This window comes from Lissotriton vulgaris, chromosome 7 (genome assembly GCF_964263255.1).
Source record: "Lissotriton vulgaris chromosome 7, aLisVul1.2, whole genome shotgun sequence".
Taxonomy (NCBI): domain Eukaryota; kingdom Metazoa; phylum Chordata; class Amphibia; order Caudata; family Salamandridae; genus Lissotriton; species Lissotriton vulgaris.
Genome location: NC_141695.1, coordinates 1,121,509,103 through 1,121,653,281, shown reverse-complemented (window position 1 = coordinate 1,121,653,281; position 144,179 = coordinate 1,121,509,103).

The following is a 144,179-nucleotide window of genomic DNA, read 5'->3' as shown; positions in this document are numbered from 1 at the left end:
CCCCTGGAGGATGTGGTGGCCCCGTTTGGGATCAAAATAGTGAGTTATGCAGATGACACTCAACTTGTCGTCTCACTCTCCCAAGTTGACCAATGTCCTGATAGTCTTGACTCTTGCCTGACGAAAATACATGCCTGGATGAGTGAGTCTTCCCTCAAACTAAACGGGTCCAAAAACAGAAATTATGCTATTAGGGCATAAGGTGACTTCTATACCTGTAGCCATTTGGCCTACCTGTCTGGGAGCTCTTCCCCGCCCAAAAAACGAGATCAAAAGTTTAGGGGTCAGGCTGTAACAGGATCTCTTGTTCAAAACCCAAGCAAAAAAAACGGCGGGAGTCTGTTTCGGCCTACTCCGTTCGGCTCGTAAAGTCCTTACTCCCCTCCCTCCGCCCTCAAGGAAGCTGTTAATTTAAGCACTTATTCTGTCCAGATTGGATTACAGCAATGCCCTCTTCTTGGGTGCCCCTGAAGCCACAGTTAATAAACTGCAACAGACTCAGAATGCCGCAGCCAGGTTGCCTACTGGCACCTTGGCTAGGGCTTCAGCTAAATCGGCACTCAAATCGCTCCACTGGCTTCCTATCCGTGAAAGGATAAAGTTGAAATCCTTGTGCATCGCCCACAAACTACTACAAGGTAAGGGACCTTCTATTTTAAAGAGTGTAGTTCTGCCTAACAAGGCCAATAGGTCCCTGCGTTCCGATCACGAGTGTCTGGCCAGAATTCCGAGAGTAAAGAAGGCACGCACAGGAGGCCACCGATTCTCTGTGAACGCAGCTACTCTGTGGAATGCTCTTCCCCGGAAGCTGCGGGCCGAACCATGTCATTTGCGGTTTCGGAAGCTCTTGAAAACTTTCCTCTTCCCACAGTGATCCTTTGCCTCTCACTCCCTCTTGTGCGAGTGGCTCTTTTTTAGCGCTGGCATGCCTCCGGTAACCCTGCGCTTTACAAATTTGGTTACGTTACATTACACTTGTGAACACATTGTTTAGAATTTGGCGCAGGTTTCTTGCCACCTGGGCAGATATTTGGTGAATTATATTAGGTGGACAGGGACCATATGGAGAAACTGATTTGATTGACAGAGTTAGATCTCTAAGTTCATCCTCTGAGGAGGTCTCAAATATAGGGAGACTATTTTTATTTTCACAACCTGAAGTTGTGTACTTGTCTTGAGGGTGTACTTCTTTGTTTGCCGCAAACTTGTTATAGATGTTTACCACCTTCTCTTGGAAGAAACTGGCCAGTATGTCACTGAATTCTTGGTTTATTCCAGTGTTAGTGGCATTAGTAGGAGTTACCAGCTTTCATAACTGAGAAAAGGGTTTTATTAGCGTCACATGACTTTTTTATATGCTCTGAAAAATCTGTAGTCTTTGCTTTTAGGATACCCTCTTTATTCTTTGCTAATTTGCTTAGCTAATTTGCTAATTTGTCCTTATATATATAGCGAGCAATGTTGCAGTGCCATTGAGAGGAAAACCTTTGCCGTGGTTTGGTCCCTGAAGAAGCTGAGGCCATACCTGCCTGGTACTCAGTTCCTTGTACAAACTGACCACCGACCTCTCAGATGGCTGATGTAAATGAAAGAAGAAAACCCCAAACTGTTGAGGTGGTCCATCTTCAAACAGCAAATGGACTTTACAGTGGAGAACACACCTGTGACTGACCATGTCAATGCAGATGGCCTTTCCAGGCTTTTCAACATAGACAATAAAGACTGTCTTGGGAAAGGTTAGTTTTACCCTCTTCCATTTGGTGGGTAGGAAAATGCCTCTTTTGACATGGTAAACCCCATTTTTTGCTGGCATTTGACAGAACCTTGACTGCAGTGCATTGAGTACCTGCTAACCAGGTCCCTTGTGCCAGTGTTCTTTACCAAAAACAAGGTAACTGTGCAATTGTTCCACAATTAGCAAGACCGTTAGCACCCCTGTAAGCTCATAGTAAATGTTACCCCTAGTACCTAGGGCATGGGTACTAAGAAAGCTCCGTAGGGGCTGCAGCATATATTGTGACGTCTCAAGGGACCCACCACCAAACTCATGCAGACTGCCATTGAAAGCTGTGTGAACCGGTTTAGAAAAAAGTGATCGAGGAGGCGAGGTGTATCCTGGATTCGGGAGGATCGATGGCAGTGATCCTCCTGGATCTAAGCGCAGCCTTCGACACGGTTAATCAACGTGTCTTAATTCAGCACCTATCCGACGTGGGAGTTGCGGGGTCTGCCTTGGCCTGGCTAACATCGTTCCTGACTAATCGCACCTTCCAAGTCTGGTAAGGCAACTCACAATCTGCCTTAATCCCCCTCCAGTGTGGCGTACCTCAGGGTTCGTCCCTGAGCCCCACATTGTTCAATGTGTACATGTCCCCCCTGGAGGATGTGGTGGCCCCGTTTGGGATCAAAATAGTGAGTTATGCAGATGACACTCAACTTGTCGTCTCACTCTCCCAAGTTGACCAATGTCCTGATAGTCTTGACTCTTGCCTGACGAAAATACATGCCTGGATGAGTGAGTCTTCCCTCAAACTAAACGGGTCCAAAAACAGAAATTATGCTATTAGGGCATAAGGTGACTTCTATACCTGTAGCCATTTGGCCTACCTGTCTGGGAGCTCTTCCCCGCCCAAAAAACGAGATCAAAAGTTTAGGGGTCAGGCTGTAACAGGATCTCTTGTTCAAAACCCAAGCAAAAAAAACGGCGGGAGTCTGTTTCGGCCTACTCCGTTCGGCTCGTAAAGTCCTTACTCCCCTCCCTCCGCCCTCAAGGAAGCTGTTAATTTAAGCACTTATTCTGTCCAGATTGGATTACAGCAATGCCCTCTTCTTGGGTGCCCCTGAAGCCACAGTTAATAAACTGCAACAGACTCAGAATGCCGCAGCCAGGTTGCCTACTGGCACCTTGGCTAGGGCTTCAGCTAAATCGGCACTCAAATCGCTCCACTGGCTTCCTATCCGTGAAAGGATAAAGTTGAAATCCTTGTGCATCGCCCACAAACTACTACAAGGTAAGGGACCTTCTATTTTAAAGAGTGTAGTTCTGCCTAACAAGGCCAATAGGTCCCTGCGTTCCGATCACGAGTGTCTGGCCAGAATTCCGAGAGTAAAGAAGGCACGCACAGGAGGCCACCGATTCTCTGTGAACGCAGCTACTCTGTGGAATGCTCTTCCCCGGAAGCTGCGGGCCGAACCATGTCATTTGCGGTTTCGGAAGCTCTTGAAAACTTTCCTCTTCCCACAGGGATCCTTTGCCTCTCACTCCCTCTTGTGCGAGTGGCTCTTTTTTAGCGCTGGCATGCCTCCGGTAACCCTGCGCTTTACAAATTTGGTTACGTTACATTACACTTGTGAACACATTGTTTAGAATTTGGCGCAGGTTTCTTGCCACCTGGGCAGATATTTGGTGAATTATATTAGGTGGACAGGGACCATATGGAGAAACTGATTTGATTGACAGAGTTAGATCTCTAAGTTCATCCTCTGAGGAGGTCTCAAATATAGGGAGACTATTTTTATTTTCACAACCTGAAGTTGTGTACTTGTCTTGAGGGTGTACTTCTTTGTTTGCCGCAAACTTGTTATAGATGTTTACCACCTTCTCTTGGAAGAAACTGGCCAGTATGTCACTGAATTCTTGGTTTATTCCAGTGTTAGTGGCATTAGTAGGAGTTACCAGCTTTCATAACTGAGAAAAGGGTTTTATTAGCGTCACATGACTTTTTTATATGCTCTGAAAAATCTGTAGTCTTTGCTTTTAGGATACCCTCTTTATTCTTTGCTAATTTGCTTAGCTAATTTGCTAATTTGGCCTTATATATATAGCGAGCAATGTTGCAGTGCCATTGAGAGGAAAACCTTTGCTGTGGTTTGGTCCCTGAAGAAGCTGAGGCCATACCTGCCTGGTACTCAGTTCCTTGTACAAACTGACCACCGACCTCTCAGATGGCTGATGTAAATGAAAGAAGAAAACCCCAAACTGTTGAGGTGGTCCATCTTCAAACAGCAAATGGACTTTACAGTGGAGAACACACCTGTGACTGACCATGTCAATGCAGATGGCCTTTCCAGGCTTTTCAACATAGACAATAAAGACTGTCTTGGGAAAGGTTAGTTTTACCCTCTTCCATTTGGTGGGTAGGAAAATGCCTCTTTTGACATGGTAAACCCCATTTTTTGCTGGCATTTGACAGAACCTTGACTGTAGTGCATTGAGTACCTGCTAACCAGGTCCCTTGTGCCAGTGTTCTTTACCAAAAACAAGGTAACTGTGCAATTGTTCCACAATTAGCAAGACCGTTAGCACCCCTGTAAGCTCATAGTAAATGTTACCCCTAGTACCTAGGGCATGGGTACTAAGAAAGCTCCGTAGGGGCTGCAGCATATATTGTGACGTCTCAAGGGACCCACCACCAAACTCATGCAGACTGCCATTGAAAGCTGTGTGAACCGGTTTAGAAAAAAGTGAAATTAAATATATGTCATTCTCCTCTACAGCAGGCCTCACTCCCTAAGGAGGGTGCATTATATTACACCTGAGGACATATCTGCTTGAGCAGATATGCCCCAATGTTGTCTAGTTCAGGTACTTGATAGTACAAGGGAACAAGGAAGCCATCTTGAGTAATGTACTGGGCACTGGTCATTATGAGTTCCCCTGCTACTTGATGGCTTTACTGAAACCAATGGTGTTTGATATCTTGTCTTAATAAACCCATACTGTTGCCACAGGTGGATTTATTAAGAGATGCCCTTAGAGGACACTTTAGATGTACCCCCTGAAACCCTACCAATTTCTAGTGTGCTGTCTGATGGGTGTAGACCAGCCTTCCAGTGCAGACAGGTTTGTGACCCCCTGCAGATGATAGACCATGCTATCTGAGGTCAAAAACAACGCCTCCTCCGGTCGGGGGTGTTCTCACTTCCTCCAAGGAGGAATGCTAATAATCAGCATATCAAGGCAGGAGGCTTCAAAGGTCTCTGCTGCCTCTGATATGTGATACCAGCTTCCTCCAGGCAGGGAAAATACCACACCCTGCCCAGGGACCATTTGGCACCAGGAAAAAATGGAAAATTAGGTAGTCTGGAAGAGTGGTCACTATCAGGCTACTTCCACCCCTAAGGTGGGCTACCTGAAGTGAACACACAAAACCACCACCTTACACTCCCCTTAGCGCCCCTAAATTAAGTATTTAGATGGCACCCCTAACACCAGGAACTCAGATTTACAGACACAAGAAGAAGAGGACAAAGAAGAGTGAAGAAAGCATAATTGAGGTCCAGCTCTAGACTTTTGGTGCCAAACTCTTACTACCTGTGCCTGTCCCAACAATCGTGACAAACCAACTCATCTTGCTGCTGTGCATCTGCCAAAACACCGGTGGGGTGCCAGCACTTGGCATTGCCAACAAACAGCAAAGTTCGTTCCACCATTCTGCTGCCCCCGGTCTCAGCAACACAGCAGCCACCCAGGAGGAGGTCTCCTTGCTCCAGAGGGTCAGATGTGTCTCCTCACCAAGTGAGAAAACGCCAGGACCAGCTGGAGCCGCACAGCACCAATACCGAGGGTACCGGACCCCTTGCAGCAATCAAAGCCTGTTTCAGTCCAGTCAGGACTACAACAACTTCAAGACTGATCAGCGATCGAGCAATATCACTACACAGAGACCCCGGTCCTATTTTTATCCTCTCAACCAGAGAAGACAGGCAACCGTGATGCACAAGCCCTGCTGACCTAACCACTCTGCACCGGGTGCCCCAGCTCTGGTTTCTAAGAACCGACTGTGCTTCCTTGCTCCCAGGGCTCTCACAAACTGAGCCCCCCGTTGGGAGCTCCTGTACTTGTCACAAGTCCCCCTCTGCAGCCTGTTTCTAGGTGGCAACTTCTTTGGTGTATCACATTAAGCTACCAACCCGGCTAGCTTCTCTGCACCTGGACACTCCAGGGCAGGTAAAGTCTAACTGCTGGTGGTTCTTTGAACCTTGGCCCCCTACCACCTTATATCCTGAAGGAGACCACCAGAAAATCATTGCAAATAACTTTATGCAGTATATGCCTTTTTTCCCGTAGTAATGCATTGCTGCGTAAAGACACATTTAAGTGGACATTTTACGTACCTGTAATAAACAATAGCTCAAAAATACATACTTGGTACCAAAGTTCCTGGTGTTGAAATTTATTTAAAAAAAAAATATTTTTCTAAATTGGTCTCTGATTTATACTTGAGTGTGTGTCTCAGTTATTGTCTTTGTGAGTACAACACATGCTTAGCTCTACCCTCTGATAAGCCTAAACTGGTCACTCACACTACCACAAAAGAGAACATTTGCATTTGTTACCTGTCCCTCTATAAACTAATAAGGGTTGCCCACTCTCTGCACAATGTACCTCGTTTTGGTACACTATATGGAGAGCCAGCTCCCTACTGGAACATTGGCACAGACTATTTTTGTGCTACTTATTCAAGTATGTCAACGAAGATTAAACAGTATACTAGACAAGTACATTCAAAAAAGTATCTTTGGAGGAGGAGCCAAGCTAGCGACCGAGATGGCCGCATAGATGCTCGGCTCCGTGAGCCCTCTCACCCCGCGCATACATCCTGGCAAGTATCCTGAGCCGTAACGGCATATTTAAGTAGGCGAAGGAAAACTTTCACTGACTGTTTGCTCCTGAGGCTTCTACGTGCGGCAGGCCCGAAGAAATGTCCCCGACTGTTTTGCGGCCCTCACGGAGCTGGGACCGGGGTGTCGAGTGAGAAGAGCAGCCGGCCGCGACTGTGACAACAGCGGCCATTGGTGGAGGTGAGGAGTTGTCCGGAGGGCGCCGGAGATTTGATGGGCCGATGGTGACAGTGACGACCCAGTCCATCTAGCGGAGTGCCTCGTGGGGATGTGTGGCAAAGCAGGGTTGAGGGGAGTGCACAATATTTGGCCCCCTTTCCAGTGTTGTGTCCGGGCATAACTAAGGACTTCCCCCGGAATCGGCGGGCGGCTCCCGGGGAGCGGCAGAGATTTTGTTTAGCCCTTTGGTGGCTCTTCCCTGGGAAGCCTGCCTTGACTTGGTCCTCGCTGTGAATCCTGTTGCGCCCTGGTGTGGGGCCCGGTCCCGAGGTGAGGTGAAGAGGGACGAGGCCGGATCAGCTACGATGGCGGCTGGCACCCTCTTACGCAGACCACATCTGGGTAGAAAAGCTGCCGTGCGGGAGAGTTCAGGGGTCTGGGGGCACGAGAAAGAGCCCACATCCAAAGATATATTGGCTGCTCTAACGGCCCTGCATGCGACCCTGATCCGTAACGCCCAGGACCTGGGAAGAAGGATGGCCGCCATTGTTGCCCCGCCGTTCCACAGGGGCACAGTTCGATCTCAAGGAAGTGCTGACGTGCCCGCCTCTATGTCAGTGAAGAGTGCTCCAGCTACGCCTAGGTTCGTGGAGACGCTGGAAGAACCGGTTCATGAGATCGCCTTGGACAGATCTGTAGTACATGTGAGTGACTCGTCGGGGCACATATCATGGCTGGGGAAACAATGCCGATCTATGTTTTGGGCTGCCCCGGAGACGTCTCGGCGCTTGCCGGATGGTGTGACTCTCTCTCCCTGGATGGTGAGGGTGTTCGGACTTGAGGATGTTTTCGGGGTCGATACCCAAACAGACGGATTTCCGCCATACATATTCGGCTGAGTTTTGGTTGCTGAAGTTCCATGGAATAATAACACGGCCCGGTCCGCCCGGATCATTTGGACCCTCCACGCCGCTCTGTATGCCGATTGATAAGTGGACGTATGTTGGTACTACTGATAGACAAGGCCAGGGGTGATTCCGTCTAGGATCCAGTGGACTTATTGTTGGCTGACGGTGATTTGGGGGACACTCGGCGGGGATTTTATTGACGGTGCTATTGGTGATTAATGTTTTCCATGGCTATTCTGATTTTGCTTTTAGGATATTTACTGGGCGCGGGGGTGGGGGGGGCGGGTCGCAAGATCGAGGGCCCTTCTCCATTTTTTTCTTCTTTTCTTCTTTTTTCTTCTTTACTTTTTATATATTTTGGGTCTCTTATTTAGGGCGACAGGCACGCTGCTGGGGGGGGGGGGGGGGGGGGGGGTAGGCCGTGGCCTTCTGCAGGGGTGCAGGGTGGGGGGTAGGGGGATGGGGTTTGTTAATTTGTCCGTTATTTGTTTCTATGGCCCTTTTGTCTTTCTTCCTTTTTGATGTCGTCGTTTTTCATGTTTCCTACAGTATGTTTCGTTTTGAGGGGTGAGGTTTAGCTTTGCTACGGAAAGGGTTTGTGTTTACATTTATCCTGGCTCGTATACCTTACCCCCAATACTTCAATTGTATTTGCACTATTTACGGATTTCCTGATTCATGCTTGTTATTGTAGGACCATGTATGACCGTATGGCATTGATTCTTAGTTTTTCTTTATTGTAAAATTAACCTTCATGAATCCTGAATTTCGGCCAGTACGCTTGAATACAAGTCATATCCTGGACACTTGTTAGACCCCGGTTTTCGGGCTGCTATATTTTCCCACATTGATTTGCTGTACTTACGACTTGACTAGCGGCCGGCCGGGGTGGTTGTAGGCCCATGCTTGTACTTGCTTGAAGTAATAATAAAGGTTCCCCAAAAATTTAAAAAAAAAAAAAAAAGTATCTTTGTGCACCTGACTGAATATGGGAGCACTGATTTTCTTTAAAAGACATGAAAAATCAAAAATCTGCAAATGTGCATTACACAATTCTGCTAATTTGAGTTCTTGTTTACACATCTTGGGCCTTATATATCAATATTTTGCACCATAGCAAAGTCACAAAAAGTGAGGCAAACCAGTGCAAAGTTTTCATTTGCTGTTAACTTTCCAGCACAAACGTTTGTTTTAGGCACGACATAAGCGCCTCTGGTCTTTTAATACGTAAACGAAAACGCACTACAAGGCTTAAATACCAGACAACAATCACAGTCAACGCCTTTATGCTCTAATATCAGGAATCTATTGCATATGACTTTTTAAAAAAGAGGGGAACACACAAAGCTTAAATTCTTACTTAATCACACTTCAATGTGGATTAACAACGGAAACCAGACTGCATCCAAAAGAGGATTTTAAGGGAGATTATATTGACCCATGTACTACGACAGATATCAAATGTTGTCTTGATAAAGGTGGATAAAATCGTGGAAAACCACCGAAACGCGTCGACGCACCATCTTAGTATAATTCATGACTGAGATACCCTTGTTGATATACTATTTTGTGGTGTGCATAACATAGGTGTCAGAAACAGAGTTTGAATATACATCCAGTACTGTACAAGTCTTATGTCTTACTGTTTTCTGTCTCTATGTATCAATCTTGATGGTCAATATTGAATGTCAAACAGTTTTATTTTGTTTTTAATCATTGTCATAGTGGTTCTTTTATTGTCCACTTTTTTAACATTTGTATTTTCAATAAATTGTTAAGAATTCTTTTTACATTAGTGAATCTTGTTATTGTTTTTTCCCTTCCAGCTTTGTTCATTTAGTTTTTGTTCAAGGGAATCATATTTTTATACATTACTATCAATAGTAGACAGGACTTAGAGACAAAACAATAGGTCTTCCTGAGGCTTGCTCAATGTAGGAGAAAGCATTTTGTTTCGTAATAAAAATTTTAAAAAACTTTGCGTGTGTGCTGCACTGTTCAAAACACATACAATGTGAGAAAAGATTAAAGTATGTCTGAGCATAGTATTTTCTTTTGGGAGGGCTTCCAGTACAAAAATGTACGCTGGACATCCCACACACTCTGTGGTGCAAAGGTGTGTGCATTGCGCAAGGCAGCCTACTTGCGCACCAGCGCTTCAGAAGAGAGCAGCAGCACCATATCTTGTGGATATGGTACTGCACTGCTCTTTTCTTCTCACACAATTGAAGGACTGGGTTCTTTAAGACCCAGCGGTGCCAGGGCACAACACCTGAAACCTTCGTGGGTAACCTGCTCCGGCGTACGAATCACAGAGACACGGGACACTTCCTTCGACGTCAAAGATTCAAGGTTTATTTGCTGCAGGGAACACAGAGATCACGGCAAGTACACAGCGTGCAACTTGGGGAGACTGCTTCAAATTGGTTCTGTGGATCGCTCCTTTTATACAGTTTTTACCCATAGGCTTACATTGAACACAAAAGTTTACAACCCGGTTCCCACCATTATCCCCCAGAGGGGTCGCTTTGGTCACTTTGAAACACACGAGGTCCGGAACATAAGTACGGAAACATTTGGCGGTTCCCAACTGTAAAAACCATCTTCCCACCATTAGCAAATTCCAATCAGCAGTAAAACAGATCGAAATAGGAACAAAGACAGGTGCAGAGGAAGACGGAGACAGTGGGGAGATCGGAAAGGGTGTAAAAGGGGAGGTATCGGGAAACACGAGATACAGGCATCAAAGGGACGTGCCTAATGAGATGCACGGCTGAGACAATAAGTCCGTGCGGCAAGATGAGCCTCGAGCGGCGCCATCTGCCTTACAGTAGCAACCCCCTCGTCATAAAGACACCCACAAAGAACATGTGTCTTCCGCAAATATCTTGGGAGTCCCAGGGTCGCGAAGCGGACATCGTCCGTTCGCTGGCTACTTGAGGGCAAGAGACAAAATGGATGCCGTATCTAAGATGGAACCCGTGGGTACAGATGAAAAACCCACATAACAAACGAACGGTTTAAGTTAGCACAGCGAAACTGCGCCCACTTACTAAACTCGTCATTTGCGGTTCATAGATACCAGACTCGACTATATTCGTGCGAGTCGAAAACACCACTTACAATCGTCACGGAACCTCAGACGCTCCTTTTGCCCTCATGTAGGCAAGCACTAGTCGGAATCATATTCGATATTCATCAGACCATCGAGATGTTGCTGCAGCATAGCTCTGTCCAACCGAGTCCCCTTGGTAACAGATGGTTGTCTCATACACGTTGTAGCACAGAGGCCACATAAGGCAGGACCACACTGCACACAAAGGCAACACGTGAACAGGAACACTACAACGACTCCGATGATCATCAGAATCTTCCAACCCCAAGTCGACATCAGGCCCCAAAACCATCCAAGTAGCGTCCAATCCCCTACATCCACGTGTATGGATTCGGAGATCTTGTGCAACCTCGAGATGGCTTGATAGACAGTAGGAGCATTATCTGGAATGAAAATGCAGCAGCTCGAATGGATCACCTTACATACCCCACCTCGATCTGCTAAGATGACATCTAAAACCATACGGTTTTGTAACGTCATAAGTCTCTCCGCCTGAAGTTCGGTGGTGATATTACCAAGGGCACTGGCAGTAATATTAGCTGTCGATTCTACCACTCGAGTCAACTGTCTCAGGTTCCTACTATTGACCATAGGTCCCCAAAACGGGAGGAAACCCTTGAAAAAGTCTCCTGCCTCTTGACCGGCAGTATCCTCTTCACTAATTACGCCTCGCACAACTCTAGTCTTATGATAATCGGCATCTACAGTGAACGTCGGAGGCAACAGATTTGCAATAAAACATGAGCCCATGAAGTCAGCGGGCAACCATGTGTATGCACGATCATAACAGATAAAGTATGTACCCTTGGCAGCCAGAAACACAGGGGACGAGGACATCGGCAGAATGTAATTTTCAGTGCAAGCACTTGCTCCAAGTCGGGCTTGTGATCTTCGGCCACGACCCATAAGACAAAAATTACCAGTGTGGGGTACGACCCATATCGGAGGCGAGCTTTTAAGCTGCTTTTCGCTAGTGAACACACTATATTCACCTCTACTTAGGACTCTATAGGCCTGTACCTCTTCTTCGGGAATAAGCGAAGGATCATAGATCTCACTATCTAAATCCTCTATTGCTATCGACAAAGGTTTTTGATACGAGGTAGGACCAGAGTAGGGGGAACGTGGTTCTCGAATGGGGTGGAAACCCAGTGCGCTTCGAAACATTGTTTGAAATGCTCGAGCTGACCCTTGGGAACTATACGGTAACACCAGATATGGAATTCCCTTATCCGTAGTATGTGGCATCAACCCACACACCCAACAATTAGTAGTGTTAACCACTAACTGATGCTGATGGAGGAGCTGAATAAAGGAATTGTTGCGGAATTCTACACATCTAGCCTGCTCGTGTTCCGGTAACATGTGAAAGGAATGGGGAGAAGCAGTAGAGGTAAGATTAGGGTAAGGAGTAGGAGTAGGTGTAGCAGGTAAGAAGTAAGACATCGTGTAATACACCCCACCCGCCAATAATGCAGAAGCAGTCAAAAACAATACAAACAGTTGGAATATGAAACATTTGGTACGACTGAGTTGCTGCAGCTTGAATCTGTGGACTTGAGCCCCTTCTAAATCATTCAGCTTCGAGAATGCCATTCCCTACGACCGTCCGCAACGTTTCTTGACGCACTTCGTTCTGTGCAGCAATAGTCAATCCCTAGGAGTTCCTAGGAACCGACGGCCTTTAACCTAGCGTCAAGACCTACTGTCCAGAAGGAAGTACGCGCGCGGCCCTACGGCCTTCAATGCACAATATGTACGTATATAAAAACAAAGTCTCTCAGCTGTAAAGGCAAAAAGTATAAGGAATGAAGCTCAATATATGTACAGAAATAATTACAGTAATACGAAAGTTCAAAACTGATCACGGAAAACGGGATAATGCAGTTGTCAATACAGCAAGGCAAGATCTTTTTATTTGTCCTTAGTGCGAGATCGCAAGAAGTATCGAGTTTTCCCAGGACGTGTCTGCTCGTCGAACAAAGGATCCGTTGAAGAGACAGCGTCCTGCTGATCAGTTGAGTGTTCTGGTCTTGAGTCTTTTGATGCTAATTGTTCAACAGTGTCTTTCTGCTGCGCTGAGGATTCTTCAACAAGCTGTGCGTCGCTAAAAGGCACAAACGCCGGCAATGTTTCTGTTTCAGATGACGCAATGCCTCTCCTTACCCACGGGTCTGCCGGCAAAGGGATGGGGACTCGCTTGGTGTGCGTAGCATGCACCCAATTCTTACGTCCCTCAAGACGAACGGCAGTCCTCGTGGCCAGGAGCACTTGATAGGGTCCGGTGAACCTCGGGTCCAGGTTATTCTTGCGTGAAAAGTTCCTTGTCACCACCCAGTCTCCGGGCTGGAGCTGGTGGCCTGGACCCTCTGTCTGCGTCGGCAATGCGTCGTAAACCTGTTGGTGAATTAACCTCAGTTTAGCAGTCAAGTCATGTAGATAATCGATCAACATTGGGTACTCAAGATCAGAAAACATTCCTGGCCTAGGAACCCCCCACACATTCGCAGGACGGCCGAACACTATTTCATAGGGACTAAGCCCTACTCGGGAGTGTACAGTCGCCCTAGTTGACAGTAATGCTAGAGGCAAAGCGTCAGGCCACGAAAGACCAGTCGTAGCCTGAATCTTCGCTAACTTTAGTTTAAGGGTGCCGTTGTACCCTTCAACCAATCCAGCTGACTGAGGATGATTGGCGCTATGGAATTTCTGATTAATTCCAAGGCCCTTACACACACTCTTCATCACACTTCCAACAAACTCACTTCCGTTATCTGACCACACGACTCTAGGCATTCCATACCGAGGAAAGTATTCCTTCAGTAGGATTTTCGCAGTAGCCAAAGCAGTATTGTCTTTGAGGGGATTGGCCTCGATCCATCTGGAGAATGCGCAAACCACAACTAAAACGTATTTCAGGTTATTGCATCGCTCCATATGGATGAAGTCCAATTGAATCACCTCAAAGGGATACGAAGGGGGAGCAAAACTGCCAGGAGGAGTTGGGGTTCCTTTGCCAGGGTTGTACATTATACACACCATACAATTCTTCACCAGACGTTCAGCACATTTCGTAATGCCATCATTCTTCCATACAGCAGCCAGCAACTTGCAAATACCTTTCGCGCTAATATGTGCTAACCCATGTGCCATTGTCACAACGGCCAGCACATACGCATCCGGCAACATCCATCTTTTCTGATCCGACAAATCAATCCAACAACCATTCGCATCCAACTTTCCCGTACTTTCTTTCCACTTCGTCTTTTCAGTCTCAGTGGCCTCATTCTGAATTGCTTTCACACTCTCGATAGTATGTTCACACATACTCGATTCTGTAGGCCACCTAACCGAACTCGTCACGTACATTCGAGTGCTAAGGTTCCGGGCAGTCTCCTTAGCAGTCTCGTCCGCAAACGCATTACCACGACCAACATCATCCGTCACCTTACGATGCGCACTACACTTAACAATCGCAACTTGCGTAGGCAAAGTCAGTGCATCCAAAAGATCATTCACAAGCTGGCCATGCTGAATCTTCGTACCGTGCGACGTCAAGAAACCTCTCTCTCTCCACAATCGTCCAAAGCTGTGAGCAACACCAAACGCGTATTGACTGTCGGTAAACACATTCACGCGTTTCCCTTTCGCTAACACACATGCTCTAGTAAGAGCAATCAACTCCGCAGCTTGGGCAGAATTCTGATTCAACCTTGCAGTCTCAACAACAGTATTCAATGTTACAACAGCATAAGCAGTAGTTACATCGCCATTCGGCAACTTAAAACATGACCCATCCACATACAGAGTGCCATCCGGATCTTCCAATGGGGTGTTTTTAAGGTCCACTCGACCTTTTGTTTCCTCTTCAGTCCTCAAGTAGCAGTCATGTTCTGCTACTTCATCTGACTCTGTGCTAATTGGTAACAAGGTTGCCGGGTTCAGAACGTTACAACGTTTTATCTGAATGTGGCTTGCCAAGAGCGTCAATTCGTACCCAGACAACCTCGCACTCGTCAAGTGCTGAGTTTTCGTTCGATTCAAAAGAGTATCGACTGCATGCGGAACCATCACCGTAAGCATATTATCCATGACCAATCCTGCTGATTGTCGGATGGAGACCGCAGCTGCCGCTGTTGCTCGTAGACAACTCGGCAACGCTCTAGCTACTGGGTCCAAGGTTGAGGAAAAATATGCACATGGACGTTGCTTACCACCAAAAGGTTGCGTTAAGACACTCAAAGCACAACCTTCCCTCTCGTGAACATATAACGTAAACGGCTTACTGTAATCAGGGGTACCTAACACAGGAGCCGAACACAATGAATCACGCAGTTCAAAAAAACTTTTCTGACATTCTTCCGTCCATGGTAAAGGAGTTGAAACATCCTTGCACGTAAGAGCCACCAATGGTTTCGCCAGCAATGAAAAATTAGGAATCCATTGCCTGCAGTACGACGTGATACCTAGAAAGGCACGCACATCTCTTTGGGTTTTTGGCACAGCCATTCGCGCAATCGCTGCAATTCTCTCTGGGGTCAATCTCCTTCCCTCCTTTGACAATAAGTGACCTAGATAGGTTACTTCTTGACAACAATATTGGAGTTTAGAAGGTGACACCTTGTGATTTAACTCACAGAGATGTTGCAGCAACGACACCGTAGCAATTTTGCAAATGTCCTGAGTATCAGCAGCCACCAATAAGTCGTCGACGTATTGGATCAAAGCCGCACCAACCGGCAACCTAAATGCATCCAGTTGACCCTTCAAGGCTTGACTGTAAATAGATGGACTGTCACAGTAGCCCTGAGGAGCGCGTTTGAACCGGAAGCTGCGTCCACCGAGAGAGAAACCGAAAAGGTCCCTGCTCTCTTCGGCAATCGGGATGCTGAAAAACGCATTTTTCAAGTCAATCACCGAAAACCATGATGCAGAAGCTGGAATCAGAGTCAGTAGCGCCGTGATGTCAGGCACAACAGGAAATTGAGGAACCACAATTTTATTTACCTCCCGTAAATCGATAACAAAGCGATAAACAGGCGGTTTTGAAGGATCAGTACGTTTAAGAATGGGCAGCACAGGGCTGTTGCACACGTTTCCCCGAGTCTCTTCAATAACATCTTTCTCGATCAAATCATAGATGATCGCCAACAGTGCTCGTTCACCATCAAGGGAGATACGATATTGGGGAATACGTGGCAGCCGCACATTAGATTTCAACTGAACAACATAAGGGGAGATATCAAGCAGGCCCACGTCATTCGGACCTGTTGCCCACAAAGACGCAGGAAGAGAACTCAATTCCGGTGGGAGCTTATCGAGGGACAAATACATGGGAGAGACTACCCTCTCTCCTAACGTAAGCTTTACACCCGCAGGAGAACAATACAGAGTTGCGTACAAACGTTTAAGCAAATCCAGGCCCAAAAGATTTTCGCCACAACCCGTGGTTAAAATCAACGGAGCTTCTAGCTCACGTGGCCCAATTTGAAGGGGCAAAGGGCGCGAAACTGGATTGCTAACAGGGGCGCCAGAGAATCCAACGGAAACATTTGTTAAGCCAGACAAAGGTGCGCCAGGGAGTTTCGAAGACATGATAGAACTTTTCGCTGCACCAGTGTCCAACAGAAAAGGCTCAACGACGCCCGATGTAGCAACTGCGACGTAAGGCCCTCTCTGATCAACCGGAACTGATACCACTCCCTCTCCTTGTCTTTGGCTGTCCTAGTAATTACTGTCGTCAGTTCCCTGATCAACGTAATAATCGTCCACATTATACTGCGCAGATCGTCCTTGCGATGATCCACGTTGATCGAAACAATTATTAGAATTGGATGAGTTATCTGAGCGATCATTCTGAGCACCACGGCCTCTACCACGGGATGTTTGCTGCGAACCACCACGACCTCCTCTAGTTGAGTTACCACTATTGCGTTCGTTTAAAACGGGGCAATTGAATTTAATGTGTCCCTCCTGTCTACAATAAGCACATTGATTGTACCCTAACGAGGATCTTTGGGAGGAGGAATCGTTACGGGTTTGGGATCTGTTTGATTGTGGCTGTGACCTATTCTGTTGCGAATTATTCTGATTTGACCGCGGAGGATACGCTTGTTGCAACAACACTTTAGTTTTTAGCTCTTTCGTCTTTTTATCAGCACGGTCAATCTCTTCTTTCTCTCTATTCTCATAGTATTGTGCCGTAGCCAATATCTGAGCCGAAGTAGAAACGGCCCATGCACTTTCCGAATTTCTCAATTTATTGCTCAAATCGGGCAATAAATTCGAAACAAATTTATCCACAAACAACCTTTGACCACCCTCCGTGCCCATATCCTGACCACTATGGTCGATGAATGCTTCCTCGAACCTCGTAAAGAAGTCGGAAACACTCTCATCTTTCTTCTGCTTACAGGCTGACAACTTGTCCCAATTCACCTTCATAGCTGGCATAAGAGTTTTCATTAATGTTATTATTCTTTGAGGGAGAGCAGCAATCAACTGTTCAGGCTTAGCGCCACCAACTTGCAACCCATCTGCCGCTACAATGGCCGCCCAATCACCACCTAGTTCATTTGCGTGATCTTCCTGACGAATCTTAGCCCATACCGGTTGCGGTACGACATTGCCAAACAACATGTCGATGTCGGCAAGATTCATTATCGTAGCATCTACGAGCTGCGATAATTCTTTGTAATACCCTGCAGGATTTTTGCGAGGGTCAGGCAAAGATTGCTTCACCTGCAACACTTCCGATCTTTTCCATGGGAGATGTATCCATACTCTCTGGAAATGCGGCGGAATAATAGGAATAGCAGTAGCATCGCCTGGCATCCACACTGGTGGAACTTCCCGCATAGGGTATTGGCCAGACTCGTCTGGTTGTTTTTCAATATCCTCAACAAACAATGCATGAGGGATGGGAGCGGGACGAAGAGATAGCAATCGTTCAACAGCACGTCGAACGTTGGTATCCACTATCAGCCCATTTGCGAACTGAAGCTGGAGATCAGACAGAGCGGCGAGCACCTTGTCAGGCGCATCAGCCGCTATTTGATCATAAAGGAACTTACACATTTCATTAAACACATATCTCTGGGTTGGCACATTGAATTGACAGAATGTTTCGAGAACAACACGGGGTGGACTTCTCTGAGGATTTACCATCCAACACATCGCCATATTATATAGCGCAACGCGTTCTCTGTTTCCAGGAAGCTGACTACGTCTCTGAGGACCATCGGAACCAGCGGACCCATGAACAGGTCCGAGCGAATGAAAGAAGCTAGCCGCAAGAGGAGAATTGCGACTACGAGTAGAGGGAGAAGAATAAGACACAGGGCTAACAAGAGAAGGAGTAGAAACAGTAGCAACAGCAGGGGTTAACAAAACAGGAGCAGTAGCAAGAGCAGTAGCGGGAACAGGAGTATATGGAAGCGGAGGAGCAGTAGGAATAGAAACAGAAAAAGGAACAGGAACAGTCGGAAGAACGGGTGCAGGTTGAGGAACAGGCGGAGGAGGAATAGGTGGAAGAACAGGTACGGCAGGGACCACAGGAGCTGCGGTACCCTGTACGTACGGAGGCGGCGACTTCATAAGATAAGACATTAAGGGATCCTCAACTGGCTCTTCCTTCTTTTCCGACTCCGTTGGTAAAGCGGGGTAACATTTATCTACAGTCATACGCTGTAATCGGTCAAACACTTCCTTATCCTTAACCTCCTTATCTCGCTGAAATTGCTCTGCTTTCTTCACTATGGTAGCAACATTATCTCGCTGACTACGTTTATTCTGTCTGATTTCTTTCTGTCGGGCTTCTTTGCGCCACAACCGAAAAGCATCAAACATGGCCGGCCTTGACTTTCTTTCGAACAATTTAATCTCTAGATTATCTAAGATCGGGGCCTCGAAGCTACCATGAGGTGGCCAACGAAGGTCGCCGTCCTTTTTCGTGTATTTAATCCAGTAATCGTTAAAGGTAACTGGGCCTAGCCCATGCTTACTATAGAGCTCATACGTGGGAGTTCCAACCGGAGGTATCGGACATGAGTCCTCCAATCGGGAATCCATACCACAAGGCCTGAAACAACTAAACAGAGTACTACGACCAGGCATCTTGCACACTAGCTGAGTTTCACAAACTTCAAGGGTTACAGGATTTACCAATTCCCAGCAAAGAACAAAACCCTCGGTTTTTGGCGGCTGCAGTCGTCAAACAACACAACAAAGTACGCTAGCAAAGTGTCACCGACAAAAACACTCACACAGCGCTAACAACAAAAACACTCGCTAAAGTGTCAACAACCAAGAACTATGGGAGCGACCCACAAATACTTAACTCAAAGATCAATGGCGTCTCCAGGAAGGCCCGTCAATCGTCTCGCTATACCAAGGTCTACGCCAGGCGCCAAAACAGGTCTACAGTCAGGGCAGCAGTCCGTCGCAGCCGTCCGGAGGCGGGAATCTTCGCGGGAAAAGTCTTCGGGCCACTTATTTCGACAACAGGATCGATGAAGCGGAGTGCACCTTCCCTAGGAGATTTCACACGAAGTTCCTCACGATCGTCGGGCTTGGACCGGTACCACTGATGCAGCCCCACGTTGGGCGCCAACTGAAGGACTGGGTTCTTTAAGACCCAGCGGTGCCAGGGCACAACACCTGAAACCTTCGTGGGTAACCTGCTCCGGCGTACGAATCACAGAGACACGGGACACTTCCTTCGACATCAAAGATTCAAGGTTTATTTGCTGCAGGGAACACAGAGATCACGGCAAGTACACAGCGTGCAACTTGGGGAGACTGCTTCAAATTGGTTCTGTGGATCGCTCCTTTTATACAGTTTTTACCCATAGGCTTACATTGAACACAAAAGTTTACAACCCGGTTCCCACCATTATCCCCCAGAGGGGTCGCTTTGGTCACTTTGAAACACACGAGGTCCGGAACATAAGTACGGAAACATTTGGCGGTTCCCAACTGTAAAAACCATCTTCCCACCATTAGCAAATTCCAATCAGCAGTAAAACAGATCGAAATAGGAACAAAGACAGGTGCAGAGGAAGACGGAGACAGTGGGGAGATCGGAAAGGGTGTAAAAGGGGAGGTATCGGGAAACACGAGATACAGGCATCAAAGGGACGTGCCTAATGAGATGCACGGCTGAGACAATAAGTCCGTGCGGCAAGATGAGCCTCGAGCGGCGCCATCTGCCTTACAGTAGCAACCCCCTCGTCATAAAGACACCCACAAAGAACATGTGTCTTCCGCAAATATCTTGGGAGTCCCAGGGTCGCGAAGAGGACATCGTCCGTTCGCTGGCTACTTGAGGGCAAGAGACAAAATGGATGCCGTATCTAAGATGGAACCCGTGGGTACAGATGAAAAACCCACATAACAAACGAACGGTTTAAGTTAGCACAGCGAAACTGCGCCCACTTACTAAACTCGTCATTTGCGGTTCATAGATACCAGACTCGACTATATTCGTGCGAGTCGAAAACACCACTTACAATCGTCACGGAACCTCAGAATGCAGTCTAGCAACCTTGGTATCAGCATCCGGCAGCTTTGCACAAGATATTAGTAAACCTGCACCTTCTTTCTAAATGTGTACTCTAAAATCGTTTGGTGATAGTAACTCACAAGAACTTTTAAGCAAATGAATGCTCTGCTAGCTTCTTCTCAGGGGTGTTTTCAGAGGGTGCAGGCTGGTAACTAGCGAGCATTTTGTTATGTGAATAAAAACGCTGGGCCTCATTTATGAGGCTGTGTGTCATTTTTACGCCGCCGGTGGGTCACTTTTTGTGACGCACCAGTGGCGTAAAAAAAGCACCTTGTTGCGCCCTATTTACAAAGTGACGCATCTAGGTAGATGCGTCACTTTGTAAACCCCTGCACCACATTATACCTGCGCCAGGTTTAATGTATGCAAGAGGGGCGTTTTGACGCAAGAAAGGGTCATGTAGGTGACGCAGTGAAATCTATAAGATTTCACTGCGCCATTTCTTGGCCGCTAATGCGTCAAAATCTAGCGCCTACTTTATGGTAGGCGTAAGACTGACCCATGCACTAACAACATGGGACTTGCCCATGTGAAAGTACACATTGCTGGAGATGCGTCACTTTTGTGACACACTCCAGCAATGCGCCACTTTTGTGCCTACAGATACATCAGAAATACTGATGTATCTGTAACTCCTTGCGACATGATGCGTCATATTATAAATATGACGCATCAACATGTCGTAAGGAGTACGCACTGAGAAGTGATGCATCACTGCTTTCACGCAGCGATGCGTCATTTCTCATAAATGAGGCCCTTAGGGGCTAATTTACAAGCCCCTTGCGCCGCTGGTGCGTCACTATTAAAACATCACTTTTTCCCATATTAAAAGCGGCACACAGGAGGCGCAAGGGGCTTGTAAATATTCCCCTTGGTTACTTTTTCCTCTGGAGTGATGCAACTCAAAAATTAAGAACCAGCTTACGAAATGGTATGAACTACCTAGTTCTGAACACAAATTAAATGTATTGAGCAAGAACAACCATTCCAAATTGGCCCTTAACCTTATAGATTCCCGAGGGTCCTATTAGAGAATAGAAAAAGGATACTCCCCATTCCCATAAATCAATATCACTAATCAGCTCTCCTTCCTTGTACATGTTATTGATCCAGGCCCTCCTAATCTTCTCCAGGCAGCTGGCCCTAATGAGAAACAAGTCCGATGGAAATGCGAGGAGTGAATTTGAGACATGAAGAATCTAATATGCGATTAGATACCAAAATTAAATAGGTCGATTCAGAGGAAAAATGAAATGTCACACTTAAAAGGGAACACCTGCACTTGCAGTTGGTAAAATACCTCAGTGGTCAGAACTGTGTGTTCAATCTAAGAGTCACAGGTTCCTATTTCAGTAGGGGCTCACAAGGTCTTTCAACAGTGTGAGGTCAGGAGAACGAATTTGTTAATACTCTTGGTATTTCAGCTTCAATAGACAATTCCGTTTGTGGTGCATGCTGTTTAGAAGGAAACTAACATTTTTTTGGGAAGGCATTAAAAAAAAGTTTTAAAGGAGGAAGGGATATTTCATTCTATGTGCGCGAAAATCATGCAATGTATTTTTGACATTTTGGGAGAATTATACGAAAATATGTGTATTTCCATAAAATTCAACCCTACCATTAAGTGCAGTAGTTTACACAAAATGCATCAATTTTTTATATGAGCATGCATTTCATGTCAGAAAAAGTGCTAAAAATACAACTGGCATGAACAGCAGCCACTCGTATTCTGGTTGTTTACACTGTTTTCTCACACCTGCAGTCTAATTCATGAACAACTGTGTAATTACGAAGCAAATACAAGGAGATGATGGATGGAGCGCTGAAACTTTTCAGAAACTCACCCCCAGTCACAGATCTGGGTTGAATCCATCATTGTTCTTTAGCTCACTTCGTCGCCCCAGTCAAGACAAAGCTATATGCAAATCAGTCTTGACCTTTTGCCTCATGAGAACAGTCCAGCCCGGACTACCAAGCCATGTCTTCCCTGGACCAGAAACAAGTATCCTGGGATCGGATTCGGGTTAACAGCCCTCAACAGCCAGGCTAGCCCGAATCCAGTGGCAAAGTGAGCAAGGGTCCCACGTCTGGGCACACCGTGCCAACTTAGGGAGAAGAAAGCAAACACAAGGAAATGATTGACGGAGTGATGAAACTTTCCAGACACTCACCCCCAGTCACAGATCTTGGTTGAATCCATCATCGTTCTTTAGCTCACTTCGCCACCCTAGTTCAGACACAGCTATATGCAAATCAGTCTTGACCCTGTGCCTCATGGGAATAGTCCAGCCCGAACTGCCAAGCCATGTCTTCCCTGGACCGGCAGCAAGCATCCTGGGACTGGTTTCAGGCTAACAGCCCTCATCAGCCAGGCTAGCTTGAATCCAGTGGCAAAGTGAGCAAGGGATCCACATCTGGGTATACCCTGCCAACTTAAGGCGAACAAAGCAAACACAAGGAGATGATGGATGGAGCGCTGAAACTTTTCAGACACTCACCCCCAGTCACAGATCTCGGTTGAATCCATCATCGTTCTTTAGCTCACTTCATCACCCCAGTTCAGACACAGCTATGTAATCAAACCAGTCTTGAGCCTATGCCTCATGGGAACAGTCCAGCCCGAACTGCCAAGCCATGTCTTCCCTGTACCAGAAACAAGCATTCTGGGACCTGTGTCATTACGCCACATAGTGTAATGTGATTTCAGAAATTTTGCGTTGTAAGCGTAATGAAAAAAATCACAATATTAGTAAAAAAATTGAGTAAAGTGAACCTTTTTTTAATGGCATAGTAGGTGGACGAAGAGACTGAACTAAGAAGGTATAATACGTTATGCTGTGTCTCTGCTCAGATGCCTGTGCCCATATTTCCCTAACCCATGCTAGATTCTCCCTCAACAAGTGTGCCAATCTCCCTTTCTCAAGGGCATATTTACAAGAAGATGGCAGAGTGTGGGAAATTTCGCACTCACACTCTACCATTTCCAACACACGGGGATGAACTGTATTTACAATAATAAGGTACTCACCTGTGTTTTCCCTAGCAATAAAAATAGCTGCCTTGCGCCAATACAGACATCCTTGTGCCACAGAGCAAGGGTGGCTGCTTTGCAGGGAATTAATGTTTATGTATAATTAATGGCATTTTGCTATTTCTTCTGTAGCACACATAGAAAAAGCAAAAATGAGAAGGAATTAAAGTATTTCAACTTGCTGTGCCATTCTAATGCTTGCTACTGCACAGCATTAGTTTTTGGTGCTGCCTCAGATTTACAAATTCTTGTAAATATGGGGCAGTGTAAAAAAACAAATATTGTTGAGGTGGAACACCCACAGCAACACCCACTGCATGCCCCTTTCACACAGATGCCTGTGTGAAAGGGTCTCATATTTACACGGCGGCATTAAGCCACAAAAAGTGGCTTAATGCCACTTTGTAAATATGGTCCAGGCATTGAATCACCGAAATATTGGTAAAAGTGTTATACCGCTGGTGCAGTCCCCTTGTAAATATGCCCTTCATTGACTGAATGGTGGCAGGCAGAGAAAAATGTAAGAGAAGGGAAAGAGGTACGGATGAGAAAATTATAGAGAGGGATAAGACTAGAACAAGCATTATTGAGATAGTGAAAAAGAGTAGATATTAGGGAGCAAGAAATAACAGGTGGAAGGAGAAGAGTGGGCTAGAGAAGCAGAGAAAAAATAGAGATGCAAAGGGGAATGGAGGAAAGAGATAGGAATGACAAGGGATACAACTGAGCTTTGGGAAGAGTTAGTTAGGAGATAGAAAGGAGAAAAGGTGAGAAAGAGGGAAAGAATGTGTGAGAGAGAATATGGTGACAAAGGAGAAAGTAAAACATAGTAGGAAGAGGAGATAAAGTGAGAAATGAAAGAAGGATATACATATGATTGATAGATAGGGTAAAAGATAGAAATAGATTGGAAAGGTGTAGGGAGGAGAAGCAGTGAAAGGGATTAGATGAGTGGAGCAAAAAAAAGAAAAAAGTGGAAGAGAGAAAAGAAGCACAGAATGAGGAGTGCAGAGTCACACAAGTATTGGCTTGGCTATCATTAGTTCAGTATGTGCAATGATGCCTGTGCCCAGGGGTCCGAAGGGCCAACGTCATCCCAACTGTTTTAATAAAAAATGTATGAGGAAGAGATCTATTTTTCTTGGCTGGAAAAGGGCCCACAAGATGTTGTACAGTTCACCACTGAGAGAGGAGGACTGCAGTCCTGAATGTCAACCACAAAAATATTAAAGGTCTGTGATATAGGCGTAATTTGCCTTTTCGTGATTCTAGTTTTAGTCACATGAAAACTAGAAATTAAATTAAATATCAACACAAACACATTTAATTTTTAAATGTTTAAATTAAAAAGTAGATTCTTATAATTCTATGAAAATGTAAAATGTTTTAAAATGGATTTTTATTTTTAAGAGATTAAAATAAATTTGGTAGAGGAGGGTCAGATTTACTATTCAAACTCCAGTCCAACAACATTTGGGAAAGTTGCATCTATTTGGGGATGGCATTGGGAGGATCACATTTACCATTTGTACTCCAAACTAAGATACATTGCATAATGGGTTAGACTCTGGAAGGTAGGGGCAGATTTACTATTCTCACTCCAAACTAAGCAACGTTGAGGTAAGTGTTGAACTGAAATTGGGGGTTAAATATATTATTCTGCTACAAAACAAGCATCACTGAGGAAATTGTTTAGCTCTGGGAGACTCGAGGGGGCCACATTCATCATTCACACTACAAACTAAACATCATTGTTGAAAGTCTTAGGATAGAGAGATGATGGGAGCATTTTCTATTCAAACTCCAAACCAGGCAGTATTTTGGAAAGTGTTGACCTCTGAAGAGACCAACGGGCACATGTATCATTGTCAATTGCATTCGCAAATGGTGCGAATCACAATTTTCGGCCGTTTGCGAATGCAATTGACAAAATTGGGATGCATCATGTATTTCGCAATTTTAGAAATCGCAATTATGTTGCAATTTCTAAAATTGCGATTGCATTTAAGAAATCGCAATTTGAGATTTCTTAAATGCAATGCATGAACATTTTAATTTAGCGAATTCGCAAATAGGGAGAGGTAATTTACCATGAAGTTGACCTTCATGGTGATTTGCGAAAACTTTCAAAAATGCACAAAAGTGCATTTTTGAAAGTTTCAATTTACACACACACATGACATTGGGGCATGTGTGTGTGCAAAATGCACTTAAATTTATATTTAAGGGGTGCAGAGGGGGTCCTTTGGACCCCCCCTGCACCCTTGAAATTGCATTTTCAATTTGCGATTCGCAAATTGCAAATCGCAAATTGAAAATGACTTCCCATTCATTCCTAGGGGCCTCTAGGCCCATAGGAATCAATGGGAAGGGATTCCTTAATTGCGATTCGCAAATTGTGAATCGCAATCAAGGAATTTTAAGAAATCGCATAGCCTTTTGCGATTTCTTAATTGTGATTCCTTAATTTTCACAATTAAGAAATCGTAAACGGCAACAATGATGCATGTGGCCGCAAATGTACTATTTTGATTCCAAGGGAAGCAGCATTAGGAAAAGCATTGGACTGGGATGAGGGACACAGATTTACTATCCACACGCCAGACTAAAGAACACTGGGGAAAGTTTTGTGCTCTGGAGGGGTGGGATTTAATATTCCCCTCTAAAGTAAGCAACATTAGGGAAAGTGTTAGACACTTGAGAGGTCAGATTTACTATTAACACTCCAAATTAAACAACATTGGTGAAAATGTTGGGTCAGATTTACGATCCAAGTCCAAACGTACCAATATTGGGGAAATGCATAGAAATAAAAATAAAATAAATGAACACAAACATATCAGTATTAATTATTACAAAACAACAGAGAAACATAAAATTATTTAAAGATTAAACACTTTAAATGTAATATAAATACAAATCAGTTCATAAAATTATGATTATCTGGTATATAGATTGATAATAACGCAATTTCATTCTAAATTTGAATTTTGTATTTACAATTAAAATAATGTCTAAATAAAAATATAAAAAATATAAAACAGCAAAATAAACATATACATAAGTATCTTACATTATAACATAGATACATTGTAAAACATTACCCACCAAAACCCCCTATAAAATTCAACAGCTCATAAACAAAACAAAAAATATTTATTAGTAATTAAAAATATAAATCAAATTAAGGATGTAATTAATGGGAAACAGCATTGTTACCCAGTTACCCTGTACTAACCAACATCTAAAAAAATAATACAGTTGATCTTTAAAAATAAGTTTTTTAACATATAATTAACAATATATAAAATAATAATGTATTTTAATAGATAAAATAAAATATAAAATATTAATTTAAAAAGGTACCCCAAAAATATTATAATTACAAATAAATTAAATTAAAATAGTAAAATTATATCAATTTTAAAAACTTTAAAAACACCTCAGTAAAGAATATGTTTAGTAAATTAAATAGCATTTAATAAAAAAAGATAACTTCAATATGACATTCTTCCATCAACAGTCACCAATAAGATGAATGTACGATTGTGGGAAAACCCTATTGAGAGGTTTTACGTTGTTCAGTACCTTTATTGATGAATGTAGGAAAACGAAAGTGATGGGAAACTAATTGTATTAGGAAGCGCTCTGATCAGATAAACCCCAAGATCCAGTCTGCAAGTGGAAAAGTACAGTCAAATAAGTAAAGAACTTCAAGATGCAAATAAAGTTTAGATAAATCAAAGTGCATGGGTTTGCGCACTAGATGGCAGGGCTGTCCCGGTTCCGCCCCAATTCATGATGGAGTTGATAATTACATCAGTCTTTACTCACCAAAGATAAGAGATTGTCACATGGCTGTATTAGGCCCATGAACAATCACTGCCAATTTACATGCGCACAATTCTTAAGTTGCCTTCTTTTATAAGCAATGACATTTTACACACATTTGCCTGTGAAACAGAGCAGGATTAGTTTCTCTGAAACCATAATGCTTACATTTCCACTTCATAAGTACATTAGCACAACACCTTGAACATGTAGTACAAAGCCTTTGTGCAAATGTTGTTATTTGTTATTCGTCTATATGGTGGAATAGCTATCACAAGAGGATAGACAATGACTGCCTGGCTGAGGCCTCGGCATGGAAGAATGGATATTGTTATTATAAATACACACTCATTTTCATGTTAAAATCAGAGGAAAACTTGGCTGTTACTTAGAGGTTGCTGTTGTCAGAGTCTCAGCCCAGATTCCTGTTGTCCTTCTGGGAGGAGGGATGTATAACTTGTGACCAAGATGGTGACCTGCATACACTCACCTTCAGGTAATGGGGAGTTAGATTGTCCAGCAGGGGATATTGGCAGATCACCCGCCATAGGCATCTAGGTTAGGGAGCGTATAGAAGGAGTACCCTATACACAGTAATTATATGCCAGTTTATACACATTGCTTTAGCGCAATGGTGGAATTGATTATCCTTTACACTGTTCTCATATTACTGATTACATTAATCTGCTTCTGTCTGTTATTTATTGCGACACATATACTTTACACAAGAATCACAATGGTCCAATAAATATTAAATCACCTCTTTGTGTATTTCTTGTGTATCTGTCTGGGCATGAATGATTGACGAGTGAAAAGGTTCTAGGTCTGTTATCACAATTTCTTGAGGAGTCGGGTTGTGATGCTTTCAAGTTGCCCAACCTTTTTTTTACCAGAGTTTTATATAGTGCAAACTTGACCAGAAGGTTTTAGGAATCAGAGCACTTTACATGAGCTCCAGTTGCGTTACACAAGGACACACTAATTTTTGTAATGCAAAGGGAGATTAGGTGATTTACCCAGAATCACAGGATGTTGAGCGTCATTGCCCGGTTCCCCAGATTTGAGATCGACCGCCCTAGGCGTTAGGCCACATCCTCTTCCATTTGTTGTCTTCCTAAGTTTAGAGGTAATTGTGGTGGCACTATGAGCTAGCAGGACTATAGACCAACATATCCTGAGGAGGTGCATAGAATCAGCTATGCACAACCCCAATTAGCTACATGGGCATTATCCCACATACACTAAATGCAGTCATGGGTAAGGTTCCTATCAGGTGGGAGGAGATTTCATTCTGGATTGCACAAAAAATAAGTCAGCTTGAAGCAGTGTGTCACCATATAGAACCCCAGGAAAATTACTGGATTTTAAAAGTATGCTTGCCAAAGGGGATTGCCCCTCCTGTGAAAGACTGCACACCTTGGGGCACAGTGTTTACTGCAGCATATTCCAGAACACATGGTACCCCTTTATTAGTTGTTTTGTCAGAAGTTCTTAAACCGATCCAGAATGAGTACGGGGCAGCATCTGCCCTCGATGTGCGGTTGAAACTGATGGGCAACTTTGCTGCAGCATCCGCCATTATGTTAAGTAACAATAACATTAAAGAGGAAGCCACACCGTTGGCTATACGCAACCTCTAAGGGATTTGGCTCTGGGACAACAGGAGCACAAGTTACCTAAAATTATTGAGGTGACCTATGCACCACTAAGGTAGAGATAATTTGGGAGCCAAACTTGGTAAACCACAAATAAAGAGTAATTCTGAAAAGGATATCTCGAAGTAAGCACTCAAGTCTTCTACAAAGAGGAAGTGGGATAATAAAAAAAATACAAAGACAAAACTAAATCGCTAGGTGGGTTTCCTCAACAGGAAGTGCTATAACCTGCATAACCATGATATTATTAGACAACCTGGCAGGTATCAGGATACTAATACTTTTGTCTCATTCCTTTAATGAGTCATCCAAAAAATGTTCGTCGAGAGGTGGACAGTTATAGCGCAGATCGGAGGAGTACATGAAAATGAAGGACTCACAACGCTCATCTGACTACATTTTAAACAGGAAGACAAGCATACAGACAACATCCAAACCTCAACTCAAAATGAATACGGTAGCTGAACTTAAGATCAAGCATGCTGCAGATATTGAGGACTCTGCTTCTGAACGGGGCATGGGCTCTAACCATGCTGGACTGCATGGCAAAGTTCACAATAGTTCACCAGAACCTGATCAATTGTATGGCAGAACTAGTGCTAAGTGACTAGCTCCAGGTAGAAACATTCAATTAATTTTTTTATTTTTTTACTTTTATTTTACAGAGTTTTATGTAGCGCAAACTTGACCCAAAGGTATCGGGTATCAGAGCGCTTTATATAGCACCAGTTGTGTTACATGAGGACACATTCATTTTTTGTTAGGCACTTGGAGATTAAGTGATTTGCCCAGAATCACATGATGTTCAGCGTTGTTGCCGAGACTCAAACCCAGTTCCCCAGATTCGAGGACGACCGCCCTAGCCGTTAGGCCACCTTCTCTCCCTTTGAATACATAGGTAAGTGTTCCGCATCGCCTATGGGAGATGCAACTCCAGATAGAGTGGGACCTACAAAGACCCAATAAAGTTCTCTTTTGGGAGAACCTGTCATTTGGCTATGACATTCTCCTGGCTGAAAATGATTGCCACACATATTTTTGATGGACTGCCCAAATGGAGAAATGGTAATTTATCCTGCCTTCTCTGACCTCATTCCAAAACACATAAAAAATCAATATGTCAAGGAGTGGGCATTAGCACAATGTCCGGCATTATACTGCAACCATGTGTGGTGGGGTGATGGTTCCCTGTTGTAAACAAATGGATGTCTGGACTCCAAGCATAGATTAGATACAGTTTTTTTTTAATTTAAGTTGGTATAAGAAGTAATAAGGGAAACCCCACCAGGAGCAGCTGCCCCGCTGCTCAGCCCTTACCCAACTGACACTCACAGACATCTAACATTCCATCCATCCATTATTCCACATCACACACATTCTAGCTGAGCAGCAGGTAGACTTAAGTTACAACATCCCCCTTATCATGAAATACCTCTGAGGTCAACACCACAACCTCAAATATAATACCCCCATTAAAAATTAGGCTAAAAAAAGAAGTTAGGTAAATTCTACAACAACTTGAATACCAGGGTGTAATAGAAAGTTGCTGCTCTACTTTGAATAATCCCTTCTTCCTGTGATGAAACCAGACCATTCATGTAATCTTGTATAAAATCACAGACATTTAAACACAGCTGCTCACACATTTGTAGTACAAAGTACTCATAGCGCAGCACTAGTGAACAGCATAGTATGGAAAAGATACTAAACCACACTAGATATTTTGAATTGATTTTTCTTATCAAAATATAGCACCCAAAGCTGTTTTTTGACTGCATTTTCCACGATGGGATCTCAGAGGCAATTCGGTAGATTGCATCAGGGGTATAGGAATAGCCCTAAGTAGTTTTCAGCTAGAGTAACAGACCTTCTACAAAATTTTGATGACAGGCATTGTCCTACGTCAATTACATATATTTGATGAAAGATGGCCTGTCAGTACACTTGCCAAGAGAAGATTGCATAATTCTGGGATTTGCTCACATTGGCCATAAACTTAATTTAAAAAAATCAAAGATTGCCCATCTCAATGTCCTGTTCCTAGGATAAAAACTGTCAAGCGAAGGCAAAGGCCTTGCAACACATTTCTTAGAGAGGTGTGCACTCTTATAACCTCCAACTACATTGAAGATGTTACAATCCATATGGGATTTCAAAATTTTGGCAGAACATGCATTCCAGATTATGCAGAACAAGTTAGTCCATTCTATGACCTTATTCATACAGATTTCTCAAGCACACACTGGAATGCTAATTATGTCTATGATGGCCCAGTGGTCTGCCAGATTGGCAGTCCACCCACGGAAAGCGACTTTGGCAGTTGGACCGCCACAGGTCCACTGCAACCGCTGAGGAGCCACAATTCTGCTGTGGTTGTGCATTGTTCAGAGGCTGCAACATGCTGGCGGTGCTGCTGTAGCACCACTGAGCATATTGCGAGTTGCCTCACCACCATCCTTTTCATGGCGGTGAGATCAACATAAAAGGGATTGCGGTAAGACTACAAATTACATGGAGGCGGCTCATGTGGGCCACCCTGTATTTTTGCACCCCCAGTTCCTGCCTGGGAACAAATGCCTGCCGTGGTGCATTTTTTCCTATGCAGGATGTGCTGCTGCGGTCATACGGTGGTACCTTTCTAAGGGTCTACTTTGAGCCCAAGAAAGGCACCAGCGTGGGACCATGCGCCCGACCTAGATTCCACTCGGAATCCAGCATTTTTATCTCACTACAGGTTTGCCGGTCCTCCCACGTTCGCTGGTGTGGCGTCCTGCAGGAGAACTGCTAAACTAGTAAACAGGCCCATAATATGTGCAGTACAAGCTGACATGCTAGCTGTCAAACACTTACGCACATGTGTAAACACAACAAACTGGGTGATCCACATAATTGCGGGGGCATCAGGGTACGCCAACATACATTGACTGAAGGTAACACTGTACTGATTGCATATAAATCCCATTTATAACCAATCCTCAATTGACGTTTTCACTGACAGAAAAAATATTGACAGTAATATAGATTGCTGAAGTGAGGGAGAGCTCACTGGCTCAGGGTAAATAAAAAATTGTTGCGAGCCCGTGCAGACCTTAGAGAATATAAGCATTCCAAATACAAAAGCCTTACATCCAAGATGGATACAATGGGCTAACTCACTCACCGCAACAGATGTAGATTACAAAGTTGACTATAGACTACAAACACAAGTCTTTCTGCAATATTAACATGAATATTCTCTGACTAATGAAATCATGCCTATGAACCAGTAGAATTACATTATATATACTGAGGGTTCTCTCCAACCTGACGTAGGGACAAAGCACCAATACTCAGCAGTGTGTACTGCTGTTAAGGGACGCACGCAGGATGGAAAAAGTTCATCCTGAGAAAACCTAGACACAGTCACTTGATGACTGCAATGCACAGTTGGCTGAACTTAGGGCTCTAATTCTGGCACTTGAGAATATGGATCCCAGATTCCCCATACCAATAGTGTGTGAATAGTATTATTGTGTCCACTCCTACAATGAGTATGTACACTACTGGAGCCAGAATGGATTCAGAGATTCAAAAGGGTGAACAATCAAGCACAAGAAGATTTGGGAACAGATGGGAAAGCTGAAAGATTGCTTGCCACAGATATTTGTAATACACACAGCGAGCCACCAACCGTGTTGGTGTGCACATTGCATGGAATTCCAAATCTGATGAAGCTGCAAAGGCAACAGTGCAAACTGCTGCAGTTGCTACAATTCCTCATTCAAGTATAAGGGTAGACTGAAACATCATGTTGACTGTCAATGCTGCACTCAACAATACCCACCTGCTAAAAGCTTTCCACTCAAGTACTCCTACAAGTTAGATGTGCAAAATGTACCATTTGCTCATATTCCTGGAGTGGGGATAGAGTAATACTAAATTCAGACTGCAGGTTAGGTTTAATTCTAGCTGTGCACAAGGGTCTAGCATCTGCACACTCACGGGTGGCTGCTACAATTTCACAATAGCAGCAACGCAACTGGTGGCCGTGTCTTTACAAACAGACCAAGGACTTTGTCCTCAAAAGCAACAAATGCCAAAAGATGAAGGGTTCCACTGTGGCAAGTCCACCACAGACACCTCTATTGATTTCAACCAAGTTTCTGGCTTGTGTTTACTGGACCATTGCAGCCCTTTGTCATCAGATGGGGCTTACAAGTACATCTTGGTAACAACTGATTTCTGCTCTCGATTCCTATGGGTCTGGCCACAGCGGTCGGACACCCCAACTGTTATAAAGGATCCGCAATTTTTTTTAGGAATTACACTAGTGGCACAGTCCATTCCGACCAGAATCCAGAATTCACCTACAGGGCTGGCAAAGAGACCATGGGAAGTTTGAGTGTGACCATGAGATATTTCTCCCCATATTATCCAGAGGTAAATTCAGACATGGATAGAAAAAAAAGAACTTAAAGGGGTCTTTACAAGCTAAGGTACGAGGCTCAGATTACAATTGGGTCCTTCACCTATATGGGCCACAGAGGGTACTGAACAATCTGCCTAGAAAATCTCTGGGAGATCCTGTTTGGGGTTAATATGTGAGCCCTAGATCTCGACAGTCCCAGCATAGTGGCAGCTGAAACACCTTTTGAGATAAACAAATGTTTGGCTGTTTTTACAGGAACTGAATGGTTTGCAGGATGAACAAAGCAAAGTCCCAGTAAAATGCACCACAACTTGTGAAGTGAAGGAAGTGCCATCAGTTCCTGGTTGGATCCCGAAGGTTGAAAATATTGTCAGGGAGACAATAGTGGACAAAAAATAATCTGCACCATTCTACAAAGCCTGTACCTGTCCTTGCTGTTGAAGGTACCAGAACTGTGCTGCGTCTGCCTCTTGCTGGCTGCAGAAACAAGAGATTTGTCTCCATTGATTTGATCAAACCACGCATGTTGCCGATTCTCAACAGTGGGCCACACGGGCTCCTCGGTAGTTACCTGCATCCTCTCATTACCATACAGAAAGTTCCAAATGGAATCTTTAATCGCAGATGAAATCTCCTCTCCCCAATAGGAGATAGCAGTAACCAACAAAAAAGTATCTCGTCTACCTGTTGCTACAACTACTACTATGCAGTCAACTTGTACATGAACACAAATTTCAAAACGGAATCCTTACCTAAATTCTGTTTACGTAAATGTAACACAGATCGAGTCATCTTCCATTCTACAAAATCTGCAGAGCTTCCAGAAATAGATTGGACTGCCTGTGGCTACTTCATCAACTTTTATGACTTTTCCTCAGATTAATCTGATCCACCAACACCTCCAACTCTACTGTTTCAATAAGACTGCATGTTTTCTATCTTTGGCTGAACAATACATATATAGTTCCTCCATGGCTATACCTTTAGATTAAAATTGTGTTACTTTTCCAGCTCCTTTTGGATTGGCTTTGTGACAGTCTTTTATTTACTCCTGAACAGTCTCTATCTCCCAGACTACTTTGCTGTATAACTGGTGAACTTGGTTATAACACAATAGTGTTCATCACACAAAGCATGAAGAGACCTTTCCCATGACGTGTAATGTTCTTCAGAACCCTTGCACATACCAAATATATTCCATATTTCTATTAATGATATCATCACCCTTAGTACTGCCTTTAATAATAATAATAATAATAATAATAATAATAATAATAATAATAATAATAATAATAATAATAATAATAATAATAATTATAATTATAATAATAATAATAATAATAATAATAATAATAATAATAATAATAATAAAGTAGTTTATAAAGCGCCTGGTGACGCCATCCCGGCGTGTCCCCGCGCTGTTGAGACAAGATTCGTACAACAGCCGTGGTAGCCTCCTCCGCCCAGCAGTGTTCTAAAGATTGTACAGATGGGTTTTTAAGAGATTTCTGAACTTGACCTCAGATCCTTCCAGTCTGAGGCCAACCGGGAGTCTATTCCAGTTGCGAGCCTCCCAGTTTTGCTCTTTTTACGCGGGGAATCTTCAGTTGGCCCGTTCCTTCTGAGCGTAGTGCTCTGTTAGGCTCATATATGTGTACGAGGTCTTGGAGATAGGATGGAGCTTTAAGCCATATTATCCTGTGGCATATTAAGAGCGCTTTATATATAACTCTCTTTCTGACCGGCAGCCAGTGTAGAGCAGCGAGAGCAGGTTTGGAGGCTGCTCTTTTTGGGAGTCTTAGGACCAGACGGGCAGCCGTATTTTGAAGGACTTGCAGGCGCCCATGCTTTTTTCTGTGGCGCCTAAGAGCAGGACATTTCCGTAATCCATACGGGATGTCACCAATGCTTGATTCATGGTGCATCTGGCCTCCAGCGGAAGTAAATCTAAGGTGTGGTTGAGAGTTTTTAGCACCCCAAAACACTTTCCCACTAGGCGGCGAATGTGTCCATCGTAAGATAGCATGGGATAAACCCATATCCCCAGGTTCTTAGCCTCCTTACAGGGAATGGGCGTTGGACCCATGCATGATGGCCACCAATCCGCAGTCCAACTCAAGTTGCTCCCCCCAATCACCATTACCTCCGTCTTGGAGCCGTTACGCTTCAGACAGTGTGAGTTCATCCATCCTGCCAGAGCCTGCATACAGGCCTTGAAATTAGATGCCGCCGTTGCCGGTGCTTGGGACAAAGAGATCAGCAGTTGGGTGTAGTCGGCGTAGGAGACTAACTCCACTCCATACGCTTGCACCACTTCTGCCAGGGGAGCCATATGTAAATTAAACAAAGTTGGGCTCAAGGCCGAGACCTGAGGCACCCCTTGTTCTAAAGCTATCGCTCATAATTTAAAGGAGCCTCGTTGGACCTGAAAGCTTCGGCCGGTGAGGAACGATTTCAACCATCCTAGCGGAAACTCAGTGACACCTGCTTTGTTTAGACACTGCAGCAAGATGGAATGAGCTACAGTGTCAAACGCCGCACTGAGGTCCAGCATCACCAGTGCCATGGTATGTCCAGCATCCGCCCCTTGATGCAGGGTCTCTGTCGCTCTCAAAAGGGCTGTCTCCGTAGAGAAGCCCGGTCGGAAGCCTGATTGAGAGGAGTATAGGAGGCTGTTTTTCTCTAAGTGTGCCATCAGTTGAATATTGGCCACTTTCTCAGCCACTTTGGCTAGGTACGGTAGTAGGGAAATCGGTCTTAAGTTTTCAAGTACTTCATGGCTTACATTGGGTTTCTTTTTTATGGGAAGAACTACAGCTTTTTTCCAATCTTCAGGGAGTGTTTCTGAGGCAAATGAGACCTGAAGCACATGCCTGATGTAAGGATCCAGCACCGTGAGGCTCTCTCCCAACACCCTAGGTGGTGCCGGGTCCTGAGGGGAGCCAGATTTAATACCCTGACAGATGCTGCTCAGTGTCTCTGGAGGGGGATATTGATACAGTGCATGAAATACTAGAAGATCTTGAGCATTCTACTGTTGTTTTCTTCTGATTAACTGAACGAATGCATATCTAACTATAACAAAAAAAATGTTTCAACATTATGGTCATCATTTCTTGCATGAAGCCAGTACTCGACGTGCTGTCTTTAATTATGCACAATGGGTACATTGCCCTATACCACCATAGGTTAGTTCAAAAACATTTGCACAAAACGTTGCTTATTTTTCTGGTTATGATGCCATAAACCCAGTGTCTTATTATTATAAGATTGCACCATCACTTGTAAAGAAAAATATGCTAACAAACACCACACTTATATACTCTGCTTCTTTTCTTTTCAAGCTGTCCACACAAGGGTTTGACTTTTGGAGGGACACCATCAATGTTAAATCAGTTTGGAGGACAAAGGATTGGCAGGTTCAGGGGAAGGAGACTTTGTTTAAAGCATGCCTTATACCACAACAGATGATTTTCCCGAGCAAAACTGTGCAATAAACATTATGCCTTGGGTTAGCTAAAATCAAGGATTTCAACACACCAAATATTCCCAAATTTACATGATTTGCAAACTGGCAGTTTACAAAATACACTTAGGATACACTCGACATTGTGCTACGCAATGCCTCATAGAATTAATCAGATACCAATTGGAAGTGATAGTTAGTGTGGCTGGTAGATACTTACAGATTTCAGGCACAGTTACTCAGTAACATTAGGGTTTTAAGATCAGCAGGCCTGACCTGTGTTACATGCGGACAGAACACTCGGGGTGGTGACAACTTGCTTGGTTGGGAAGTTATGCCTTGATTGGCTTAAAACCTCAACATTGTCTGAGGTGAAACAGCATATGGCCCTTCTTTCTGATGACAGGGGACTGAAAGACTTCTTGTTAGGTCCTCAAAAACTAGGTCAAAAACGCTTCTTGTATGCAATATACAATTAGGTGTGGAAAGTATCTCAGCAGGAAGCTGCTGAAAGACTGCACCAGATTGAAAGGGCTCATTTTTAGAAAAGGCTCTAGCAGTTCTTGACAATGGTATGGCAACCTTTCCTTCTGGAATGTACTCCCTGGGTAACATAATTTCATTAGCAATAGACATTTTACAGCATGATATGTCTGGAATACAACATGGGCAGTCACAGCTTAGATCAGTAATGCTATTGAGTTGGACACTTCAGATTCTTCGCTCTGGTCTTGTACCATGGCGACACAATAATGCCACAAGCCTGATTTCACCATAGCACCTTTCAAAACAGCAAATACTCATGGCATGCAAAGATGCACCATACACTATGTTACACATAGAGAAGTGAGAGACATTACCTTTCACTGTTGCTGAAATGCCTTTCGCAGATTGTATAATTCACTGGTTAATTTCTCTGCCAATTTCAACATTTCACTACCAATACTGACTACACTTCCATCAAGTGAGCAGGTGTGTGCAGATATTAAGTGTTAGGGGAGGGTCTCTACATGAGTCTTGGGTTTTACCTTTTAAGTTCCATTGTCAGAATGGGAATGCTGAAGTTCTTCTTAACGGGTCTGGCTGCGTGAATACTTTGTCATTCGTTAGTGTTCAAGGATGTTCGCTTCATGGTGCTTGGAACACGTCCATGGCAAACTTATCTTGGTACCTGAAAGATTTATCAGGGGCTTTGATTCATCCTGTTTTTAAATTGCCCTCCAATGGGAGTTATTTGATGTTGAATGATCAAGGTTGCTATGGTATGAGACTGGGTATAGCCTATCTTGTCACAGTTTCCTCCGTTATGACCTGCTGTACACAAGTATTGGGTCCCCCAGCCTGTACAGTAAGGGAGTCAATGTGATAGCCTTCAATAAAGATTTTGAACATGCACTGTGATTCCTTAGCAGACAGAAAGCCTTATGGTTTCAGTAAGATATGACATTAAAGTCTGCAAGGGAGACGTTTGATCTTCAAGTTACAAGGTCCTATTCGGAGATACATCACTTCTCCTCGCTAACTTCCCACAACATTTTTTGGGGAACTGGTGCATCACATTTTTAACATGTCCAATACTGCGGGGAGTAAAAGAATATGCTCTAGTTTGGTTAGGACCTTCCAGACAGAAGCTTTTTGGGAGGTCTTCCACTGGTTCTGCACCTGATTGTCAGAACTGTGTTTTTATATTTTCTGCTTCACAATGGATGTCCCATATAGAGATCGGATGGAGCTTGTTCTATCACAGGTGCTCCTGTGCCGTGAATGCATGGTACAATGCTTTGGCGCACACTTGCTTCAGGAACTGAGTGAGCACTTGTTCGTATACTTTTGGCCTGTGTGGCTACTCTGCATAGAGCCTGTATTCTGCTGTCTGCTGTACACTTTCGAGTGTGCCTTGGACTTGTGCCTAGGAATGTAACCAGTTCAGCCTCTCTACATGAAATTACTGGTGGACCCCCTAAAGGCCCAATTGTATCAATTTCTCCTGTATTTGCTGTAGCTTCTGAATACGTTTCTGATCCTTCATGGAATGTGTCTGCTCCTAGTGAATTGGTTCCAGGCTCTTGTTCTGCAGATTTCCTACTGGCTGTGGCTACTCAATTAGTGGCTGCTGTGGGGGGGTATGATGGGAACATGTTTGTGCAGAAACATGCTATGTGGTGCGCCTCTAAGATTATAGTTTGCAGTTGCTGAAAAAAGGAATGTTTTGTCTACCTCTCGGAATACATACAAATTTGGCTTTTCAGATTTGTGGGAAGTTTAAATTTTGCCTGATTTATGCCATCCTAAATTCTATTTAAATCTGTGTTTTTTTTGCTTGCAGCTACAAGGTGCTTCCTAACACACAGGAAGGCGCATATTCGAAAACTAAATTTTTTGTAAGTTGGGTAATACTACTAAAGTACTAAAAAATGTTATTCACAAACATACAAGTGTTAATCTCCACCTCCATATCTCCTATAATTTCTATAGGGAAACTTTCACACATGTAAGTTTACTACTAAGGGGCCTGTTACGACCTCGGTTGGAAAGCCTCTGACCTAAGGTGCGAGGGTTTACGACCGAGATCGTCTGTTTCAATTCTGACCCCCTAATAACAATAAAGGTGGTCGAAATTTAAATTGGCTGGTCATTTTAGGTGGATTCCGACAGGCTGAAGCAGCCAATCATGGAAGAGCCAGGTATACCAACCGGGAGACCATGTTTCAACCCAAACCATCGGAAAGCACTGACCAACTGGTATGCATCACTTGTCATTCCAGCCTTAACCACAAGGTACGCCAGGCCATAAATTCCAGCTGGCACTTATTGAATCTGGAAAAGAACAGGACCCTACTAAATAGACCTATCTTTGCCTTTAAAAGAAATAGGAACCTTAAGAACTACCTTATCAGAGGCAAGGTGGCAGAGACCCCTACCAGCATTCAAAGTGCCATCACAAGCCTGAGACTTATCTTTGGAAATCACAGGTGTGTCACATGTCAGGCATGTCCCCATGCCATTATTGGTGACACTATAACCACCACTGAACGTACGATCTCAGTTGCTCGAAATGAAACCATGACCAACTGCCGAACCAGCAACGTGATATATGTGGTAATGTGCCCCTGTGATCTCCCATACGTAGGGGAAACCGGACGCGAATGCCGCATAAGGATAGGAGAACACAAGTCCAACATTAGGAACTTGAAGACCTCAGCATCTATTGTTTCTCACTGGATTGAAAAAGCGCATTCTGAACAAGACCTCTGCTGGTTCATACTGGAAAAGATAAAGGCTATGCCTGGAACAGATCCCGTCAATCTCTGCAAAAAAAGAGAGTTTTTTGGGATTTTCCTAATGAATTCTGTCACTAGGGGCCTTAACGAGGAATGTCCATGGCACAACACCTACATATAATTACTGTGCCACCTTCCCATTACCTGCATCTTGTGAATTATCCTGACCTTAATCTAGATTAGCCCCCCCCCCCCCCTCATGAAACGTTTAGGGATAGTGTCCCACTTCCCCTTTGATCTAAAACTGGACTTTGATCCATATTGATCCCCCGATTTGAATTCACTTCTGCAGGGATTCCTAGGCACGGAATCATTTAGACTTCATCAGACGGCCCCCATATCTTTTATATACTATGGACTTCTCACTCGATATAGAGAGTTTCTTGTAATAGAGAGAGAAGAGGAACTGACCCGGCTAGTTCCATCTTGCTCATCACATACACGCTAATACATCTATCCCTTCAAAATGACCTTTATATATGCAGGCTGGACCCCTTATGTGGTGAATTGTGCCATCTCCCAATAGCATGACTCCACTTTAAGATGGCGCTCCATTTCGGAGACCTAGATAAGCTACCAGCGCATTTAAGATAACCGTTCCAAGATGGCGGCCCGAATTGGAAATTTTAGTCCTTCTTTCATGTGGCGCATTCACAGCACAGCTGTTCTAGATTCTGTTGTGACTCTTATAAATTGCGCCAACTACTGAGACCAATATTTGCCACTGGTCTCACGTCGTCACTGGAAGGAAATGGAAAAAGCTCCCGCAGTCTGGAAGCGCGTCGATCTTTCACCAACCTAGGTAAGCAGCATGGTTATACGCCTTCCCCGCTCCCCCTTGGTCTCTGAGTGTATCTTTGACCTTTTTATTAGACTCCGTTCTTCTTACTCAGTGACTCGTTTCTCCCTGAATCGGTTTTCTGAGAGAGAACGGGTGCCTTTGAAGCCCTCCTTCCAGCCATCCCTTGATACCCAGACGCGGCCATTATACATCCTTAATTAGCAGGTGAGAGCGTCAAACCCTGTTATGCTGAAAAGACCTGCTGGTAGAGGAAACTCTCCTCCCCATAGAGTCTATATCATGAATGTGTATGTTCCCCGGCGCCTTTGACATCCCGAATCAGTAGCCTGAATCGGACCTCCAGTCCATTTTAGATCCCTAATTAGACTTAACCTTCTCACACAGGGATTTGTCTCCTCTATATCTCCTTGAAAGGAAGTGGATGCTGTGAAGCCCTCCTCCTTGCCACCCCTCGACATTCAGACGTGGCCACTATATTTTTATTACCACCAGGTGAGCGTACCAACTCGCATCGTTGCATTAGAAAGGTCTGCCCTTAGAGAAAAAACATTCTGTTTTCGAGGTAATATCGTGAGCCCTCGTGTTCCCTCATGGCGCCATCGGGCCATTCAAATTAGAAGTGTAAACCGTCCCTTACGACCGGATGCCTATCTAGAAATAAAGTCGTAGATACTTATGTAGACTTATAGAAATCATGGATCGCCAAGATGAAATTTGATTATCGCCTTCCTTTGCTTCGCAGTGCATGATCGCAGTGCTTGATCATTTATTACACGAAGCCTGAACCCCCGAAGAATGAATTGTATAACTGTATATTTTCCAACTGTCATCGGAAGGTAAGAAATTGTATATACTTTTAAATTTACCATCCTTTACAATATAGGTGTGCTAAATAGGAATCCTTTTTACTCTGTGATATTGATAACATGTGAACATAGCTTTTAAAAATCCTCCTCTCTTGGACCTAAACAGGAAGGAAAAATAAAACTCTCCTCCTGACTGAATAGGAATCCTCTTTCCAAATAAAGTGTGGAAATATGGACCCTGCAACCCCGATATCGTTTTGAAGTCCCCCTGACTTCAGGTAACATCCCTTTGCTTTATATATGCATTTACTCCCCAATGATAGTCCCCTTATTAGCTTTCTGGCTATTTTGCCCCATTCTAACTATTCCACCTGGCCACCTGGATCCCCCTACAATCTGGCTGTGCTGGCAGTACTGTAAACCTTGTTGCCGCCCCAGAAACTAGTTGAAGAAACTAGTTGATGAAAAAGTGCAAAGTTAGGAACTGAATTGAACAAATGATTTAACTATAGAATGAACGACTGACTGTTTATGGAGAGTTGAATTTTCTGTCTCCACCTAGGCCTCTATCTTTGTCTGGCCTCAAGTCCCCGATTATGGGGGACTATATCTTAGGAGCTGTTATATGGTATCAGAGCCAGGACACTTGATTTTTTTAAATGTATCATAAAAATCAATGAATTGTATATAGAATAATCATGTAGATAAGCTTTTGGATAAATATGTATGAGACTTTTTTGAGCAATCTAACATAAGAAAATGTGTTTAAATTTCAGCCTGTGTGTTCCCCTCCCTGGCCACATCTGCTTGCCCTGACAAAGGTGCCTTACACCGAAATGCGTGTCGGCGCTACCACCAAGAACAGCAACATTATACCATCTAGTTTGCCTTCTCACTGTTGCACCCCCGTTCATGCAACCATAAGTCCATCTTTCTGTTGCATGCTATGCGAGATCTATCCGCCTGAACTGTTTGAATGTGTATGAGTTTGAATGATCCCTTGAAGGTGTGAGTCCCCTGAATTGCCCTGGAGTGAATGGAACACTGAACATCATGAAGATGTTTCTTTCCCTACATGACATGAAAACATGGCACTGATTGTTTTTATTAATTCCTGAACATTTAATTCTTGAATACTTTTTAGAAATGACTAACTACATAAAAATCAATAAAATATATATTTTCTATAAAAAGTTTGATTTGAATCACATTTGTTTGTTGTCCTTGGCTCTGACACACAGCTAATATAGCTCCTCCCTTAACAGAATTGGATCCTCTAGAGGACCACTTGTTATTTACTCTGGCAGGGTGCTCTCTTCTCTATTGTGGTTTGAAGCAGCCAATCAGCCATTCAGAGGCCGGCCTGTAATCCCAATGGATGGTATTTTCACCATTGGGTTTGCCATGCTTGGTTTCCGACAGGCTGTCCATGCCAGGCTTTCTGACATGGAACGTCTGTCAGAAAGCGTGTTTGGGGGCCCTTAGCAGGGCCCCCTACTCTTTGCTGCCTCCGGTTGGGGGCCAAGGGGGCTTGATCCCTTCACCATGTGGCAGGCTCCGTGAGGGGCCTGCCATGCGGTGCAAGGATGAACACAACCTTCCATTTCTCCATGGGAACCTTGGCTATGGCCGGTTTACCGCCCTAGCAAAAGCTCCCATGGGAAAATGTTAGTATGCAACCGCACCATGTGTAGTCGCGTCATAATTAGGCGGTCAGGGCCGCCTACCATAGGATGGTTAGTCTCGATACCGTGATGTTGTCGGTCAGAGGCAGCTCTGACCGGCATAATAATTGGGCCCTTAGTATTAAATATGGGAGGTCCAATGGGGAGTGGTTGGAAACAGGGGCATACATGCTACTAAATAAAAGGTGTTAAGGGAGGGACATAAAAGAGTTAGTTTGTTTCTAGTTGTTTCTAGTCAGAAACTGCACTTCAAAATTTACTCCAGTCAATAAGCAAATAAAATACTCCAGCTCAGCGGGGGAGTAAGACCAGTACAAAACATTGCCAATCAGTGGTACTGAAGCACACTCCAATAAAAGATAATGCAGGTAGGGACTGGAAATAAAATCCCGTAGGAAATAATGTTGATAAGAAATTAAATTATTTAAAAGTTAAAAAATATATAATGTAATGTTGAAAATATATAAAAATAAAACATATTCATTTTTTATATATAAATAGTTTCCTCAACTTTGCTTGAATGAAAACATCCATGTAAAATTAGTTTTATCAAAGTATAGTTAAACTACTTCTAATTTATTCTAAACATACTTTAAATAATGATGAATGCATACTAAAATGTATTTTGTTTACTTTACGTGTGAATTCATGTCTTTTTTTTAAACTCCAGAAAAAATATTTTTATTAATATATTTAAATAAAAACAAGATTTTATTCAAAATTAACTTTATAATTGAGTGGAAGTGTTCTTATTTTATTTTATATTCAACATAAATATATAAAATTGATTGACATTAATATCTAACCTGAATTTTTACATTTTTTTTTTAGCTAATTGTTCTGTTTTTACTTTTTCATATACTTTAACATAGGGAGACTCCACCGTTGGGGTGTAGATCACCTTATAGTGAAAGATAGGGAAATTAAAACAGTTTATTAAGCTTCATAATAAATTAGTAAACATAATTGTATCTTATATATTATTGTAAATTAATTTTATATATAATTCATGAAAATGTATTCACTTACATTTAAATTATTTTTTCCGAAGTTTAGAGAAAAAAATAATCTATACTACTATTATAAAGAGAGAACTGTGTACTTTGAGCCAGGTAAACTCGAAAAGTACACCACCAATCCAAACACCCAAGACATCTTTGAAAACCTCAGGGCAAGCAGAAGGACATAGGCTATATAAAAATTAAAAATATACGTTCTTTAAAAAATTTCGGAATAAAAAAAAAGTAGTCCCTTGCAAGTAGCGCCGGCCGCGATGTGCGTGATGACAGCGGGTGCGCGGGGAGGAGCGGCGTTCAGGAGCAAGAGGAAGAGCGGCAGACATGAGCACGGGAAGGAGCTGCGGACAGGGATAAGCGGCGAGCGGCGGACAAGCGGTGAGGAGCGGCGAGAAGCGGAGGAGCAGTGGAGTGGTAAACTCAGCAGCGCCGGGAGGTGCGGCGGCTGAGGTTAGTAAAGCAGCCGCGGGTGCGCACCGAGGGACGGGCGGAGGGACGGGTGGGGTCCATGAGTGCTCGCAAGCCTTTTACCCAAAGTCGGGACGTCGGGGGAAACAGCGGACACGAGCGTGGGCAGAAGCGGCCAGGACCAACAAAACCGGAGCAAGGAAACACTGTAAGTACGCTCTGCTGCTCCCGGCTGCTCTGCTGTGCCTCTCCTGCTGCGTTTCTGCCCCGGGCAATGCCGGGGCGGGCTGCTAGTTCTTGTATAAAGTTATTTTTTTAATGAAAATAATGTTACATTATTTTATGAATTTAACAAATATATTTCAACAATAAATAATTCAAAATGTTTTATTTTTAGACATTTTAAACATTAATTCACATTCATTATTATGTTCAGCTATTTTAACTTATTTCAAAATTGTAGTATTTCCTATGGGATTTTATTTTAAGTTCCTGTCTCCTTTTTTTCTATGTGAGGGGGTTACAGTATTCATGTTTTTTACATATTTATTTTGAGTTAAATAAACTTTTTTCAATTTTCCTTATTGTTTATCATAGGGAGACTGTACAGTTGAGGGGAAGAACGTTCTATACAAACAGACGTATTACAAATAGAACAGACATTGTATGCAGCAACAGCAATTAAGAACAAAAGATTTCCTGGAGCACTTCTGAAGTAAATTTGGGTAACAGAAGCACAACTGATAGTCGACAAATGACAATAAGAGAGTAAGATAGTTTGAGAAGGATCCTATTAAGTGGGATCTCAAATTTTTCAAATTTGTCCCTGAGTGAACATTACACTGACCACAACAATAGATGTATCGTATATAAAATAGGGATATCCAAAGAAGCAATTATTTTCACACAAACTTCCATCATTTATTGCAGAAATTAAAAAAAATATATGAAATTTGCACTGTTCTATGTGGCGGATAGGCTTTTAGAGGAAAGTCAGGGAAACAGAAATGTTGCAATACTCTTTTAACATTCATACTTGTGTGTGTATGGGTGTGTGTATGTGTGTATAACAATATTGCATAGCTTTCCGTCACAGTGTTCACTGATGAATCAGTTGTTAGGCAAACATACTAAAGATAAGGAGTTGCTTATGAAATATTTGTGAGGTACTAATGCATCAAGTTACGTCATGCTACATGGATATGCAAAATGAGTGAGACATTTTTTAAACCCGTTGTTAAAGAGAGAATGATGTGTCTGTGTGCTGTGAACTTAAGTTTTTTCTTGTGGTTTTTGTAGCTACCATGTGTATGTATGGACAAGAGTATAGTTTTTGTATGGTGCAAACACAGTCAAAAGGCAGTGTGGAACTATGCAGCATCAAATACAGCAGTATGGTCAGCAAAGGATTGGAGAGGTAGTAGAGTTTGGGGATCACATGTCACTTGATACTGCTTCATAATGTAGTTTTCATTATAAAGGTGTGCCTTCAGTTTTTTCATAAAGTTGGACAGGTTTGGGACAGTGTTGATGGATGCAGAAATGTCGCTCTAGATCAGTTATACTCAATGTACGGTTCGGTGCCGCTTGCAGCCCTTTACATGTGGCCCCCCTGGTGAATAGCAAGATGAGTTGCTGTTTAGTTGCTGAGCACTAATATTCGGAAAAATGTTAAATAAACGTGCATTTCTTAACCTGCGAATAAATGATTGACCTGACCATGTTTAACATTTTTTAGACCTCATTACACAATCCATTCTCCATCCAGACCCCCTCCCTCCACCCCAATGGCATCAGTGCAGCCCTTAGTTACACCACAGAACATACTTTGTGGCCCCTGGGCAAATGTTTGTGAGTACCCATGCTCTTGATCTTCAGTGCCTATGTAAAGAAGGCCTATTTAATGTTTTGCATTTGTCCTGCAGTCTAATCATGGTTTTGCTACAGGTATTCTGAAAGCCACTGAAAATCCTGGCCTTGTCAGCCAGATGCACAGGCGGGGTGCTGGCTGTAATGGCTCTGTAAATGATGCAGCTGGTTTTGAAGATGGTGAGTATTGGCAAGAGGAGTCAGTGGAGTTTCATCTGTAAGAAAGGTGAAGTGATCATTTTTCTTCAGCCCCTGGATGAGACAGTCTGTGGCAGATGCTCTTAAGGAGTACAGTGTGGAGTTCAGGAGGACAGGGAGGAGGATACTGACTTTATCCACATGTAAGAGGTTGAACAACAATTCTGGAGTTAATTTCTGAGAGAATCATTTCACATTCTATAGTAGAGAATGCTGGTAATAACACATCTTTGTTTTTTTTGTAATGTGTTCCTTGAAGGTGAGGATGGTGTCCATAATGAATTCATGTGACTTGTCACTGGATGAAAAACAGGGTTTGAATGTATCGCAGTCCATGTCACTCAGCCAGGTATGTCATAGTTACTTATTGTTCTTGGCAAATAACAGGAATCCTTTCTTGTTTGGGGTGAGCCTCAAGTAGTAACTTGACATCCCATTGTAGATGAGGCTCATCCAGTGTTTGAGGGGTAGGATGCTTGGAGTGGAGGATTCTTTTAAGTAGAATTGTGTTTCAGATGCATTTCGATGAATTTTGATGTTGTTATTAGTGAAAGAGCCTGAGGGGCTCCATACAGCAGTTGAAAATGATGGGGCCAAAATGGAACCCTGGGCTACACTGCCAGTGATAGTAGAGGTGCTCATTTGAATAAACTAGTGTTGGGTGGAAAAGTAGGATAACCCATGAAGGTTGTTGCTTGTGAATTACCAACTAGGGTCTAGTGTTGGCTTCTTTGGGAATTGAAGGACCTAGCCATTACCGAAAACCTCTGGAAAGTCACCTTAAGTGATGGAAGCGTTGGCAATGGTAAGGGATTTGATGAAGGGTGATGAGAGAGCTTCTTCATAGAGGGATTTTCATGAAGGGTGATGAGAGAGCTTCTTCATAGAGGGATTTGATGAAGGGTAAGAGTAAGACTTCATCTTCATATGAGGTGGGCTAGAGGGTGTTGATCATTGCTAGATGCAACGAGTACAGGTGGGTTTAGAAAGAAGAGCTATTGGTATTTTGAATGTGATTTTGTACGTTTTGTATTGTTTCACTGAAAAAGAGGTTAATGGCATACATCTGTCTGTGTAGTGTGAAAATTAAGTTTAGGCAGGCTACGCAGTGGTTGCAAATTTGTCATTGATGATCTTGCTGTAGCACTTTGCTTTGTGTGTGTTTTGCATAGAGTGACTGCAATCGCATAAGCTCAGGGTCGATTCTATTTTTCTTTCACTTCCTTTCCCACCAGCAGATAGAGATGCTGTCATGAGGGCAACGTTGAGGATGAATCTTTTGGAGTGTGTTAACTGAGTGATGTGCTTTACCAAATTGAGTGTGTCATTGAAGATGGTCTGCTTTCTTTTCTGTTCCACCCTTCATACCCTGTTTCTTTCTTGTATTCTTCTGCCTACTGTACTAATGACCCCCACACTGGGCCCACTCCAAACTGCCATGCAGGTCATTCTTTACATATATTCCAATAAAGTTTGCCAAGACGTGTTGTGTCTTGTTTCTTGTGGTAGATGTTGTCTGCAGTTTATTTTGCATAACATGTATGAAATATGTATATCTTCTCGTGCCGCGGTCATAACTAGATATGGCCCAGCCATAAATCACATCACAGGAGGTCATAAATCATTTTTTGACAAGCTCATAAATCATAAACCTGACAGTTGTTAATCCATCTATTTGGCAGTCATAAATTATTTTTGGGCAGGATCGTGAATCATGTGACAGGTCATAACTCTCGACTGCTGACAGGTCATAAATCATTTCTGACATATCACAATCATGGTCTGTTATCTGCTTGCCATAATTGTGACACCTGTTAGTTTGTTCAGGCCATCATGCATGCCGTTTCCTGGTGTCATAAAGTTGTCGCGCCCACTTTGTTGCTGGGCACGCTGGGGCAGACGAACACCAGCTTTTCTGGGTCCGCGGCGGTAGTTATGCTGCCTGCCCGTGAGGTCCCCTTTGGGGGCGGCCACCGCTAAACTGTGCGGCAGCTGTGATAGGATCCATAGTCAGTTTACATCTGAATTACAGCTCCTATTTACTTAGGTGTTATCAAGCCATACTTTCAGATGTTGTAGGATGCACAATTTGCGAAGATGTGTCAGCCCCATGTCTTCCGAAAATAAGTCCTGTAAAAATCAACATAATTGGCATTGAATTGGAAAATCCTATCAAGTTCAAATGCATGTGCATTACACACAAATGCTAGAGCCAAACATGGCTGTTGTGCAGACAAATGTGAGTAGCGCTCCCAGCTACAACTAGCACTCTGTGGGGCAGATGTATCAAGATTCCAATTTGCGATTTCTAAGTACGGATTTTTAAGGAATCGCTATTTAGAAATCGCAAAATGGAATGTATGTAGAAAATCGCTATATTTTAGCGATTTCTTAGTCTTCCTTATTTGCGAATTCGCATTTTGCGAATTCGCAAATAAGGAATAATTTCCCATGCATTCCTATGGGCCAAGAGGCCCATAGGAATGATTGTGAAAATATTCTCAATTTGCGATTCGCAATTTGCAAATCGCAAATTGAGAATAATTTCAAGGGTGCAGGGGTGTCTCAAAGACACCCTGCTGCACCCCTGAAATCTACATGTGTGTGCATATGGCGCACATACATGCCCTATGGGAATGTGTGTGCGTCACATGCCACCTTCAAAAATGCCAAATTGTGCATTTTTAAAGAATTCGCAAATTAACATCAACTACAAGTTGGTGGTAATTTGCGATTTCTTAAACAAAATTCGCAATTGTAAAATGCTACATACATAGCATTTAAGGAATCGCAAAATTGCGATTCCTTAAATGCTATGGCAAAATAACAAATCGCAAATTTTTGCGATTCCTTAAATTGCGAATTTTTGATGCATGCCAAAACATGCAAATAGACAGTTTGCGATTCGCAAAGGTCGAAATTCTGCGAATTTCGGCCTTTGCGATTCGCAAAAGGCTTGATACATACATCTAGGCCTGATTCTTTAACAGAGTCTCCATTATCTGTGCCACCTACAAGTTCTCGACCATGGATGGGCTGCAAATTGCCATTCTAGGACTCAAATTTCGGAATGCATTTCTTGGGGTTTTAAGAAGACGAAATATGAAATTAAATATTCTCTTCAGCCTTAAAAATAACCTTTCCTCGACTTCAGATATTTTTTTCTTGTTTTCCCTCAATGTTTTTGCAATTTGGCTGAACGTAATTGGCAAGATAGTGATCAGGGATGGCTTAATATGTAGCTAAAATATCCAGTTTGTAAAGATTTGGCAAAGCTCCTGCAAAATCAGCTGAGATACTTGATGCCCATAATTTTCTAGGCCACCGCTTCTACAGCAGTAAAGGACATTTTGCACCATATTAGTAGTATAGTTGTAAATGTCGCTATATTGTACTGTAAAACTATCAGCACTTTCTCGGTGATGCCTCTGATTTTGTTGTAAAATGATGAGAGCAGTTAAGATACATCATCAAACTCCAGTTCTTCATTTCATTGTTATCAAAGCAAATTTGCAACCACTGTAACCAGGCACAAGACTAAACAAAACATGTCTTCCTGGCAATAGTTGTCCCTGGAGAATATAAACAATTGACATACCATGTATGTGGGAGAAACGAAATTATTATTCACGCCTATTTTACCGTAATATAAAATTGAAATAACAATTAAAAAAATATATATTTTATTCTAGCTGCAAATGAAATTTTATACTTGATGAAATCAGGCTATTAAAGATAGTTTCGAACAAATGTTGAATGTGTCTTATCACATCCTTTTTCTTGCCCATGCTCTTTTGCTTGCTGTTTACTTGCGGCCTGCTCCAAATATTTTTCCTACAAAACATGGACACAAAATGAAAGCTAATACAGTTGTAGTAAAAAATAACACAAACATGGTTTGCACCTGTCATTCCAAAACAAATGCCCAATCAGGTGGTAAACCCCTACAAACAAAATAGACCTCATGATTTTACTGCATAATTTAGTGTGAAATGCTAAATAATACCCAGAGATTGGAGGTGACACAGATTTTCCTTCTAAAAATATGGTAACCTTAGAGGTGAATTTATTGCTGTCTTTCTTTTGACCAGCTGCCAAGGTGATGTAGGTGACATCAGTCAAGGAACTTGAGGTATAAACCTGTATGGCACCTCTTAGTTATAATTCATGTCCCTCTATTTCTCCAGCCACTTTGTGGGATCCTGACCTGAAGTTTAGGAGTTTGAATCCTTGCTAGGTCAACTCTGCTTTCCATCCTTCCAAGTTTTGAAAAAGCACATTATTTGCATTCTTAGAGATAGCAAAACCCCCCTAAAACAACAAAAAAAGCTGTCTGCAGGACACCTAGCTTAAAACGTGGGTCCTTTATTATGACATTTTGCAGGTGTTATGGAAGGATGCCAGGTATGGACGGCGATCACGGCCACGACTGACCGCTATATAATACTGGGGGGAGACTTGAACCTAGTTCTCGACAATGTGTTAGGTAGGTCATGTCAGCGCCTTTCACAGGCCGGGGCTCTCACGTCGGAGGGTTTGGCCCGGTCGACGGACCTAGGCCTCCTAGACCTTTGGCGTGCGTTCCACCCAGGTGAGAAGGACTACCCGTACTATTCTAATGCAGACAAGTCTTATGCGCATTTAGACTATTTGCTTGCATCTCTTCAGGCACCTGCCACCAAGGTTGACATAGATACAGCCTCCCTTTCCGACCACGCGCCGGTTACATTGATCCTCTCTAATCAAGCAGCGCAGAGCGGGCGCAGGGTTTGGCGACTGCGGGAGTCATTGCTGCAGAGGGAAGAGGTGGTCTCTAAAATTCAGCGTGCAATTGTGGACTATCTTTCCCATAACAGCAATGCTGAAACTACGTTGGCTACGCAGTGGGCCGCGTTGAAAGCAGTTCTTCGGGGGGAGTTCATTTCCATTTCGGCGGTGGAGAATGTGGAGCGTCAGGCTAAAAGGGAGGAACTCACACAACAGACCAGGGAGCTTGAACAAATGCATAGGAGGAGAGGAGCCCCGAGAATTTGGAGGCAGTTGAAGGCGGCGCGTCAGCAGCTAGCGGCATTAGATCTAGACCAGGCGGAATTTGCGGCCTTGCAGTTATGCCATGCATATTATACCGGACGGGACAGATGTGGGCCCCTACTGGCACACAAACTGCGAGAAGTGATGCAGCGGCGGGAGGTTTGGGAGATACGCAGAGGAGACGGCACTCGAGTCACGGAGGACCACGATGTCGCTAGTTCCTTCAGCTCTTTTTATGCAGATCTTTATTCCGCGGATCCTACGGCGGCCGAAGAAGAAGCAGATTTCCTGGCTTCTGTTCCCCTGCCCACCCTATCACGGGACCAGGTGGAATATCTAGAGAGAGATATCTGACCAGAAGAGGTTATTTCGGCCATCTCCCGCCTCAAGGTGGCAAAAGCTCTGGGTCCGGATGGCTTTCTGGTGAGTTTTTACAAGACATTCTGTACCCAACTGGCGCCACTGCTTGCCCGCCTATTTACTTTCTTCTCAGGGCTGGGAGCGATACCTAGGGATCTGCTAGAGGCGTCCATCACTGTGATACCCAAACCGGGCAAAGACCATACCAAATGTGGGTACAACAAAGAAGGGCTTAGACTCACCTACAGTAAAGCAGAGTCTGAGAATCAAATAAACAAAAAAAGTGCTAGTACTGAGTCTTATTACAAAATAACAATTGTATCCAAAGCCAAAAAATATTGAATTATCAGCCGATAACTGGAATTAATCCATCATTATTTATTTTAGTTTTGGTAGAAAATTATTTTTAGGAAACACAACAACCAATTTACGAACCTTGTATTATATATACATGTGTGACAGAAAGAGATTTACAAGAAACCAGACACCATTTTTAGACATTAGACAAAAAATGCACACATTTCAATCAAGACACAACCATTCTTCATACACATTCACACTCCTTCAACTCCATAAAACGAAAAAACATATGACACAAGACAACAACTAAAGAAATAGAGGGTGGGTCACTAGCAACAATGCAGAACTAATCACAATGTTAGAAACACAAGTATTGTAACAAAATACTAAATATCAAACAATTACACCAAAGGTTGCAATTATTTAGACCCAAGGGCAAACATAAGATACACAAATGATAAGGTCGACGCGTTTCGAATCGGACCCTTTGTCCGATTCTCGTCAGGACCAGATCGTCAAATCTGAAAAAAGGAAACACATTTCCTTTAGTATTTAGTGAGACTAAGAAGGAGAAAAGCGACAAATAAGCCTGCATGGGCTCCTACCTGAGTGTGAGGATAATTGCAATGCAGACAGTAGAGGAAGTCTGTAGACACAGAATAAAACAACATGAGGACACAAATAATCCCTACAGTCAGATGAGTCAAAGGGCGGAGAGGATTATATTGTATATAAAGTACCTGCATACGATGTCAATGCAGGCGTGGGTCCAGGAAGACTTGTGGAGCTCATTCAAGTTTTAACTGATGTGCATCATATTTGTTGGAATCTCTAAGAGGAAAATGCACATGTAGCGAATCGATCAGCGTGACGTGTGGCAAAAGGTATCTTGGGCACTTATACAGGCAAATGTGACAGCGTCTTACCTGTCACAAAGGAGGGGTTGCATGCGGTCCAGGTTAGATTTCACAACCGGATCAAAAGCGGGAATATATACCGCGGGCTGGAGGGAAGGAAAGGGTGTGTTTTAAAATGAGGTCAAAGCATGGAAAGCGTGTTGATTCCTATTTGTTCAAGAATGGGCTTACCTTCAGTGAGCCACGCCACGATGTAAGTGCGGGCCGCTTAAAGGTCCAAGAGCGGCAACAATCGGCGGCAGGAGTTTAAGCCGAAGCGAGGCGGGGGCGATCGCGTTCACCGCGGGCTGGAAGCAGAAAGGAGTTTGTTTAATGAGCGTGTCCCAGGGCCGGCACCTCAAAAGGGAACAGAACTTACAACAAGGGTGGATGATTACCTGTAGTCAGTCTCGCTAGGCGTGTTGCATGGGTCGCTCACGAAGCCGATGGCGCCATTAGTCAGAGGCGGTAACCGGCTACTGCGTATGGATGGTAATAACGTGGCTGCACATAGGTCAATGCAAGTCACGTGTTCCCTACTATGATTGTGGGAGTTGTAGTTTCTGATGCTTATGGGGTTTAAAGAGCTCTAGAAATTTCAGATAGTTCATTTAAACCGTTATCAACCGTGTTAAATTTCAGGATGAGGGTTGCCTCACGCTGACAAAGTTTAGCTTCCAAATCGCCTCCCCTACAATCCACTTCCAATTTGCACAAAACAGTCCATTTAAGATCGTGTTCAGTGTGACCCTCTTTACTCCAGTGATCCACTAGCGGAGCATTGGCCACAGATCGTCTTATCCTAGATTTGTGTTGGCTGACACGCTGACGAATTTCCTGAGTGGTTTTTCCCACATATAGTTTCTGGCAGGGGCAAAGGATACCATAGACAACATTTCTAGTTTTGCAATTGGTAAATGTTGTATGTTTCCAGTGTGTGCCATTGTAGGAAAATAAGTCACCTTCAATGGTCTTATCGCAGCAGACACATGTTCCACACTTGTGGTGGCCCCGGACTGGTGCCATTCCCAGTAGATTGCGTAGAGTGGCTGGTTCCTTTGTGGGTAACGAAGCTCGGACCAAAGCATTGCCAATGCTACTTTCTTTTTTGAAGGCTATCAGAGGTGGTTGAGATAGGCTCTCTTCTAGATTCTTCACTAGATGCCAATTCTGGTTAATTTTCTTCCTGAGTTGATTCGCCTGTGGGCAGAAAGTAGTCACACAGACTATTCTTTCCAAAGGCGGTTTTACCTGTTTGTCCAAAAGAAATTCACGTGGCATCCACCAGGCCCTGCGCATTGCATTTTTAACAAGTTTTTTCGGGTATCCCCGGGCCAAAAGGCGTTCCAATAGCTTTTCAGCGTGTCCAAAATATTCCTCCTTCACTGTGCAGTTCCGCCTGATTCGGAGGAATTGGCCGAATGGAAGGTTTTGGCGGAGGCTGCGTGGATGATTACTGGTGTAGTGTAATGCCCGGTTTCGGTCAGTTGCTTTTCTGAATAATGTTGTTGCCAATGTGCCATTAAGTGCATAAACTTTGACATCCAAGAACGTAATCTGGTGGGCATTGGAACTGATGGTAAATTTGATATCTCTGGTGCGTCCGTTTAACCAATTAAGGAAAACCATAAGTTCTTCCTCAGTGCCATTCCATATAAAAAAGGCATCGTCGATGTAACGCATATAATGATTAATGCATGAAGAAAACGGATTATCGCCACAAATGAATTTTGCTTCGAAAAGACACATGAAAAGTACGGCCAATTCTGGAGCAAAGGGGCAGCCCATCGCCACCCCTTTGATTTGATAGTAAAAATCAGCCCCAAAAGTAAAAAAGTTCTTTTGTAAAGCTAACTTGGCCAATGAAATGATGAAATCTGTGGGCACTCTCACCGGCTGTTCTCTGGTGTTTAAAAAATAAGTTAGGACCTCCAGTGCTTCCTCTTGTGGAATCTGGGTATACAACGCGACCACATCCATGGTGACTAGCAACTGTGTGGCTGGATTGAACTCAATATTGGTTAATCTGTTAATGAATGCAGTGGTGTCCTGTAGATGTGCTGGTACTGACAAAATAAATGGTTTAAGAAAAAAATCAATATATTTAGAAACTGGCTCCCATAGTGACTCACAACCCGAAATAATAGGTCTACCAGGTGGATTAGTTTCATTTTTATGGATTTTGGGTAAAGCATAAAAAATTGGTGTTCGTGGATTTTTGTTCTGTAGAAAAGAGAATTCTTTAGGCCCCAGGAAGCCATCTTCTAGGCCTTGCTGTAAGATGTTAGACAATTGTGCCTGTAGCTCTACTGTCGGATTGCTTCTGATTTTTCTGTAGCATTCAGTGTTGTTTAATTGGCTCATGACCTCTGCTTTATACTTGTCCGTTTGCCAAACCACTACCGCCCCACCTTTATCTGCTTGCTTGATTGTCAAAGTTGTATCATTTTTTAGAGAAAGCATAGCATCTTTTTGATCTTTTGATAAGTTGAATTTGACGAATTGTTTTTTGGACTCCATTTCAGTTATTGCGGACAATAAAGTTTTTTCAAAGGCTAAGACCTCTTTGGGCACTTTATTCCCTGGGGGGCAGAAGGTTGATTTGCGGCGTAGGCCGGTCACTTCTCCCCTAGTTTCGAATTCCTGGTCCTTGAAATAAGTTTTTAGTCTGATTTTCCGACAGAACTCTAAAATTTCTAATTTCATTTTTACAAAATCCGTTCTTTTTGAAGGAACAAAAGAAAGTCCTTTCTCCAATACCAGTATCTCTGATTGGGTCAGATTTCTATCCGATTAGAGATTCCAACAAATATGATGCACATCAGTTAAAACTTGAATGAGCTCCACAAGTCTTCCTGGACCCACGCCTGCATTGACATCGTATGCAGGTACTTTATATACAATACAATCCTCTCCGCCCTTTGACTCATCTGACTGTAGGGATTATTTGTGTCCTCATGTTGTTTTATTCTGTGTCTACAGACTTCCTCTACTGTCTGCATTGCAATTATCCTCACACTCAGGTAGGAGCCCATGCAGGCTTATTTGTCGCTTTTCTCCTTCTTAGTCTCACTAAATACTAAAGGAAATGTGTTTCCTTTTTTCAGATTTGACGATCTGGTCCTGATGAGAATCGGACAAAGGGTCCGATTCGAAACGCGTCGACCTTATCATTTGTGTATCTTATGTTTGCCCTTGGGTCTAAATAATTGCAACCTTTGGTGTAATTGTTTGATATTTAGTATTTTGTTACAATACTTGTGTTTCTAACATTGTGATTGGTTCTGCATTGTTGCTAGTGACCCACCCTCTATTTCTTTAGTTGTTGTCTTGTGTCATATGTTTTTTCGTTTTATGGAGTTGAAGGAGTGTGAATGTGTATGAAGAATGGTTGTGTCTTGATTGAAATGTGTGCATTTTTTGTCTAATGTCTAAAAATGGTGTCTGGTTTCTTGTAAATCTCTTTCTGTCACACATGTATATATAATACAAGGTTCGTAAATTGGTTGTTGTGTTTCCTAAAAATAATTTTCTACCAAAACTAAAATAAATAATGATGGATTAATTCCAGTTATCGGCTGATAATTCAATATTTTTTGGCTTTGGATACAATTGTTATTTTGTAATAAGACTCAGTACTAGCACTTTCATACCAAATGTGGAGCATACAGACCTATCTCCCTCCTAAACGTTGATCTTAAGCTCTATACTGGGATCTTGGCCTCTCATCTGGGCCCCTGTATGGGGGGTTTGGTGGAGCCGGACAAATCCGGGTTCATCCCGGAGCGCCAGACCTCTGATAATACTAAAAGGGCCTTCCATCTCCTTGAACAGGCCGCTCGCACGGAGGGGGAATATATGCTGCTGGCCATAGATGCCAAGAAGGCATTCGATAGGGTCCATTGGCCCCATCTGGAGAAGGTTCTGGAGAAGGCAGGCATGGGCCCGAAGTTTCGAACTCGAGTAATGAAATGTTACAGGTTCCCCACGGCCACGGTCCAGGTCAACGGGATTACGTCCCCTCGATTTGCGATTGAACGCAGTATGAGACAGGGGTGCCCTTTGTCCCCCCTGCTATTCGCCCTTTACATGGAGCCCTTGCGCGGCTTCTGCGACTAGATCCGAGGGTGCAAGGGATCAAGTTCGGGGGCGATGTCCATACAATCAGCCTGTATGCCGATGATGTTCTGATCTCGCTTTCCAGCCCTAGGGATTCCCTACCGGCGTGTTTTGAGGACCTTACAAACTTCGGCCGTGTCTCAGGTTTCAAGGTTAATATGACCAAATCGGTGGCCCTTGATTTGTCGATTGCGGTGCCCACTCGTGCCCTCCTGCAGGAGGCATTTCCCATTCAGTGGGCCTCGGAGGCGGTACCTTACCTCGGGATATAGCTGGCCCCTTCCCTGTTGGCCTCGGTAAACATCAATTACTCCCAACTGTGACAGAAAATTAGGCGCGAGTTGGGGCAGTGGAAACATTACCCGCTGTCTTGGTTGGGTAGGGTTGCGGCAGTCAAGATGACGGTCCTCCCCCAGATCTTGTATCTTTTCCACACGATCCCCCTTCGTCCACCTCAGGGCTGGATAAAACAGGTGCAATCTGAGCTGTCACAGTTTGTTTGGAATGGGAAGAAACCGCGTCTAAAATTGCGCTTGGCGATGTTGGCCCTTGAACAGGGCGGGATAGGAGTCCCTGACCTGGCTGCATACTTCCAAGCGGCGCAACTACGCTTCCTGGTGGAGTGGAGTAGGTGGGGATCCGGGAAGCATTGGTTATTCCAAGACCAAGCTGTCGCTGGGAGAACTCTGCAGGAAGTTCCCTTCATGCACAGATAAAATAGGCCCCCTAATCTGAATGCCTCCTTCGTACCGCTGGTTCCACTGGAGATTTGGGACCGTATCAGCGTGAGTCATGCCCTTACGAGTCTCCCGCCGCCACTTACCGCCATTGTGGGGAATCCCGACTTCCAGCCGGGAATGGAAAAACTGGCCTTAGCACTGTGGAAACCTGCTGGCTGCCGGTTTATCTACCATATGTACACCCCGGAGGGCGTCCTTCCCATTTTTCCAGTTCCATCAGGAGTTCGGACTGCCGTAATCTGAAAGACTTAGATACTTGCAGGTGAGGCACTGGGCTCTCAGTGATAGTGTGCGATCCTCAGCGAACAGAAACTTGACGCCATATGAGCGCTGGCTGATTACTCGCCAAACGGATAAACAATTGATTTCGGATCTCTATAAGATGCTCTTGAGCAGACACACTTACACGTACAACACAGGCAGGGTGCGATGGGAGCAGGAATTGGGGAGGACTCTTACACACAAGGAATGGGAGGGGATATATTATAGAGCGCGGCATTCACCGTATCATATGGATCTCACACCCTCACGAAGGTAGCGACCTATTGCTACTACACCCCTGAACGCCTGCACGAGATGGAACGCACCAAGGATGCCCTGTGCTGATGCGGCTGCGGACAGGTGGGCAAACTGGTCCACTTGCTCTGGGAGTGTGCGCAGCTCCATGGGTATTGGAGCCAGATTCTGGACGACATAGATACCCACTTGGACACAGAGATCCCTCGTACATCCTTTTGGGACTCCCCAATGCACTGACTTACCCGTTGCGGTCCCATAGGGGTCGCCTAATAGCCATTGCTTTAGGGTCAGCGATGCAGAACATTCTGGCATTCTGGCGCTCGACGCAGACTCCCACATATCAGGGCTGGCTTCACCGCCTTTGGATGGTACTTGGAATGGAAAAGCTTTTGTTGTCTAGGGCAGGGGAGGGTGCAAAATATGCTGAGTTATGGCAGCCCTTCTTGTCCCTAGTGGCCTCTGAGTTCAAAGAAGTGACTTGTCCTAAATATCTCCGATTTCTCCGACTTATGGACATGGGGAAGGGGGACGTGGAAAGGAAAGGTTAAGAAGACTGGGTAAGGATAGCAGGTAGAAGAAGGCGGTGACCATGGACCACGCGGAGGGGGGTAGGGGAGGGCACGGCAAGGGTTGGGGGTGCGGGAGGGGGTTTGTTGGGTCAGGGGGAGGGGGGTTTGTTCCAGGGTTCCTTTTTCTAGTTAATTCTAACTGACAAGGTTGCGCACTTAGCCTAGGCTGGGTGAGGGGTTATATAGCAGAAGTGCTGTTTCAGGGGGGGGGCGTGAGACTGCTGCTATGGGTTCGGATGGGGCGATTGGACTATATCTACTCCAGTGAGGCCAGTGAAGTGATAATACAGCAGGGCCTCCTAGCACTTCCACGTTGACGCGGCCGGCCCGAATCGGCTCTGTGGCTTTTTGCTGATCCAGCATCAATTTGGGTGTATTAAAAAGAACAATGACATAAGGGCAGGCTGCAGGCAGGAGATCTAATCTACCACCAGGTGCAGTGTTTGACCTACTCATACGCCTTTTGGTAAGGGCGGCCACTTTTCAACTGGGTTCCTTTATGGAAACAATTGTTCCTTTAAGGCCCAACCTTTCAGCACCCAACTCATATTCCAGTTTAAATAGTACAGGATAGGATAATGTAGGAAGGTGTTCTCCCACAGCCCCCATGTGTCTGTAAGCAGTTGCTGGAATGTCCAGAGAGTCAACAGAAGATGGTTGAGATGAACTAATGGGATGACAGATATTTGAAGCTAAAACGGGAAGTTGGATCAAAGGCACTGTCATTGGTTGTTGGCCACATGGATGGCTCTGTGATACTCTTCTCAGATCAAAATGCGCATTCCCCAATTTGGTGTTAATAATGAGATTTAAGTTCTCCTCGATTTTAGATAATCTAAGCAAAATAGGCTGCAAGAGGTTTTAAGCGTCTGTTCCAACTTAGCACACAGGGAATCTCCATAAGGCAACGGGTGTAAAACAGGAGCAGGGGCTTCACAGGAACCCGGGGTGAAGCCGCTGGTGTATTTTTACGGACATTACAGACTTTGGAGGGTTTGGCCGCAATACCAGTTTTGGCTCTCCCCTATTCCGTTTTCCCGGGGGCTCTAATGGGGGACTGCCATCTGTCCTGGGAGAATACAAATTCCTGTGCTGGGCCACCCGTACGAGAGGGTTCAATTTGAGGGTGCTGCAGGTCTATAGTTTCCACACCCAGAGCATCTGGAGTTATAATGGGGAATCTTAACTCTTCCAGAGAGAGGCGATACTCAGTTATTTCGATTTCCTTAGTGAGAACATCCGCTGCTCTGATCAGGAAGGATTCCAGCGTGTTGATAATCTCACCTCCTGCCTCAGATACCTTTAACCTCCTTTTGGCCATAAATCTGGAGAAGAAAGGCCACAATTCGAATGCAGACTTTAGAGAGGTGGCCCAGCCCAGCCTCCTCTGTGAGATGACAGGCATGGACGGGCCCTTGGCCTGGGCTTCGCCCGGGCGTGTCCCTGTGCATGTCCCTTGCTGTGAGAAGGCGTTGTGCTTTTCTAGCATGTCGCAGAAGCAGGGGAAGATGGGTAATGAAGTCCCCAGTAGGGCCGTGTATCAGGCAAAGCTTCTCCCCTTGACGGCGTTGGTCACAGTTTTCTGGCCGCTACCCTTTGCTGCAGTAAGGCGTTGCACTTTTCTAGCGAGTTGCAAAAGTAGGGGAAGCGGGTAATGAAGTCCCCAGCAGTGCCGGGTATCAGGCACAGCTTCTCCCCTCGACGGCGTTGGTCACAGTTCGCTGGTGGCTACCATTTTTATATATAATTAAAATAAATTGATCTTTTGATGTATTTGTATGTGGATTGTATCATTTTAGTCGAGGGACCCCTGTTTATTACGCATCAGTTTACCCTGAGCTTAGATGACACTTGACTTCCTTTGTTACCTATAACCTGGTCTGCGCTATTAGCCAAGCCCTTAAAACACTCCACTGCCCGTACCCAAACCAGTTTGATGAGCATTAGTACTTCTTTTTTTCGATTTAAAGAACTAGTCTATAGAGGTCTGAGTGTCCATTTTCCAGCTCACTTATCTTTGCACATCCTATGGACTGGATATGTGCCCGGCACCAGAGCAAAACCAGAGCCCAAATATTTTACAGAAACATGTAAACGCCTCCAAATCTGGGGGAAAGAAATCCAAAGTCAAGTAAAGGCCCCAGGGTCCTGTTCGGTGTATTAGCAAGTCTAAAGGCAACTGCAGGGTCAAATATCCATAAATAAATCACCAATAGGGCATTCGCAGAAGAACCAGAGGCCTGTCAACAGCGTCTATCTAGATCATAGGTCGTCAAACTGTGGGGTGCGCCCCTCTAAGGGATATAGTATCCCCTCGGGGGGGGCGCGCATTCCACCCCACCACTTCACCTTCCTTGTTGCTTCCAGGCGCAACACCCATAGAGCTGAAGGGGCTTCAACCACCACCTTCGTGTGTCTCAGCCTGGGATGCTCCTGCAGCTGGAACTGCTGGGGGCTTGTCTTGTAGATTTTCACAGGTCTTTAAAGACCATGTGCATATTTACATACCTTGGAAAATTGGTTACATAGGCTGTTTGTTTTCTGTTTCCAGTTACCCCTGGACCATCACTCTGCCTATTCCTTGCATTTGGATTCTAATTTTTACTGCCTTAGTGTGAGAATGCATTTCATGAAAAAGGAATATAAAGTAGGGTTACCAAAAGAAAAAGAAAATGCCAGCCATGTGTTGTTTAAAGAGCCTGCAAAGGCCTTGTCTTGACACTAAGGGGCCATTAGCATGTCGGGCGGATCGCCACCACCAGCATGGCAGTGGCGATCCACCCAACATTTGTGCCCACCCGCATGCCATGTCCATTCGCCATATTACTATGGCGGGGGGACCCCGGCGGATGGAAAGACCGTCCGCCGGTGTTCCGCCGGTAGGCAACTCGCCCGATTGCCTACCGGGCGGAAAAGCTGTTAATATGGTGGCGTAGTCTGGTAGACACAGCCATCCAAATTAGTAGGCATGTGGGGACATGCCTTTCTGTGGCGCAAAGGCATGCAGTCTTCGACATTGGGGGCCGTAGCCGGCCCCCAGGGATGATGGGCGGTGGGGGGGTGCATATGGGGGGTACTTAAGTTTACCCCCTGCATTTCAATGTACAACGTGGCAGGCACCGCGCGGTGCCTGTCACGTTGTGCATTGAAAGGCACAATTTGCTTTTGTGGCATTGCAGCGGGTGGTGCTTTCAGCACCGCCCGCCGCAATGTTACAAATGCGGTATGCGCCCGCCAGTGTGGCGGGTGCATCCTAATGGGATGTGTGGGACCGTCGCACCCTTAGTGGGCAGACCCTTTTACCGGGGGTATGGCGGGCGGAATGACCCCCTTAATAGGGTTTTAAATAAAACAGTATGTATTCATTTGTAATGTGACTTTTCCATCTTTGTTCCCTTTAATTATCAGTCATGGATCATTCAGGCAGTCCTAGCACACAATTAAAAATCCTTTCTATATATTTTTGCTGTTCCAAGTATACACAGATAAGTGTTGTACCTCACCCTGCAGTCCAGTCACATGAGCACACTACTCACCCTGCACTCATGTGACACTTTACTCACCTGTCCCCCTCACTGCTCACTCTGCAATCTAACTCAAACAAGCCCATCACTAACCATACATTAATTCCTCCTACTCTGCACCTACATCTGCACCCAAATTCATATGGTCACCTCACTCACCCAGCAGTCACTCCTCTCACCCTACTCTCACACTGTTGCATCGCTCACCGTGCACTCACATGGCCACTCCTGTCATCCACACAGCGGAGAGGGCTAATGTGCCTGCTACAATGAACGTGTACCATGCAGATCACAGAACTGAGTCTTAGTAAACTACGGGTAGCCCTATAAAAAGTGAAATGTTGGTCAGAAAGGTGCTATAGAGAGATGAGGTGCATTGTTGGTGAGTGGTAGGGAGGGCATTCTTGGAGAAGGAGTAAATGGGAGAAGGGGCGCACAAAAAGACTGTTGCACCGTGCGCAACCAGTGTTAGGGCCAGCCCTGGCTGGGACTCTTAGCCCCCTACGAAGTTGGGGTCTAATTGCGCCCCTGGTTGCTTACCACATCGGAAGTACGTTTGCTGCCTGTTTTTCATACCCCCAACTCGAGTTCGGGCTCTCTGATTGTAGTTGTCATTCAGAACCGCCAATCAGCATGTAGTTCCTGCAGAGCACTGCTTTTACATTAGCACTTATGTTCCTCTTATGAACGGGACAGTAGAGAGATGCCAGGGAGTGCAGCGAATTTTGTGTACAAAGCTGCAAAATACTTAAACTTGAACACTTCCCCCTAAAGGGTATCCTGGTTTCTACCCTCGCAGCTACTGCATTTCACTGCAAGGAATTTACAACTGTTGTATACTTCCTGAACATTCCATTCTCTGGCAGGTAAGAGTGAAGAGCTTTTTGTTTTATTTTTTTATAGCCCCGCTCCTTTCCCCTTCATCCCACTACTAGTGGGAATGTTGGATGTTTCAGGGGGAGCGTATTTGGATTTAATGCCTTAGGTGCTGACTTTGGATCTGGGAACCCGGGTTCGAGTCCTGGCATCGGCTCAACATCATATGACCCTGAGAAAAATCACTTAATTTACCAGTGACTTAATTAAACTTACTTTGACATTGATTAAAATTGCTTGTGCTTGTTTAACATGTTCCAATAACTAGAGCTGAGTCCACAAGCCTAATATAACAAATATTGTAAAGTATGCCTACCATCTATCCTCACTTCTTTCGTAGACCAAATTTAAATGCTTTCTTGTGCAGCTATTTCTGAAGGTTTGGAAAACGTTCTTCTTTATAAGCCAGCTATGCTAACAAATTGACTCTTGATGCTGCTAGAGAATAAAGACGTATATATTCCCTTGAATCACTTACATCACATGTGTATGATGAAAGGTCCCCTAGGCCTTCTTGGAAAACTGGCCTCTACTGGCAAGGCAACACCTGGCTATACTCCCACATAATCTTGTGTCAGAAAGCATGTTTTCTTGAAACCCTTTTTCTGGTATCTTGTCTAGGGACAAGGATGTGGTGCAACAGCCAGAGCTGAGGACTGTGGAGCTGGGGAACCAAGTTTAATTCTTGGTGCCTACTCAACATCCTGTGATTCTTGGCAAATCACTTAATCTCCCTGTGCTTACAAAAAATGAATGTGTGACTGTGTAATGTAAAGGATGCTCCTGTAAAGTGCTTCAATAGCTTTGGATAATGTTCGCGCTATATAAAACTGAAAAAAATGTATTACAACATTTTGTGAGCACTCCCAATTCTAGGTACTGCTCTAATTTGGAAGTGGAGCACAACCTAAGGATGGCAGAAGCAAGAATCCACCCACACATTGACTGTCGCTGTGGAGAAAAGCAGGTACACCCCTCACCTGTGTTTTGGGAGTGTTTTTAATAAATGTTGTGTTTTATGTGAAAAATAAAGCACCAATGTAATGTTTTGTACTCATTTTTTGTTGAAGACTGTTAGATCTGGGGGTCTCTAGTTGGCAATGGTTATCACCTTTGTCCAAATAAGGACCCTTACTTCTAAGTCAAGATAAGGGGATTACACTCCTTAAGATTGCTTAAAAGATGAGTCAAGTTGCTTAGTTCAAGTTGATGATAAATACGGCAAAGTTCTCAACAAAGTACCTGGATGCGTGAAGCAAAGTAAACAAAAGGCTCACAAAAGGGGAGATGCGTCGGTTCCGTGATCCGGGGGAGATGATGCGTCGGGCCTCAATGTTTGCGCAGAGTAGGGGATGTATTCTTTATATATACTTAGCACAAGACCACAAACGACAAAAATCCACAATACTACACTTAAGATTGCTTAAAAGATGAGTCAAGTTGCTTAGTTCAAGTTGATGATGAATACGGCAAAGTTCTCAACAAAGTACCTGGATGCGTGAAGCAAAGTAAACAAAAGGCTCACAAAAGGGGAGATGCGTCGGTTCCGTGATCCGGGGGAGATGATGCGTCGGGCCTCAATGTTTGCGCAGAGTAGGGGATGTGTCGAGCTTCTTACCGGTGCGGAGGTGATGTGTAGATTCTTGGCCTGCGGGCCCGTTGGTGTGCGCAAGATGGCGCCTTGATGCGATGCGAAGATCCAGTTGCAATGTGAGAAGATGGTGCCCTTGATGCGGCGATGCGATGACGGTGCGATGACGCCCTGACAGCCTTGCGCGACTCTGTACTTTGGAGCCGCGACAGGCCCTGCGACATGCTTCTCCGGCAATGCAACGGTGGCACTCTCGATGGCGTTGCGCTTCTCCGGTGATGCAACAGCAGGCAGCTTTGATGAACACATGCTTCCAGGGAGATGCTGCAAAGGCTCGCTTCTACGGCGTTGCGATGATCTCAGCTGCAGCGGCGACACGCTTATAAGCCAGCTATGCTAACAAATTGACTCTTGATGCTGCTAGAGAATAAAGACGTATATATTCCCTTGAATCACTTACATCACATGTGTATGATGGAAAGGTCCCCTAGGCCTTCTTGGAAAACTGGCCTCTACTGGCATGGCAACACCTGGCTATACTCCCACATAATCACAGATTTTTCAATTGTGTCAGAAAGCATGTTTTCTTGAAACCCTTTTTCTGGTATCTTGTCTAGGGGCAAGGATGTGGTGCAACAGCCAGAGCTGATGACTGTGGAGCCGGGGAACCAAGTTTAATTCTTGGTGCCTACTCAACATCCTGTGATTCTTGGCAAATCACTTAATCTCCCTGTGCTTACAAAAAATGAATGTGTGACTGTAATGTATAAGATGCTCCTGTAAAGTGCTTCAATAGCTTTGGATAATGTATAAAACTGCAAAAAATGTATTACAAAATTTTGTGAGCACTCCCGTTTCTAGGTACTGCTCTAATTTGGAAGTGGAGCACGACCTAAGGATGGCAGAAGCAAGAATCCACCCACACATTGACTGTCACTGTGGAGAAAAGCAGGTACACCCCTCACCTGTCTTTTGGGAGTGTTTTTAATAAATGTTGTGTTTTATGTGAAAAATAAAGCACCAATGTAATATTTTGTACTCATTTTTTGATGGAAACTGTTAGATCTGGGGGTCTCTAGTTGGCAATGGTTGTCACCTTTGTCCAAATAGGGACCCTTACTTCTAAGTCAGGATAAGGGGATTACACTCCTTAATAACCCCTGCTCACCCCCTTGGTAGCTTGGCACGAGCAGACAGGCTTATCTCAGAGGCAGTGTGTTAAGCATTTGATGTATACACAGTAATAAAGTGAAAACACTACAGATGGACACAACACAGGTTTTATAAAAATAAGTATTCTTTAAATAGACTTAGCACAAGACCACAAACAACAAAAAACCCACAATACTACACTTAGGATTGCTTGAAAGATGATTCAAGTTGCTTAGTTCAAGTTGATGATAAATGCGGAAAAGTTCTCAACAAAGTACCTGGATGCGTGAAGCAAAGTAAACAAAATGCTCACAAAAGGGGAGATGCGTTGGTTCCATGATCCGGGGGAGATGATGCGTCGGGCCTCAATGTTTGCACAGAGTAGGGGATGTGTCGTGCTTCTTACCGGTGCGGAGGTGATGTGTAGATTCTCGGCCTGCGGGCCCGTTGTGGTGCGCAAGATGGCGCCTTGATGCAATGCGATGATCCAGTTGTGATGTGAGAAGATGGCGCCCTTGATGCGGTGATGCGATGACGGTGCCATGTCGCCCTGGCAGCCTTGCTGCGACTCTGTACTTTGGAGCCGCGACAGGCCCTGCGACATGCTTCTCCCGCGATGTGACGGCAGCACTCTCGATGGCGTCGCGCTTCTCCGGTGATGCGACAGCAGGCAGCTTTGATGAACACATGCTTCCAGGGAGATGCTGCGAAGGATCGCTTCTCCAGCATTGCGACGATCTCAGCTGCAGCGAGGACATGCTTCTCTTGATGCGTCGCGTTTCCAGCTCCCAGCGGCACGCAAGTGACTGGAGTCAGAATTCCCAGCAAGGAAATTCAGGAGGTAGCTGGAGGTGAAGTCTTTTGGCCCTGAGACTTCAGCAGGAGGCAAGCATAGTTCAAGCCCTTGGAGAATAGATGAATGAAAGTCCTTAAAAAGTTCCTTCTCCTTTCCCTTGGCAATGAAGCAACCACTCCAGGCCAACCCAGCAAACAGCACACTGGCAGAGGGGCAGTCCAACTCCTGCAGCTTCCTTGGTTCTTCTCCTTGGCAGAAAGGTTTCTTGTTCCAGAAGTGATCTAAAGTCTGTGGGACTGGGTCTCAATATTTATACCCCAAAATCCTTTGTTCTCTGAAGGCAGAGAGGCCTCTGCCTAGTTCAAACCAGTTCCTGAGCACTTTGTTTACAGGACCCTTCTCTTCCTTTCACTGTGCAGGGCAGAAACATCAGACGCCCCACAGGAGGTGGAGCCAGCACAGGGGAGGGAAGATACAGCTCTGGAGCACTCTGTTGACATGATTCCCCTTCTCCTTTCACAGTGCAGGGCAGAGACATCAGGCAAGCCACATGAGGTGGAGCCAGCATTATGGAGGGAAAGCCTAGCCCTATTCAGGTCCCAGGTGCACACCTCCCTCCCATGTAGGTGCTAAACTCGCTAGTCACCACTGGGCTGTCCCAGCCTATCTCATGGAATTTCCCCAGCCCTGTCACAAACATTCCCAGACAAGGAATACACAAGTCAGGAGAGACGGGCTCAAATGGGTAGGCAAGCAAATACCGTGGGCCCGATTCACTGAACTAACTGAAGACAAAATCCTAAACGTACTACCATTTTCGTATTCACAGAAGGCACTTACTCATTTTGGTATTCACAGAAGACACTTACTCATTTCGGTATTCACAGAAGTTAGGAGTCCTAACTTTAGGACTCCTAAATGCCTTCTGTGAATACCGAAAGTCTTGAAATTAGGATTTGTCTCAGTTTAGTAGTAGTAAAGTTGAGAAAAATACAAATTTTAAGACTTTCGGTATTCACAGAAGGCATTTAGGAGTCCTAAAGTTAGGAGTCCTAACTTTACTACTACTAAATTGAGAAAAATCCTAATTTTAAGACTTTCGGTATTCACAAAAGGCATTTAGGAGTTCTAAAGTTAGGAGTCCTAACTTTACTACTACTAAACTGAGAAAAATCCTAACTTTAAGACTTTCGGTATTCACAGAAGGCATTTAGGAGTCCTAAAGTTAGGACTCCTAACTTCTGTGAATACCGAAATGAGTAAGTGCCTTCTGTGAATACCAAAATGAGTAAGTGCCTTCTGTGAATACCAAAATGGTAGTAAGTTTAGGATTTTGTCTTAAGTTAGTTCTGTGAATCGGGCCCCTACTTTCTAAAAGTGGTATTTCCAAACACAGGATGTTAAAATGAACTTTACTAAAAGATGTATTTTTATGAGTTCAGACATACTAAATTTCAATTTCTACCATGTTCCCTGAGTCAGTTGGGATTGTAGGAATGTAACCATCTTAACTTCCTATTCTGGCCTATGATAACAGGTAGCCTTCAATAGTGAAAAACGAAAATGGCTGTAATTCACTATTAGGACATGCTACACACATCAGAGCCTGTCTTACCTTATACTTACAATGCACCCCGCCCTTGGGCCTACCATAGGGGTGTCTAATATGAAGCAAAGGGAAGGTTTAGGGACTGGCAAGGGGGTGCCCTTGGCCAAGTCGACATGGCAGTCACAGACTACCCATAGGCCTTGCAGTGGCAGGCCTGAGACATAGTTTACAAGCCGCTTCTGTGAGTGGCACAGCATAAGATCTACAAGCCCTGGGCACACATGGTGCACTGTACTAGGGGCTGACAGTAGCTCAAATAAGCCACTCATGGAATAACCAATTAGTACATCAATTTAACATAGGGAGCACTTGCACTGTGGCACAGATTAGCAGTGGCACAGGGCCCAAAGCATAAATCCAGCAAAAATATATCAAAACAGAGGAGGCAATCCGTCAAAAATGGAAGGGAGACTCACGCCAATGATGTCAGGTCTAACACGTGTCCCCTCCAGCTGAAATGTGGGGAGAACTACCCTTCCCCTTGGGAGTTCTCTTCACTAAGGAGGAAAAATCCGGACTGACCATCAGCATTGGCGTGTTCTGTACCAGGGCGGTGTTCCACCGTAAAGTCCATTCCCTGTAGGGGAGATGGACTACCTCAACAGCTTTGGGTACTCACCCCTTATCTGCATCAGCCATCTGAGGGGCCTCTGGTCGGTCTGAACCCGGAAGTGGGTCCCAAACAATAACAGACAAGTATGGTCTCAACTTCTTCAGTGTCCAGACCACAGCAAATGCCTCACGCTCAATTGCACGCCACCTCTGTTCCAGTGGAACTAACCTCCTACTGATGAAGTCTACAGGTTGGTCAAAGCCCTCTTCAGTAATCTGTGATAGAACAGCCACCATACCATGCTCTGAAGCGTCTGTCTGTACAATGAATTCTTTTGAGAAGTTGGGTGCCTGAAGCACAGGTGCTGTGCACATGGCAGTCTTCAGGGCATCAAAAGCTTTCTGACAGGTGTCAGTCCAGTTCACTTTCTTGGGCTGCTTCCTTTAAGTCAGCTCAGTCAAGGGTGCAACAATGTTGCCATACCCCTTGACAAACCTCCTGTAGTACCCTGTGAGTCCTAAAAAGTCTCTCAACTGTGTCTGAGTCTTTGGGGGTTCCCATGCCAGGATGGTATCAATCTTGGGTTGTAGGGGCGCCACCTGGCCGCTCCTACCTGGTGGCCCAAGTACGCAACGGTGCCCTGCCCGATCTGACACTTACTTGCCTTGATCGTGAGGCCTGCCTTGCGCTGTGCGATCAACAGTTCCTAGAGGTGCTGCAAGTGTTCCTCCCAACTGGCGCTGAACACTGCAATGTCATCCAGGTAGGCAGCACTGAAATCCTCCAGTCCAGCCAACACCTGGTTGACCAACCTCTGAAAGGTGGCAGGGGCATTCTTCATCCCAAAGGGCATAACCCGGAATTGGTAGTGCCCATCTGGTGTGGAGAATGCTGACCCCTCCTTAGCCCCATCAGTCAAGGCGATCTGGCAGTACCCAAATGTCAAATCAAATGTGCTGAGGTACCGTGCAGCCCCTAACCGATCAATGAGCTCATCAGCTCTGGGGATGGGGTGTGGGTCAGTCCTGGTGACTGAATTGAGCCCTCTGTAGTCCACAGAGAACCGGAGTTCGGGTGTGGCACCCGGCGAGGCAGCCTTTGGGACCAAGACCACTGGGTTGGCCCAAGGACTGTTGGAGGACTCAATGACCCCTAAAGCAAACATCTTGGAGATTTGCTCCTTAATGTAAGCTCTAACCTTGTCAGTCACTCTCTAAGCCTTGTGCTTCACAAGAGGAATGTCACCAGTGTCCACATCATGGACGCACCACTCTGCCCCAACAGTTGGCGACAATCTTGCTGCTGATCACGGTTCAGGGTGGCAGAGAGGCTGACACCATCCACTGACCCATCTTGCTCTGCTGCAGAATGGAGGCACGGAAGAGGCTCGGTCTCCTCCTCCATTCCATCATCTGTTGCTAGGAGCATGCCCACTTCGGACCTTTCTAAGTGGGGCTTTAGGCGGTTAACATGAAGGACCCTCAAAGGGTTCCTTGGAGACCGCAATTTCAAAAGATAGGTGACTTCACTCTTGCGCTCCACCAGCTCATAAAGACCAGTCCACCTGTCCTGCAGTGCACAATGCTCCACATGGGCCATGACCCAATGTTTTTGTCCAGGTTGAAGCTCAATCAGAGTGGCATTCTGATCGTTCCTCCACTTCATCTCTTCCTGGCTGACTTCCAGATTCGCCTGAGCGAGATCCCTGAAACGCCTGGTCTGGTTTCTGAAGCCCAGTATGTAGCTATATACATACTGGGGAGGTTTCCTGGGAGATTGCTCCCAGCCTTCCTTTACAAAACTGAAAGGTCCTCTTACTGGGTGACCATACAAAAGCTCAAAGGGGCTGAATCCTAGAGACTTTTGTGGCATCTCTCGGTAGGCAAACAGAAGGCATGGCAAGAGGACGTCCCACTTACGCCTCATTGGTTCTTCATGATCATGCCCTAAGGGTCTGAGTAAATCTTTTAACCAGCCCATTACCTTGTGGGTGGTAAGGAGTGGTGAACTTGTAGGTAACAAATAATTATTGTGTTCCCATGTGCCTTGGGAACATCCCTGCCATCTGTGCACACTGTAGGTGCTTAAAAAAAGCTTCCAATCGTTGGGTTGTTGAAGTGTTTTTAATTCTTTTAATTCTTTGTCGTCATTATTTTCATGACATTATATTTCCTGGTTTCACATACATCGTACAATTTTGAAATTGCTCCAATGCATTTCGGGTGGTGTACCCTTCGTCTGGGAGCTTCTGAAAACAACAGTAAAACATAGCGGAGTATGAGAATCTTGTCTCATGCGGTAACGATCGCAACATGCGGGGAGGGTTGGTGAAGTGGTTGGTTTGCCGAGTTTAGCTAGGTGATTTAGGCGAGTTTAACTTCGTGTTTGGGAGAATGGGTTCATGCTCGTTAAATGCCAGGTTAGCGTGTTCATTTAAAGCGGGTGCAGCATGCGGGTGAAATGTGTTCTGTGTACATGAACAGAGAGTCATGTTGGATCGGGGTTTAGTGAGCTTACGTGTAACCGGTGAACCACGGCTTCTGAAAGAAATGGGTGTAGGTTTGTTTTAGTGATTGGTATATTATTTCATTTCGATGTGTGCATGAAGCACCTCTATTGTTCGGCGCTGGGTTCGTGATTCGGTACTTACAGAGTGTCGGTGTGCTCCGTATCATGAGGGTGATCTGCTCCGACATTCCTACTCCTAACGGACCAGGAAGTGGATGTGCATTACTCGGAGTGCCTAGATATAGAAAATGGACTGCAGGTGGCGGCCATATTGTGTGAGTGAATTCTACCACGTAACATGCACGGCGTATGGTGCGGGTTCTAGAGCACATATTAACGAACATGATGATGAACCAGATAATAAAATGTAAACAAACATAACAAATAATCAATAATAAATGTTGAGTTCTATGATTATACCCCTGGGTAGATCACCAATCGTATTTCAGGACAGTCTGTACACGGCATATGACACCATAAGGTGTCTTTATAAATAACATGAGTATTCTAAACGGTCATTCAATCCCATAGGTTTCATAGACTGTAGTTTATAAATCCACGTCATCTCTCGTTTCAAAAGTTCTTTGTGATTGTCTATGCCCTCTTTTTTCTCAACAACTTCAAGTACCAGAAACTTGAGTTGTGACACGTTGTGTCTGGACTCTGTGAAATGTACTGCTACGTTGGATCTTGTGCTGTTTGTTCTTATATTTGACTTATGTTCATTAATGCGGATCTTAATTTTCCTCTCAGTCTTACCAACGTATGTGCTGCCACATGGGCACTTGATTAGGTAAATGACATTCTGTGTATCGCACGTGGCGTTGACTTTCAATCTGATTTCATTTCCTTTCATAGGATGGTTTATGGATGAGCCTTTGATGATGCAATTGCAATTGCCGCAGTTCATGCATGGTTGGGTCCCTTTATAATGATGTTTGGTGGTTATGTCGTTGTTGAGGATTTCCTTGATATTCGCGCTGCGGGTGTAGGCGAAGATGGGGGGATTTTTGAATGTGTTCCCAAAGTCTTGTTCTACCGCCAGGATTGGCCAGTGTTTTAAAATGGTCTTTCTGTAAGCTGTGCTGAGTGTGGAGAATCTTGATACTACGACCATTCTGTCTTCTTGCTTCTTGGTGCTTCTGGTCAGTAGTTTTTCTCTTGGGGTGTCTCGAGCTCTTTGTATGGCTTCTTTTATTAGTTCTTCCGGGTAACCTCTATCCTGGAATCTTTTGCCCATCTCGTTCAGGCGCATCTCAACTACTGGAGGGTTGGATAATATCCTTTTCACTCGTAACATCTGTGATGTTGGTAAGTGTCTCTTAAGGGATCCTTGATGAAAACTGGTATATAACAGTGTATTGTTTCTGTCTGTGGGCTTACGGAATAAATCAGTATCAAAGCCAGTTTCTGTAGATGTAATTTTTACATCCAAAAAAGTTATTGTTCTTTGGTTAGTCTCCCACGTAAATTGTATTCTGTCATTTGCCTGGTTAAGGGTTGTTAATGCTTGTTTTAGCGATTCCTCCGTGTTGTTCCAGATGATAAAGACATCATCTATATACCTTGCGTACATTTCTAAGTTGTTCGTCCAATTAGGGTTGTTGTAGATGTTCTCCTCTTCAAAGAGCTTCATGTAAACGTTCGCATAGGTCGGTGCGGCGCAATTTCCCATCGAGGTACCGGATCGTTGCAGGTACCAAGTGTCCTCTTGTCGGAAATAGCTGTGATATAGCGTGAAAACTATTAGCTCCATCAGGAATACCTGCATTTCTTTCTCTATGCCACTTTCAAGAATGGCCTTCTCCATTGCTTCTATCCCTCCGTCATGGGGGATGGATGTGTATAATGATCGTACATCTGCTGTACATAAAATTAGTTGCTGGCCAATGCCCACTTTGATTTGTGCCAATTTCGTTAGAAAATCCGTGGTGTCCTGGATATAACTTCTCATGTTTTTCACTATCGGTTGGAGATATCGATCTATGAATTTCCCCACTGGTTCATGGAGAGATCCTTTTGTTGAAACAATAGGCCTGCAGGGAGGGTCCATTAGGTTCTTATGAATCTTAGGGATCATGGTTATGGTTGGACTTCTGGGAAATGTTTTTGTCAAGTATTTCTTGGTCCTGTCATCGATGATTTTCTTTTCATGTGCTTTATTGATAATTCGAGCCAATTCCTCTTTGTATTGGTTGGTGGGATTGTTAGGAAATTTCAGATATAATAGTTCATCATTGATGTGTTCATCCATCTTCAATTTGTACATGCTGGAGTTCATCACAACTAATGCGCCTCCCTTATCAGCTTTGACGCACTTAATATCGGTGTTCTGTGAGATCCTGCGCAATGTATCAAAATCTTTCTGTGTCATGTTTCTATTGGTTGGTTTGTTGTAATTGAATTTGGATATTATTATTATTATTATTATTATTTATTTTTATAAAAGCGCGATAGTCACCCGGAGGTATCCCAGCGCTAAAGAGACCCTAATTTAGCCAGATCTGAGGAGCACGTGGGGCAAAACAGGAAAGAATACAGAAAAAAAGGAGATCAAGAGACATATGTTTATGGGAAGAGGTGTGTTTTTAGCCGTTTTCTGAAGCGCAAGTATTGTGGCTCAAGTCGCAGGTCATGAGGGAGAGAATTCCACAGACGAGCGGCTTGTACCGAGAAACGTCTTCCTCCTGATCGGGTTTTCCTAAATCTGGGGGTATTGATCAGGTTTTCCGCGTTGGACCGAAGGGATCTAGCGGATATGTAGGGGGTAATGAGTTTGCGGAGGACTGGGGGGCCTTGGTTATGCAGTGTCTTGTGAACAAGACACAGGGCCTTAAATTTGACTCTCTCTCTAATGGGGAGCCAATGAAGAAGTTTGAGAGCTGGTTTAGCGGACGATCTGGCCGGTGTGTTTGTGATGATCCGGGCGGCGGTGTTCTGGATTCTCTGCAATATGGTAAGAGTTGACTCAGGAGCACCCAAATATATCACATTACTAAAATCCAGTCTCGATATTATGAGACCTTGGATTATTAGTTTCTGGGATTTGGGGGGAAGAAGGGGCAGGACTTTCCTTAAAGATTTTAAGAGACCAAAGCAGGTCCCTGCCACCTTTTTTGCCTGCGAAGCGAAAGTCAGATCAGAGTCAATCCAGACACCCAGACTTTTCACTTCTGGTTTAGGGTCCGGGGGAGGACCCAGACAGTTTGGCCAGCTGTCCATGGGGAGTGAAGTTCCTTGGGGAGTATGTCTTGTTTTATTAGTGTCTCAAAGAGGTCGATACTTTTATGGCTTATAGGAGCTTCAAATGTGCTGGGTGGTCTTAATCCCATGAGTTGGTCAGTCCTGTTGCTGGCGGGTGGGGTGATATGGTCAAAGAAATATCTCAACTTGAGTTTTCGTATAAGTTTATAGGTGCTTATTTGAAGTTCCAGGTGGTTAGTCTTGGTGGTGGGTATGAATGATATGCCTCTAGATAGTAATTTGATTTCATGTGGGTTCATGATAGTGTCAGAGATGTTGATGATTAGGTGTTTCTCTTCTTGGGCTTCTTCGAGCCTCTCGTGTTGGATTGTAGGGGTTCTTTTTCTGTGGTTCTTCCTGAGGCCCCTCCTGGGTCGTCTTGGTTGTCTTGGCCTTCCAATAAAAAAGGAACCGCAGTTGGTGGTTCAGTTCTGTTGTTGTCAGTTGTCTGTGCAGTCTCCTGGGTTCGTGGTTGTCCTTCTCTCCTAGGTGGTTGATTAGATGTGTCACTTTCTGAAGAGGATGTATCTGTCTGGGGGTTAAAAGGTTTGTTGCGTCTCCTTTGGGCATACACGTCTGCCCACGTGTATACCTCCCCTAATTTATAATCCTGTGTGTCTCTTTTAAATTTCCTGATTTTCCGGTCGTTTATTTCTTTAGAGTGCTTCTCTATTTGTGTTTTGGTATCTTCCAGGATTTTCGTTAACTCCTCAGGAGTGATCATTTTCGTTAGTTCGGCTTCTACTTCTTTAATTTCCTTGTTGAGTTCAATGATGATGTTCGATAATTCTTGGACAATCAGCAAGATTAGGTCGAGGCTACACTTGTTCAAAATGGCGTTCCATTTTTCTTGGAAGGCTTTCGAATTTTTACAGAGTGATGGTTTCAACGCCAACCGTAACCCTCTGGGAATCCGCATTGACCGGTGGTATTTTAGTAGCGTGCTAGCGTGGAGTTTCTGGTTAATTTCCCGTTTAGATAGATACATTAGTTGTCGAATACTGTCAGGATCCTTCCTAATGAACGGTCAGCAAGAGTTCTCAAAATGAGGAAACAGGACTGGAGTTTGGCTCCTTCCTGGTCCAAGGCGTGGAATTCATGGAATTCTAAGATGGCGGGCGAGCAGGACCACTGCCAGCCTAAGTTGCCAGTCTAGTGTTCTGAACATTCCAGACCGGAGTTCAGGTGAGGCGCGCGCTCTATCAGAGCTGCGCACTTCACCGAGAATTCAGCCCGAGTCAGTTAGATAAATCCTGTCAGAGTAGAAACGTTGTAAAAGAAAAGTTATTTTCAGAATTCCAGAGAGTAAGGAGATATATTCCTAGAATCACCTCAGTTTAATAGTTTCCTGCAGATATTGCCACATAGATGATAACAGTTTGGCAGAAAAAGAGATTTCAGAGCGTCTCAGTCAAGACATCGCATCGCCGTTTCTGGAGCAGGGCAAGCAGTCTTCACGTTGAGAGAAAAAACGGCTTCCTCAGAGCTAAGTGACAATTAAGTCTAGACTGTTTTTTGGCTGAAATTGTATAACGCTACAGCCTGTGACAATTACTATTCAAAAGGAGTACAGTAGCGTTATAGAAGCAGATGTTTTCAAGACTCAGTAACAAGAAATAAAATACGTTCTTCAGGGAAATGTAAATAGTTCGTTTAAAAGGCAATTTAGACAATTAATTGAAGTTAAATGGAAAGGAATGCTTACCTGAATCTAGTGAGGTGAATAACTCGAGCAGGAAAAGCAGCAGTCCTTAAGAAGAAGAAAGACAAGAACTGAACTCATTATAGGATAGTGGAATCCAATACAGATGAGGTATTAACAAGCCAACTATAACAAAGGGGAAGAATAAAAGACACCAAGTTGCATAGCGTGGTAGGTTTATAGTTTTTATGTTAAAGACAGCAACACATATTCTAAGGGAGTAGCTAGAGTGGAATATTAACTGAGTCATTTCATTTTAGTGAGACTGAACACAAAGGCAACTCCAGATAAAGAAACCCCACAGTAGAAAGAAGAGCTACAGGTCTATGCAGTCCCATGGGTATGTAGGTCTAGATATCAATAGAAGAAGGTAGATCAGAGTTAAGGTTATAGGCTAAAAAATATTTGTATGTGTTTAGTATTCACAGGAACCTAGTTTGGCTGATAAAGTCAGAGAAGGTTTCACTGGAGTATCGAGGGACCCGGACCAGTCTCTTCTGTGCTTTTCTTTTCTTATGGTTATTTTCTCCATTTTTCCCCTTCCCTTTTTCTGATTGCTTGGAGTTATGATTCTAATCTAGCTCCGACTGATTGGAGAGAGGGAGTTGGAAAGCAAGCATCTTCTGTTCCTGTGCAAGTCGACATAGAGACAAGAATTGGAAATTCGTGGAGCCCTGACAAATACACTGTTCTTTAGTACGATTGGAGGTGTTTGTCGCTATGTCTTCATTGATTAATGCGTAGATGCGAGCAGTCTCTCCTTCATCAAAAGCCAGGGTGTCATCCCTAGCTTCTGTGGATCTGGCTATTTCGTCATATTGCATGTTTGCGTGCAGCCCTCCGTTGGGCGGATACTGGAAGTGACTAAGTGGTTGATTGGGGGCGCACAACAGATTTCAAACTGTTAGTTCAGGAAGATTCTCGTTTGTTACTTGAAGGTTGGGTGCTACATGCAGGTGGCACGTCCGTCCTACGTGCGTTTAAAGATACAAATAATTATTGTGTTCCCATGTGCCTTGGGAACATCCCTGCCATCTGTGCACACCGTAGGTGCTTAAAAAAAGCTTCCAATCGTTGGGTTGTTGAAGTGTTTTTAATTCTTTTAATTCTTTGTCGTCATTATTTTCATGACATTATATTTCCTGGTTTCACATACATCGTACAATTTTGAAATTGCTCCAATGCATTTCGGGTGGTGTACCCTTCGTCTGGGAGCTTCTGAAAACAACAGTAAAACATAGCTGAGTATGAGAATCTTGTCTCATGCGGTAACGATCGCAACATGCGGGGAGGGTTGGTGAAGTGGTTGGTTTGCCGAGTTTAGCTAGGTGATTTAGGCGAGTTTAACTTCGTGTTTGGGAGAATGGGTTCATGCTCGTTAAATGCCAGGTTAGCGTGTTCATTTAAAGCAGGTGCAGCATGCGGGTGAAATGTGTTCTGTGTACATGAACAGAGAGTCATGTTGGATCGGGGTTTAGTGAGCTTACGTGTAACCGGTGAACCACGGCTTCTGAAAGAAATGGGTGTAGGTTCGTTTTAGTGATTGGTATATTATTTCATTTCGATGTGTGCATGAAGCACCTCTATTGTTCGGAGCTGGGTTCGTGATTCGGTACTTACAGAGTGTTGGTGTGCTCCGTATCATGAGGGTGATCTGCTCCGAGTAATGCACATCCACTTCCTGGTCCGTTAGGAGTAGGAATGCCGGAGCAGATCACCCTCAACAACCCAACGATTGGAAGCTTTTTTTAAGCACCTACGGTGTGCACAGATGGCAGGGATGTTCCCAAGGCACATGGGAACACAATAATTATTTGTATCTTTAAACGCACGTAGGACGGACGTGCCACCTGCATGTAGCACCCAACCTTCAAGTAACAAACGAGAATCTTCCTGAACTAACAGTTTGAAAACTGTTGTGCGCCCCTAATCAACCATTTAGTCACTTCCAGTATCCGCCCAACGGAGGGCTGCACGCAAACATGCAATATGACGAAATAGCCAGATCCACAGAAGCTAGGGCTGACACCCTGGCTTTTGATGAAGGAGAGACTGCTCGCATCTACGCATTAATCAACGAAGACATAGCGACAAACACCTCCAATCGTACTAAAGAACAGTGTATTCGACAACTAATGTATCTATCTAAACGGGAAATTAACCAGAAACTCCACGCTAGCACGCTACTAAAATACCACCGGTCAATGCGGATTCCCAGAGGGTTACGGTTGGCGTTGAAACCATCACTCTGTAAAAATTCGAAAGCCTTCCAAGAAAAATGGAACGCCATTTTGAACAAGTGTAGCCTCGACATAATCTTGCTGATTGTCCAAGAATTATCGAACATCATCATTGAACTCAACAAGGAAATTAAAGAAGTAGAAGCCGAACTAACGAAAATGATCACTCCTGAGGAGTTAACGAAAATCCTGGAAGATACCAAAACACAAATAGAGAAGCACTCTAAAGAAATAAACGACCGGAAAATCAGGAAATTTAAAAGAGACACACAGGATTATAAATTAGGGGAGGTATACACGTGGGCAGACGTGTATGCCCAAAGGAGACGCAACAAACCTTTTAACCCCCAGACAGATACATCCTCTTCAGAAAGTGACACATCTAATCAACCACCTAGGAGAGAAGGACAACCACGAACCCAGGAGACTGCACAGACAACTGACAACAACAGAACTGAACCACCAACTGCGGTTCCTTTTTTATTGGAAGGCCAAGACAACCAAGACGACCCAGGAGGGGCCTCAGGAAGAACCACAGAAAAAGAACCCCTACAATCCAACACGAGAGGCTCGAAGAAGCCCAAGAAGAGAAACACCTAATCATCAACATCTCTGACACTATCATGAACCCACATGAAATTAAATTACGATCTAGAGGCATATCATTCATACCCACCACCAAGACTAACCACCTGGAACTTCAAATAAGCACCTATAAACTTATACGAAAACTCAAGTTGAGATATTTCTTTGACCATATCACCCCACCCGCCAGCAACAGGACTGACCAACTCATGGGATTAAGACCACCCAGCACATTTGAAGCTCCTATAAGCCATAAAAGTATCGACCTCTTTGAGACACTAATAAAACAAGACATATCCAAATTCAATTACAACAAACCAACCAATAGAAACATGACACAGAAAGATTTTGATACATTGCGCAGGATCTCACAGAACACCGATATTAAGTGCGTCAAAGCTGATAAGGGAGGCGCATTAGTTGTGATGAACTCCAGCATGTACAAATTGAAGATGGATGAACACATCAATGATGAACTATTATATCTGAAATTGCCTAACAATCCCACCAACCAATACAAAGAGGAATTGGCTCGAATTATCAATAAAGCACATGAAAAGAAAATCATCGATGACAGGACCAAGAAATACTTGACAAAAACATTTCCCAGAAGTCCAACCATAACCATGATCCCTAAGATTCATAAGAACCTAATGGACCCTCCCTGCAGGCCTATTGTTTCAACAAAAGGATCTCTCCATGAACCAGTGGGGAAATTCATAGATCGATATCTCCAACCGATAGTGAAAAACATGAGAAGTTATATCCAGGACACCACGGATTTTCTAACGAAATTGGCACAAATCAAAGTGGGCATTGGCCAGCAACTAATTTTATGTACAGCAGATGTACGATCATTATACACATCCATCCCCCATGACGGAGGGATAGAAGCAATGGAGAAGGCCATTCTTGAAAGTGACATAGAGAAAGAAATGCAGGTATTCCTGATGGAGCTAATAGTTTTCACGCTATATCACAGCTATTTCCGACAAGAGGACACTTGGTACCTGCAACGATCCGGTACCTCGATGGGAAATTGCGCCGCACCGACCTATGCGAACGTTTACATGAAGCTCTTTGAAGAGGAGAACATCTACAACAACCCTAATTGGACGAACAACCTAGAAATGTACGCAAGGTATATAGATGATGTCTTTATCATCTGGAACAACACGGAGGAATCGCTAAAACAAGCATTAACAACCCTTAACCAGGCAAATGACAGAATACAATTTTCGTGGGAGACTAACCAAAGAACAATAACTTTTTTGGATGTAAAAATTACATCTACAGAAACTGGCTTTGATACTGATTTATTCCGTAAGCCCACAGACAGAAACAATACACTGTTATATACCAGTTTTCATCAAGGATCCCTTAAGAGACACTTACCAACATCACAGATGTTACGAGTGAAAAGGATATTATCCAACCCTCCAGTAGTTGAGATGCGCCTGAACGAGATGGGCAAAAGATTCCAGGATAGAGGTTACCCGGAAGAACTAATAAAAGAAGCCATACAAAGAGCTCGAGACACCCCAAGAGAAAAACTACTGACCAGAAGCACCAAGAAGCAAGAAGACAGAATGGTCGTAGTATCAAGATTCTCCACACTCAGCACAGCTTACAGAAAGACCATTTTAAAACACTGGCCAATCCTGGCGGTAGAACAAGACTTTGGGAACACATTCAAAAATCCCCCCATCTTCGCCTACACCCGCAGCGCGAATATCAAGGAAATCCTCAACAACGACATAACCACCAAACATCATTATAAAGGGACCCAACCATGCATGAACTGCGGCAATTGCAATTGCATCATCAAAGGCTCATCCTTAAACCATCCTATGAAAGGAAATGAAATCAGATTGAAAGTCAACGCCACGTGCGATACACAGAATGTCATTTACCTAATCAAGTGCCCATGTGGCAGCACATACGTTGGTAAGACTGAGAGGAAAATTAAGATCCGCATTAATGAACATAAGTCAAATATAAGAACAAACAGCACAAGATCCAACGTAGCAGTACATTTCACAGAGTCCAGACACAACGTGTCACAACTCAAGTTTCTGGTACTTGAAGTTGTTGAGAAAAAAGAGGGCATAGACAATCACAAAGAACTTTTGAAATGAGAGATGACGTGGATTTATAAACTACAGTCTATGAAACCTATGGGATTGAATGACCGTTTAGAATACTCATGTTATTTATAAAGACACCTTATGGTGTCATATGCCGTGTACAGACTGTCCTGAAATACGATTGGTGATCTACCCAGGGGTATAATCATAGAACTCAACATTTATTATTGATTATTTGTTATGTTTGTTTACATTTTATTATCTGGTTCATCATCATGTTCGTTAATATGTGCTCTAGAACCCGCACCATACGCCGTGCATGTTACGTGGTAGAATTCACTCACACAATATGGCCGCCACCTGCAGTCCACTTTCTATATCTAGGCACTCTGAGTAATGCACATCCACTTCCTGGTCCGTTAGGAGTAGGAATGCCGGAGCAGATCACCCTCATGATACGGAGCACACCGACACTCTGTAAGTACCGAATCACGAACCCAGCGCCGAACAATAGAGGTGCTTCATGCACACATCGAAATGAAATAATATACCAATCACTAAAACGAACCTACACCCATTTCTTTCAGAAGCCGTGGTTCACCGGTTACACGTAAGCTCACTAAACCCCGATCCAACATGACCGTCTGTTCATGTACACAGAACACATTTCACCCGCATGCTGCACCTGCTTTAAATGAACACGCTAACCTGGCATTTAACGAGCATGAACCCATTCTCCCAAACACGAAGTTAAACTCGCCTAAATCACCTAGCTAAACTCGGCAAACCAACCACTTCACCAACCCTCCCCGCATGTTGCGATCGTTACCGCATGAGACAAGATTCTCATACTCCGCTATGTTTTACTGTTGTTTTCAGAAGCTCCCAGACGAAGGGTACACCACCCGAAATGCATTGGAGCAATTTCAAAATTGTACAATGTATGTGAAACCAGGAAAAATAATGTCATGAAAATAATGACGACAAAGAATTAAAAGAATTAAAAACACTTCAACAACCCAACGATTGGAAGCTTTTTTTAAGCACCTACGGTGTGCACAGATGGCAGGGATGTTCCCAAGGCACATGGGAACACAATAATTATTTGTATCTTTAAACGCAGGTAGGGCGGACGTGCCACCTGCATGTAGCACCCAACCTTCAAGTAACAAACGAGAATCTTCCTGAACTAACAGTTTGAAAACTGTTGTGCGCCCCCAATCAACCATTTAGGAACTTGTGGGTAACACCACACTCCTTTCACAGAGACTTCATATAATTAGAACGCTTTCCTGTTCGTGTGTGTGCTTGCCGCCGTACCTGTTGGGATCGGCTTCAGCTCCTGTTCTTCGCCTGGGCATTGTTGTAGCCCCCACTCCTCGCGCTGCCTGGAGGCAGCGCTGATCTCTGTGGCGTTCTGTCATGGGGCGTGTGGGCTGCTCACAGGACGGGCATTGTAGCGCTGCAGGGACTCACTCTCCCAGGAGTACCTGCTCGGCCTTGACCACCTGGCCTGCGCACCTGTGAGCCCCGCCCCCGGACCGGCAGCAGGCTGTAAAGGTCCCGCCTGCTTCAGCATCTTTGGGGCGCTTTCCTGTTCATGTGTGTGCTTGCCGCCCGTACCTGTTGGGATCGGCTTCAGCTCCTGTTCTTCGCCTGGGCATTGTTGTAGCCCCCACACCTCGCGCTGCCTGGAGGCAGCGCTGATCTCTGTGGCGTTCTGTCACGGGGCGTGTGGGCTGCTCACAGGACGGGCATTATAGCGCTGCAGGGACTCACTCTCCCAGGAGTCCCTGCTCGGCCTTGACCACCTGGCCTGCCCACCTGTGAGCCCCTCCCCTGGACCGGCAGCAGGCTGTAAAGGTCCCGCCTGCTTCAGGATCTTTGGGACGCTTTCCTGTTCTTGTGTGTGCTTGCCGCCCGTACCTGTTGGGATCGGCTTCAGCTCCTGTTCTTCGCCTGGGCATTGATACTGACACCGATATCTACAGTGAAGATCCACTGCCCTTGGACAATTTTCCCCTACTCCTCAGAGACACTCCACCGCTCCCTGGTACAGCAACCATCGGTCCTTCACCTAATGTGTTGTCTTCATGCGCTCCTTGCACAGGACCAGACGTTGAAAATGTGCCTTGTGCTCCAGCTAGGGAGTTGCCTAAAAGGAAGGGCAAGATGCTACACATGACCAAAGCCCCTGGCCCACCACCATCTAAAAGGAGAAGGGGGGGGGTGCACTTCAGAGAGGTGAGCTTAGCCATTCCGAGTTCGGTAAATCCCTGAAAAGTAAGACCACTGTTGTAACTATGATTAAGGCCCCAGCACCATCTGACATAGTGCCAGCTGCAATAGCACCTCTAGACACAAATGTTATATTGCCTGATACCAACCTATTAAGTGAAGCTGGGGTAGTTTCCCCCCTTTGTCAAGAAGCCTTACCACTCTCTGGTACCCCGTGGGATTCCATAGATCAGCTATTTAGGTCCTTTATGCTTCCTATATTGGATATTCTAAATAGGGTGGAACAACGACTTGGTAATTTAGAGGCATTGTATGTTGATAAAGTTGGGGTAGGGCCTTCTACGAACATTCTAAGGCCCACCACTTAATCGATGATTCCACCTCAGACTCCAACTGCCCTTGCCCTTACTCTGGTTGCCTCTAAGGGTCCTAACAATGGCAATATTGGAGCGAACAAACCTTCTGGCAATAACAAACCGAGAGCAGCAGTTGTTCTCAAGAGCTCCAGTAAGGATAATAATACAGCTAACAATCCCCCCAGTAATATCCAATGGAAAACTTCGGCATCCCAGCATGCCCAAGTGCCTGTGGCAACAGCGGCAAAATCTATAGCCCAGGCTGCTAGAGAACCACAGAAGGGAGGGGATAACCCCAGCGTCACGAACCAGCAATTGCGAAGGGGAAGGTTGAGCTTGCCCACTAATGATAAACTACAGGGCCATAATGTTGAATTACCCCCCGAGGCTGTGCTTTTCGTAGTCGTACTCACAGGAGTCCCTACTTTAGAGGCAGGTAAAAGGGAGGGGCATCCCCAGCTAAAAAACAAAATTCTCCACTGGCTAGGACAAAATAGACCACTCCCATACTACATTAACGGAGAGATAGTCCACGTCAGGCGCCTCCCTTGGTTGGGCAGCAGGGAAAAAACTTCAAGGGAGATATTGTAGTAATAAACTTTAGGGACCCAGAGGCAGTCAGATGTATACTAACAGGGTCCTCGGGGAACTTGAACACTGCCATAGTCCCACACGATCTAACATATTTTTATCCAAGATCGCTTGTGACTCCCCCTTTTTTCCCCGTAGGGCTTGCTGATCCTCACCGCAATAAGAATGCGTACATGCCACCCTATAACAGATACACGGGTCAACCGCCTAGGCCCTTGCCTACTGGGAACACATCGGGTTGGAATACAGTCCCTGTTGGTGGCCACAGCATGCTTCCAGGGGGGTCGGACCATTTGTATGGGAACAGGAGTATGGAGCACTTGATCCATTTTACCCCGTTGGAGATTTCTAACAGATATGGTGTTCTTTCCTGTTTCGATGGCTGTGATTGACTTCCCGTTTCCACCACCCCTCCCTTAACTAGTTCAAAGGTGGGTAAAGGGGAGCTAGCTTGGGTGGACGCACAGAGTGGGACTAGGTTGATGTCTATATTCCCCCAATCTACCACTGCTCTCTCTATATCCCAAATGGCCAAATCCCCCACATTTAGCCATGACTCATTTAAGGGACAAATGTGCCCAGATTCAGGCGACCCAATCGTAGGAACTGCTACATCTTCCAACCAGTCAATTGAGCCACCTAGCCGACAAAGCAGACATTTAGCGGCCCTATCATGGAATGTGGCGGGTTTGGCTACAAAATTAGACAGCACTGATTGGTGTGATTTTGTGGATACTCATGGAATCTGTATATTTCAGGAAACATGGGCTACGACCGCCCTCCATAGAATGGGGTATGTTACCTACACTGAACTCGCCATAAAGGGTGCTAGAGGCAGGCCATCTGGTGGCCTGACTATATGGGTGGGTGTCCATCTTGGGTTTTCTGTTAAAAGGATTAGCACTAATAGCTGTGACTTATTATGCATTCTCTTAGCTTGCCCAAAAACACCTAAATTGGCAATTATTAACATTTACTCACGTCCTGTTCATGTGGGAGGGACCTCACAGACTCTAGAAGCCTTAACTAATTTATTGAATAGTCTCCTTAACGAGACTAAGGTGTTAATAGGGGGAGACTTTAACTGCAACTATGAACCACTTGGGGGGGGCCATTCAGATATCATCAGACGAGGATGACGTCTGCCAGATTCCATTCCCTAATGTCTACCAAACTAAATCCTGGTCACCTATGGTCAAGCAGCTCACATCCTTAACGTATACACATTCACTTAGAGCATGTAACGGTCGGTTTCCAGGGGATAGCCCAGGAAAGTGTACTTATAATGGAATGGGCCATTCGTCAATAATTGACTATTTTATGGCTAGCTTGTCTTTATGGCCAATGATTTGTAACTTCCAGGTACATGATCGCTCGGAAAGTGATCACAACCCTTTGGTAGTAGAGTTGGATCTGCCACAGCCTGAGGCGGTGCCACAAGAGGCTGACGCTGTATCAAGTAATATTAGAATTATACAGGGTGGGAAAAGAATCCGTTGGGCCACTATTAAGTCCTCACCAGAAAATCCGGCTTTCCTGTACAATAGTGTAATTCCCCAGCTAGAGCGGGTGCTAGCATTGAATGAGAGTGCCTCAAATTTTGCGGCAGGCGCAAAGGCTGTAGAAATCCATAAAGAATTAATGAAGACCCTGGCAGGCAGTTTTTACAAATCCTCCAACCAGAGCCAACGGCAGCCACGGGACTCTAATCCCTGGTATAACCAGTCATGTAGGAGGGCAAAAACTATTTTAGTATCTGCTCTCAAAACAGGCAGTATGACTTCCATTATGACTGCAAGGAAGGCTTATAAGGATCTCCTGTTCCATGCAAAATCTGAATGGGAAACTGAGAGATGGCAGGCAATCAAACAGGCACTGATTGTGAAAGATGCATGATCCTTCTGGAATCTAGTTCACACCGGGAAGGCAGAGGGCAAGTCTAAGATCGACCCTAACATCGCTGAGGAAGTTTGGTGTGCTTACTTCAAAGATCTTTACTCTAGTCCTGCTTCCCTAACTCTTGAGCTACCAAGTTCTCCTCTGTGGTTGGATCCTAGCTGGTGCCCTCCTTTATTTACTTTGTCGGAAGTGACACTAGCGGTATTAGCACTGAAACCTAATAAGGCCCCGGGCTGGATAGGATTCCTGGTGATCTTTATAGAGATGAGTTGAAGATATGGGTCCCCTACTTGACTGTCCGATTTAATGCCATTTTGGATGGACAAGAACTCCCTAGCACCTGGCTGGGGGCCGAAATCATCCCGGTTTAAAAAAAGGGCTCCCCGCTGGTACCATCAAACTACAGGCCAATTAGCCTTATTGATGTCACACAAAAAATTTATGCCAGACTCCTTTTACAACGCCTGCAAGATTGGATTACAGAAAATAATATTCTCTCCCACCTGCAAGCAGGGTTCAGAGCCAAAACATCGACCATCGACCAATTACTACGGCTCCAGGTACTTTATTGGAAGCATGTGGTCTTGGATGGGGGTAGCCTGTATCTAACATTTGTGGACCTCAAATCCGCCTTTGATATGGTGGATAGGAACCAATTGTGGAGCATACTAATCAACATGGGGATGCCTCTCTACCTGTGCCATCAACTTAAAAGACTCCATGAAGGAACCTTCGCGAAGGTACGCTTTGGTAAATCTGGCCAGCTGTCTAGGGCATTTCCAATCAAGAAAGGGGTTAGGCAGGGGTGTGTACTTGCCCCCACACTATTTTCCCTCTTTCTAAATGGCCTTATAGAAGATCTGACCAGCGCAAAATATATTGGTGCCCCTAATTTAGCTGGCGCTAAATTCCCTGCACTAATGTTTGCGGACGACACCCTGCTGCTTTCAAAAACACCAATGGGGATGCAGCGGGTGTTAGACCAATTTACCGAATTCTTTAAGAAAAGGAACCTGGTGATCAACATAGATAAAACAAAGTACATGGTGTTTAACGCCAGCACAATTAATTGCCCCCACCCGAAAATGGATGGACGACCCCTGGAAAGGGTAAATAACTTTGTCTACCTAGGTTTGACACTGAACGATAAAATGGGGTGGGACACTCAAATGTCTAAGGCTAATCTAGGGCTGTCAGAGGCCACGGGGGAATCTTAAAAGTGCAGAAAACTTGTGTGCATAAACTAGTGAGTGCTCCGCTAGAAATATACAAAGTTCAAGCCAGATCTTCCACCCTCTACGGGGCGGAACTTTGGGGGCACCGACCAGTAAATGAGATCGGTGTTACCGAGAATAACTTTGTTAAGGCAGCTGCTCACTCTGCCAAAAAGCACACCGCTAATACCATTACGGCTGGATTTAAATCTGAGGCCAATTGCAGAAGTAATTGCCTCTCGCCCGCTCCTTTATTGGCGAAGATTGTGGAGTGTCCCGGAGCTTGAGAGCTATAGAGAAGAATTGAAGATCGTGATGGCCTGTCAGGGTGCAGGTAGGATACAGTGGCTATCATTTATAAGGGGGTTAGCGACCAAGATTGGACTGGAGAACCTGTGGTCCAATCCTGAGGCTGCATGCCAAGTTATCTCGAGACAAACCCTGGCTGAGACCATAAAACATCATAATCTACAGGAAGCTCTTCAATCAGCCAGGCCCTCCAGTCTCACCGATAGCTTTTTAGATCACAAGAATGTTTACAGCTTTGAGAAGGAACTAGATATGATTGAACTGGTTAGAGCAAAGAAGTTGTATCTACAGTTTAGATATGGCACACTGCCCCTGCATTCATATACAGGCAAATGGAAAGAGGGCCCAGCTCGCCCCTGCCCAGGATGTGAAAACTCTAATGAGACCCTAATGCATGTAATCTTGTTCTGTCCTGCCTATAGCAACAGCAGAAAGAAATGGATTATACAGCTATGTCTGAACCTGGGAGTTAGGAATTATCTAGAGTTTTTTAGAATTTTAAAATCCGATACTAATGCACTAATAGTTACAGCCGTTGCCAAGTTTCTGTTCTCTATGTGGCTAATAAGACGGAGAATGCTTCGGAAGTAACAAAGCTCCTGGGCTGTTGTTGGATAACACATCCAGGAAGACTTTGGGCTTCTACTGTATTTTAACTTTTTAAATTTGTTAATATATAATTTATTGTCTTAGGAATTTTAATGGGACTCCGCCACCAAATGGAAATTTGTAGTCTATGTATATCAACTGGGATGTAATATGTGTATTTATTCAATGTCTAAAATGTGTTCTGTACTTTTATGGTTCATAAACAAACCGAAATAAAGTTTTTTGAATGAAATGAATGAAAATGAATGAAAATGAATGAAAATGAATGAAATAATTAGAAATGAAGTTTGTACCTCGGTCAGACACAACCTCTCTGGGGAACCCCACACGGGAGAAGATCCCCATCAGTGCACGTCCCACCAGGGGCCATCACTGTCCTGAGTGGAATGGCTTCCGGGTACCAGGTAGCATGGTACACCATGACCAGTATAAAACTGTTGCCTATGGCTTTCTTGGGGTCCAGTGGCCCCACAATGTCAATGCCCACCCGTTCAAAGGGGGTTCTGACTACAGGAAAAGGTTGGCGAGGGGCCTTGTGCCTCCTTCCACTTTTCCCACTTGCCTGGCAAGTTTGACAAGTCCTACAATGAGTGTCTGAATTATTTCGCATCTGGGGCCAAGAAAAGTGGGAGACAAGCCTTTCAAAGGCCTTGTTCTGCCCCAAATGACCAGCTAAAGAAACATCATGAGCCGAACCCAGTAGGAAGGCTCTGAAGCGCTGGGGTACCACCAGCACACGGGCTGACCCAGGCTCAGCAACCTTAGGCTCGCTATACAGGAGCCCGTTCTCCCAGTAGATCCAATGTGATCCCGACTGATCACCTGCTTCCTGGTTTGTGGCCAGTTGCCTCAAACCCACAAGAGAAGGGCACTTCTGCTGCTCTTCACAAAATTCCTACCTGGAGGGACCCCATTCTTGCTGCCAATGGGTCGGCTCAGGTAGATTCCCCAGTTCAGAAACTTGCTCACCAGTGGGTTCCAGGGCATCCCCCTCAAGGTCTGCCTCCTCCTGAACTGTGGGAACAATGGGGGCTGTTTTCCCACTCCCCTTACCTCTTCTCTTTAAGTCTGGTCATTGGGGCATATTTTCAGGCTCCAGGGTCTCTTGAACACCCTTAGCTGCCATAGACCGAGTGGTCACACATGCCCACTCAGGTAGACCCAACATCTCTAAATGCGCCTTCCTCTCTAACTTAGCCCAAGGTGAGCTTTCTAAATCATTGCCCAACAGACAATCAACAGGCATGGATGGCCTCACAGCTCCTTGAAGAGTACCAGAGACCCCCTCCCCACTCAAAGGGAACTTGAGCCACTTTGCAATGGCTCTCTGTGTTGTCAGCGGCAACAACTGGGAAGAATGAATGAGGGACTACCTGTTCTTCAGAGGCCAAGTGACACTTGACAGCTATCACACTTGCTCCTTTGTCTCTGGGAGCTTTCACTCTATGACCATTGATGGTCACCCACTGCCTGTATTTCTTAGTGTTATCAGGCAGCTGAGTTTTAGGGACCATCTCAAAGTCTCCTAATGAGACAAGGGACATTTCTGCGGGACCCACCCACCTTGGGCACCCATCTCCTCCCCACCCAGGGCTACGCTGGCCATCTGACAGGGGGTGCACGGGGTGGCACATACTGTCCTTTCTGAGGACAATGGGGATCATACCAACGGTGTCCAACCTGCTTACACTGAAAGCAGGTAACAGTCCCCCTATGAAAAGGTTTACCTGTCGGGGTCCTGACTTCTTTTCAGGGGGAGGCTGGGAACGCTTACCTTGGTTCCCTTAGGAATTACTTTGGGGACCTTTTTGGAACTCCCTCTGTTTACCATTGTCCCCCCCACTCTTCTGCTGGGGACCCTGCCCACCCTTGGCGGAGTCTCCCACAAGACCCTTGTGGACCCTGGTCCTGACCCAGCGGTCCCCCTCCTCAGCAAGTTTTCTAGGGTTAGTCAACTTGCTATCAACAAGGTGCTGGCGTAGCTCTGGAAAACAATTAGCAGATACGTGCTCCCTGGCAATCAAATCATAGACAGCTTGAAAATTATCAACATTGCTACCCTTCACCCAACCATCCATAGCTCTGCAAAAGAAAGACACATATTCTACCCAAGTGGTTCCCTCCAGTTTCTTAAAATTCCTGAACCTCTGTCTATAGAGTTCTGGAGTTAACCCATGCCTTGTCATCAGTGCTTCTGTCATGTGGTTATAGGACACCCTATGCTCCCTGGGCAGGTCTAACAAAGTATCCCTACCTTCAGTGACAAAGCGGCCCCACAACCCCGCTCCCAATTATCTCAGGGACCTGGTGGGCCAACATTGCTATCTCATATGTTGCAAACCACTGACCAATATCTTCACCTTTGTGAAAATCTTTGATGACATCCTTGGGAATATGTACCCTGCCCTCTGAAGGCACAGATGGTGTGCTGCCACCAGAGGCACTGATCTCTAAGCCCTAGGCCTTGATCTCTAACTCCCTCAACATTCTCTCATGCTCCATTCTCATTCTCTCTCTTTCCAAATACAACCTGTTATTCTCTGTTTCCCTCTGACCCTCCATCTTAAGCTTAGCCAACTCCAGCTTCAGTGCTCTATTTCGCTCCCTGTCTTCCAGCTGTCTGGCGGACAGGTCTTTGGAAGAGATGCTGCTACCAGGCGGGGACGGCACCCCTCCCCTGGCAGGAAACTCTGGCCTATCAATTTGCCCATCTGCATCCCCCACAGGCTCCACAACAAGATCAGGGACATTTCTGGCTTCTACCCAGGCCCTCAGCGCCTTTTGGTAGTCTTCCTTTTTAGAAATGCCTGGTGTAGCAACTTTCAATTTCCTGCAGAGATACTTGAGCTGTTTCACAGTGTAGGTTTCCAACCTCTCTTCCTCAAAATCATGATCCATAGATGCAACAGAGGCTGCTTTACTCATGGTAGTAAGAATTGGGAGTCTTCCGAAAAAATAACAGTTCCAAGGAAAAAGATTCTATCTAAAAAAAAAAGTATGTGGTCGCGTTTGGTCTGCACTCACTAGTAATGTACACCAATCACTGTATATGAAACACAAATGCAAAGTCCAAATCCTCACCGCTGACCACCAATGTAAGATCTGGGGGTCTCTAGTTGGCAATGGTTATCCCCTTTGTCCAAATAGGGACCCTTACTTCTAAGTCAGGATAAGGGGATTACACTCCTTAATAACCCCTGCTCTCCCCCTTGGTAGCTTGGCACGAGCAGACAGGCTTATCTCAGAGGCAGTGTGTTAAGCATTTGTGAGTGAGTATACACAGTAATAAAGTGAAAACACTACAGATGGACACAACACAGATTTTATAAAAACAAGTATTCTTTATATAGACTAAGCACAAGACCACAAACAACAAAAATACACAATGCTACACTTAAGATTGCTTAAATTAGGATTCAAGTTGCTTAGTTCAAGTTGATGATAAATGCGGCAAAGTTCTCAACAAAGTACCTGGATGCGTGAAGCAAAGTAATCAAAAGGCTCGCAAAAGGGGAGATGCGCCGGTTTCGTGATCCGGGGGAGATGATGCGTCGGGCCTCAATGCTATGGCAAAGTAGGAGATGCGTTATGTTTCTTACCGGTGCGGAGGTGATGTGTAGATTCTCGGCCTGCGGGCCCGTTGTGGTGCGCAAAATGGCACCTTGATGGGATGCGATGATCCAGTTGCGATGTGAGAAGATGGCTCCCTTGATGCAGCGATGCAATGACGGTGCGATGACGCCCTGGCAGCCTTGTGGCGACTCTGTACTTTGGAGCCGCGACAGACCCTGTGACACGCTTCTCCGGCAATGCGATGGCGGCACGCTTGATGGGGTCGCGCTTCTCCGGTGATGCGACAGCAGGCAGCTTTGATGAACACACACTTCCAGGGAGATGCTGCGAAGGCTCGCTTCTCCGGCATTACGATGATCTCAGCTGTGGCGGAGACACGCTTCTCTTCATGCATCGCGTTTCCAGCTCCCAGCGGCACACAAGTGACTGGAGTCAGAATTCCCAGCAAGTAAATTCAGGAGGGAGCTGGATCTGAAGTTTTTTGGCCCTGAGACTTCAGCAGGAGGCAAGCACAGTTCAAGCCCTTGGAGAATATTCTGTAGATGAATGAAAGTCCTTAAAAAAAACCTTCTCCTTTCCCTTTGCAATGAAGCAACCACTGCAGGACAACCCAGCAAACGACGCATTAGATAGCCACATTAAGATGGCCGCCATGCGATATTGGCCGCAATATGATATAAAGTGGGACATTCATTGTGTATACAAGCGTGAAATTTAATCTTTGAATATACCATAGAATAATGTACTTTGATTCCTAAGATACCAACAAAATGTTTGAAACACGAGTAACATTTTTATAAATATGTTTCTATTTCTTTCTGTAAGCCACTAACTGTTTGTCCCTTTTTTCAATAGTCATTGTCCAACTAATCTTAAAAAAGTCTGCTCTGACAGAAACTAACCGTCCTAAAGATCTAGTAATATACCAGTTATCTCACTACACTTAATAGTGGCCGACGCATTAGATAGCCATATTAAGATGGCCGCCATGCGATATTCAAGTCCTCTTTCCATCTCCAAACGACCTATAAAACGTCGTGCAAACTTCGGGGCAGCCACATGCCAATTCTCTGAATGGCACGCTACGCTTCGAGTGATTCTAGAAAGAAATAAAGGTATGTAGGGGCCAATCTCACATAGCTTTAGTAACTGAAAGTTCAGCATCTGGACTAAAATTGGTTTCCCACTCTTTATCCTAGAATTAAAAATTCTTCTAAAATTAGAACACCGTTCCCGTGCAGAGCTTCACAACTATTCCAGGAAGATATCCGGTGTGCCTACACAAGAAATGTATCATCTTGTGCCCCTTTATATAACTACATCAGGTAATACAATGTTTAGGGCTTTGCTTAAGTTATTTTAATCTTTGACAAAGGATAGCGACACCTAAACTCTACTACTTTGTTGTTTTTTAAGCAACGCAAGACAGAACTGTTTCGTCTACTTTTTGAAAGGCACAATACAGCTTGTTAAAAAAAAAGAGGTAATTTTCACAATCCTGCTTTTAAGCAAATACTAGAGTTTAAAATGAGTTAATAGACAAATCGCTTGGCAATAAATTGTGTTGTTACCAGTTTATAGTTGATTAAAAGTCTTAATTAACTAAAAAATAAAAAAGATACCACTTTATCAACTCAGGAAAGGACAATAGTTTAATTTGCTTTGCCTACATGGTGTTGAGCGAAACCTTCAAATTATTTACATTCATAAATATTCGCTCTTCATATTAACAGATGTTTTAAACTTGATCGGGGGATACACAAAGGTGGTGCAATCCCTCTTCTTACCCAGGTGGAACTTATTTACGCTATCTAACTGCACATCAAGGTAATATCCAACTTAAAGCTTACCTTAATATGTCTCAAAACTGGCTAAACCATAATAGGCTTGTCACTATATGAATGTCCCTTGATTTGGGTTTAGAACAAGTTTTTTCCATAAAACGAATGTATGCTAAGTTGTTCTCTGATCCGTTCCATATTGACCTGAAATTATGAAAGTGAATGTATACGAATATAAGAGAGCCATAATATAAGAAAACCGACTCAAAACTGGATAAGACCATAATAAGCTTGTTACTGTATGAATGTCCTTTGATTTGGGTTTAAAACAATGTTTTCTTACAAAACAAATGTACGTTAAGTTGTCCTTCGATCTGTTCCTTATTTATCTGAAACTCTAAAAGGAAATGTGTACGAATATAAGAGAGCCAAATACTACATTATTAATTCTGTTAAAACAAATGATGAATTATAATATGATTGAATTCGTACATGTCTCTCTGGTGTTAGAAATGGGAATATTAAATTGTCTATGTATATATCAAATTCGATTGGATGAAATTTTGCATTACATGTGTATAATTCAAAAGACAATATCGACAAAAAAGCTGTTTTTATTTCTGAAGACAGGTGTTATATATGCTTAATTGTTTTTTATATAAGTCATTCATTCAATGTGAATAAGGAGTATTAATCTCTTTTTCTACATTTCGATAGGGTTCAACTGTAACATTTATTTCTGTCCTGAAGATGGTCTTGTGTATGACAACGTAGAGACCGAAACGTCGACCTACACCTTCTCTTTTATGATTTATTTTTAATTAATAATTTGAAGAAAGGTGTCTTTTAATGTCACAGTGAGGTCACCTCAGTAATAGTGTTACCTATCTGTTGCATTGGTGTAAATTGTTTATATTTGTACCCTGTAATTGATTTGACCAAGATAAAATCATCTATTTTTCTATCTACACCCACCCTCATGGGTTGTGTGGGTTGCCCATTCTTTTGATATCAACCCAGCAAACAGCACACTGGCAGAGGGGCAGTCCAACGCCTGCAGTTTCCTTGGTTCTTCTCCTTGGCAGAAAGGTTTCTTGTTCCAGAAGTGATCTAAAGTCTGTGGGACTGGGTCCCAATATTTATACCCCAAATTCCTTTGTTCTCTGAAGGCAGAGAGGCCTCTGCCTAGTTCAAACCAGTTCCTGAGCACTTTGTTTACAGGACTCTTCTCTTCCTTTCACTGTGCAGGGCAGAAACATCGGACGCCCCACAGGAGGTGGAGCCAGCACAGGGAAGGGAAGATACAGCTCTGGAGCACTCTGTTGACATGATTCCCCTTTTCCTTTCACAGTGCAGGGCAGAGACATCAGACAAGCCACAGGAGGTGGAGCCAGCATTGTGGAGGGAAGGCCTAGACCTATTCAGGTCCCAGGTGCACACCTCCCTCCCATCTAGGTGCTGATCTCGCTATTCACCACTGGGCTGCCCCAGCCTGTCTCCTGTAATTTCCCCAGCCATGTCACACACAATCCCAGACAAGGAATACACAAGTCAGCAGAGGCGGGCTCAAATGGTTAGGCAAGCAAATACCTACTTTCTAAAAGTTGTATTTGCAAACACAGGATATTAAAATAAACTTTACTAAAAGATGTATTTTATTATTCTGAGTTCAGGCATACTAAATTCGAATTTCTACCATGTTCCCTGAGTCAGTTAGGATTGTAGGAATGTAACAACCTTATCTGCCCATTCTGGCCTATGAGAACAGGTAGCCTTCAATAGTGAAAAACTAAAATGGCTGTAATTCACTATTAGGACATGCTACACACATCAGAGCCTGTCCTACCTTATACTTACAATGCACCCTGCCCTTGGGCCTACCATAGGGGTGTCTAATATGAAGCAAAGGGAAGGTTTAGGAAATGGCTAGGGGGTGCCCTTTGTTAGGCTCCTGCCCAACCCACACACTGCAGGAATGAGGCGTGTCCCAACCACTTCCCCAACTCACCGGTCACTCACTTAGATGGTACAGATGAGTAAACCGATGAACCAGAAAAGGGGGTGGAAATAAAGGCACCAAACCTTCCACCCCTGTAGAGCGTAGAGTCAAATAACACCCTCCTCCTCGCTTCCGCACCTGCATAGACAGGGAAACAAAAAGATACACCACACAATAACCTCAGTCCCCAATCCTACCTTTGTAACAAAAGACCATATCCAGCAGTTCACCACACATTCACTTACCAGAAACAAATGCAGGTTTTGCTTCGAGGGGGTTTGTCTTGCAAAAACAAGACTAGTTATTCGGGTGTTTAGGTTTGGGCGTGAAGGGATTCACAGGGTAAAAAACATGCCAAAATAACGTGCATGAACAAAAAACCCCTGTGTCTCAAAAAAGGGAAGTGAGGGGGATATCCTAAGGTTCTGAGAAACGATAACAACTCGTCTCTCGGGTGAATGAGTGAAAAGCAATCCCAGCCGGGATACAGCTCAAACGTCAGATCCGCCCATAATGAGGCGGACGGTTACCACAAGACTTGTATCCAATGTGAACGTCTAGCGTCCGTACTTGTTGGTCTTACAACGTCTCGGGTACTAAAGAAAAAAAGACACTAATTAGTGTCTGACAAACAGGAGCCCCTGGATGTCGTTGGCGAAACTCTAACAAGAGACAGGGGAAAAATGAAACAAGTAAGCTAACTAACTAACTACAGGGACACGGGAAGGGAAAACACGGGGACAGAAGGAAGGGAACAGGTAGTTAACAACAGCGGGACTCAGGGCATGGGATACGGGAAAAGGACAATACTCCAACGATTCTCACGAGCCCGTGAGAATCAGCAACAACCAACAGCTTCACAGGAACCAAAATAGCAGGAACCCACAGGTTTGCAATAACAAGCAACGACACTATGGTAGGACTCCCTTTTATATAGCTGGCGTGTCATGTGATGGTGAAAAATATGGTCATCAAAAGAGGACTGGGGACCGAATCCTAACAGTACCCCCCCCCAATGATCCTCCCCACAGGTCTAGGCTTCCGGGGATGTTGTCTATGGAACAACCTCACCAAACGGGGCGCATGCACCCCTCCAGCTGGTTCCCATGTCCTGTCTTCCGGGGCATAACCCTTCCAATCTACCAGGTAATACAACCTACCCCTCCTTCGCCTAGAATCAAGAATGGCCTGAACTTCGAACTCCTCCTCGCCATCCACCAATACCGGGGCGGGAGGGGGCAAGACCTGATCTGATGGAACAAAGGGCTTCAGCAATGAGGTGTGGAATACTGGATGGATCTTATAGTCTGATGGCAATAACAACTTCATTGCCACAGGGTTGACTACCTGTACAACCGGAAAAGGGCCTACATACCGGGGCTGTAGTTTGCGAGACCCCTGTAGTCTCAGGTTACGTGAAACCAACCATACTCGATCGCCCACCTTATAACCAGGGGCCGAGACCCTATGGCGATCCACCTGTACCTTCATAGCCGCCTTGGCTTCCTGTAACCTGCCCCTAGCCACCTCCCATATGTCACCCAATCGTTTACACACTTCGTCAATGGCTGGCATGTGCCCAGTGGGTTGGATAGCTAGGGCTCTAGGATGGTATCCCATAGAACAAAAGAATGGTGTCATTCCCAGGGCCGTGTGTACACTATTGTTATAAGCAAATTATGCTATGGGTAAGGCCATCACCCAATCACACGACAGGGACGTAATCAAGCACCTCAGGTATTGTTCCATTGTTTGGTTGGTGCGCTCTGTCTGCCCGTCTGACTGGGGATGATACGCAGATGACAATCGTATATCCATCTTGAGCACCAGACAGAGCTCCGTCCAGAAATGGGACACAAATTGCGCCCCCCTGTCTGAGATGACTGCTGTAGGTAACCCATGTAACCTTACGATCGAAGTCATAAACTCCAAGGCCATTTCCTTAGCTGTGGGAATCTTCTTAAGTGGTATAAAGTGAGCCATTTTGGTGAACAAGTCTACTACCACAAGAATGGCTGTGAATCCGGACACCAAAGGAAGGTCCGTGACAAAATCCATACTGATTGTATGCCAAGGGGAAGGGGGTACCATCAATGGCTGCAACAGACCAGAGGGCCTACTATGTGAGGGTTTATTGATGGCACAAACAGGACAAGCTGACACATACCGCTGAATATCCTGTGCCACAGTCTCCCACCAAAACCACCTCAAGCACAACTCCTTCGTCTTACCCATTCCGGGATGTGCGACTAAGGAGGAGGAGTGGCACCACTCCACCACCTTTAGCCTCAACTCGGGTGGAACAAACAACCTATCACCCTGATATAACAACCCATCCCGGACCACCACCTGAGACAGCTGTAACCATGGGCCCAAATCCATCCTGTGCAACAGATCTTTCACCTTGGAAGCAAACTCTTCCACCGAAGCCACACCCACGATCCTCCTGCTATCCAGCATAGGTCTACTTTCCTTCCCTGATTTCACTTCCTCCGGATCAATTTGTATCCGAGACAGTGCGTCTGATTTGATCTGCTGAGCAGCGGGTCTGTATGTTATGATAAAATCATGTTCGTTGAAAAACAAGACCCAACGCATCTGTCTTGGTGTCAACGCCCGGGCCGATCTAAAAAACTCCAGGTTCTTGTGGTCCGTATAAATTGTGATCGTATGGCGGGCCCCCCACAGATAGTGACGCCATTCTTCAAAGGACAGTTTCACTGCCAACAACTCACGTTCCGCCACCGTGTAATTGCGTTCGGCAGGCAACAATGTCTTCGAAAAATAGGCAATAGGATGCATATGGCCTGTGCCCTCCTCCTTCTGGGACAGTACCCCACCCACTGCACCTGCAGAAGCATCCGTCTCCACAAAGAAGGGCAAAGCAGGATCAGGATGGGCCAACACCGGAGCGGTCGTAAAGGTCTTCAACAACAACCGAAAAGCGCCTTGAGCTTCCTAGGACCACACAAAAGGGATCCCCTTTCGCAACAACCGTGTCATCGGCGTCACGATGTCTGAAAAGCGAGCGATAAATCGCCGGTAAAAATTGGCGAACCCTAGAAGTACCTGTATGTGCTTCACCGTAGTTGGTACCGGCCAGGTCAAAATCGCCTGTATCTTTTTTGGGTCCATCCGTATTCCTTCAGCTGATATTAGGAATCCCAAAAATTCCACCTCCTCCGCATCAAACTGGCACTTTTCAAGTTTGGCATAGAGCCTATGTTCCCGCAATTTCTGCAGCACTTGTTGCACATGTCTATGATGTTCTACTCTGGTCTCTGAAAAGATAAGGATGTCATCCAAGTACACGATTACAGTCCTATCCAAGTACTCACTCAGGAGCTCGTTGATGAAGTACTGGAACGCCGCTGGCGCATTGCACAAGCCAAACAGCATCACACAGTATTCAAACAACCCGAGTTTAGTTTTAAAAGCCGTCTTCCACTCATCCCCGGGCCGCATACGGATCAGATGGTAAGCTCCACGCAAGTCCAGTTTTGTAAACACCGTGGCCTTGCGGAGTTGATCCAGCAACACGGGGATGAGAGGAAGAGGGTACCTATTCTTAACGGTGGCCTTGTTCAATGTCCGGCAGTCCACACACGCCCTCAGGGTGCCTTCCTTCTTTGGTATAAAGAAGATCGCCGAAGACACGGGCGAAGAAGAAGGACGGATGAACCCTAGTTCTAACATCTCATCCAGATAATCTTTGAGGTGTTTCTCCTCCGGTTCAGACAGTGCATAGACACGGCTACAGGGCAAAGGAACCCCCTCCACTAGATCGATTCTACAGTCAAAAGACCGATGTGGTGGTAAACTCTGAGCGCAGCCCTTATCAAAGACATCGGCGTAATCCACATACTGCCTTGGAACCCCACTTTCTTCCATGGCTGCACAGTACAACGGAGGGACCTTCTCACTGGCCTCGCTATAACAATGCTTCAAACAATAATGCGAATCTAGAGTTACTAGACGCTGCACCCAATCAATCCTGGGATTGTGCTCCTGGTGCCAAGGCACCCCTAACACCAAACCGAAGGAAGGCGCATCAATCAGATCAAACACCACGCACTCCGAGTGTCCATTGTCACATACCAACCGTAGAGGCACCGTCTGTCTGGTGATGCACCCTGATGACAACTCTGTTCCGTCGATCGCTCGTACAGGCTCCGGTTGTTTCTTATACTGGCAAGGCACACCCAGCTTCTCGGCTAGGGAGATGTCAATTAAATTGCCAGTGGCAACCGAATCTAACAGCACCGATACAGGCACCCGTCTATGCGCTGCCAATAGAAGCTGGGCAGAAATGACAAAATGTCTGGGCATTTGGCCACTGCCCCCAACACCTCATACTGGCCCCTTTTTTGCTCAGGAAGAGGAGACCTTTCCACCTGTACATATGCCACCTTTTTACCATACCCTGCGCCTGATGGTTTGACGGGACACTCCCTTGCAAAATGACCACCCTGTCCACAATAGAGACATAGATTCTTGTCTCTTCTTCTTTTCCTTTCTTCAGGAGTCAAAGGCCCCCTTACTCCCCCTATTTCCATTGGTTCAGGCTTCGGTTCCCCAAGGGGTTGTTTCACTTCAGTTTTTATGAAGTTTCCTCGGGACACCTGAAAACGCACACGATCCCCGCGTCGCTCTGACAGCCTATGGTTCAGTTTAACCACCAGGTCAATGAATGTGGCGCACTCCTCCGGTGGATCCACTACCTGTGACACCACATCCTTCAGATCATCATTAAGACCCTGGTAAAACAATGAGGTCCGCTTATCGGCTGGCCAATGTGTCTCTGAGATCAACCGGTTAAAGGTCGCTATATATGTCAGGAGATCCTGTCTGCCCTGCCGCAATTTCAGCAATTCTGAGTCACTGGCTTGCATAAATGCATGTTTGGCAAATAACCCCCGCATCAACTCCTTGAAAGCATCATAATCCCGCAACACCTGATCTTTGCCTTCAACTAAAGGGATAGCCCACTGGGCAGCAGTACCAGCCAAATATGAAAGCGTAAAGGCCACTTTTGACGCATCATCAGGAAAGGCACCCGGCCTACACATAAAGTGTAACTGGCACTGATTCATGAACATCCCAAATTTCCCACTGTCTCCATAGAATCGTTCGGGTTGAGCCAGGGGAACAGGAACAGGGGATGTCACAGTGATAGCAACAGGGGTACCGCCTCCAGGGTTACTCTTTCCCGCCCCTCCATACTGGAACGTAGCCGGCTGTATAATGGGTGTCGGACCTCTGGGTTGGACGGGTTCACGCGCCCTTACTGCCCCCAATTCTTGTCTTAACCCTACGTTCTCCTGTCTTAAATCCTGCACCTGGGCCTGTAAGGCGGCTAGGGCCCCCATTATGTCAAGCATGGTAGGGGCTTCAGCCCCTGCCATAGCTCCTCCATCTACGTCCATCCAAGTTCGGGCAGTGTATTTAAACGTGGGCTTGTTATTCTGTTAGGCTCCTGCCCAACCCACACACTGAAGGAACGAGGCGTGTCCCAACCACTTCCCCGACTTACCGGTCACTCACTTAGATGGTACAGATGAGTAAACCGATGAACCAGAAAAGGGGGTGGAAATAAAGGCACCAAACCTTCCACCCCTGTAGAGCGTAGAGTCAAATAACACCCTCCTCCTCGCTCCCGCACCTGCATAGACAGGGAAACAAAAAGATACACCACACAATAACCTCAGTCCCCAATCCTACCTTTGTAACAAAAGACCATATCCAGCAGTTCACCACACATTCACTTACCAGAAACAAATGCAGGTTTTGCTTTGAGGGGGTTTGTCTTGCAAAAACAAGACTAGTTATTCGGGTGTTTAGTTTTGGGCGTGAAGGGATTCACAGGGTAAAAAACATGCCAGAATAACGTGCATGAACAAAAAACCCCTGTGTCTCAAAAAAGGGAAGTGAGGGGGATATCCTAAGGTTCTGAGAAACGATAACAACTCGTCTCTCGGTGAATGAGTGAAAAGCAATCCCAGCCGGGATACAGCTCAAACGTCAGATCCGCCCATAACGAGGCGGACGGTTACCACAAGACTTGTATCCAATGTGAACGTCTAGCGTCCGTACTTGTTGGTCTTACAACGTCTCGGGTACTAAAGAAAAAAAGACACTAATTAGTGTCTGACAAACAGGAGCCCCTGGATGTCGTTGGCGAAACTCTAACAAGAGACGGGGGAAAAATGAAACAAGTAAGCTAACTAACTAACTACAGGGACACGGGAAGGGAAAACACGGGGACAGAAGGAAGGGAACAGGTAGTTAACAACAGCGGGACTCAGGGCATGGGATACGGGAAAAGGACAATACTCCAACGATTCTCACGAGCCCGTGAGAATCAGCAACAACCAACAGCTTCACAGGAACCAAAATAGCAGGAACCCACAGGTTTGCAATAACAAGCAACGGCACTATGGTAGGACTCCCTTTTATACAGCTGGCGTGTCATGTGATGGTGAAAAATATGGTCATCAAAAGAGGACTGGGGACCGAATCCTAACACCCTTGGTCAAGTCGACATGGCAGTCACAGACTACCCATAGGCCTTGCAGTGGCAGGCCTGAGACATAGTTTACAAGCCGCTTCTGTGGGTGGCACAATCTGTGCTGCAAGCCCACCAGCAGCATCTGATCTACAAGCCCAGGGCACACATGGTGCACTGTACTAGGGGCTGACAGTAGCTCAAATAAGCCAATCATGGAATAACCAATTAGTACATACATTTAACATAGGGAGCACTTGCACTGTGGCACTGATTAGCAGTGGCACAGGGCCCAAAGCATAAATCGAGCAAAAATATATCAAAACAGAGGAGGCAATCCATCAAAAATGGAAGGGAGACTCACGCCAATGATGTCAGGTCTAACAGAGACTTTTCATTTGAAAATTATAATAAGACAAGCACTACAAAAACATCTGTTTACTAAACACTCTTACTCTAATTAATATTATTTGCCCTATACCACCTGGGTTCTGCAGGAGGGAATGGCCATAAACAATGCAGGGTACCAGCTCCAGAACTTTTTTTCAGGATGTGGTGCTGGGATGGGTGGAGGGGCTCGAAGTGTAAAAAGGTTTAGATGGGGTGGGGGGGGCTCAGCCAACAAAAGTTTGAAGACCTCTGATCTAGATGAGCCAAAAAGTAGACTGACCTGTACAAGTGTGTGAAGACCCCCAAACATTTCCTGGTACTGCAGGAAGTGAGAGGAAAAAGATGAAAACTACCTGTCAGGGCAAGTTCCTTAGGATTCCATTGGATCAATGGAAGTAGCTGCCAATCATTATACTACTGATAGGCATGGACAAATCAGGGGAGGTGTATGGATAGAAGGAGAGGGTGTGGCATTTCGGAAATGTCTGTAGATAGGCAGTGTTGAAATCTGCAAACCTCACAGACGACTTCATAGGAGAAATGTAGGGCTGTCCTTGACCTCATTAAATCTGTGCTTGGACACTCTAGTGAAATGTAGGAGAGGGTAAGAAGATACTTTCCTCTGTGCTCCCAGGAAATAAACAGGGTCTCGTTGTATCACAAGAAGAGCTCTATTGAACAAAGCCTTCACGCATCACAGGGAGGAGTCAGGTGAGGGTCAAGACATGGGAGCAGTGGGAAACCACAAGAATCAAGTCCAGTAAATAAAAAGAAGTGGCAACCAGCCACGAAGATCCCATCTTGTACATTCCAAGAGTAGAGTAGAGTTACAAACGAAAGATAAGTAAGGGGGAAATCTAGATTCATTGAGAGGTAACCATCCTGGTACACTTCCGGAAGTTTTGCTTGACACAAAGAAGCATTTGAGTTGAATTGCTTATAAAGGGAAAAAAGCTCTTTTCTTTTCTTTTTTTTTTAAAAAAAAACAATGGGTTGTGTTCTTGTGACAATCTGAATGTCAAGAACCAAGCTTTATTGATTTGTGGGCAAACTCCGCCTCTAAATAAAGTCGATATACATAGCAGCAGCGAGCTGAGGCGTATTCGTGGTTATTACCATTCTTATACAGCACCGGGAGCCAGAAATACTCACGTTTTCACATCCTCAGTGGAGACCCGTGCGGCACTTAATAACGATAGGAAACACTAGACCCGCGTTTTCTGCTTCTCTGCCAAAGAAAGCCACCCACGTTAGAAAAAAAAACGGCATCGAGACAAAAAGCTGAAATCAGGTTGTGTCCTTTCCTTTCTTTTATAGAACTTTCCTTGCGTGTCATTAGCTTCCGTAATTGGCCGTGTTAGTCATTTGATATTTCATGCGTCGCAGGCTCAATGCTCGGCTTTGCTTTTGCTCTTTGGCCCGTTTGTGCAGCTGCGAGGTAATTGCCACACAGCCCAAATTAGCGAGGGCTGTCGCTTTCTTAGATGGCGGAAGGCGCTCGGCCAATCTTGCCTCTCTATGGACGCCCCTTGCGACGTCCTCTCATGTCATCCTAACGTGGATCTTGAGTCGTATTTAAATGATAAGAAGTCCGTGTCGCTGTTAGTGCATGTGTGGGCAGACGCCAAGGGGCTTGATTAAGAGCAGAATCACTCAGGTCGATGTCTAAGAAAAGCTGCATGAAAGGGCGCCACGTCTAATTCAGCCAGATGCTATTTGCAGAGTCAGATCACTGAACAAAGGAAACCGTCGTCAAACTCTTCGGAATGGTACTGATAAGGAAAGATGGGCTAAATAAAAAAAAGTATGAATTCGTAGAAAACGCATACGTATGGCGTATTTGGTCTTCTATGCACCTAAATAAGCAGTCAGTGCTTAATTAGTAAAAAAATATAAGTATGTACATTGGTTCTACGTGCTTCAGCAACAAATGATGGAAGGAATGCTGAATGAATCAAACATTCACCCCCAGTCATGAGATCTTGACTAAATCCATTGTTCTTGCCACCCCAGTTTAAACCGAGCCATATACAAATCAGTCTTGACCGTGCTCCTCATGGGGGCAGTCCAGCCCGAACTGCCAGGCCGGGTCCTCCCTGGACCAAAAAAAAACATCCTGGGACCGATTTCAGGGAAACACCCCTAATCAGCCAGGCTAGCTTGAAACCAGTGGCACAGCGAGCAAGGAACCCAATTATGGGCATACCCGTCTCACTTAGGGCGAAAAGAGGTGTGTGGCAACAAATGATTGACGGAATGCTGAATGAATCAAACATTCACCCTCAGTCAAGAGATCTGGGATAAATCCATCAATCTTTTTTTCACTATGCCACTGCAGTTTGGACCCAGCCGTATACAAATCAGTCTTGACCCTGTTCCTCCTGGGAACAGTCCAGCCCAAACTGCCAAGCCAGGTCCTCCCTGGACCGGAAACAAGCATCCTGGGACTGGTTTCAGGTTAACACCCCTCATCGGCCATACTAGCTTGAATCCAGTGGTCCAGCAAGCAAGTGACCCAAGTCTGAGCATACCCATCCCACTTAGGGCGAAAAGCGCTATGACAACAAATAATGGACAACATACTGATAACACTCTGATACCTGTGATTTATTCAGAATTCCATCCATCCTTTGTTTCTGTAGTACATTGATTCTATGTCAGGACCGGAGGCGAGGATTATGCTCATCTTTCTCTACTTTAATTCTCACAGCAGCCTTAAACAATACAAAACTACCTTTCCCATGAACCTTAGGAAAAAGAAAAAAAACATCATATCCAGTCAATACAGAGTCCATCAGCTATAGTCCATCAACACTGTCAATGCCCACTCTTTCTTTCCTGTTTCAGCAGCAACGTGTTGAATGTTTTCTGCCTCCTCTGTATTTCTTGAGCAACAGCATGTTAATGGATTGCTTTGACTGCGATAACAGCATGTTCATGGTGTTTGCTTAACCCTTTTGTCTTGCAGGGTTGCTGCGGGAGTGCGTTTCATCACTCCTCATGCTGTGTTTATTTATCCTTACTCAGCGGGTCAGCATTACTGTGCTGACACATGCTGGCCTCTAGAGGGAGCGTGTTTACCAACAAGACGCTCCTTGATCATTGCGCGCTGTCACTACTGGGTGCAGGAGTATCGCCACAAGTCACGGAGCCTTGGTCTGCCTTTTCTTGTGCCCCCAGCACCCTGAAGCAGTGGATGTCCTTGAGAGGTTCTCTACTACAGAGTGCTCACCCTTCTTAATGCGTTTTGCAATTGTCAGTGACCGCTATGCCCTCGGGGTTGGGTCAGTAGAAATTAACCCGTTGGGGCCTGAAGTCTGCTTGGCCTGGCGCATTAAATCCTCAGGACCCATAAGTCAGTGGGAGCCTGCGCAATTAACCCTCAGGGCCGAGGGGCCTTTTTTGGCCTGCAGCATTAATAATAATAATAATCCTCATTTGTAAAGGGCACAATTACCCATAAGGGTCTCTAGGGGCTGGTGGACGTCGGGAAGATTAAGCAAGCTATTGCCCAGAGTCACATGGTACTGGGCTAATCTGCCACCGGTGCCGGGGATCGAATCGTGATCCCCAGATTCCAGAGTCAGTCGCCTTAGCCGCGGCGCCACACCTCTTCCACTTCAAAGCATTAACCGCCTTAGGCCCTTAATCCCTCTTGGGCTGTGTTGATCACTCCTCAGAGCCTACCACCCCATTTTCAGCACCGCAGGGACTATCCCAGGGTGCAACCTCTTTAAAACCAAACGGGGGGTTGGTTTCAACTGAACTGAGTCTTGCACTCACCATATCTGCTGGGTCCCCTAGCACCAGATATTTCTATCAAGCAGGAGCCAGAAGATACCTCCTTTTTAGGTCTCGGCCTAGCGCATACTGCACAGCATTGTCGCGCAGCCGAGATTTAATATTTACAGTATAGGGGGCTTGAACCCGCCCCTCTTCTCCATTGACTGGCTTCCTAAACGGAGGCCAGCCATTGGAGGAGAGGGGCGTCACTCCGTTCAAGCCCCGTCTTTATGGGATAGAGGGGTGTGTTTTTGCTGTATTTTCTCTCCCTGACGTCATTGGGAGACAGCACGCCCCTCATCACGCTGCCTGCACGCTCAAGTCAGCTCTCTGATTGGTGTTCCTTATTAGCCAATCAGAGGGCCGGCTGGCGCGTGCAGGCAGCGTGAGACATGAAATCCCTGACTGTTCTCGTGTTGCTTTGTCAGCGTAACAAAGACGGGGGTGGGAGGGGACAATGTGCCCCGGCAGCGCTCTCCCACTCACACGTCCAAGGGTGACTGTGGCTGCCCTGATGGCACCTACAGGCTTTGGGCGGCTTTCTACAGAACCATGCGCGCCCTGATGGCACAGCACGCAGTGAATATATACATCCTTTGTCCTACCTGGCCCCCCCTGGGTAGCTGCTGCTCAGCCACACCGTCATGCCCGGGCCGGCATTTGTTGCAGTTGGCGTCCTTGCGTAGGGGGGGCATTAAGTGTACACAATTATGTTCAGCCAGTGCCAAATCCACTGTATGATGCTGGCTTGTGCATCGTCCTGTCCGTCACAGGGATGCGCACTCTAGAAAACAAGCACATATCCCAGAGTCCTTTTTTGGGCACGCAGAGCGGGATACAATCCCCTCACTTTTGCCTCCTGCAACTTTTCCTTCCTGTATTGTACCGTTTCCTACCTCTTGTATTTTGCTTACAAATGTCATCTTTGCCTCGTGTAACTCAACACTCTCCTTTTGTAACATGCTCACGTGTAATGTTCTCCTCCTGTATCCTTACTGTTCCTATTCCGGAGCGCTCCCACGACTTCGGGTAGGGTCCGCCCTTTATAAAAACAAACCGCCCCCCGCCCGCACTCTGGCATATTGCCGCACACCTAGTCTGGTACCGTGCAACGCATAACCGGCCACTCCCGCCATTGTAAGCAATGCCGCCCTAGCCAATGCCTGAACACCAAGCATCCGACTTTAACTTTTCTTCACTATCTCTCGCTGCCTATACATACCGTCGAGAGGCATAGGCCGGTCAATAACATGCTCCCCACTTGAATCCTGCTATTCCCATCCCGCCCCCCCTGCCCAACTGTAGACCCCTCCTCTTTGCCCGCATACCCCCATCCCACCCCCTCTTACTGCTGTGCCTGGTGGGGTCTGCACCCGCACCAACCCCTCTTCGCCAGCCAGCCCCCTGGGCCATAGTGTGACATCCTTGAACCCTTATCTCATACAGTCCTTTCCTCGGATGGCCCCTTTCCTGTAACTAAACACCCCACCCCCTCGATCGCTTCCCTGGCTGCCCTGCTTTGGTGCCCATCCCCCTTGGCGCTCTTTCCCTCCCTCCAAACTTCCTCCCCCAGCCTGCACCTTCCAACGCTGCACTGCAACTCCTAAAACCTGCCCCAATAGACCCACGCCCCCCCAACAGCACTAGGGCTCTCCTAGAGTCGCCACCACCGACCCGTCCATTTCCTCACTTAATTCCGACCTCTGACCACCCCCTCTCAGCACCGCCTGAGACGCGTTCTGCCATACAGAAACTTTATTTATTTATTTATTTCTCCTCCCCCCCTGGAAGCCTGCAAACCACCCCACGTCCTGCGCAAGAAATCACTCTGGGCTAAGCGCCATCGCCCTCCATCTGCTAACCATAGCACCCACACCGCCATCACTCGGCAGTCGCTCTTTGCCCTGCCCTCCCAGCCTAGACCACCACCAACGCAGCGTATTCTGCACCCCCCACCTTGGAAAACGATCTTAGCTTCAGATCGGATGCTCTCCTTGGTCAGGGCAGTGTCTGTCCTGTTAGCTGCCTCATCTTCTGCATTTCCTAATGTCTGGAGCTCCTCCTCTCCTGGAGTAAGGGAGTGTAGGGCACAGAGGTAACTACAACTTACTGCCGAGCAAAGCATCTTGTTTTCTGGATCTGCAGCGACTTTCTCTCCAGTGACCCACCTGCTACCCCCACCCCCTTTATGTCAATGTAATTGGTTGATCAGAGGAAACTGACTCCAAGGGGCGCTGGAGGGCCTGGCGGGAGGGGAGAGCACAGGTGCGCCTGGACATCCCAAAGTGTAGTTTATGGTATCTTCGGAAAACGTTCCCAATTCTCTGCGCCCCCTTCCCAATATCAGAAGGGGATCCCATAAATAGGTAGGAAGCGGGGAAGTATGATAAACTGGAGTGTCAGAAGCCATTTGTACTATTTTCATGAAATGTAATTCTGTGTTTGTCATATTGTGTTGCCTATATATTCAATATTGTGTGTCTTGGGCTGTGTGTGTGTGTTTGTGTGTATGTGAATGGGTGTATGTGTGTGTGGGTGTGTGTGTCTGTGTGTCTGTGTGTGTGTGTGTGGCTCGCTGTGTGTGTGTTTGTGTGTTTGGCTCTCTGTGTGTGTATGTGTGTGGCTCGCTGTGTGTGTGTGTGGCTCTGTGTGTGTGTGCGTGTGTGTGGCTCTGTGTGTGTGGCTGTGTGTGTGTGGCTCTGTGTGTGTGTGCGTGTCTTGCTCTGTGTGTGTGTGGCTCTGTCTGTGTGTGACTGTCTGTGTGTGTGTATGGCTCTGTCTGTGTGTGTGTGTGGCTCTGTCTATCTGTGTGTGTGGCTCTGTCTGTGTGTGTGTGTTTGGCTCTGTCTGTGTGTGTGTGTGGGTCTGTGTGTGTGTGTGTGGCTCTGTGTGTGTGTGCGTGTCTTTCTCTGTGTGTGTGTGGCTCTGTCTGTGTGTGACTGTCTGTGTGTGTGTGTGGCTCTGTCTGTGTGTGTGTGTGGCTCTGTCTATCCTTGTGTGTGGCTCTGTCTGTGTGTGTGTGTTTGGCTCTGTCTGTGTGTGTGTGTGGGTCTGTGTGTGTGTGTGGCTCTGTATGTGTGTGTGTGTGTGGTTCATGCATATCTCTTATGAACAAGGACTGAACAAAGTCAAAAGCATGCCCTTCTCAATAACCTGTGAAGAGATAACAAGCTGCGAGCCTTTGTATCCCCTCCCTTGCATTTGCATCTAGGTGTGAAGATCCAGATAGCTCCCAGCCAGGATACTTCATCAAAAGAAGATCTGATGTACCCGTAGCTTCAGCCTTTGTTTTGGACTTTGATGGCATTTTAAATAAAGCCATTTCCAGACCTGCAAATTTTTGTTCAGAGGGAAGGAGAGCAGACAATGTTCAGGTGCTGCTGAATCTGTCTGGTGTCTAAAAATCATAAAGGGACGAGTTCAGCATATTTCGATGGGGGCCAACTTCTTGGCAGGGAAGATGGCATCCACCCTGTGAAAAGAGTGGGCAGATGCTGTCTCCCCACATGTACCCTCGACTACTGCCCTGTTCTATATAACCTACAAATATTGCCCTTAATCTTTTCGCAGAGGTGACTATTCAGTCAGCCTAATAGCCTACCCAGGTTCGCTAAAAAGAGAAAAGTTAACATATTCTATCTATCAGTAACTTTGAGAGGCGTCCTCAAAGTGAACAGTAGCACTAAAAATGCCTTTACTGTGTTATGTAATGTCGGTAGCAAAACAGCTGAAAGTCAGTGGAATAAGGTCCAATACAATTAGTTTGAGCGCTGGGATCAGTATGCTATATAATTTATAACGTGTTCCCTCAAAACTCAGGCCTTTCAGAGTATTCAGAACAGTCACTCATTGGCTTTCCAGAAGTCCAACATTTCCAGAAGATTTTCGAATGCAACGCTCCTGTTATGGTGAGTCACAAACATGTATTCCAGTTCTTCTGTAAAGGGAAGTGCGGTATGGTACTTGCAAATCTGGGGGCATAAGGCAAAAACTCATATTTAAATGTTCAACTTGAAGTCTCCTGAAACAACATGAGTCCATGAGAGGTCCAGGCACACAATGTAAGCTAGGGTAAAGTTGATTACCTCTTATGTCTAGTAAGCTATTCATATTTCAGTCACATTTAACCACTCCACCTCTCATTATTTTAAAGGTTAGGGTTTTCCAAAAAGTATTTTAATTTCAGTTATGCTAATCTTTTGTGAAAAATTACATTAGAAAAACATCAAATTTTGCCCCATAATCATTGAATCACAGAAAAACAGCATAACAAATTTTGAAAATGCTTTTTCCAGAAATCTAAACATAAACAAATATGAGTTTGGAAGCCTGGTTAAGTTTGCAAATGTCAATTGTTCAAGAACAAATAATAACAGACCACCAGTAATAGGACACTGTGCAACAAACCAAGACTCTTTGAGACCCTTCATACAGCAATATGCACTATGCAAATTTCTGGTGCATACTTGAATACCTGTTGCACTGAGGCAGATGGACCTTTAGTTTCAACTGAGACTTAAAAAAGAAATCAATACAATTACATAACATGATAAGCAAATTTCCCTACTAAGATGTCAGAGCGTATTAAATTTGCAAACTAAGAAGGTTTTATTAAAAGATTATCAACGTTAGATAATTAGTTGTAAGTCAATAGTCCATACAAGAATGACTATAATTCAAAGCAATTAAACATCGTAAATGCAAAGACAAACTATTATAAAGTTGCCTCAATATAAATCAAAGAAGACTAATTTCCATGTTTAGCTGAGCTTGAGGAAAGTTGTAAAGTTTGAGGATAGGTCAAGCAGAAGGTGTCAGCAGAGGCGGCGGTTGAGATGAGATAAGGGGAAGCCAACCAGTCTCCATTTATGTTAGCCAGCTGGATTACAGCAGTTTATTCTTCTTCTCCATGTCCTTTTGCTGTCTGTCTTCAAGCCCTGTGTGAGTCCTACGTGTGCAGCATGATCTTTGTACGTTTTTGCTTGACCCATTCTGCTTCTGATCAGCTGCCAGCATGGCTATCTACGCAAAAACAACAGTTGATGAACAGAATGCAGAACAATGTCATACATTCACCCCAATACAGAGATCTGGGACTAAATCCATCCCAGTTCAGACATAGCCAACATGACTATCTGAGGAGCACGCTGCATACATTACTCTATGCATTGGGCATCTAGCACATACACACATTTGCGCAGACGAATAGCACATATCCATTTGAAAGCTATAATAAGTAACAAGTGACAATCGGACAAGAGGACATCCTGGCTGTCGTGTTCCTGTTGCACAAACCCACGCAGAGACAGGGTCAGTTACATAGGTTGCTTTATTCATTTTTTCTTTCTGCTCCCTGCATGCACGTCCATGCCCTTGCCCTCCTTGTCCAGGAATCCCTCCCTACTCCCCGATCGGAACTGGTGTCTGGTTCCTGTCCCTCTCAGCATGTAGGTACAGGGTCCTAGTGCTACCTGACCCTGGTCACTACATCTCCCCCTTCCGTCGAAAGAAAATGATGAGAGACGAGAAAGAGAGATTGAGAGAGAGAGAGAGAGAGAGAGAGAGAGAGAAAAAGAGAGAGAAACACAAAGGATGGTGATGATCCATCATTTACCTTATCCCTATCGTTACATTTTTTCTACCAGTCTTGTTGACTTTTTGCTCACTTTTTTCAGACATGTTCCTTCTGTTCCCTTCTGTGATCCCTCTTCTAGTCTTTTTCGGTTCTCGCCCATAGCTTCCTCTCTTTCATGTCTGTCACTGTTCTCTGCTGCCGTGTCCTCCCAGTTTCCATCCATGGTCTTTAGTCCTTTGAAGTGAGACTTATTCCTGGTGATCCGGTATGGGCCAGATGCAACTGTAATTATTGAGCCCTTGATGTTTGTTATAATTAGTGGGTTCACTTGAAAAGGCACTGTTTGATTTTCTCACTTGCCACTGACGCACTACCACAGAGTCCCCTTGCTTAAGGTGCGACGGAGCGGCATGTCTCCTAGCGTCTGCATATTTTTTCATCTTTTCCTTCGCCTCCTGGTCTCGGACAGCGATACTGCTGTGCTCCAGTGGAGACTTTGCCTCTAGTTGTGGTAGTCTCGTTTTACTTGTCCTTCCCAGCACTAGTTCTGCTGGACATTGTCCCATGGAGCTGTGGGGGGTGTTTTGATATTCTCTTATTATTTGACAGATTGCTTGTCCTATGGAGATCTGCGCAAACTTTGCTCTTTGGACCGCCTTCTTTATGTTCCCCATGAACCTCTCCACCATGCCATACGCTTGTGGCCAGAGAGGCGTTATTTTCTGGTGGTGATTGCTTAAGTAGTCCATGAACTTGCAAAGTTTCTTCCCTGACAAGGGAGGGCCATTGTCTGTCTTTAAGGTCTGTGGGGAGCCCAAGGCTGCAAATATGTCATCCAGTATTGGCAACATCGTGGTCGCTGATGTTGACGAGACATGTTGCACTATTGGGAATCTGGAGTATTCATCAATGTCCGGGAGCAAGTAGTTTCCAGTGTCCAGTTGCCCATAGAAGTCTGCTAACAACGTTGTCCACACTGCCTCTGGAAGCTCCGAAATCTATAGTTGCACTATTGGGAATCTGGAGTATTCATCAATGACCACGAGCAAGTAGTTTCCAGTGTCCAGTTGCCCATAGAATTCTGCTGTCAACGTTGTCCACACTGCCTCTGGAAGCTCCGAAATCTATAGTTGCTCCGTTTTGCTGGTTGTCCTGTTATTTGGCAATTCCTTAAGTATTATACATAGATACATCACTTTGCAGCAGGTTCTTTGAAGGTAGTCTTGCAGGCTCTTTTCAAATGTCCTGATGACAACTGTTCTAGATATGTAAGCTATGCATGTGCTGATATTTCTTTTCAAACAGAGACAATAAAGGCTAGTAATCTGTCAAACGCAGCACTGAAGTAGTTATAAAAAAAAGTAGTCATGGCAAAATCTAGAGAAGTCCAACAGCAGGATCAGCTCAAAGTCATTTCCATCCCTCCTATGGTTCCAAAGGTCTAAAAAGTTACCTGAAAGCTACATTAGGTAGGGAATGCAGAAGTATCTTGGTTTCAAGGTTACTTGCCCCCCCCCCCCCAATTCAAAACCAACAACTGCAATGGTGTCATGGTGCTACATCTACCCCCAGGCTATATCACTTTGTCTCACCTTTTCAGATATCATGGTCGTGGCTCATTAGGGGGCATTTCTAAAAATAATTTTAAGTTCACTTAAGACAGTGCCTTAGGCACATAGTACTACATTACTTTACCCTGTCTTACTGACTTATGGACGATGTGATCTTAACATGCTTAGCAGACTTCAGAAAGGAACTCAAGACATGGATATTTGATTGAGCCCAGCGAGACTGCAGCACCTGGATACCCTCGGGGTGAATAGCTGCTAAATACAAGTACCGGCTGATTTTTTTGGAGGACATAGACCCACCAACCCCTGTTCATGATTTAAATTGTATTTAAGGTAGTAAATGTGTTTTACTTGATTTTATGATGATGATGACTGTAATGTTGATGATTTTAATCATTCAAGCAAAAACATGTTTGACTGACTGACTGTGTCAGGGAGGAATGCCTCTGAAAGACAGGATGCATAAATCATACAGAGCTTCATCAAGCATTTCGGGAATGCACATGTCCATGAGCCACTTGAACTCCTTGGGTGAATAGAAAAAGATCTGATCTATAGGAAGAGCATCGTTGTCTAAAGAAAGCTAGAAGGAGAGCTGCACTCAAACGCTGCACACATCGTCCTTAAACCGACAGACATCTAACATTATACCTAACACGTGAACTTTTAGAACAGCCAACAAGTCAAGTGAAAATAGAAAACATACAGTTCCAATCTCATTAAAATGTGCAAAAACTTGTCACAAGCAGGCCCCAACTGTGACCTACAAACTCAGCAGATAAGACATTTGGACTGCTCATACTCACACGTGGAGCTGAAAGGCTCTATTCAAGTAAGAAATTCCACCACAATCTCAAAGAACAAAATATTCTTCTCTGCATTAGAAATGAGGAAATAAGCAACCTACTCTCATATTTTATCAACAACTTGAGGTCAGAGGAGGATTTCAAGATTACTTGACAGTAGTGACTAGGCCATCACATCGCTTTGTTCTGACCCGCTTTAAATTAGGTATTATACATCACCTTGTTGCCTTCCCTACCATGAAAATGTGTCCGTCAACCATATGCCCCTGTGGTGGGCTATCAAAACAAAGCACCACACATTTTATGCTTTTCTGTAAGTTTTATTAATTTCTAAGACGTTTTTATTTGAAACCCAGTTTTTTTTTATTCAATGTGAGAACAACCCATGCTGCTATGAACTTATTGGTTACCTTTAATGAACCTGGAATATGCTTGCATGTTGCTTCTTTTATTATAAAAAAAATTGCTGCTAGGAAATCTATCATACTTTATAATTAACTGGACTGTTTTATGCACTGGATATCCTATTTAAAAAACTATTTCTGCTAGGAAATCTATCATACTTTATGATTAATTGGACTGTTTGATGCATTGGATATTTTTATTCAAAATATTTGCTGCTAGGAAATGTATTATACTTGATAATTAATTGGACTGTCATACACATTGGATGTCTTATACATGTGTTTTAAATTTTGTTTTTGCTGTTATGGTCTTTGTAAATCTCGGGTAAAGCTATTTGAATTGAATTGAATTGAGAAAATACGCATTACACATTTTAAAGTTTGCTTTGGATTGTTTACAAAAAAAAAGAAATGTCCACAATTTAAAAGAAAATTATTATTTAACTAACATGCACTTTTTTTTAAATACAGGCCTATATTAACTAGAGTCAAAGTAAATGTGGAAAATGTCCAGAAGGGGCATATTACTGTTAATGTATATGTGCACAAAGTATTTAATAATGAAATATTTCTTTCAATACTCACACAGATGACTCGAGAGTCTTCATACATTACATGTACAATTCCCTTCAAACTTTTTACTTTAATTAACAGTTGTCTACTTTTGTAGTTTGCATCTTACTATTCCATGCCATTTACTTCATCATACAAGAGGCTCTGTAATATTTCAAGCTCCACCTCTGTCCACTTTCTTCCTCTCCAATTTGATTTTGTCATCCACTTACATCCTTCACAATTTGACCCACCCTTTGCAGTAATTAATGTTAACCCCCTTAATATGTTGGAAGGTGGTTTATAAGTAGGTGTAAGTAGGTGTCTACAACTAGTAAACAACACCACAATCACAAATAAGGTCCAGTCAGTTCTCAATAAAGTAATCCTTGCTCAACCCTTGGTAGTGTGGCTGTGAGCATATAGGCTTAACTTAGAATACAGGTGTGTAAAGCTTTTAAAAACACACATACATTGAATAAATAAGACACAAAGTATTGGCCCTGCTCCAGATAGTAGAGCCCAGGAAACAATCAGAATCCATAACTACCAGCATCAGTCAAAAAATGGGGAGATCAGGGCAAAAAGTATGATTTTCTCACTACACCGATTTTATCCAGACACACACTTCGCATGCCCCTGATGTCAAACCCCGAAGCAGACTTTAAGCACAGGTTCTGGGATTGCCCCATCATTCAAAACTACTGGGATCCGATCGACCAGATGCTTAGGGTGACAACCAACATCCAGTCTATGTCCACGTGGGAGGCGTGTGCTCTCAGGACCTTCTGCAGGCGGAAGACCGAAAAAGTGCAGTACCACTTTATGTCCCTTGCGATTCTATTAGCAAAAAGGGGAATAGCTATATACTGGCGGGCCCCAGAGGGACCTCCGGAATCAGCCGGGGTAGGCACCATAAAAAAATGGGGTAATTCAGAGGAAGAGGTGCTGAGAGAAGAGGAAGTAAAGGGAATCCATAAGCATCCAATTTCCTTAGAATGGGCACAGTTATTATACACATTTACACACGAAACAACCCAGACGAAAACACCAGTAGACTCCCAATCTCCGATCCCACCCCTATCCCTGTAAAGTCAGTAGTAGAAGACCCAGAACAGGGCACACCGGCATAACTCCAACGCTCTGCAAACGTTATACCAGGAGCTTTCCTCCTCTGCACTAGGATATCCCATTGCGAGTGCTCCAAAATCCCTCCCCTCACATATCAACCTACACACCCCCACGCCACTATATTGCGAAAAGGCAACAACACCGTCTCACACTCACTCTGCTCCCAATTGTAATCATGTGTTTAATGCATTTTAATGATGTAAGAAGTCGATAAGTAACCTGTTATGTAAAATCCCAATAAACAGGCGTGGCTCGAGTGTCAAGATGACGGTCGTGCCTGAGGTTTGCTCTGGACCCCTCAGTCATTCGCTCGGCCAATCACTGCCATCGGCACCGCCTGGCGCCTTGCGTGACATGGGGGCCTCTGCAGCTACCTTTGGGGTAGGTGGGCATTGATTTGGGGTCTGGGCAGGCTGACCCGGCCTCCCAGGCCGCTGTGTGGCATTCTCAAGATGGCGGCCACTGTCGGAAAGATTCCCGGCCCATCGCCGGTCCGATGTCCATGACCGGCCCTGCTTGACTTTGCTATGGAGCTCCCGGTGTGGAGGGAAATCCCCCCTGCCGATTGGATCACCGCTGCCCCTGCAGGGCCCGCCGGCCCCGAGTTTGGTACCTTATACAGCTGGAGAGAAACGGCGGAGGACTGGCACTGTCGCCCTGGGCTTGCCAGCTCTCCCGATGTGGGACCAATAGTGTTTGTGGTGCGGCTCTGTGGGGTGCGCCTGTGCCCACTGGCCACTTGTAACAACCCTGCTGAACACTGCTGAACCCGCGGGGGGCCCAGGGGCACCTGGATCTTCTTTGTGGCTCTCGAGGCATGGCCTGACATGACCGGCACTGCGGGCCTTCCTCCACGGTGCAGCCTACCGGTACCAACGATCCCCTGTTGGCCACGAGGCCCAGACCGGCATTGCCTGTGCTGCAGGCCTCCATCGGTGGTGTGTGCGGCAGGACATGGTGATCCCTTGTTGCCTTCGGGCCCACCCTGACTTTGCCGGCGCCGCGGGCCCCATCTATGACGCGGCCAACTGGGGCAGCGATTCCCTTTTGATCGCAGGGCTCCTGCCTGTGCCTGCTGGATGGACCGCTGGAGGAGGTGCTCTCCTGTTGCCCGCAGAGGACCAGACAGATGTCATTGGTGCGGTGGGCCATCGCCTGCTGTGCAACCCGCTGAAGAAGTGGTTTCTTGTTGCCCCCGAGGCCCAAATGGACATCGCCTGCGTTGTGGGCTACCACCCGCCAAGCGCCTGCTAGGTGCGGCGTTCTCCTGATGCCCCTGGGGACCAGACAGACACTGCTGACATCACAGACCTTCATCTGCTGTGGGGCCTGCCGGGAGTGGAGGTCCAATGGAATCCACGAAAGAGGGGCCTGAATATTCCCCTGCTGTCCCGTTCGGCCTGAGCCACTGCTGCAGGCATCGCCGGTCATCGTTTGATGGTTGGAGTTCTCCTGTGAACCGGTCTGAAGGTAAGGAGTGGGGGTGGGTTGGCATCTGGTCCTGGGGTGTGGGTTCGGCCATCAATCGGGTGGCAGGTGGGATGAGGGGGGCCCCCTGGTTGGGGCAGCTCCTCTCCCCCCCACCTCATCCCCCCACTCCCAACTCCTGCCGTGCCTCCTGAGACTTGCTGTTAGGGAGAGCCAACCCCTCCTGCATGGTGATTGCGACGGTGCAACCTGCTGGGCTTCTCCTTTCTGGCTGGGGTATGGGCAGGAGCGCTACCGCCACCGTTTCGGGTGGCAGTGTCCCTCTGAAGGGAATATCCAAGCCTGTCACGGAGATCTAATGGCTCCCTGGTAGTTGCAGCCGTAGCTACGTGAGGCAGGACTTGCATGGCGCTCTAGTCCTCTCCTTGGGCCACCAATACATCCCTGGGGACATCTGCCCATATCAACCTTCCAGTCCTGGACCCGCTGCTTTTCTTAGACCTCTTCGTCTGCTCTGGGTTGCTGCCCAAGCTGACCGTTCTGTGGCCCTGGTGGAAGGGGACCCGCATACAGCCCTTGATTGAGACCCTTCTCCTTTCTCCCTCTCCACCGGCCGCATCTTCGAGAAGCAGATTGGTCCGTGCCAAGTCTTCGTGCCGGCTGCTTGCACCTATCGCCCCCTTGGTCCATCTGCGTTGCTTTGTCAGCTTCCCACTGTGGGGTCCAGTTGTGGGGACTTTGGGATCCGGCGAGTCCCCGGGCCTGACCATGGGCAGAACAGACAGATCGGCAAAGGCCCCTGCCACCGAGACAAACGTGGATTGATTCACCACCTCGGATGTTGGGGCAACCAGGGGAGTGGCTGAACAATAGGATCCTCCGTCCACGGATTTGGCCACCATCCTCCAGGCCATCCACGCATCTCAGATCTCAGTGGAGGGCAAGATCGCTGAAGTGCGGGTAGACATGACTCTCATCAGACAGGACCTCGGCAACGTAACTGCCCAGATTAAAGAGGCTGAAACCCAGATCTCCAATGTGGAGGATGACATGCAGCAACTTAAGGGGCAGGTGGCCCGTCGTCAATCCCACAATCAGGAATTGCATTGTTGGGCAGAAGGTCCCGAAAACAGGTCCCGAAGCAACAACCTCCGCCTGGTGGGCTTCCTGGAGGGAGTGGAGCAGGGCCACATGGTAGACTTCCTAGAGAAGTGGCTGAATTCATGGGTCCCCGTGGGCTCTCTATCTCCTTTGTTCGCAATTGAGCTGGCTCACCGGTCAAACCGGCGCCGAGTGCACCTCCCAGCCCGATCATAATGCGGGTTCTTATTTTCAAAGACCGCAAGGTCATCTTGTCTGAAGCCCGCAAACAGCAGCGGCTCCACCATGAAAATTGTACTATCATGATCTTCACAGATTACACCAGCGAGGTCCAGGAGAGCGGGGAAAGGCCAGCTCGGATTCCCTGCAGGGCCACTCACTTGATCGAAGAGGGATCTTCGACTGGGAGGTGCTCTGGCTCCTCCGGCCGCCTGGATGACGGAGGTGCTTCGCCCGGTCTTCCTTGATTAATCTCCCAGACCCAGACATCTCATGTAGCCCGATGCAGCCATATCAATAAACACGTCCTAGACCAGGTAACACCTACCATGACCGATAATACTTTGCCTAGGGCGTCTCTCTGCGTGCTGTCATGGAACGTCACAGCCTGCTGGACCGGCACAAACGCACAGTGGTCCTAAGATATGCGCAACGTCTCCACATAGATATTCTCATGCTCCAGGAAACGCACCTCCTAGGTAACTGCTGCCCCTTCTTAGCTCGCTATGGGTACGATAGAGTACGGCACTCTGGCTTCTCGAGGGGCTCACAAGAGGCGGCCATCCTCCTGAGATGCACCCTGCCCTTCGTCCTCTCCCAAGTGATTCACAATCCTCAAAGTTTGTCTGTGACTGTTTGTGGGTCACTAGCTGCCCCCCCTTACTCTCATGTATGTATATGCCCCACTCGATGCTCACGTCCACACTTACACACACTGCAGCCCTGCTGAACAATACGTCTATGGGCAACACAGTTGTTGAGAGTGATTATAATGCAGTTTTAGCCCTGGCCCTTGACACAATGGGTCCTCCCTCCGCTGCCCAAATGGCGCGTGCACAACAGCTGAAGAACTGGTCCGAATCCCTGGGACTCTGCGATGCATGGTGCACATGGCACCCCCGCAGCACTCAATTCACGAATATCTCTGCAGCCCACCACACACAAGCGCACATAGATGCAATCTTTGTCCCCACACCCGACTGTTCTGAGATTCGAGAAATCCATATTCTGCCCAGAGGCATTTACGACCACTCTCTAATACTCTTTAGCACAGGGGCTCCCCCTCCTTCAGCCGCCAAACATGGAGGATGAATGCTTGGTTTCTTCAAGATTAAGACTTTAAAAAAATGGGGGGGAATGTGCTTAAACAATACTTTGCTACTAACTGTGGTTCCGTAACCTCCCCAGGTACCCTATGGGAGGCGGGGAAGGCGACCTCTCCTGGTGTTGCTAAAGGGCAGCTTAAGATCCAGAGGCAAGCGCAGTTATGCGAGATCTCCTCCCAGGAAGCGCAGTTGCTCCGCTTGGAACAGCTAATATCCAAATCAGATGCTGCTGTCCAGGCCCACCAGCTTGCCTATATTCGGGATGACATTAGACAACTATCCCTGGATGCTGCTAAGCTCCTCTGGAGGTCTTCGGTGGCAAGAGTTTATGGTTGGGGGGACAAAAATGGCACGATCCTGCACAGGCTGGCCACATACCCAAGGGTGAACCGTATTATCCCAGAGGTGGTTGGTGAGGCTGGAGCGGAGCAACATGCCTCTGTGGCGATGGCCAACACCTTCGCTGCCTACCGGAGGCTATACACAGTGCACACCCACGAGCTGTCAATCTCAGCTCTCCTTGACCGGGGTAGGGTGCGTCTCCCTAGGCTAGAAATGGCCGCTCAGAAGGGCCTAGATTGCCCGATCTCACGGAAAGAAATAGAAGAAGCAATCACCCTCACCTCCTCGGGCCCCGATGGCCTTCCTCAGGAGTATTATGCGGCATACCAAGACACCCTAACGCCCCACCTGGCCAGCTTATTTCATGAAGCCGCGGACAGAGGTTCCTCTCTGCCAGAAATGGATATCGCCAACATCGTGGTCCTCCCAGAATCCCAGCCTCCCTCGTGTAGATGTGCAGACTACCGTCCCATCTCCCTCCTCAACACAAAAATTAAGCTGTACGCCACCATTCTAGCTCAACGATTGAAACCCTACTTAACCCTGCTGGTCCACAAAGACCAATGTGGGTTCATGCCTCAACGTGGGACCTGCCACTGCCTCCGGAGGCTGCAGCTAGCTCTTGCTCACCGGCGCATGCTTACCCCATACTTAGCACTCTTGTCTGTAGATTTCAAAAAAGCTTTTGATTCGGTGGACTGCACATATTTACAGGGTGTGCTAGCCGCGATGAGGTTCGGGCCCTAATTCAGATCTCTGGTTCGTGTCCTTTTCGCTCACCCGAGAGCACGAGTGCTGGTCAACGGGGTACTATCAGAGGCTTTGCCCATTGCCAGGGGCACTAGGCAGGGTTGCCCCCTTTCCCCTTTGGTATTCGTCCTGGCGATAAAGCCCTTGGCTTCCCTAGTACGGGCTGAGGACCGCATCCGTGGATGGGAGTGGCCAATACCAAAATGGACAAGATCACTTTATATGCGGATGCCGTCCTGGTCTTCCTGGCTGAACCAGCCTCCTCCGGGCCATATTGACTCTAGATCTTGCATTCTTTTGAGTAGGCCTCAAGTCTGCGGCTAAACCCTGGGAAATCAGTTCTGGTCCGCCTGCATCGCTCTAGGGATTGCTTTGATTGGCAGTCCACCGTACCACTTTGGCGACAATCCTTTAAATACTTGGGGATATGGATTACCCTTCTTCCGGAGCTGGGTTGGTCCCTCAACGTAGCGCCGTTGGTTAAGAAGGCCAAGGAAGACCACCATAAACGGACAGCGCTACCTTTGAACCCCCTGGGGAGGGTGGCCCTGTTTAAAATGATGATCGTGCCCAGATTGTATTATGTCCGCCAAAATACCCCCTTCTGTTTTCCCAGGACTTGGTTCCGGAGGCTGGACAGTCTAACTACCAAGTTTCTCTGCAGCAGAGGAAGGGCTTGCCTGGCTCTGTATGCATGCCGGATTCCCTCCTTTGATGGGGGTATGGGGATGACACACTTGTATCTTTATTTTTTGGCGGTACGTCTCCTGGTAGTCCACAACTGGTTCAATGGGGGCTGGTCTGTCCCGGCCTACAGGCTTGAGCTGAGAGAACTAGGTCTAACTAAAATACAGGCCATGATGCATGGGGGGCCCATTCCATCCCGATTGCCTGATGTGACATGCTCCGTGTTATTGGCCTGGCGGGCCTCGTTGCGTCAAACCATATGGACATGTAAGCTGACCCAATGTTCTCCCCTCTAGCATGGGGCCTGGCTCCGGGAGGTTAGCGGACTACAGGGATTTAAAACTTGGGACCTCATTGGCATCTCACAGCTAGGGGATGTATGGGCTAGGGGCCATATGCTGTCCTTCCAGGACCTCCAAACCCGCTACTCCTTACATTCGTCCCAATTTTATAAATATTTTCAGATGAGACATGTCCTCCATATGCACATAATGGATGACACAAGGCTCCCCGAATATAGCACCCCTGAAATCCAGACGATGATGGGAAACTTAGGTAAGGAGGGTATCTCCTGCATTTATCGCACTTTAGTTAACAACACCCCCACCTCCTTCGATAAGTTGAGGGATCAATGGGTGGAATGGGTGGGCCCCCTCGATGACGTGGATTGGCGCAATGCTCTCATGTCCCCCAGAACAGTCACCGTCTCCGCCAAACGTAAGCTGGTTCAGCTCTACTACCTGCATACTGCGTATCTCAATCCCCTGTGCCTTTACCGAGCGGTCTTGTGCTGGACGTGTCATGTGCGAGATGTACTCATGCCCCGCCTGACTTCCTCCACATGGTTTGGTCATGCCCCGCATGGAGAAATTCTGGGGATCTATTGAGGTGGAACTAACCGAGGTATTGGGCTGGGAGGTTACTCATGATCCACCTCACTCACTCCTGGGAATCACGGACGGGCTGGATGGGTCCAGAAATGAAAAGTTATTCTTTAGTACAGCTATGATTGTGGCCAAGCTGGACATAGCGGCGGCTTGGAAAAATCCTGATCCACCTGACCTGGGGAGGTGGCGTAGAGGGGTGGACTGGTGCCCGACCCAGGAGAAAGCCCTTTACATGGCCAAGGGGTGCGGCAAAAAGTATCGTAGAGTGTGGGGTAAGTGGTTGGGAAATGTGGGGAGTTTTGATTAACCTGATCCTATACCTCGTCTGTGTATGTCTTATGGGGTTCCGGGGAATGAGATTTTGATATCAATTTATGATCAATTTAATAACTTATCTCATTCATCTATTTTGGACCGTTGGTATCTGTCATTGAGTAAAAGACAACCCCCGCATAGGTTAGACAATCCCCATAAACTGACGCCACTCTGAAGAACCACTTACAACTGATAAAGTTTGAAAGTTTTATATAAAAGTCAAATTTGAATGCAAATACAATCCTCTCAGGATAAACCTCAAAGTATACAAAAGAATACAATATTAATTCCAGAATCAGCAATTAAAAGCATCGATGTGAAGTGGTTCCTTGGCGTCATCTACAGAAAGAGAAAATTAATCAAGTTAAATCTGTCCCTACTCTATACTAAGTGACATCCCTACTTCGCCCAGTTCCTAACCTAAAAAGGTGTCAGCAGTTTGACTCCCAAAGAAGTTCAAACTCTCTTAGCCTCTAAAGGTATCTTAAGTTTAAGAAGCAGTACCCTCTCTGCCTACCCATCCGCTCTTCTAAGGGTCCTCGGCCTACTGCTCTCTTGCGCTCTGATCTCTCTCAGCGCATCTGCTTAAGTCATCTACCCTTGCCTTCTCTCTTGAGCAATTCCCTTACTGTTCCTAATCTCCAATTGCCAATTGCTACCTCCTCCCCGGGGTGCTGTCCCTAAAATACACAATCACAGTGTGGGTGGAACGCCCCTTGACGCCCACCATGGACTTTCCCCGATGATGTCAGCTTCTAGCTTCTTCCATTGCTTCATCTCTTTCGCCGTCCGTTAAGTTGACCTTTCTTCTTTAGATGTCATCTTCATCTTCTTATTGACGACTTCAACTGACACTTTCAGATCAAAAAGTCATATGAACTTAAACAAGACTTTAACTTACAACTGCTATTCTTTGACCTTCTAGGTCCTGTGAATGGTCATTCAAAAACAAGTCTCAAATTCTAAGTGCTTCTCATCACGTTCAGGCCATAAACCTTGTCCAGCGTTGTCACCTTAAATCTAACAAGTGCTAGACTTCTTGGCTCTCACGTCCACATCAAGCTATTTACGACTCCTGTAAGTCCGCTAAATTATATACATTGGACTGTGCTCCTGCTAACCCTCGGTCAGTCAGGTTAGAATCACAAATGACCTAAACCTTTCTAACATTCCTACAAAAAGCCTTCTACACAGTATAACCTTTAACATATATTTTCGTATTTAGCAAAAGTTAGTTACATATATGTGAATACATTGTACATAGAATATAAACTACGTAAAGCATAACTTTATATTCTCATTCTCTATATCGTTTTATACATGTTCTACACATTTCTTCACGTTTCATTTCTCGCTGCTTCTCCGTTTAAAGGTTACACACGTACATGAATTCGACCTTGCACGTTCTACATTTCGTAAGCATTTCTACACATTTCTACATCAGCCCACTACGTATACGGGCCTTCCAAATCTAATACATGTTCTAAAGTGAATACAGTTACATTTCCTATATTACTTTGGATTATATCAGTTATCTATATGCTATAAGTGTCAACTTCACATTACGATATGCGTTTCATTCCTACGTTATACGGCGTGCTTGTAAATATGGCCTATACATAAATTTTATTCAAATTTGCGCTCTCTCAGTCCCCCCTTTGATGACTTCTAGGAGTCGTCACTAAATGCAATTTGAATAACATCTCTAAACAGGACTAGTTACAATATTCCCTCTTTTCATCGTTTCGAGAGCTCTTAAGCTTTTGTACTGTTGATCTTGTAAAGCAGCTAATCTCCTTTCTTGCTCTCTCATTGTTCGTTGTAACCGGTTCGACCTATACCATTTATACAATTTTACTAAACCTAATAATGTGATTATACAAATTAATACTATCAATACAGGCTTTATTATGTACCACACTATGCTTTTACCAAGGTTGGCAAACCAACTCCCAACCTTTCCTACTCCATGACCAACTTTTTCCCAAACATTTATTTTTGATAAATCTTCGATCTCTTGATGAATCTGTGTAATGTTCCGTATGACTTTCTCAAGTGGTTTTGAATTATCAGGAATATAAGTACAACATTCCTGGACCTTCAAAGCCTTACAAACTCCGCCTTCTTTTGCTAGCAGTACATCTAAAGCAAGTCGGTTCTGAAGAACCATTGCTCTAATCGACTGCATCTCGCCTTCTACCAACATTAATGACCTTGCAGTACTTGCAGATAATCTATCCACAACTGTAGCCAGTCTCCTGATCTTAACATCGTTAAGTATTAAACCTAACATAGGAAACATTGCTCCAAATACATCTCCTACTACTTCTGCATCTCCTACTTCCCTTTTCACTCTCCTCGAAGCCTTTCCTTCTATTATCGCTACATCCTTTGCATGATATATTTTGGGGAAGACAATTGCCAAGTAACACGAACCATACCAATTGTCAGGTAGTTTTACATAGGCATTTCTTCCACATACAAAATACACATTCGGAATAACTTGCATCTCTTTCATAAAATCTTTCGTATAATACTCTAAACGAAAAGCATGTTCGCAATTCACTTCACCTACGAATACATTCTCGTAATATGTCTTGCTTCGAGTTAAACATAACTTTCCTTTCTGCGTTCTATCCAATGCTATTGGACCATTGCTACCTTTCTTTTTATGTGCCTTCTCTTCTTCGGTCCAATCCGTTTTCCATTGTCCTGACATTTTTAGAATCTTCTGCCTTCTGTATCTATCATCTACTTGTCCTATGAACTTCTTCTCTACCTCTGACACTTTGCAAGTTAGATTATTTCTGCGTGCATATGATGTATCTAGTGTATCCCAAGGAAGAAAGAATTTGGCTAGTCTATCCTCCTTTTTGTAATAGTCCCACGTATTCATTTGTTTATAATTCGGAACTTCAGGCAGTACCGAATCATAATTTGAAAAGTAGTACTCAAATCCTTCCCTACCATAAAATATACTAAGCAGTAAGCTACATGTTATCCCATAAGTCAATGGGAGATGATGATATCTAATGCCTTCGTCTACAGAAGCCGGCAATTGCATACAAACATAGCAATCTTTGGCCTCCATGGCATCGATATATTCATATAACAGTTTAGCATATGCGTTTGACCTAAAGTTTCCCTGTGACTCGTCTACATGTAATCTACGAGCTTCATCTGCCAATAACGCCTTTTCACGTATAACATTGCTCTCCTCCTTTTTCCCCACAAGAGCAGGTCTCAAAGTCATTACAGGCTTTACATTTGCTGTTTCCTTATCACTTTCAGGTCCTATTATGTATGATACGGTCACCACTGTAATTATGAGAGAAATTACTACTGCTATTAGTGTACCTATTATACATCTCGCTTTTCGGTTTGGGTTGCCGTTCTCCATGTTATCAAAACAGCTTAACTCCTTCTTTTGCGAAAAGTTTTTCTTTTCCAATCTTTGTTTGCTTTATTTGCTTCCTCAGTCTGTAAAGTGCTCTTTATCACCAAAGTCTCTTTTCGCAACAATGTCTTTTCTCCTTTAGCAACGGACAACCCTAACCCTTCTCCGTCCTCTACATGTAATCCCTAATTTTATTCTTCTTTCCACTCGGCGCTAGGTTATCTTCTTCTTTATAGCTTATATAAGCAGTCTTTATGCATCAACAATTATTCTCGCACCTGCAGCTTTCACAACAATTTCTAATAATTCAAAACGAATGACTTTTTCTTCTTCTTCTGGAATTTTATGACCGAAAGTCGGAAACTGTAATCGATTTAGCACTAGATCTTGAATTTGACTCAAATATGGGGGTATGGGAAGTGTGAAAGTCAGTAACCCCTCAGTCTCGAGTCCAGGCTTCAACATCCATATCTCCACTGCCACAAATGGATCGTGATCGATTACTTTCACTTTCTTCACTCTCCCAGATTTCTGTCCCCAAGACATCTGCTAGATAAGTCCACTCTGGGGTGGCGTACCTTCTGCAGGGCACACGTACCCTTCTCGATCTCCTTGGACTTTCAGTTCCTGAGTCTGTAGTTTCCTCCTCCTGGTCTGATTCCTCTGCAATCGGAACAAGAGTTCTTTCTTGCTTTTCTTCCGAGCTTGGCCTTTTCCTTCTCTCCGGCCAACTGGCTTCGTCTCTCTTTGTCCTTCTGCTCCTTGTTCTTGGACCTGTCTCTTGGTCACTCTCAGTTTGTTCGATATCTGTGTCGGACTCCCAATTACTTTCTTCTCCTGAGGCGACTTCGGTCTCACTGATATCCTGACCTTCGTCGACCTGTTCCGTCTCAATCTCAGCCTCTTCGATCACCTCCACAGCTTGGCTTTCCCCCTCTATGGCTTCTCCGCTTTCCGCCGGATTCTCATCCGAGAGAGGAGCTGTTCCTTCTAGAGGTGTTGGCACTCTTCGGGTGTGTGAGGCATGTATCCAGTTTGGCAGACCCCCACACTTTACTGCGGTATTTGTCACTAATATAACTTGAAACGGTCCTCTCCAGCGCACGTCTAAGCAGTTCTTCCTGACATGCTTCTTCACCAGGACCCAGTCCCCCGGACTCAGGTCATGGCACAAATCTTGTGCTGATGGAACCTCTGCAGCCTGGACCTGGAGGGACACAGAATTAACGGCATCAGATAGTCCCTTACAGTAGTCCAAGATCAAATCGTCTGTGATGTTCACTAGAGCTGCAGTCGGAACCGATGGCAATCTCATAGCTCTCCCCATTAGCACTTCATGTGGAGAGAGACCTGTTTTCCTATCCGGTGTACTACGTATGCTCATAAGAACCACTGGAAGTGCGTCTGGCCAACTCAGGGATGTTGCTGAACAAACTTTGGCAAGTCTGGACTTTATCGTGCTGTTGATTTGCTCTACAATCCCTGAAGCTTCTGGTCGATAGCTGCAATGAAGTTTCTGATCGATACCCAAAGCTGAACATAGCATCTTCACTATTTCGCTGTTAAAATGAGTTCCTCTGTCCGATTCCAAAGAGGATGGCACCCCAAACCTCGGTATCAACTCTCTAAGTAACAATTTTGCTACTGTAAGTGTATCGCACCTACGTGTAGGATAAGCCTCAACCCATCTAGAAAATATGCAAACAATCACTAAAACGTATCTGAGTCTATTGCATTTAGGCATTTCTATAAAATCTAGCTGCATTCTATTGAAAGGCCCCCCAGACCTTCCAATGTGACTCAATGTAACTGGTGTTCTCTTGCCCATATTTAGTTGCTGACAGATCGTACATCTCTGACACACTGCTTCTGCCGCTACTCTAAACTTGGGATTAAACCACGTTTGTCTGAATACTCTCACCATAGCATCTCTTCCTATGTGTGCTGATCCATGCAATTTCCTTGCCATTGGACTAACAAGTTCATTTGGTAAAACTGCTCTCCCATCGGCGGAGATCCAGAAATTCATCTCACTTCTGGAACAACCCGCTGTTTCCCAACTCTTTTTCTCATCATCTGGTGCATTTTCCTGAACACTTCTTAATTCATCCCACGTATCTACAGTATCCAACAACATTGTCAATTCAGTTCTTTCTTGGATTCCCCCCACTTTTACATCAGTGTGAGAATATCCCTGTTCTGCGCAGTAACGCGCTACTTCATCCGCATAGCGGTTACCTAGTGATACAAAATCTACGTTTTTTGTATGCGCTGCACATTTGACCACTGCAATGGCTGTTGGGCCTTGCAATGCTTCTAACAAAAGTCTCACGAATTCTCCATTCCTAATGGGAGAACCCGAGGAGGTCATGTAACCTCTTTGAGACCATAGCTGCCCGTAATCGTGAACTACCCCGAAACCATACTGGCTATCGGTGTATATGGTGACTCGAAGTTTGTCGCCCGCTAAGCAAGCACGAGTCAAGGCAACAATTTCAGCTACCTGAGCGGAGTGTACTCCTTGCAGGCAAGCGGCTTCTATTACTCTGGTAATTGTGCAAACTGCATAAGCTGCTCTCAGCTGACCGATATTGTCTCTTACACATGAACCATCAACGAAGAAAATTTCATCGGGGTCAGTCAATGGCTCATCCACAATATCGGGTCTCGGTTTGGTGCATAGTTCAATCACATCAAGGCAGTCATGATCTGTACAAACTTCGTCATCAATCTCGCTTGGAAGTGGCATCAAAGTTGCAGGATTCAAGACGGAGCATCTTTTTAGGGTCACATTCTCGGCAGCCAGTATGACTTGCTCGTAGCGTGTGAGCCTGCTATTTGTCAGATGCTGAGTCTTAGTCCTGGTCATTAACAGTTCTACAGAATGAGGTACATACACAACTAACTGATGACCCATAACTACGCTTTCAGAACGTTCAATGCTGACACCCGTTGCGGCTACGGATTTGAGACATCTGGGCAACGCAGCGGCTACTGGATCTAATGTAGCCGAAAAATACGCTACTGGCCTGCGCGCATCTCCGTGGATTTGAGCTAAAATTGCTAAAGCGCATCCCTCTCTTTCGCAGCAGTAAAGCAAAAATGGTTTTGTGTAATCAGGCATTCCTAAAGCCGGGGCACGACATAAGTCCTCCCTCAGCTGCAAAAACGCCATCAAACAATCCTTGTCCCATGGTACCGGATCACTTACTCCTTTATGCGTCAGTTGTAATAAAGGTTTTGCCTTCAGTGAGAAGTTGGCTATCCACTGCCGACAATAACCGACCATACCTAGAAACATCCTGACTTCTCTTTGTGTTGTAGGCGCGTTCATTTTCATGATCGCCTCTATTCTGTCTGGAGACACCTTCCGCTTTCCCTTTTCAATCCTATGGCCCAAGTATTGCACCTCAGTCATACAATATTGCAATTTACTTGGAGACACCTTGTGTCCATTCTCGGCCAAGTGATTTAACAAGGTTATGGTGTCTTCTCTGCAAGCTTCCTCAGTTTCTGACGCAACTAGGAGGTCGTCTATGTACTGGACTAGAACTGAATTCTTGGGCAGTACTAGACTTTCAAGATTTCTTTTTAATAGCTGGTTAAAGATCGATGGGCTTTCTGTATACCCCTGAGGGATACGACACCATGTTAAGACGCGATCTTCCAGCTTAAAAGCGAAAAGATACTGGCTCTCTTCATCTAAAGGTATCGAAAAGAAAGCCTGGCATAAATCTATCACGGTAAACCATTCAGCTTGGAACGGTATCTGAAATAATATCACTGATGGATTCGGTACCACTGGACAACATGAGACAACAATATTATTAATCTTCCGAAGATCCTGCACTATTCTGTATTTTCCACTAGGCTTCTGCAAACCCATAATCGGGGAGTTACATGGACTTCCCACGATCTCCTTCAGTATTCCCTGTTTAATCATGTATTCGATCACAGGCTTTATTCCTGCAATCGTCTCTGGAGTCAACTTGTATTGTGGGGTTCTTGGATACTCAGCATTGGGTCTTACCAAGATTTTTACTGGTTCTACTCCTTTGATCAGTCCTATTTCTTCTCCAGTAAAATCCCACACTTCAGCTGACACTTTCTCCCTCAAATCCTGTGGAAGTTCCTCCACTGTTAAGGTAGGATATAGTTCCACGCACTCTTGCGAGTTCACAACTTTAAAATCGGCATCCTCATCATTGGTCTGCACTTCTACTCCTTCAGGTGTACAATGTATTGTGCAATTCAGTTTACACAATAGATCTCTTCCTAGCAAACACACAGGGCTAGAATCACAGATCACAAACTGATGTTCGTCACTGTAATTCCCTATCTTTACTGACACTGGTTCGGTCAAAGAATTAGTCATCCTTTTGTTTGCGACTCCTACCACCTGAATCGTTTCTCCCGATATTGGCAAACCTGGGACTACCGCTGATCTCAACGTAGATCGAGTAGCACCCGTATCTACCAAAAAGGTTGTAGGACATCCAGCTACTTCAGCCTTTACGTACGGTCCTCTCTGATCTACTTCCAGGGCTGCTCCTAGAGTACAGTCTTCCTCCCTGTTTACTCGTTGCCCTGTAAGAGGATCAACGTAATAGCATTCCTCTCCTCCTACAAACAATGGCATTTGTCTATAGGTTTTCCCTCCATTTGTAATGCGAGGCGGTTGTGGAAACGGGGCTCGAGGAGTCTGAGTCCCCCCTTTGATAACCTTTCCCTTCGGGGCTGCGGCTCCCTTAACCACGTTATTCTGTGCCTCTTCCTCCTCTTGTTCTAATTCCCCTGTCTCAACATTGTAAGGACACTCGCGTCTCCAATGTCCCACTTCGTTACACTGATGACACCTCGTTGTCCTTTTCAGTGTCGCGATATCCATTCTCGGTCTCGGTCTTTCTTCCTCATCTCTGCTCTGATTATTCTGTTTCTTTGCTTGCGCTCCTATTCCCTGTTGCCGCTGTCCACCCTTTCCAGCTGCTTGCATTTGTACCAGCATTAACTTTTCCTTGAGTTTCTTCGCTTTCGAATCTATCTCATCGCTACAGTACCTTGCATACCTCAGAATTTCGTCTAAAGGTTTGTTCTGCCAACAAATCAGATGCTGTTGTATCATCAGGCTTATGTCTGGTCTTAATCCTAAAACAAACTTCGACACAAACTGTCCTATGTCTTTAGGATCCATTACGTCTAACCCACTATATTGTTTAAATGCTTTCAGTAGCCTTTCATAGAACTTGTGAACTGTCTCTTTGGGCTCTTGAGTTGTTCGATCTATCTTAACCCAGTCTATGTCTTGTACTGGCACTTTCTCCTTTAGCCATGTTATTACTCTTTCGTATTTCTCCATGACCCTGTCTGATGGACCATTTGTCCGGTTATCTCTCGGAGGCTCACAGGTAGGCCATTCAACATTTAGTTTGCATGCCGTCCACAAATCTCCGGGTACTACGATATCGAACAATGTGTTCAAATCGATCCACAGCACCTTAGAGATCTTCACGAACCTCTCTACCTGCTTGTACCACTCAACGGGGTTTTCTCTAAGCTTTGGGAAGGAATTGGTAAATGCCGCCAAATCCCCCCTACTCCAGGGTACATGAACGTAATTTCCGTTCGCGATTTCTCGCAAAGGGAAAGCTTCCATTCGCATTAGGTCTGTATCTTGGGACTTCGCAATTGTACTTCTTCTAACAGATCCCCTCTTAGACCATTTTTCCTCCCATCTATCCAGATCTCTCCATATTCTGATACACATGACTAGTTCCCGTATGTGTACTCTTAGTCCAATCGTTCTACGTTCATCTAAATCTAGGTCTGTGCAATTTAGCCTATGATTGGGCTGCAAGGCTTTGGTTCGTGACATGTCTATCATATATCTATTTGCCAAATTAGATAAATTTTCATGAGCTGACCTCGCTCTCCGAGTAACATCCTTGGCTAAGAACAATACTTCATCTGGTGCGTACAACTCTAGTCTCTCTATTGCCACTGTGCCATCAATTATTTCATCTAAATCTGACTTTAAGCTCATTACGTCAATCCGTCTGGCTTTTATTTCAGCTCTCAGTATGTCAGTCCTAGGTGGTTCGCTCATACCTCTCTCACCTCCACTGTGCGCCCTACGCCTAAGCACAGGTGAGTTATGAGGAGTTTTCTTTCCATCCCTTTGTTTCCACCTCTCTAGATCCCAAGCCTTTCCATCTTCCCGTGGGGTGTGATGGAACATTACTCCATCCCCCATCCCTACACTTCGTCTTTTCGGCTCGGTTTCTCCAGATACGAGATAGGATCCACCGTTCTGTTCTAAATCACTGTAACTCGCTTGCTGTCTGGTGTCGCTCAGTAACCGATAAGGTCCTTCATGGCTCTCCATGCTCCCGCGATCTCGTTCTTGATCACCAGAAGTATGGCGAGACGTTTCGCGACTCCCTATATTCTCATGACTTCGCCCATGATCACCGGATGCATGACGAGACCCTTCACGACTCTCCATGTTCCCGTGATTCCAATGTTGCACCGTTTCACCCGGGGTATGGTGAGTGCATCTGAAAGTATTACGGTACTCCTGCGTCCTTCGTTCTCCTTCACTAAAGGTGACGCGAGGCACTTCGCCACACCCTGTACTCCTGTCCTCGCACATTTGCCTATTGCCGCCAATAGTAGGACAATTATTTCCTCTGCTTTCCTGACTCCCTCTCTCCCACTCTGGGCTGCTTTCGCCAGCTCCACAATGAGAGAGGATCCTGTTATCCTGGTCTCTCCACTCTGCTCCTGTTTCTAAACTTTTATTCCGAGCCTCTTCGGCAGTATCCCATTCTTTCAGGTATTCCCTTAATTCCTTATGGGTTTTCGGTTTTGGTCCCCTTAAGTCCATTGGCCCTCTTTGACGCCCTTGTTCTACCCAGGGACCTGTTGCTGCATCTAATGGAGTACTCCGACTCCTCGGTGCTACGATCTGCCTCTGAGGATTCATCATGGTATCCCTATTCTCCATCTCTGCCCTTTCCCTATCCCATCGTGCCTGTTCCTCCTGCTGGACCCCTTCTGGGTTGTAGATTGACACAATAGGGCCTATGGTAACCGGTACTTGTAGAGCATCCGGCATTTGATAAGACCTTGCATGTTGCGTTTCTGGCATTTTCTGGACCACGAATCTTCCCACTACTCTCTGTTCGGAACTAGATTGAGGTACTTCCTCCTCTTTCTTGGCATCCCACTCTGTTACTGGGATCGATTTGTATTCCCCCCATCTAGCTCCGTCCTCTTGTGGTAATATAGGACTTGCGGCCCCTCCGCTGTACGGAGGTGGTCTATCTGTCAATAGCCTCTCTATCAAATCCTCTTCTGTCTCGCTTTCCTCTTCTTCCTCTAGAGGTTTCTTTTCTCCCGTAACTTCTAGCATCGGGTACAGTTTATCTGCTTCTATCTTTTGTACTCTCCATTTCTTAGCTTCCTCATCCCATTTGGCATCCTGTACTGCCTTTACTGATCGTCTCACTCTTTCCTGGCGCCTCTTTACGCTCTTTTCGTGTGCTGTTCTAAACCATACACTAAGTGCTTCGAACTGTGTTGGCCTCGGTAGAGGTCTTGTTGCAAGCATTACCGCTTTTAGTTCGTTCAACACATCTAGCTTAAATGTTCCAAATCTCGGAAACGTCAGTTCCTTACTCCCTTCAGTCAGCTTATTCCACTCGGAAATCCATAATATCGAGTGCAAGCCTACATTCACTGCCATATAATAAGCTGGTGTGCCTTCTGGTGGAGCTTCCTCTCCGGCATATAAGTTTCTTCTATTTCTCCTAAAGAGTGCTCTTAAACTCTTAAAACACTTCATTTTCGATAATTTACAATTTTCCCTTTACTCTTCCTTGTTTACGTCCCGATGACAACCAACCAACCAATCCCTACGCGGCTCTTGCTAATCGGCCTATCTCAGTGCGACTCTTCGCTGACGTCTGACAAACTAACCAATCTCAGCGCGGTTCTATGCTGACGTCACTCGTTCCCTCTCTGCAGCAGTTCTCCTCCGTTCTCAACTCGTCTCACGATTTCACATGCATTTTCATTCATACACTGAAAAATGACTACTTCCGTCCAAGCGATCACTTTTCTCTGACTGTACGGCCACAGTCTAACTGTAATTGTCACCTCAACTGACGAAACGTCTTCCCTCTTACGGTCAGACGGTCGCCTCAACTGATAGGTTACTTACACACAGTAAACGTACGACCAGCGTGCGTTACTCATTCACTCACTCTTACGCTCCCCCTATCATCGGTCTGTCGGGAAAATCAATGGTACCTCATGACTCCCTTTCAATGGTAGACAAATTACTCTGGGTGTTCGATACACCCGAACCACTTAAGTCCTTCCCTGGAGCTTAAGATTTCATCCGGTTGCGCGCGCTCACAACCTTCCCCCAATCACACTACAGGCATTCAACTCCGCTTGACATTACAACACAGGAACAACATAAAACACCGCAATCTTACAACGCATGACCCTTATACTCACTCTCGACCGACTCTGCTGCTTTTCTCTCGACACCGTCAGCACCGTCTTCGGCTGCAATTCTTCTCTGGTCGTCGATGACTAGGGACCTTGGGGTAAACTAAACCTGGCCTAGGTCGTCTTCCTCAAGAAGATAACCATCATTACTCTGCTACCAACTGCGGGGAATGAGATTTTGATATCAATTTATGATCAATTTAATAACTTATCTCATTCATCTATTTTGGACCGTTGGTATCTGTCATTGAGTAAAAGACAACCCCCGCATAGGTTAGACAATCCCCATAAACTGACGCCACTCTGAAGAACCACTTACAACTGATAAAGTTTGAAAGTTTTATATAAAAGTCAAATTTGAATGCAAATACAATCCTCTCAGGATAAACCTCAAAGTATACAAAAGAATACAATATCAATTCCAGAATCAGCAATTAAAAGCATCGATGTGAAGTGGTTCCTTGGCGTCATCTACAGAAAGAGAAAATTAATCAAGTTAAATCTGTCCCTACTCTATACTAAGTGACATCCCTACTTCGCCCAGTTCCTAACCTAAAAAGGTGTCAGCAGTTTGACTCCCAAAGAAGTTCAAACTCTCTTAGCCTCTAAAGGTATCTTAAGTTTAAGAAGCAGTACCCTCTCTGCCTACCCATCCGCTCTTCTAAGGGTCCTCGGCCTACTGCTCTCTTGCGCTCTGATCTCTCTCAGCGCATCTGCTTAAGTCATCTACCCTTGCCTTCTCTCTTGAGCAATTCCCTTACTGTTCCTAATCTCCAATTGCCAATTGCTACCTCCTCCCCGGGGTGCTGTCCCTAAAATACACAATCACAGTGTGGGGGAACGCCCCTTGATGCCCACCATGGACTTTCCCCGATGATGTCAGCTTCTAGCTTCTTCCATTGCTTCATCTCTTTCGCCGTCCGTTAAGTTGACCTTTCTTCTTTAGATGTCATCTTCATCTTCTTATTGACGACTTCAACTGACACTTTCAGATCAAAAAGTCATATGAACTTAAACAAGACTTTAACTTACAACTGCTATTCTTTGACCTTCTAGGTCCTGTGAATGGTCATTCAAAAACAAGTCTCAAATTCTAAGCGCTTCTCATCACGTTCAGGCCATAAACCTTGTCCAGCGTTGTCACCTTAAATCTAACAAGTGCTAGACTTCTTGGCTCTCACGTCCACATCAAGCTATTTACGACTCCTGTAAGTCCGCTAAATTATATACATTGGACTGTGCTCCTGCTAACCCTCGGTCAGTCAGGTTAGAATCACAAATGACCTAAACCTTTCTAACATTCCTACAAAAAGTCTTCTACACAGTATAACCTTTAACATATATTTTCGTATTTAGCAAAAGTTAGTTACATATATGTGAATACATTGTACATAGAATATAAACTACGTAAAGCATAACTTTATATTCTCATTCTCTATATCGTTTTATACATGTTCTACACATTTCTTCACGTTTCATTTCTCGCTGCTTCTCCGTTTAAAGGTTACACACGTACATGAATTCGACCTTGCACGTCTACATTTCGTAAGCATTTCTACACATTTCTACATCAGCCCACTACGTATACGGGCCTTCCAAATCTAATACATGTTCTAAAGTGAATACAGTTACATTTCCTATATTACTTTGGATTATATCAGTTATCTATATGCTATAAGTGTCAACTTCACATTACGATATGCGTTTCATTCCTACGTTATACGACGTGCTTGTAAATATGGCCTATACATAAATTTTATTCAAATTTGCGCTCTCTCAGGGTTCATGATTGTGGGATGCATTTCTTATAGGAATGTACTTGAATTAATTACTTCCGTGTATCTGCTGATTTGTTTTACATGTTTGAAAACAGAAAACATTTTAAACAAAAAACAGTATGACTTTCTCACACCCTTATAAAAAGAAATAGACAGATCACACAAGAGGGTAAGATTTTACTGAGAAAACCACTGCCAATACTAGTGTATGCCAACTACCAACTCCAGAAAATCCTTTCCCTATTGTTTTCGAGGCACCTGACTCTTCTAGATCCTTCAAATCTGTAGAAATATCAGAAATATTAATAGCAAGCTTATTAATCCCATTACTAGTCACATGCATGTACATTGAGCACTTCTGAACACGTAACATTTTGCAGACTATGCCTTCTTTCGCAAGTGAGTTGTCTACAGTAAGCCTGTTCTGCAAAACCATTGCCCTTTTTGCCATAAGCTCATTGTTAACAGCAGTGAAAGTTACTACAGTATTAGTGACAAGACAATCAACCAAAATAGACAGCTTTCTAATCTCTAAAACATTCAAAACTACTACTACAGAAGGAATCATACTGCCAAAGATGTCACCTACTACCTGTGAAGCAGGTGGCATAGCTCTTCCATCAATCACTATTCCCGTATAATCTATTACATCTACATGATACACCTTAGTAAACACTGAAGCTAAATAGCAGCTACCGCGCACATTTACAGGAAGTTTAAAATACACATTTCTTCAACATACTAATAAACTCCCCTAATAACAGTTTCATTTCCCACCAAAAACTCAGCTTTTTTAGGCTTATAGGCCCAATCACTCCATCTCCCAAACTCTGGCTCTTTTACTTCATCTCTTCCTTATTATACAAAACGGTCCTTTCTTCTTGCAGTTCAAACTCACTTTTGGATGTACCTCTAAGCCTTCATCAATTCTTCCTCCTTTCCCACATTTTCCCTTTCCTTTTCTTATCCTTAACCTTCCATCTTCTCTCCTTCAATTTGTCTATAAAATCTTTCTCATCTCTGTGAATTTTACATGATGCATTAGAACTAGTCAAGGTATTCAGCCTAATATGTGTGATAGAATTCATATAACGCAACATGCAAACAATAAACTAAGTTCCCTTCCAAAACCTTAATCATCGGTAAATTATCTATTTTCAAGTTATAATTTGAAAAATAATATTCAGATTGTGAATGATGATAGAAAAAAATCATAAAAATAGTACATATTAACACATATGTTAAAGATAAATGAGGGAATGCTGCAGGTGAGGCAGGCAACTAAATACAAATGTAACATCCATTTGCGATCATTTTGCGAGGTATGAATGCAGTTCTGGAGGCATCCACACTTCACAGCACTATTCGTCACAAGGATAACTTTAAAGGGGCACAACCAATGGAGCTCCAAGCATATCTTCCTCAAAAAATGTTCACCAGGACCCAATCTTCTGGACTTAGGTCATGACACTGTTTTTGCCTTGGAAGTGGAGTCACCAACTCATCCTGGTGAGAGACAGAATGCACCACAACAACAAGTGAAAACTCATATCATCTTTGAAATCACAAGAGCTGCTCTAGGTGTTGCAGGAAGTGCCATTGCTCTCCCTATCAAAATCACATGGTACGAGAGCCCAGCCTTCCTTTTAGGAGTGCTTTGGAGGTTCATCAGAACCCAGGGAAAGGCATTAGGCCACTTGAGGGATGTGGACGCACATTCATTGACAAGTTGCAATTTCTGCGTTCCATTGATCTGCTCAACAATGCCTTTGGCCTGTGGTTACAATGGAACCTACTTGCAGGGCTATTCACAACACCCTCATTATTTAATTTTTAAAATGTATCTGACTCCAGACAAACCAGTGAGCCAAACCTGGGAATCAATTCCATCAAAAGCAATTTGTCCATAGCAAGGCTGTCATTTCTTCTAGTCAGGTACTGTTTCACCTTAATGGAAAAGATACAGACCAATGCCAGGATATAGTGGAGTCCATTGCACATGGGTATTTCAACAAAATCAAGATGCATGTGATTGAAGGGACCACCTGATCTTCCTATGTGACCCATGATCACGACTATCCTCCTGCATGCAATTAACTGCTGGAACATCACACATTTGTAGTACAAGTTCTCTGCAATGACAATGAAACAGGTATTGAACCTGCAAATTTTGAAGGGACAACCCATAGCTTCTCCTCCTATGTGTGTCAGTCCATTGAAATGTCTTCCCATGGGAGACAACATGGCGTCTGGTAGGACCAGTCTTCAATTCATTGAAACCAAGATCTCAACTTGATTTTTCACACTTCCTGCTCTAACCCACTTTTCTTGCTCACACTCTGGGGCTAATTTTCATACATCCCTTTCTTGCATGATTTTAATATCATCCCAAGTGTCTGTAACTTTCATTACCATATTTTAATAAACATAATTTTTATATTCACAAGGATTTTCTCTTTTGAATGTTCATGACTCAAAAGTGCAGTATCTGCTTATCTCATCCAAATAGCCATACCAGGCACGAGATCTCCTTTACTCTTGTGTGCTGCACATTTGACCATGTGGGTCCCATGCTCACTTTGCCACAGGATTTAAGCTAGCCTGGCTAAAGAGGGGTGTTACCCCGAAACGGGTCCCAGGATGCTTGTTTCCCATCCAAGGAAGACTTGAGTTGGCAGTTTGGGCCGGACTGTTCCCACGAGGAACAGGGTTAAGACTGATTTGCATGTGGCTGGGTCTGCCCTGGGGTGGTGAAATGAGTCAAAGAATGATGATGGACTTAACCCAGATATGTGACTGGGGTGAGTGTCTGAAAAGTTTCAGTGCTCCGTCCATCACCTCCTTGTTTTGCCTTGTTCTCCCTAAGTTGGCAGGGTATGCCCAGACGTGAGTCCCTTGTTCACTTTGCCACTGGTTTCAAGCTAGCCTGGCTGATGAGGGGTGTTACCACGAAACCGGTCTCAGGATGCTTGTTTACGGTTAAGGGAGGAACTGACTTGAGAGTTCGCGCTGGACTGTTCCCATGAGGAGTAGGGTCAAGACTGATTTGCATACGGCTGGGTCTGCCCTGTGGTGGCAAAGTGAGCTAAAGAATGATGATGGATTAAACCCAAATATGTGACGGGGGTAATTGTCTGAAAAATTTCAGCACTCCGTCCATCATCTCCTTGTGATTGCTGAGAGCGATAGGATGAGGTGAGTGTCACCGGGAGAGGAGATATTCTGATGTCATGCAATTTGACGATGTCTGCAAGTGGTGACATGTAGATGTTGAATTGAGGGATGAGCCTTAGAGAATGCTGCATTGTTGTTCTTGGGTTGCAATGTGAATGGAGGTAGTCAGACTTTCTGGGTGAGTCCTGTGAGAAAGGATGTCATCCCGATGAGTGCGTCACCTGTGATGCTGATCTGGCGTAATCGTTCGATGAGTGTATCGTGGAGACAGTGTAGACAGCTGGCGAAGGGTAAAGTAGGATCAGGACATCCGAGGGTTGAGAAGGGTGTGGATGTCATCTGTTGCAGCAGTCAACTCTTTCTCAGTGATGTGGATAAATCCTGAATGAGAGGGGTCCAGGGGGTTGTTCTTCTATCCTTCGAACACCACACTAGAGGGATAGCAGGGAAATGCTACGGGATCCTTAAGGTCCTACGCAAGACCCTAGACTCGCTCCCCGCTAACAGCAGGAAAACGCTAATCCATACCCTGGTGACGCCCCACCTTGATTATAGTAGGGCCTTGTATTTAGGTTTGAGTAGGAAAGGATTGCATAGGTTACAGTGTGTCCAAAACGCGGCAGCGAGACTAGCTCTTAATCTCTCAAGAAGATCTTCAGGGAAACAAGCTTTAGCTCAACTTCACTGGCTCCCTATACGTGAACGTATTATCTTCAAGAGCATGTGTATGACCCATCGCATTGCTTATGAGAGAGGGCCCGCCTATCTGCAAAAGCTACTCACCAAATACCACCCCAGTCGTCCGCTACGATCTCAGGGCCGTATACTCTTCCAGGTACCCAGAATTCAACGGGCACGGATGGGGGGTCGGTCTTTCAGATACTTGACTAGCAAACAATGGAATGACCTCCCCATTGAGCTCAGGATGGAGCCATCAGAAGCAAGCTTTAGGCGTAGTTTGAAAACTCTCCTCTTTCCCAAATCTTGACATTCTCGTCCTCTCCCTTAGCGTTTTTTTGTTTATGGGGTTTTAGTGCTGGTGAACAGTTTTAAAGCGCGGGGACACAATGTTCCTAGTGTAACCAGGCGCAATATAAATGGTGTTATTATTATTATTTGAATTGAATTGAAAAAGCTTTATTCGAGTTGTACACTCATAAAAGCACAAACATACATTTTAAAATTCATACATTTTAAAATACGTTACAATTAAAATTCATATTTCATACACATAAAATACATTTTAAGCAGTTGTGCAAGCTTTAACAAAAAGAGTTTTATAAAATTAATGTAAAATTTTAGTGCATATTGGGAGGTAAAGTCCTCCGCCTAATGGACCATGCCCACCCCAAGTATTTTGCTGTTCCCAGCACAATAGGCATTTCGGTGGAGGTACAAATGATTCTCAGCCCCTCAACACTGCTTAGTACCCCAAGGTTTCTACAAACTGGAGCTAGCCATACTCTCCTTGGGTTTGCATAGGCCTCACACAGAAATAAGAAGTGAATAATGCTTTCATTGGGGGCACCGCATACCGGGCAACACGAGCTATTAGTACTCCTCCACCTACCCGTCAATGACCTCAAGGGGAGAGAACCTGACCTTAACTGGAAAAATAACTTCCTATCTATCGGGACAGTTATACTGTCCCAATACTGTTCCAATGTAGGTCTCGTTTTAATTTCCATGAATCTACCCCCCATTGTTTCTGCATGTGTACTCCTCCAGAGCTTATCTTCTATATAATCCCAATATATGGCCTTGATGGTGTTTTTGCTTGGGAATACTTCCCCAGACGGATTTTCCCAAAGGTTAGAGAGACCGAGTTCGGCAAGAACGACCCTGAGCGTCTTCAACCATGATATTTTGTGGAATATGTCTGATTTAACTAGGGCTAGAAACCCATCAGCATAGTGTCGGATCTCTGGGGTCGTCCAAAGCCGTCTCCAATAAAGGATAGGCCTTAATCGAGCACGGTCACTAACCAATCTCCTCCCTAAATCCAGGCCAAATGGTATTAATGGCGTACTCTGGGGGAGACCCGTAATTCCCCTCAGAAACCTATTCTCTGATATTTGTAGGGTAGGGAGCCTCTCAAAACCCCATACTTCTGCCCCATGCTGGGCTGCACCCAGGGCTTTAGCATCGTAAACCATGAGGACCGGTTTTATAGGCCTAGTTTTTGATTTTACTTGTTCTGCCCGGAGCGCCCCTGAGATCTGCTGGTGTCTCAGTACCGCCTTCTCAATGTGTCGTGACCAACCTGGCTTGCTTGATATCTCTACCCCTAGGTAAGTAAAGACATTTACTACCTCCAGCTCGATGTTATTCAGAGATACCCTTGGTTGAGATCGGCGCCTTTGACCAAAAACCATCAGCTTTGTTTTGCTAGCATTAACTTCGAGACCATGTTCCCTGCAAAACATGTCAAATATATTCAGGGCGCGCTGGAGTCCTGCTGGGGTTTTGGACACAATTAGGGTGTCGTCAGCGAACATCAGGATCGGGACCCTGATGCCCGCTAGCGAAGGAGCATCCACACTTGCATCCAACATCCTATCCACAATACCATTGATGAACAGGGAGAAGAGCAGGGGTGCCATTGCACATCCCTGCCGTACACCCCGCTCGACAGGAAAATTAACAGTAGATTCCCCGTTGCTCCCCCACTGGACTTTGGCAAAGTTGCTTTCGTGAAGACGCATTATTAAAGTGAGCAACTCGGGTGGGACCCCTATCTTTTTCAGAACTGCCCAAAGCTTGCTCCTTGGCACCAGGTCGAAGGCAGCCCTCAAGTCTACAAATGCGACATATAGGCTGCCCTCGCCAAGGAGTACAGTCCCCCACTGCAACATGGTAAATTGAAATATTTGATCTACCGTGCTGGTTGCCCGCCTAAAGCCTGCCTGATAGGGGGAGAGGGCATTATTCTCGTCTACCCAGTCCATAAGTTTATTAACCACCATCTTCCCCACTACTTTTTGGATAGTCGCAATCAAACTTATCGGCCTGTAGTTGGCCGGGAGTGACCGATCACCTTTCTTGTAGATCGGTATAATTATTGCCCCCTTCCATATTTCTGGGATTTTAGCCCCTTTAGCTAAAGCATTTCCCAGTGAGGTTACATACCTAGCCCACCGTACCTTGTCGTTCTTAAATATATCAGAGGGAATCCCATCTAAGCCCGGTGCTTTTCCCCCTTGTAGGGTTGAAATTACCAATTCTGCTTCTTTATTTGAGAACAGGTTTCCCTTGCAAAATACCACTGGAATAGATTCTGTGGCCACAATATCCCTGTTCTCTGCATACTGGGGTTTAAAATACTCAACCCATGATGCCTCATTGACATTATTATCTGGGTTTTTAGG